Consider the following 141,625-nt stretch of genomic DNA (forward strand, 5'->3'; position numbering starts at 1 on the left):
AAATAACGTTGTAGCTCTGGCATTCTGCTCTTTTAGAACTTTCTTATTACTAGAGCCACAGAAGACCAAGGTGAGTGCTTGGGTGGATTGGCAAACGTGGTGGCTACCCAATTCTGGCTAAATCAAAGAAGTAGACGAGCCCCACGCAGGAAGACATCAAATATAATCCAAATTCTAGGGCTAATAAACTTTCCATGGCAATGGGAAGGTTTTGTATCTCTGCTGTCCAATATGGTAACCATTGGACTCATGAGCCTGTTGAACACCGTTGAGTACAGTATTGGATTTTCGACTTCCTTCATTGTAATTTAAAAAGTCACCAGTGGCTAATGGCTACCGTACTAAACAGCATAAGAGGAAGGGAAGAATGGGAATTTACCAACCGGCAGGTGGACACTCTTGAGGTTGTCAGTCAAGTTTCATGGGATGAATACATGTTAAACCATATAAGTGAAACATTTCAAATATTTATTATATATACCTCTTCATTAAGAATGGTACCTCATTTAAAAGAGAGAGAGAGAGAGAGAGAGAGAGAGAGAGAGAGCTCACCTCCACATACCTTACCCAAATTTCCTGCTATCTTTTATGGCGGGGGGGGGGGGGGGGAATCTCCACAAGATTTCTAACTATTTCTACAGGACTCCCGTTTCTACCCCATTGTCTTCTTCCCTACTCTCTACTTCCTTGCTCCTTTCGCCAACTGCCCCATCTTGTTATCCCCAAGCCCTGCGGGGGGGGGGGGGGGGGTACTGCAAGGGACCCTCCGTCCTCACTTCCTTAAGGACATTGCTCCAGTTTTCATCTGGGTGAGGTCTTCCCTGGCCTTTCCTATCATCTCCCCTGACTTGACAGTTCACATCACAGGGCACTGGCTGACCTGCTACACACCGCTTACTGAACACCCCTTGAGCTACGGCATCAGCTCCGACAGAGCACAGACGGCTGCTTATTTTGCTCCCCGCTCAACCCCCAATTCTCTAGACTTGAGTGTGTCTCCATAGCTAGGACTCCTGGCCTGAGTCATTTGGCCACCGCCACTCAATGAGGCAGAGGCGGACTCACGGGGCAACGGCACCGCAGGTCGTGGGCTCCTGGGGGAGAAGCTGTACCCAGAAGGAGCGAGTCGTCTGCAAGTGCCACCAGGGCCACGAGGCCTGTCCTCATCATCCCCACTCTGCAGACCCCCACACAGCACCCCAGTTTCCCAGATGAGTAAGTCCACTTAACTCCCAACTTTCAAAGAGCAAGCTGCAAGCTCGGGCTGGGAACGTGGCCCAGTGGTAAGGGGCTCGCCTAGCGCGCCCGAAGCCCTGGGTTCAGGTCCTCAGCACCACAGACACAGAAAAGGCCGGAAGGGGCGCTGTGTGCTAGCCCTGAGCAAAGGAAGCTCAGGACAGTGAGTGCCAGGCCCTGAGTTCAAACCCCAGAGCTGGAAAAAGAAAAAAGGGCGGGGGGGGGGGGGTACCCTTGGCTAAGGCCGAGGGAATGGTTCTAAAATCACCTACTGCCATTTTTGCGTGTCTGAGAGCATTCTCCTCCAAGGTAAGAGTATCCGGTCACCTGTTGTTTTTAAATGCTCAGTACTCAGAAATATTTCACTTAGAGAACTACTTTTAATAACCACCTCCAAGACAGTATTTAATAGTAGGTAGAATTCATTTAATCTGAACAAACTACATTCCTCCTGTCTTTAAGCAACATTATCTAGGTACTAGGTTTTGAGCTCAGAGCCTCCACCTGGTCGACAGGGCCTCTACCACTTGAACCACCCCTCCAGCCCTTTTTATTCGCAGATAAAGGTGTGTGCCACTGTGACCATCTTGTTGTTGAGATGGTGTCTACTAACTTTTGTTCTGGACTAGCCATCAACGCCAGTGATCTTCCCAATCTTATCTCTGCCTCTCAAGGACTGGTACTAGAGATGGGCATTATAGGCCTCTTTTGCACAGTATATCATCACTTACATTTAAGAAATTCGACTTTTTTTTTTTTTTTTGGCCAGTCCTGGGGCTTGAACTGAGGGCTTGAGCACTGTCCCTGGCTTCTTTTTGCTCAAGGCTAGCACTCTACCACTTGAGCCACAGCACCACCTCTGGCTGTTTTCTTTTTTTTTTTAATTTATTTATTAATTGAACACGAATTTTTTGACAAGGTGTTGTGCAAAAAGGGTACAGTTACATCGTAGGGCAGTGTGTACATTTCTTGTGATATCTTACGCCCTGTTTTTCTATCCCTTCTCTAGGTCAGGTAGACATATATACAATATACAATATATCAAGAACACATACAGTACCCACGTGGCCACGCCCAAGAAAGTTCACCTAGGGCTTTAAATGTAATGTCGATATTAGACAATATGTCGACAGTAGTCTTGTATGAATGTACATACATAGCTTTTGAGCTATTGTATTCCCGAGAGGTCAATTTTTGACCTTTATATGTTGAGTAATTGTTTGGTTTTTGTTACATACTGTTGGGTCGCTGCCCCAATCCTGTGGGGAATACTATTTGACAAGCAGTTTTTGGTTTCACAGACTTGGTCTCTACTGTCTCTCCGTCTTCCTTTCTTAACAGTCATATATCAGGGAGATCATGCCCCTTTGTTTTCTGTGTTCTAGGCTTGTCTCCCTCAACATTATTTGTTCGAGTTCTAACCATTTCCCTGCGAATAACAATATTTCACCATTCCTAATCGCTATGTAGTATTCCATTGTGTATTAGTACCATATTTTTTGTCTGTGGATGGGGTACCTGGGTTGTTTCCATATTTTGGCTATTGTGAATTGTGCTGCGATAAACATGGAAGTACAAATGTCTTTTTGATATCTTGGTGCTGGGGAATTGAAAGGGCTTCCTGTATACGAGGTGAGCTCTCTTGCCACTGGGCCATATCCCAGCCCCAGAAATTCGACTTTTTAAATGCATGACTCAGTAAGCAAAACCTTCCCAAGTGTTTAACTCTTCATAAACATAAATTAAACATATGGTGACTTTCTAAGTTCTTGAAACATTCCAGTATTTTCACGGGCTTAGTAACATTTTTAAATACCTTCCAACTAAAAATCTCAAGTCTTGCTGAGTGTTGGTGGCTCAAGCCTATTATCATAGTACTCACGAGGCTGAAATCTGAGGACTGTGGTTCAAAGCCAGCCTGGGCAGAAAAGTCCAAGAAACTTATCTCCAATTAACCATCACAAAACTGGAAATGGGGGTGTGGTTCACATGGTAAAGCCTTGAGCTGAAGAGCTCAGGGACAGTGCCTGGGCCCAGAATTCAAGCCCCACAACCCACAAAAATAAAATAAAACCCCAAGTATTAAAAAAAAAAGGGGATGGGGATATGGCCTAGTGGCAAGAGTGCCTGCCTCGTATACATGAGGCCCTGGGTTCGATTCCCCAGCACCCGTGACGTATACAGAAAACGGCCAGAAGTGGCGCTGTGGCTCAAGTGGCAGAGTGCTAGCCTTGAGCGAAAAGGAAGCCAGGGACAGTGCTCAGGCCCTGAGTCCAAGCCAAGGACTGGCCAAAAAAAAAAAAAAAAGCTGTCATCTTAATTCAGTATTATACAAGAATAATTCCAACTGTGGATGGTTGCGGTAAGAAATGAAGTATCACATGATAAACCCACCTGTTACCTAAGAGACAGAAGCTAGATTTTCAGGGAGAAATTCAACTTTTACTAGTCTGCAAATTACCTGTATTCTTGCCAAGCTAAAATTTTAAAGCCTTTACATAGAAATTTCAATTTACACTCTAGACCTGAAAACACAGTTTCTGGGCGTAACTAATCTAAGTGTTTAAGGAAATAAACTCCTGGCTTCTCAAAGCCACGTGGCTGTCTAATTGCATCTCTCCATTTATAAAACGGAAAGTATGCCATTTTCTTGAGCTCTTAAATCCTGTCAGTATGCCACTTTCTTCAACTTTAAGATAACGTCCAGATTCAGAAAACTAAATTTCCTGAGGATTCTTTTGGCTCAAGACATCCGTATGGGTCGCAGCCACAGTGAGCTGGGGGAGAATGGAGGGGGTAGGAGAGGCAGGGCTGGGGGAGAATGGAGGGGGTAGGAGAGGCAGGCTGGGGGAGAATGGAGGGGGTAGGAGAGGCAGGGCTGGGGGAGAATGGAGGGGGTAGGAGAGGCAGGGCTGGGGGAGAATGGAGGGGTGTAGGAGAGGCAGGTCTGGGGGAGAATGGAGGGGGTAGGAGAGGCAGGGCTGGGGGAGAATGGAGGGGGTAGGAGAGGCAGGGCTGGGGGAGAATGGAGGGGGTAGGAGAGGCAGGGCTGGGGGAGAATGGAGGGGGTAGGAGAGGCAGGTCTGGGGGAGAATGGAGGGGGTAGGAGAGGCAGGGCTGGGGGAGAATGGAGGGGGTAGGAGAGGCAGGTCTGGGGGAGAATGGAGGGGGTAGGAGAGGCAGGTCTGGGGGAGAATGGAGGGGGTAGGAGAGGCAGGTCTGGGGGAGAATGGAGGGGGTAGGAGAGGCAGGTCTGGGGGAGAATGGAGGGGGTAGGAGAGGCAGGTCTGGGGAGAATGGAGGGGGTAGGAGAGGCAGGTCTGGGGGAGAATGGAGGGGTGTAGGAGAGGCAGGTCTGGGGGAGAATGGAGGGGGTAGGAGAGGCAGGTCTGGGGGAGAATGGAGGGGGTAGGAGAGGCAGGTCTGGGGGAGAATGGAGGGGGTAGGAGAGGCAGGTCTGGGGGAGAATGGAGGGGGTAGGAGAGGCAGGTCTGGGGGAGAATGGAGGGGGTAGGAGAGGCAGGGCTGGGGGAGAATGGAGGGGGTAGGAGAGGCAGGTCTGGGGGAGAATGGAGGGGGTAGGAGAGGCAGGTCTGGGGGAGAATGGAGGGGGTAGGAGAGGCAGGTCTGGGGGAGAATGGAGGGGGTAGGAGAGGCAGGTCTGGGGGAGAATGGAGGGGGTAGGAGAGGCAGGTCTGGGGAGAATGGAGGGGGTAGGAGAGGCAGGTCTGGGGGAGAATGGAGGGGGTAGGAGAGGCAGGTCTGGGGGAGAATGGAGGGGGTAGGAGAGGCAGGTCTGGGGGAGAATGGAGGGGGTAGGAGAGGCAGGGCTGGGGGAGAATGGAGGGGGTAGGAGAGGCAGGTCTGGGGGAGAATGGAGGGGGTAGGAGAGGCAGGTCTGGGGGAGAATGGAGGGGGTAGGAGAGGCAGGGCTGGGGGAGAATGGAGGGGGTAGGAGAGGCAGGGCTGGGGGAGAATGGAGGGGGTAGGAGAGGCAGGTCTGGGGAGAATGGAGGGGGTAGGAGAGGCAGGGCTGGGGGAGAATGGAGGGGGTAGGAGAGGCAGGGCTGGGGGAGAATGGAGGGGGTAGGAGAGGCAGGTCTGGGGGAGAATGGAGGGGGTAGGAGAGGCAGGTCTGGGGAGAATGGAGGGGGTAGGAGAGGCAGGTCTGGGGGAGAATGGAGGGGGTAGGAGAGGCAGGTCTGGGGGAGAATGGAGGGGGTAGGAGAGGCAGGTCTGGGGAGAATGGAGGGGGTAGGAGAGGCAGGTCTGGGGGAGAATGGAGGGGGTAGGAGAGGCAGGTCTGGGGGAGAATGGAGGGGGTAGGAGAGGCAGGTCTGGGGGAGAATGGAGGGGGTAGGAGAGGCAGGGCTGGGGGAGAATGGAGGGGGTAGGAGAGGCAGGGCTGGGGGAGAATGGAGGGGGTAGGAGAGGCAGGGCTGGGGGAGAATGGAGGGGGTAGGAGAGGCAGGGCTGGGGGAGAATGGAGGGGGTAGGAGAGGCAGGGCTGGGGGAGAATGGAGGGGGTAGGAGAGGCAGGGCTGGGGGAGAATGGAGGGGGTAGGAGAGGCAGGGCTGGGGGAGAATGGAGGGGTAGGAGAGGCAGGGCTGGGGGAGAATGGAGGGGTAGGAGAGGCAGGGCTGGGGGAGAATGGAGGGGTAGGAGAGGCAGGGCTGGGGGAGAATGGAGGGGTAGGAGAGGCAGGGCTGGGGGAGAATGGAGGGGTAGGAGAGGCAGGGCTGGGGGAGAATGGAGGGGTAGGAGAGGCAGGGCTGGGGGAGAATGGAGGGGGTAGGAGAGGCAGGGCTGGGGGAGAATGGAGGGGTAGGAGAGGCAGGGCTGGGGGAGAATGGAGGGGGTAGGAGAGGCAGGGCTGGGGGAGAATGGAGGGGGTAGGAGAGGCAGGGCTGGGGGAGAATGGAGGGGGTAGGAGAGGCAGGGCTGGGGGAGAATGGAGGGGGTAGGAGAGGCAGGGCTGGGGGAGAATGGAGGGGGTAGGAGAGGCAGGGCTGGGGGAGAATGGAGGGGGTAGGAGAGGCAGGGCTGGGGGAGAATGGAGGGGGTAGGAGAGGCAGGGCTGGGGGAGAATGGAGGGGTAGGAGAGGCAGGTCTGGGGGAGAATGGAGGGGGTAGGAGAGGCAGGTCTGGGGGAGAATGGAGGGGGTAGGAGAGGCAGGTCTGGGGGAGAATGGAGGGGGTAGGAGAGGCAGGTCTGGGGGAGAATGGAGGGGGTAGGAGAGGCAGGGCTGGGGGAGAATGGAGGGGGTAGGAGAGGCAGGGCTGGGGGAGAATGGAGGGGGTAGGAGAGGCAGGTCTGGGGGAGAATGGAGGGGGTAGGAGAGGCAGGTCTGGGGGAGAATGGAGGGGGTAGGAGAGGCAGGGCTGGGGGAGAATGGAGGGGGTAGGAGAGGCAGGTCTGGGGGAGAATGGAGGGGGTAGGAGAGGCAGGTCTGGGGGAGAATGGAGGGGGTAGGAGAGGCAGGGCTGGGGGAGAATGGAGGGGGTAGGAGAGGCAGGTCTGGGGGAGAATGGAGGGGGTAGGAGAGGCAGGGCTGGGGGAGAATGGAGGGGGTAGGAGAGGCAGGGCTGGGGGAGAATGGAGGGGGTAGGAGAGGCAGGTCTGGGGGAGAATGGAGGGGGTAGGAGAGGCAGGGCTGGGGGAGAATGGAGGGGGTAGGAGAGGCAGGGCTGGGGGAGAATGGAGGGGGTAGGAGAGGCAGGGCTGGGGGAGAATGGAGGGGGTAGGAGAGGCAGGGCTGGGGGAGAATGGAGGGGGTAGGAGAGGCAGGGCTGGGGGAGAATGGAGGGGGTAGGAGAGGCAGGGCTGGGGGAGAATGGAGGGGGTAGGAGAGGCAGGGCTGGGGGAGAATGGAGGGGGTAGGAGAGGCAGGTCTGGGGGAGAATGGAGGGGGTAGGAGAGGCAGGGCTGGGGGAGAATGGAGGGGGTAGGAGAGGCAGGGCTGGGGGAGAATGGAGGGGGTAGGAGAGGCAGGTCTGGGGGAGAATGGAGGGGGTAGGAGAGGCAGGTCTGGGGGAGAATGGAGGGGGTAGGAGAGGCAGGTCTGGGGGAGAATGGAGGGGGTAGGAGAGGCAGGGCTGGGGGAGAATGGAGGGGGTAGGAGAGGCAGGGCTGGGGGAGAATGGAGGGGGTAGGAGAGGCAGGTCTGGGGGAGAATGGAGGGGGTAGGAGAGGCAGGTCTGGGGGAGAATGGAGGGGGTAGGAGAGGCAGGGCTGGGGGAGAATGGAGGGGGTAGGAGAGGCAGGGCTGGGGGAGAATGGAGGGGGTAGGAGAGGCAGGGCTGGGGGAGAATGGAGGGGGTAGGAGAGGCAGGGCTGGGGGAGAATGGAGGGGGTAGGAGAGGCAGGGCTGGGGGAGAATGGAGGGGGTAGGAGAGGCAGGGCTGGGGGAGAATGGAGGGGGTAGGAGAGGCAGGGCTGGGGGAGAATGGAGGGGTAGGAGAGGCAGGGCTGGGGGAGAATGGAGGGGGTAGGAGAGGCAGGGCTGGGGGAGAATGGAGGGGGTAGGAGAGGCAGGGCTGGGGGAGAATGGAGGGGGTAGGAGAGGCAGGGCTGGGGGAGAATGGAGGGGGTAGGAGAGGCAGGGCTGGGGGAGAATGGAGGGGGTAGGAGAGGCAGGTCTGGGGGAGAATGGAGGGGGTAGGAGAGGCAGGGCTGGGGGAGAATGGAGGGGGTAGGAGAGGCAGGTCTGGGGGAGAATGGAGGGGGTAGGAGAGGCAGGGCTGGGGGAGAATGGAGGGGGTAGGAGAGGCAGGGCTGGGGGAGAATGGAGGGGGTAGGAGAGGCAGGGTCTGGGGGAGAATGGAGGGGGTAGGAGAGGCAGGGCTGGGGGAGAATGGAGGGGGTAGGAGAGGCAGGTCTGGGGGAGAATGGAGGGGGTAGGAGAGGCAGGGCTGGGGGAGAATGGAGGGGGTAGGAGAGGCAGGGCTGGGGGAGAATGGAGGGGGTAGGAGAGGCAGGGCTGGGGGAGAATGGAGGGGTAGGAGAGGCAGGGCTGGGGGAGAATGGAGGGGGTAGGAGAGGCAGGGCTGGGGGAGAATGGAGGGGGTAGGAGAGGCAGGGCTGGGGGAGAATGGAGGGGGTAGGAGAGGCAGGGCTGGGGGAGAATGGAGGGGGTAGGAGAGGCAGGGCTGGGGGAGAATGGAGGGGGTAGGAGAGGCAGGGCTGGGGGAGAATGGAGGGGGTAGGAGAGGCAGGGCTGGGGGAGAATGGAGGGGGTAGGAGAGGCAGGGCTGGGGGAGAATGGAGGGGGTAGGAGAGGCAGGGCTGGGGGAGAATGGAGGGGGTAGGAGAGGCAGGTCTGGGGGAGAATGGAGGGGGTAGGAGAGGCAGGGCTGGGGGAGAATGGAGGGGGTAGGAGAGGCAGGGCTGGGGGAGAATGGAGGGGGTAGGAGAGGCAGGGCTGGGGGAGAATGGAGGGGGTAGGAGAGGCAGGTCTGGGGGAGAATGGAGGGGGTAGGAGAGGCAGGGCTGGGGGAGAATGGAGGGGGTAGGAGAGGCAGGGCTGGGGGAGAATGGAGGGGGTAGGAGAGGCAGGTCTGGGGGAGAATGGAGGGGGTAGGAGAGGCAGGGCTGGGGGAGAATGGAGGGGGTAGGAGAGGCAGGTCTGGGGGAGAATGGAGGGGGTAGGAGAGGCAGGGCTGGGGGAGAATGGAGGGGTAGGAGAGGCAGGTCTGGGGGAGAATGGAGGGGGTAGGAGAGGCAGGGCTGGGGGAGAATGGAGGGGGTAGGAGAGGCAGGGCTGGGGGAGAATGGAGGGGTAGGAGAGGCAGGGCTGGGGGAGAATGGAGGGGGTAGGAGAGGCAGGGCTGGGGGAGAATGGAGGGGTAGGAGAGGCAGGGCTGGGGGAGAATGGAGGGGGTAGGAGAGGCAGGGCTGGGGGAGAATGGAGGGGGTAGGAGAGGCAGGGCTGGGGGAGAATGGAGGGGGTAGGAGAGGCAGGGCTGGGGGAGAATGGAGGGGGTAGGAGAGGCAGGGCTGGGGGAGAATGGAGGGGTAGGAGAGGCAGGGCTGGGGGAGAATGGAGGGGGTAGGAGAGGCAGGGCTGGGGGAGAATGGAGGGGGTAGGAGAGGCAGGGCTGGGGGAGAATGGAGGGGGTAGGAGAGGCAGGGCTGGGGGAGAATGGAGGGGGTAGGAGAGGCAGGGCTGGGGGAGAATGGAGGGGGTAGGAGAGGCAGGGCTGGGGGAGAATGGAGGGGGTAGGAGAGGCAGGGCTGGGGGAGAATGGAGGGGGTAGGAGAGGCAGGGCTGGGGGAGAATGGAGGGGGTAGGAGAGGCAGGGCTGGGGGAGAATGGAGGGGGTAGGAGAGGCAGGGCTGGGGGAGAATGGAGGGGGTAGGAGAGGCAGGGCTGGGGGAGAATGGAGGGGGTAGGAGAGGCAGGTCTGGGGGAGAATGGAGGGGGTAGGAGAGGCAGGGCTGGGGGAGAATGGAGGGGGTAGGAGAGGCAGGGCTGGGGGAGAATGGAGGGGGTAGGAGAGGCAGGGCTGGGGGAGAATGGAGGGGGTAGGAGAGGCAGGGCTGGGGGAGAATGGAGGGGGTAGGAGAGGCAGGGCTGGGGGAGAATGGAGGGGGTAGGAGAGGCAGGGCTGGGGGAGAATGGAGGGGGTAGGAGAGGCAGGTCTGGGGGAGAATGGAGGGGGTAGGAGAGGCAGGGCTGGGGGAGAATGGAGGGGTAGGAGAGGCAGGGCTGGGGGAGAATGGAGGGGTAGGAGAGGCAGGGCTGGGGGAGAATGGAGGGGGTAGGAGAGGCAGGGCTGGGGGAGAATGGAGGGGGTAGGAGAGGCAGGTCTGGGGGAGAATGGAGGGGGTAGGAGAGGCAGGGCTGGGGGAGAATGGAGGGGGTAGGAGAGGCAGGGCTGGGGGAGAATGGAGGGGGTAGGAGAGGCAGGGCTGGGGGAGAATGGAGGGGGTAGGAGAGGCAGGGCTGGGGGAGAATGGAGGGGGTAGGAGAGGCAGGGCTGGGGGAGAATGGAGGGGGTAGGAGAGGCAGGGCTGGGGGAGAATGGAGGGGGTAGGAGAGGCAGGGCTGGGGGAGAATGGAGGGGGTAGGAGAGGCAGGGCTGGGGGAGAATGGAGGGGGTAGGAGAGGCAGGGCTGGGGGAGAATGGAGGGGGTAGGAGAGGCAGGTCTGGGGGAGAATGGAGGGGGTAGGAGAGGCAGGGCTGGGGGAGAATGGAGGGGGTAGGAGAGGCAGGGCTGGGGGAGAATGGAGGGGGTAGGAGAGGCAGGGCTGGGGGAGAATGGAGGGGGTAGGAGAGGCAGGGCTGGGGGAGAATGGAGGGGGTAGGAGAGGCAGGGCTGGGGGAGAATGGAGGGGGTAGGAGAGGCAGGGCTGGGGGAGAATGGAGGGGGTAGGAGAGGCAGGGCTGGGGGAGAATGGAGGGGGTAGGAGAGGCAGGGCTGGGGGAGAATGGAGGGGTAGGAGAGGCAGGGCTGGGGGAGAATGGAGGGGGTAGGAGAGGCAGGGCTGGGGGAGAATGGAGGGGGTAGGAGAGGCAGGGCTGGGGGAGAATGGAGGGGGTAGGAGAGGCAGGGCTGGGGGAGAATGGAGGGGGTAGGAGAGGCAGGGCTGGGGGAGAATGGAGGGGGTAGGAGAGGCAGGGCTGGGGGAGAATGGAGGGGGTAGGAGAGGCAGGGCTGGGGGAGAATGGAGGGGGTAGGAGAGGCAGGTCTGGGGGAGAATGGAGGGGGTAGGAGAGGCAGGGCTGGGGGAGAATGGAGGGGGTAGGAGAGGCAGGGCTGGGGGAGAATGGAGGGGGTAGGAGAGGCAGGTCTGGGGGAGAATGGAGGGGGTAGGAGAGGCAGGGCTGGGGGAGAATGGAGGGGGTAGGAGAGGCAGGTCTGGGGGAGAATGGAGGGGGTAGGAGAGGCAGGGCTGGGGGAGAATGGAGGGGGTAGGAGAGGCAGGTCTGGGGGAGAATGGAGGGGGTAGGAGAGGCAGGGCTGGGGGAGAATGGAGGGGGTAGGAGAGGCAGGGCTGGGGGAGAATGGAGGGGGTAGGAGAGGCAGGGCTGGGGGAGAATGGAGGGGGTAGGAGAGGCAGGGCTGGGGGAGAATGGAGGGGGTAGGAGAGGCAGGGCTGGGGGAGAATGGAGGGGGTAGGAGAGGCAGGGCTGGGGGAGAATGGAGGGGGTAGGAGAGGCAGGGCTGGGGGAGAATGGAGGGGGTAGGAGAGGCAGGGCTGGGGGAGAATGGAGGGGTAGGAGAGGCAGGTCTGGGGGAGAATGGAGGGGGTAGGAGAGGCAGGGCTGGGGGAGAATGGAGGGGGTAGGAGAGGCAGGGCTGGGGGAGAATGGAGGGGGTAGGAGAGGCAGGGCTGGGGGAGAATGGAGGGGTAGGAGAGGCAGGGCTGGGGGAGAATGGAGGGGGTAGGAGAGGCAGGTCTGGGGGAGAATGGAGGGGGTAGGAGAGGCAGGGCTGGGGGAGAATGGAGGGGGTAGGAGAGGCAGGGCTGGGGGAGAATGGAGGGGGTAGGAGAGGCAGGTCTGGGGGAGAATGGAGGGGGTAGGAGAGGCAGGGCTGGGGGAGAATGGAGGGGGTAGGAGAGGCAGGTCTGGGGGAGAATGGAGGGGGTAGGAGAGGCAGGGCTGGGGGAGAATGGAGGGGGTAGGAGAGGCAGGGCTGGGGGAGAATGGAGGGGGTAGGAGAGGCAGGTCTGGGGGAGAATGGAGGGGGTAGGAGAGGCAGGGCTGGGGGAGAATGGAGGGGGTAGGAGAGGCAGGGCTGGGGGAGAATGGAGGGGGTAGGAGAGGCAGGTCTGGGGGAGAATGGAGGGGGTAGGAGAGGCAGGTCTGGGGGAGAATGGAGGGGGTAGGAGAGGCAGGGCTGGGGGAGAATGGAGGGGGTAGGAGAGGCAGGTCTGGGGGAGAATGGAGGGGGTAGGAGAGGCAGGTCTGGGGGAGAATGGAGGGGGTAGGAGAGGCAGGTCTGGGGGAGAATGGAGGGGGTAGGAGAGGCAGGTCTGGGGGAGAATGGAGGGGGTAGGAGAGGCAGGGCTGGGGGAGAATGGAGGGGGTAGGAGAGGCAGGGCTGGGGGAGAATGGAGGGGGTAGGAGAGGCAGGTCTGGGGGAGAATGGAGGGGGTAGGAGAGGCAGGCTGGGGGAGAATGGAGGGGGTAGGAGAGGCAGGGCTGGGGGAGAATGGAGGGGGTAGGAGAGGCAGGTCTGGGGGAGAATGGAGGGGGTAGGAGAGGCAGGTCTGGGGGAGAATGGAGGGGGTAGGAGAGGCAGGGCTGGGGGAGAATGGAGGGGGTAGGAGAGGCAGGGCTGGGGGAGAATGGAGGGGGTAGGAGAGGCAGGTCTGGGGGAGAATGGAGGGGGTAGGAGAGGCAGGTCTGGGGGAGAATGGAGGGGGTAGGAGAGGCAGGGCTGGGGGAGAATGGAGGGGGTAGGAGAGGCAGGGCTGGGGGAGAATGGAGGGGGTAGGAGAGGCAGGTCTGGGGGAGAATGGAGGGGGTAGGAGAGGCAGGTCTGGGGGAGAATGGAGGGGGTAGGAGAGGCAGGGCTGGGGGAGAATGGAGGGGGTAGGAGAGGCAGGGCTGGGGGAGAATGGAGGGGGTAGGAGAGGCAGGGCTGGGGGAGAATGGAGGGGGTAGGAGAGGCAGGGCTGGGGGAGAATGGAGGGGGTAGGAGAGGCAGGGCTGGGGGAGAATGGAGGGGGTAGGAGAGGCAGGGCTGGGGGAGAATGGAGGGGGTAGGAGAGGCAGGTCTGGGGGAGAATGGAGGGGGTAGGAGAGGCAGGTCTGGGGGAGAATGGAGGGGGTAGGAGAGGCAGGGCTGGGGGAGAATGGAGGGTGTAGGAGAGGCAGGTCTGGGGGAGAATGGAGGGGGTAGGAGAGGCAGGTCTGGGGGAGAATGGAGGGGGTAGGAGAGGCAGGTCTGGGGGAGAATGGAGGGGGTAGGAGAGGCAGGTCTGGGGGAGAATGGAGGGGGTAGGAGAGGCAGGGCTGGGGGAGAATGGAGGGGGTAGGAGAGGCAGGGCTGGGGGAGAATGGAGGGGGTAGGAGAGGCAGGTCTGGGGGAGAATGGAGGGGGTAGGAGAGGCAGGTCTGGGGGAGAATGGAGGGGGTAGGAGAGGCAGGGCTGGGGGAGAATGGAGGGGGTAGGAGAGGCAGGGCTGGGGGAGAATGGAGGGGGTAGGAGAGGCAGGTCTGGGGGAGAATGGAGGGGGTAGGAGAGGCAGGGCTGGGGGAGAATGGAGGGGGTAGGAGAGGCAGGGCTGGGGGAGAATGGAGGGGGTAGGAGAGGCAGGTCTGGGGGAGAATGGAGGGGGTAGGAGAGGCAGGTCTGGGGGAGAATGGAGGGGGTAGGAGAGGCAGGGCTGGGGGAGAATGGAGGGGGTAGGAGAGGCAGGTCTGGGGGAGAATGGAGGGGGTAGGAGAGGCAGGTCTGGGGGAGAATGGAGGGGGTAGGAGAGGCAGGTCTGGGGGAGAATGGAGGGGGTAGGAGAGGCAGGTCTGGGGGAGAATGGAGGGGGTAGGAGAGGCAGGGCTGGGGGAGAATGGAGGGGGTAGGAGAGGCAGGGCTGGGGGAGAATGGAGGGGGTAGGAGAGGCAGGTCTGGGGGAGAATGGAGGGGGTAGGAGAGGCAGGTCTGGGGGAGAATGGAGGGGGTAGGAGAGGCAGGGCTGGGGGAGAATGGAGGGGGTAGGAGAGGCAGGGCTGGGGGAGAATGGAGGGGGTAGGAGAGGCAGGTCTGGGGGAGAATGGAGGGGGTAGGAGAGGCAGGGCTGGGGGAGAATGGAGGGGGTAGGAGAGGCAGGGCTGGGGGAGAATGGAGGGGGTAGGAGAGGCAGGTCTGGGGGAGAATGGAGGGGGTAGGAGAGGCAGGTCTGGGGGAGAATGGAGGGGGTAGGAGAGGCAGGGCTGGGGGAGAATGGAGGGGGTAGGAGAGGCAGGTCTGGGGGAGAATGGAGGGGGTAGGAGAGGCAGGTCTGGGGGAGAATGGAGGGGGTAGGAGAGGCAGGTCTGGGGGAGAATGGAGGGGGTAGGAGAGGCAGGTCTGGGGGAGAATGGAGGGGGTAGGAGAGGCAGGGCTGGGGGAGAATGGAGGGGGTAGGAGAGGCAGGGCTGGGGGAGAATGGAGGGGGTAGGAGAGGCAGGTCTGGGGGAGAATGGAGGGGGTAGGAGAGGCAGGTCTGGGGGAGAATGGAGGGGGTAGGAGAGGCAGGGCTGGGGGAGAATGGAGGGGGTAGGAGAGGCAGGGCTGGGGGAGAATGGAGGGGGTAGGAGAGGCAGGGCTGGGGGAGAATGGAGGGGGTAGGAGAGGCAGGGCTGGGGGAGAATGGAGGGGGTAGGAGAGGCAGGGCTGGGGGAGAATGGAGGGGGTAGGAGAGGCAGGGCTGGGGGAGAATGGAGGGGGTAGGAGAGGCAGGGCTGGGGGAGAATGGAGGGGGTAGGAGAGGCAGGGCTGGGGGAGAATGGAGGGGGTAGGAGAGGCAGGGCTGGGGGAGAATGGAGGGGGTAGGAGAGGCAGGGCTGGGGGAGAATGGAGGGGGTAGGAGAGGCAGGTCTGGGGGAGAATGGAGGGGGTAGGAGAGGCAGGGCTGGGGGAGAATGGAGGGGGTAGGAGAGGCAGGGCTGGGGGAGAATGGAGGGGGTAGGAGAGGCAGGTCTGGGGGAGAATGGAGGGGGTAGGAGAGGCAGGGCTGGGGGAGAATGGAGGGGGTAGGAGAGGCAGGTCTGGGGGAGAATGGAGGGGGTAGGAGAGGCAGGGCTGGGGGAGAATGGAGGGGGTAGGAGAGGCAGGGCTGGGGGAGAATGGAGGGGGTAGGAGAGGCAGGGCTGGGGGAGAATGGAGGGGGTAGGAGAGGCAGGTCTGGGGGAGAATGGAGGGGTGTAGGAGAGGCAGGGCTGGGGGAGAATGGAGGGGGTAGGAGAGGCAGGTCTGGGGGAGAATGGAGGGGGTAGGAGAGGCAGGGCTGGGGGAGAATGGAGGGGGTAGGAGAGGCAGGGCTGGGGGAGAATGGAGGGGTAGGAGAGGCAGGTCTGGGGGAGAATGGAGGGGGTAGGAGAGGCAGGGCTGGGGGAGAATGGAGGGGGTAGGAGAGGCAGGTCTGGGGAGAATGGAGGGGGTAGGAGAGGCAGGGCTGGGGGAGAATGGAGGGGGTAGGAGAGGCAGGTCTGGGGGAGAATGGAGGGGGTAGGAGAGGCAGGGCTGGGGGAGAATGGAGGGGGTAGGAGAGGCAGGTCTGGGGGAGAATGGAGGGGGTAGGAGAGGCAGGTCTGGGGGAGAATGGAGGGGGTAGGAGAGGCTGGGCTGGGGGAGAATGGAGGGGGTAGGAGAGGCAGGTCTGGGGGAGAATGGAGGGGGTAGGAGAGGCAGGGCTGGGGGAGAATGGAGGGGGTAGGAGAGGCTGGGCTGGGGGAGAATGGAGGGGGTAGGAGAGGCAGGTCTGGGGGAGAATGGAGGGGGTAGGAGAGGCAGGGCTGGGGGAGAATGGAGGGGGTAGGAGAGGCAGGTCTGGGGGAGAATGGAGGGGTGTAGGAGAGGCAGGGCTGGGGGAGAATGGAGGGGGTAGGAGAGGCAGGGCTGGGGGAGAATGGAGGGGGTAGGAGAGGCAGGTCTGGGGGAGAATGGAGGGGGTAGGAGAGGCAGGTCTGGGGAGAATGGAGGGGGTAGGAGAGGCAGGGCTGGGGGAGAATGGAGGGGGTAGGAGAGGCAGGGCTGGGGGAGAATGGAGGGGGTAGGAGAGGCAGGTCTGGGGGAGAATGGAGGGGTGTAGGAGAGGCAGGGCTGGGGGAGAATGGAGGGGGTAGGAGAGGCAGGGCTGGGGGAGAATGGAGGGGGTAGGAGAGGCAGGTCTGGGGGAGAATGGAGGGGGTAGGAGAGGCAGGTCTGGGGAGAATGGAGGGGGTAGGAGAGGCAGGGCTGGGGGAGAATGGAGGGTGTAGGAGAGGCAGGTCTGGGGGAGAATGGAGGGGGTAGGAGAGGCAGGTCTGGGGAGAATGGAAGGGGTAGGAGAGGCAGGTCTGGGGGAGAATGGAGGGGGTAGGAGAGGCAGGTCTGGGGGAGAATGGAGGGGTGTAGGAGAGGCAGGGCTGGGGGAGAATGGAGGGGGTAGGAGAGGCAGGGCTGGGGGAGAATGGAGGGGGTAGGAGAGGCAGGGCTGGGGGAGAATGGAGGGGTGTAGGAGAGGCAGGGCTGGGGGAGAATGGAGGCGGTAGGAGAGGCAGGGCTGGGGGAGAATGGAGGGGGTAGGAGAGGCAGGTCTGGGGGAGAATGGAGGGGGTAGGAGAGGCAGGTCTGGGGAGAATGGAGGGGGTAGGAGAGGCAGGGCTGGGGGAGAATGGAGGGTGTAGGAGAGGCAGGTCTGGGGGAGAATGGAGGGGGTAGGAGAGGCAGGTCTGGGGAGAATGGAAGGGGTAGGAGAGGCAGGTCTGGGGGAGAATGGAGGGGGTAGGAGAGGCAGGTCTGGGGGAGAATGGAGGGGTGTAGGAGAGGCAGGGCTGGGGGAGAATGGAGGGGGTAGGAGAGGCAGGGCTGGGGGAGAATGGAGGGGGTAGGAGAGGCAGGTCTGGGGGAGAATGGAGGGGGTAGGAGAGGCAGGTCTGGGGAGAATGGAGGGGGTAGGAGAGGCAGGGCTGGGGGAGAATGGAGGGGGTAGGAGAGGCAGGGCTGGGGGAGAATGGAGGGGGTAGGAGAGGCAGGTCTGGGGGAGAATGGAGGGGTGTAGGAGAGGCAGGGCTGGGGGAGAATGGAGGGGGTAGGAGAGGCAGGGCTGGGGGAGAATGGAGGGGGTAGGAGAGGCAGGTCTGGGGGAGAATGGAGGGGGTAGGAGAGGCAGGTCTGGGGAGAATGGAGGGGGTAGGAGAGGCAGGGCTGGGGGAGAATGGAGGGTGTAGGAGAGGCAGTTCTGGGGGAGAATGGAGGGGGTAGGAGAGGCAGGTCTGGGGAGAATGGAAGGGGTAGGAGAGGCAGGTCTGGGGGAGAATGGAGGGGGTAGGAGAGGCAGGTCTGGGGGAGAATGGAGGGGTATAGGAGAGGCAGGGCTGGGGGAGAATGGAGGGGGTAGGAGAGGCAGGGCTGGGGGAGAATGGAGGGGGTAGGAGAGGCAGGTCTGGGGGAGAATGGAGGGGGTAGGAGAGGCAGGTCTGGGGAGAATGAAGGGGGTAGGAGAGGCAGGGCTGGGGGAGAATGGAGGGGGTAGGAGAGGCAGGGCTGGGGGAGAATGGAGGGGGTAGGAGAGGCAGGTCTGGGGGAGAATGGAGGGGTGTAGGAGAGGCAGGGCTGGGGGAGAATGGAGGGGGTAGGAGAGGCAGGGCTGGGGGAGAATGGAGGGGGTAGGAGAGGCAGGTCTGGGGGAGAATGGAGGGGGTAGGAGAGGCAGGTCTGGGGGAGAATGGAGGGGGTAGGAGAGGCAGGGCTGGGGGAGAATGGAGGGTGTAGGAGAGGCAGGTCTGGGGGAGAATGGAGGGGGTAGGAGAGGCAGGTCTGGGGAGAATGGAGGGGGTAGGAGAGGCAGGTCTGGGGGAGAATGGAGGGGGTAGGAGAGGCAGGTCTGGGGGAGAATGGAGGGGTGTAGGAGAGGCAGGGCTGGGGGAGAATGGAGGGGGTAGGAGAGGCAGGGCTGGGGGAGAATGGAGGGGGTAGGAGAGGCAGGTCTGGGGGAGAATGGAGGGGGTAGGAGAGGCAGGTCTGGGGAGAATGGAGGGGGTAGGAGAGGCAGGGCTGGGGGAGAATGGAGGGGGTAGGAGAGGCAGGGCTGGGGGAGAATGGAGGGGGTAGGAGAGGCAGGGCTGGGGGAGAATGGAGGGGTGTAGGAGAGGCAGGGCTGGGGGAGAATGGAGGGGGTAGGAGAGGCAGGGCTGGGGGAGAATGGAGGGGGTAGGAGAGGCAGGTCTGGGGGAGAATGGAGGGGGTAGGAGAGGCAGGTCTGGGGAGAATGGAGGGGGTAGGAGAGGCAGGGCTGGGGGAGAATGGAGGGTGTAGGAGAGGCAGGTCTGGGGGAGAATGGAGGGGGTAGGAGAGGCAGGTCTGGGGAGAATGGAAGGGGTAGGAGAGGCAGGTCTGGGGGAGAATGGAGGGGGTAGGAGAGGCAGGTCTGGGGGAGAATGGAGGGGTGTAGGAGAGGCAGGGCTGGGGGAGAATGGAGGGGGTAGGAGAGGCAGGGCTGGGGGAGAATGGAGGGGGTAGGAGAGGCTGGTCTGGGGGAGAATGGAGGGGGTAGGAGAGGCAGGTCTGGGGAGAATGGAGGGGGTAGGAGAGGCAGGGCTGGGGGAGAATGGAGGGGGTAGGAGAGGCAGGGCTGGGGGAGAATGGAGGGGGTAGGAGAGGCAGGTCTGGGGGAGAATGGAGGGGTGTAGGAGAGGCAGGGCTGGGGGAGAATGGAGGGGGTAGGAGAGGCAGGGCTGGGGGAGAATGGAGGGGGTAGGAGAGGCAGGTCTGGGGGAGAATGGAGGGGGTAGGAGAGGCAGGTCTGGGGAGAATGGAGGGGGTAGTAGAGGCAGGGCTGGGGGAGAATGGAGGGTGTAGGAGAGGCAGGTCTGGGGGAGAATGGAGGGGGTAGGAGAGGCAGGTCTGGGGAGAATGGAAGGGGTAGGAGAGGCAGGTCTGGGGGAGAATGGAGGGGGTAGGAGAGGCAGGTCTGGGGGAGAATGGAGGGGTGTAGGAGAGGCAGGGCTGGGGGAGAATGGAGGGGGTAGGAGAGGCAGGGCTGGGGGAGAATGGAGGGGGTAGGAGAGGCAGGTCTGGGGGAGAATGGAGGGGGTAGGAGAGGCAGGTCTGGGGAGAATGGAGGGGGTAGGAGAGGCAGGGCTGGGGGAGAATGGAGGGGGTAGGAGAGGCAGGGCTGGGGGAGAATGGAGGGGGTAGGAGAGGCAGGTCTGGGGGAGAATGGAGGGGTGTAGGAGAGGCAGGGCTGGGGGAGAATGGAGGGGGTAGGAGAGGCAGGGCTGGGGGAGAATGGAGGGGGTAGGAGAGGCAGGTCTGGGGGAGAATGGAGGGGGTAGGAGAGGCAGGTCTGGGGAGAATGGAGGGGGTAGGAGAGGCAGGGCTGGGGGAGAATGGAGGGTGTAGGAGAGGCAGGTCTGGGGGAGAATGGAGGGGGTAGGAGAGGCAGGTCTGGGGAGAATGGAGGGGGTAGGAGAGGCAGGTCTGGGGGAGAATGGAGGGGGTAGGAGAGGCAGGTCTGGGGGAGAATGGAGGGGTGTAGGAGAGGCAGGGCTGGGGGAGAATGGAGGGGTGTAGGAGAGGCAGGGCTGGGGGAGAATGGAGGGGGTAGGAGAGGCAGGTCTGGGGGAGAATGGAGGGGGTAGGAGAGGCAGGTCTGGGGAGAATGGAGGGGGTAGGAGAGGCAGGGCTGGGGGAGAATGGAGGGGGTAGGAGAGGCAGGGCTGGGGGAGAATGGAGGGGGTAGGAGAGGCAGGGCTGGGGGAGAATGGAGGGGGTAGGAGAGGCAGGGCTGGGGGAGAATGGAGGGGGTAGGAGAGGCAGGGCTGGGGGAGAATGGAGGGGTAGGAGAGGCAGGGCTGGGGGAGAATGGAGGGGTAGGAGAGGCAGGGCTGGGGGAGAATGGAGGGGTAGGAGAGGCAGGGCTGGGGGAGAATGGAGGGGTAGGAGAGGCAGGGCTGGGGGAGAATGGAGGGGTAGGAGAGGCAGGGCTGGGGGAGAATGGAGGGGGTAGGAGAGGCAGGGCTGGGGGAGAATGGAGGGGGTAGGAGAGGCAGGGCTGGGGGAGAACGGAGGGGTAGGAGAGGCAGGGCTGGGGGAGAATGGAGGGGTAGGAGAGGCAGGTCTGGGGGAGAATGGAGGGGGTAGGAGAGGCAGGGCTGGGGGAGAATGGAGGGGGTAGGAGAGGCAGGTCTGGGGGAGAATGGAGGGGGTAGGAGAGGCAGGGCTGGGGGAGAATGGAGGGGTAGGAGAGGCAGGGCTGGGGGAGAATGGAGGGGGTAGGAGAGGCAGGGCTGGGGGAGAATGGAGGGGTAGGAGAGGCAGGTCTGGGGGAGAATGGAGGGGTGTAGGAGAGGCAGGGCTGGGGGAGAATGGAGGGGGTAGGAGAGGCAGGTCTGGGGGAGAATGGAGGGGTAGGAGAGGCAGGGCTGGGGGAGAATGGAGGGGTAGGAGAGGCAGGGCTGGGGGAGAATGGAGGGGTAGGAGAGGCAGGTCTGGGGGAGAATGGAGGGGGTAGGAGAGGCAGGGCTGGGGGAGAATGGAGGGGGTAGGAGAGGCAGGTCTGGGGGAGAATGGAGGGGGTAGGAGAGGCAGGGCTGGGGGAGAATGGAGGGGGTAGGAGAGGCAGGTCTGGGGGAGAATGGAGGGGTGTAGGAGAGGCTGGGCTGGGGGAGAATGGAGGGGGTAGGAGAGGCAGGTCTGGGGGAGAATGGAGGGGGTAGGAGAGGCAGGTCTGGGGGAGAATGGAGGGGGTAGGAGAGGCTGGGCTGGGGGAGAATGGAGGGGGTAGGAGAGGCAGGTCTGGGGGAGAATGGAGGGGTGTAGGAGAGGCAGGGCTGGGGGAGAATGGAGGGGGTAGGAGAGGCTGGGCTGGGGGAGAATGGAGGGGGTAGGAGAGGCAGGTCTGGGGGAGAATGGAGGGGTGTAGGAGAGGCAGGGCTGGGGGAGAATGGAGGGGGTAGGAGAGGCAGGTCTGGGGGAGAATGGAGGGGTGTAGGAGAGGCAGGGCTGGGGGAGAATGGAGGGGGTAGGAGAGGCAGGGCTGGGAGAGAATGGAGGGGGTAGGAGAGGCAGGTCTGGGGGAGAATGGAGGGGGTAGGAGAGGCAGGTCTGGGGAGAATGGAGGGGGTAGGAGAGGCAGGGCAGGGGGAGAATGGAGGGGGTAGGAGAGGCAGGGCTGGGGGAGAATGGAGGGGGTAGGAGAGGCAGGTCTGGGGGAGAATGGAGGGGTGTAGGAGAGGCAGGGCTGGGGGAGAATGGAGGGGGTAGGAGAGGCAGGGCTGGGGGAGAATGGAGGGGGTAGGAGAGGCAGGTCTGGGGGAGAATGGAGGGGGTAGGAGAGGCAGGTCTGGGGAGAATGGAGGGGGTAGGAGAGGCAGGGCTGGGGGAGAATGGAGGGTGTAGGAGAGGCAGGTCTGGGGGAGAATGGAGGGGGTAGGAGAGGCAGGTCTGGGGAGAATGGAAGGGGTAGGAGAGGCAGGTCTGGGGGAGAATGGAGGGGGTAGGAGAGGCAGGTCTGGGGGAGAATGGAGGGGTGTAGGAGAGGCAGGGCTGGGGGAGAATGGAGGGGGTAGGAGAGGCAGGGCTGGGGGAGAATGGAGGGGGTAGGAGAGGCAGGGCTGGGGGAGAATGGAGGGGTGTAGGAGAGGCAGGGCTGGGGGAGAATGGAGGGGGTAGGAGAGGCAGGGCTGGGGGAGAATGGAGGGGGTAGGAGAGGCAGGTCTGGGGGAGAATGGAGGGGGTAGGAGAGGCAGGTCTGGGGAGAATGGAGGGGGTAGGAGAGGCAGGGCTGGGGGAGAATGGAGGGTGTAGGAGAGGCAGGTCTGGGGGAGAATGGAGGGGGTAGGAGAGGCAGGTCTGGGGAGAATGGAAGGGGTAGGAGAGGCAGGTCTGGGGGAGAATGGAGGGGGTAGGAGAGGCAGGTCTGGGGGAGAATGGAGGGGTGTAGGAGAGGCAGGGCTGGGGGAGAATGGAGGGGGTAGGAGAGGCAGGGCTGGGGGAGAATGGAGGGGGTAGGAGAGGCAGGTCTGGGGGAGAATGGAGGGGGTAGGAGAGGCAGGTCTGGGGAGAATGGAGGGGTAGGAGAGGCAGGGCTGGGGGAGAATGGAGGGGGTAGGAGAGGCAGGGCTGGGGGAGAATGGAGGGGGTAGGAGAGGCAGGTCTGGGGGAGAATGGAGGGGTGTAGGAGAGGCAGGGCTGGGGGAGAATGGAGGGGGTAGGAGAGGCAGGGCTGGGGGAGAACGGAGGGGGTAGGAGAGGCAGGTCTGGGGGAGAATGGAGGGGGTAGGAGAGGCAGGTCTGGGGAGAATGGAGGGGGTAGGAGAGGCAGGGCTGGGGGAGAATGGAGGGTGTAGGAGAGGCAGGTCTGGGGGAGAATGGAGGGGGTAGGAGAGGCAGGTCTGGGGAGAATGGAAGGGGTAGGAGAGGCAGGTCTGGGGGAGAATGGAGGGGGTAGGAGGGGCAGGTCTGGGGGAGAATGGAGGGGTATAGGAGAGGCAGGGCTGGGGGAGAATGGAGGGGGTAGGAGAGGCAGGGCTGGGGGAGAATGGAGGGGGTAGGAGAGGCAGGTCTGGGGGAGAATGGAGGGGGTAGGAGAGGCAGGTCTGGGGAGAATGAAGGGGGTAGGAGAGGCAGGGCTGGGGGAGAATGGAGGGGGTAGGAGAGGCAGGTCTGGGGGAGAATGGAGGGGGTAGGAGAGGCAGGTCTGGGGGAGAATGGAGGGGTGTAGGAGAGGCAGGGCTGGGGGAGAATGGAGGGGGTAGGAGAGGCAGGGCTGGGGGAGAATGGAGGGGGTACGAGAGGCAGGTCTGGGGGAGAATGGAGGGGGTAGGAGAGGCAGGTCTGGGGAGAATGGAGGGGGTAGGAGAGGCAGGGCTGGGGGAGAATGGAGGGTGTAGGAGAGGCAGGTCTGGGGGAGAATGGAGGGGGTAGGAGAGGCAGGTCTGGGGAGAATGGAGGGGGTAGGAGAGGCAGGTCTGGGGGAGAATGGAGGGGGTAGGAGAGGCAGGTCTGGGGGAGAATGGAGGGGTGTAGGAGAGGCAGGGCTGGGGGAGAATGGAGGGGGTAGGAGAGGCAGGGCTGGGGGAGAATGGAGGGGGTAGGAGAGGCAGGTCTGGGGGAGAATGGAGGGGGTAGGAGAGGCAGGTCTGGGGAGAATGGAGGGGGTAGGAGAGGCAGGGCTGGGGGAGAATGGAGGGGGTAGGAGAGGCAGGGCTGGGGGAGAATGGAGGGGGTAGGAGAGGCAGGGCTGGGGGAGAATGGAGGGGGTAGGAGAGGCAGGGCTGGGGGAGAATGGAGGGGGTAGGAGAGGCAGGGCTGGGGGAGAATGGAGGGGTAGGAGAGGCAGGGCTGGGGGAGAATGGAGGGGTAGGAGAGGCAGGGCTGGGGGAGAATGGAGGGGTAGGAGAGGCAGGGCTGGGGGAGAATGGAGGGGTAGGAGAGGCAGGGCTGGGGGAGAATGGAGGGGTAGGAGAGGCAGGGCTGGGGGAGAATGGAGGGGGTAGGAGAGGCAGGGCTGGGGGAGAATGGAGGGGGTAGGAGAGGCAGGGCTGGGGGAGAATGGAGGGGTAGGAGAGGCAAGGCTGGGGGAGAATGGAGGGGTAGGAGAGGCAGGTCTGGGGGAGAATGGAGGGGGTAGGAGAGGCAGGGCTGGGGGAGAATGGAGGGGGTAGGAGAGGCAGGTCTGGGGGAGAATGGAGGGGGTAGGAGAGGCAGGGCTGGGGGAGAATGGAGGGGTAGGAGAGGCAGGGCTGGGGGAGAATGGAGGGGGTAGGAGAGGCAGGGCTGGGGGAGAATGGAGGGGTAGGAGAGGCAGGTCTGGGGGAGAATGGAGGGGTGTAGGAGAGGCAGGGCTGGGGGAGAATGGAGGGGGTAGGAGAGGCAGGTCTGGGGGAGAATGGAGGGGTAGGAGAGGCAGGGCTGGGGGAGAATGGAGGGGTAGGAGAGGCAGGGCTTGGGGAGAATGGAGGGGTAGGAGAGGCAGGGCTGGGGGAGAATGGAGGGGGTAGGAGAGGCAGGGCTGGGGGAGAATGGAGGGGGTAGGAGAGGCAGGTCTGGGGGAGAATGGAGGGGTAGGAGAGGCAGGGCTCGGGGAGAATGGAGGGGTAGGAGAGGCAGGTCTGGGGGAGAATGGAGGGGGTAGGATAGGCAGGGCTGGGGGAGAATGGAGGGGGTAGGAGAGGCAGGTCTGGGGGAGAATGGAGGGGTGTAGGAGAGGCAGGGCTGGGGGAGAATGGAGGGGGTAGGAGAGGCAGGGCTGGGGGAGAATGGAGGGGTAGGAGAGGCAGGTCTGGGGGAGAATGGAGGGGGTAGGATAGGCAGGGCTGGGGGAGAATGGAGGGGGTAGGAGAGGCAGGTCTGGGGGAGAATGGAGGGGTGTAGGAGAGGCAGGGCTGGGGGAGAATGGAGGGGGTAGGAGAGGCAGGTCTGGGGGAGAATGGAGGGGTAGGAGAGGCAGGGCTGGGGGAGAATGGAGGGGTAGGAGAGGCAGGGCTGGGGGAGAATGGAGGGGGTAGGATAGGCAGGTCTGGGGGAGAATGGAGGGGTAGGAGAGGCAGGTCTGGGGGAGAATGGAGGGGGTAGGAGAGGCAGGTCTGGGGGAGAATGGAGGGGGTAGGAGAGGCAGGGCTGGGGGAGAATGGAGGGGGTAGGAGAGGCAGGGCTGGGGGAGAATGGAGGGGGTAGGAGAGGCAGGGCTGGGGGAGAATGGAGGGGGTAGGAGAGGCAGGTCTGGGGGAGAATGGAGGGGTGTAGGAGAGGCATGTCTGGGGGAGAATGGAGGGGGTAGGATAGGCAGGTCTGGGGGAGAATGGAGGGGTAGGAGAGGCAGGTCTGGGGGAGAATGGAGGGGGTAGGAGAGGCAGGGCTGGGGGAGAATGGAGGGGGTAGGATAGGCAGGTCTGGGGGAGAATGGAGGGGTAGGAGAGGCAGGTCTGTGAATCGGCGGGGCGGGGTCACCAGCTCATCTTGGGAATCCACATAGCTGAGAAAGCCAAGAAGAAAATAAGAATCTCTTTATTTTAAAAATGTGAATTACATTGAACTTTCAAAAACAATTCAAAGAAAACTATAGTGGTTTAGGGCTCCAAACCATAAAATGATTGTGAAGAACAGTAGGTTAAAAAAAAAAGTCTAAGTATAGATCAGAGCTTTCCAAGGGCTTAGGGAGTTGTAAGATATGCTCTAAATGTGCATAACAGGTTGACCGACCATGTATTAGAGAAATGACAGAATTTGTCATTGCACTGACCTAAAGCAAGATGAAAACCTGGTAGAAAGGTTGCATCTTTGAATGGAAGAAAGAAAATTGGTACAGTGCGGTTTCTCTGTATACCATGCTCTATCAAGGAAATACAAACAGCCAGGTGCTGATCGCTCACACCTGTCATTCTGACGGCTGAATTCAAGCATCTGAAATCTGAGAAGTGAGTTTCAAAACCAGCCCAGGAAGGAAAGGCCATGAAACTCTGAATTCCAATTAATCACCAAAAGGCCAGAAGTGGAGTTTTGGCTCAAGTGGTGGCAGAGGGCAGCTTTAAGCAAAAGCACTGAGACATGGCACACAGGCCCTGAGTTCAAACACCAATACTGGCACCAAAAAAAAAACCCAAAAAACAGAGAGAGAGAGAGAGACTAAAAGCACGGGATGGAGGGCCCCAAAGCTACTCTATCAGATTCCAAATACTTATCCAGTATCAGTTATGTAGAGCTGACCAGTGATTTGGCACAACTGGAAAAGCCACAGTCTAGCGCCAGCAAATGCACATGCCAGCGGGAGTCATGACACCTAGGGCGGGGATATCAGAGACAGAGAGCCGGGCAGTCACTGGTGACAGTGAACTCAGAAAGAGTCTCCTTGTTGCCGTTTGCTGTTGCTGCTTTCCAGGCCAGAAGTAACAACAAAAAACAAGCCAGAAGCCCTTGCTTTGGCAGGATTCCCGGCTAGAACTCTCTCCAGAGATTCATGATTGAAATCCCATCTAAATGCATAACCCAAGTGTGGATACAGAACTTTGCTGTATTAAAATCATTATCAACTCATCCAAAATAGATAGGCACTGTGACCGTGACAACTGAGATCTTCTAGCTGAAGATGCCATAAAATAATTCAATTATTACATGGAAAATCTATGTCTGAAAGCAGGTAATTATTTTCCAAGCACAATTATTCCAGTCTCTTCCATAAAATTGCTTCTGTAAATAGTCTCTTTTAAATGTATAAAACAGATTTTCTTTCCAATAGTTAATGGGGTCAAATCTATTCCAAGTTAGGAGTTCTTTAAGCAAAAGCTATGATTCCATCTCCTTGTTTTCTAGAAATTCAACAGATGGATGTCCCAACATAGAAGTGCTTTCATTCCTTGTCATGGTGGCAAAAAGCATGTCCATCATCCCCAAGGTTTCTAGGAGCTCTCTTTGGTAATCAATCTCTTTTTCTACAAGTCCTTGAAGTATCAAAAACTTCTTATCAACTACTGGTGACTGCCCAATCACAGGTAGATATATATCTAAAAAGAAAGAGAAAACATTAACTGAGGACATTTTCCTATACACAAGTGAAAAGCAGTATTTATAAAAAGTATAAAAATAGTAAATATAAAGATGCTGAAAAATGGGGCTGGGGATATAGCCTAGTGGCAAGAGTGCCTGCCTCGGATACACGAGGCCCTAGGTTTGATTCCCCAGCACCACATATACAGAAAACGGCCAGAAGCGGCGCTGTGGCTCAAGTGGCAGAGTGCTAGCCTTGAGCGGGAAGAAGCCAGGGACAGTGCTCAGGCCCTGAGTCCAAGGCCCAGGACTGGCCAAAAAAAAAAAAAAAGATGCTGAAAAATATGTACTTGTATGTTAGCTTATGATTTACAGAACAATTTACAAAGAATGTAACAACCTATCTGAATAAATGCATTTTATAATGAGACTATTACAAGCTGAGAAGGTGGCCTAGTGGTAGAGTGCTTGCCTGGCACACATGAAACCCTGGGTTCGATTCCTTAGTAACACATATACAGAAAAAGTTACAAGTGGCGCCGTGGCTCAAGTGGTAGAGTGCTAGCCTTGAACAAAAGAAGCCAGGGACAGTGCCCAGGCCCGAGTTCAAGCCCCAGGACTGGCCAAAAAAAAAAAAAAAAAAATTACACAAAGTACAGGCTATGACTTATTTTCACTTTCCCCTTAAAAGTGAATCACAAAACAGGTTATGAAGATGGAAGATTACAGACACCCAGCATTTTCCTGCATCTCTAAGAATCTGAATTCGAGTACCAGGCCTCAAGTTCCGGGGAAGGGAAGCGAGGGTGGAAAGGAACAGGCGGGCAGCCATCAACAGCAGCGACCAGGGATGCTAGATAGACTGAACTTCACATCTGTGGAGAAACAAGGGACTCTAGTGCTGGGCACTAAGCACCTCGGGAGAGGACAGGGAGAGTGCCCCCGAGGTCCACTTCAAGCACAAGAAGGGAGTTTCCTTGCGCTCCACAGGTGCGACCTGGCACCCTGCAGAGAGCAAAACCTAAGGCAGAGGATGGGTGATCCGTGCAGCTGCAGCACGGGTGCTGGAGGAGCCCCGGCGCCTTCTCGCTTCCGCCCTGGTGCATGCTGGGGTCATCTCAGCAGAGGTCTCACCAATCAGCAACCCTTTCAGCTAAGGGGGGCAAAAGCCCCAGTAGACTCTTCTCCCCCCCTAGCTAAACCAGTGTGGGCCTTGGAAACTCGGTGTGAGCTGAATACAGACCAGCGACGCGTGGGCTGCAGGGCGAGGGGCAGCGGCTTCCAGCTCAACGGTGGCTCTGACTTTGGGAAAAGGAAGGGACGGGCTGTGTACAAAACCCACACAACATCACCAAAAGAGTGATCAGGAAGAAGAAAGAATAGCTGAGATTGGAGAAAAGCATGAGAAAATATTCCATTCGGAACATTCAGGGGAAAAAAACCAATCATGGCCACAATTTTTTGGAACATTGAGACCTGATCAAGATAGAAAATGTAAAAATCTCTCGTGTAGAAGGAGAAGCTAAGAGATGCACTACAGGCACAGGGGATGTAATCTAACTACAGCAGAAAATTTCCACAACTAGGGAAAGATATGGATATCCCAGTACAGGCAACCAGAAAAGAAGCATTATGACATATAAAGTGCCAAATGTAAGGAACAAAGAAATACTGAAAGCTGAGAAACAGAAAAATCAAGCTCACTAGAAAGACCAAGTCATCAAAATGACATCAGACCATCAGGGTACTGGTTGGAAGCTTACACCTGTAATCCCAACTACTCAGGAGGCCAAGATCTCAGAATCCAGTCTAAGAAATAGTCAGGGCTGGGAATATGACCTAGTGGTAGAGTGCTTGCCTCGTATACATGAAGCCCTGGGTTCGATTCCTCAGCACCACATATATAGAAAAAGCCAGAAGTGGCGCTGTGGCTCAAGTGGCAGAGTGCCAGCCTTGAGCAATGAGAAGCCAGGGACAGTGCTCAGGCCCTGAGTCCAAGCTCCAAGACTGGCAGAGAGAGAGAGAGAGAGAGAGAGAGAGAGAGAGAGAGAGAGAGAGAGAGAGAGAGTATCCATTAGACTCTTATCTCTGACTAACTGCCAAAAAGCCAGAAGTCAAGCTGTGGCTCAAGCGGTAGGGTGCCAGCCTTGAGTAAAAATGCTAAATAAAGAACACAGACCGGGCCCTAAGTTTCAAGCCCTAGGCTATTTCTCTCCCCTTCCTCCCTTCTCTCTCTCTCTCTCCCTTTCCCTCATTCTCCCATTCTCCCCCTGTCTCTCCCTGCCTCCCGCCATCAGACCTAAATGACCTCAGACCTCTCAGAAGAACCCTAGCTAGGGACTCACACCTGAAATCCTAGTTGACATCGAATAACCATGGTTCTGTATAGAAAAGGATGAGGAGCTCTGCCTCCAATTATCCACACTCAAGTAGGACAGTGCCAACCATGAGCAAAAAAAGCTGAGTGAGAGCTTGAGAGCCTGAGTTCAAACACCAACGCCAGCCCAAGAATGAGGGAGAGAGGGAGGGAGGGAAAGGAGGAGGAGGGAAGCCTAAAAGCCAAGAAACTACGAGTAAGATATTTCAAGCAGTGTTATCCTTAAGACTGGCTGGAAAAATAAAGACCTTCCAAAATAAGCATAAAGTAAAGCAATTCAGGATTCAAAATTACTAACTCAGAAGACACCTTACAAATACTTAAGAGCAAGAATTAACAGATGAGACTGTGTTAACTGAAAATAGTATGTGAACTAAAAAGTCACGAGTGAATTGCCTTCAGAATGGGAGATCTTTGCCAGCTATTCATCTGACAGGGCTTTGTGAAAAGAATATATCAAGAGCACAAAAAACACCAAAAGCACATATCAGATCATGAAATGACAAACTTACGGACGTTTTTCAATGAAGAAGTCCAAATAGATAATAAAGACGATGTTCAACATCCTTAGCCATAAAGGAAATACAAATCAAAACAACACTGAAATGCCCTATCAACCCAAGCATAATGGCCATCATTAATAAGAGAGCAAATGCTGGTGAGGATCTGAGGAAAAAGAAACCCTCATACACTGCTGGTGGGAATGTAAATTAGTATAACCACTACACAAATCAGCATGATATTCCTAAAGACCTGAAAAAACCCTGCTATCCACTTTTATGTATATATCCAATATAATCAAAGGCAGCTACTATAGAAACTGCTACATAGACAGACCCATGTCTAAAACTGCAGTACTATTCACAACAGCCTCGATGCCCATCAATGGATAAAATGTGTCAAATACTCTCAATGGAGTTTTATTCAGCCATGAAAAATGAATGACTAAATAAGCCATTAAGAGGAACAAAACTAGTATTTGCAGGAAAATGGATGGAACTGGGGATAGTCATGTTAATAGAAATAAGCTAGTTACATAAAGTTAAGTACTGCATATTTTCTTTTTTTTTTGTTTAGGGAAAAATAAGGAAAATGAAAATCAAAAAGGGACTATTAGGACTGACAGGGAAAAAGGGAACGAGAGATTGTAAAAAGGCAGTAGGGACATGAGGATGATCAAAGTACATTATATCCATGTATGGAAATGTCATACTATGCTATGTCAATGTATACTAAAAAAAAATTAGTCACAATCATACAGTCCCCAAAAAATTCTTCTATTTTACAAAATTAGACCCATCAATTCAAAGTTACGCCATCGTAAACTTTTTACTCCATTTTTACTCCATTTTAAACCGTGTTGACAGGGCTGGGACTATGGCCTAGTGGCAAGACTGCTTGCCTTGTATACATGAAGCCCTGGGTTGGATTCCCCAAGCACCACATATATGGAAAACAGCCAGAAGTGGCGCTGTGGCTCAAGTGGCAGAGTGCTAGCCTTGAGCAAAAAGAAGCCAGGGACAGTGCTCAGGCCCTGAGTCCAAGGCCCAGGACTGGCAAAAAAAAAAGTTGTTAAACCGTGTTGACTTATATTGACGTGTTTTCTTCGTGGAAATTCTTAGCTAGAGAACTGATCAAAAGAGATTACTAGCCACACTGGTGGCTCATGCCTGTACTCCTAGCTACTTAAGACAGCCGACATCAGAGGATCTGTTTGAAGCCCAGGCAGGAAAGTCCATAGTCTCCATTAAACCACTCAGATAAAGCTAGAAGTGGCTCAAATGGTAGAGTGCTAGCCTTGAGCACAAAAGCTCAGGGACAGTGCCCACACCCTGAGTTCAAGCCCCAGGACCGGTCGAAGAAAAGGTTACTTATTTGATTTCCAAATTTAGCATCATTATTTGACACCTCTAGGTTGGTTGATTTTCTTGGTTTACTAGGGGAGGTAGGGATCAAACCTAGGGCCTCACTCTAATACTGAACTACATCATCCCCAGCCCTAACACTTCAACTTCTACAAGAATGCTAGGGTGTTCAAGTCTTAACAACTACTTACCAATAATTATCTCAGCAGCATTAATCAAAACAGGGGCAAATCTTGGTTGAGACAGATTCCTGCAAAGCAAAATTTCTGCTTAATCAAACTTGAAAATTTTCAACACGATCCCTTAAAACAGATGTAACTCCTCCAGCAGATGATAACGCTCTGTGTCTCCCTGTGTGACAAGGAGAACCCGACGTGCTAAACCCAGGGCCTCAGAGGCATAAAGCATACCTACCTTATCAAAAAGTTAAGCACACGCGTGATCTCCTTTTCATCCCGCCCTGCCAGGGCGTTTGCAAGGACTCCTCTTCGATTTAGCTCCTTTATGATGGACACTGTGACTTCGGGCGTCTTTATTACACAATTAGGCTGAGAAAATGGTCATTCAACACAAGCAGAAAGACAACACAAGAAAAAAATCACTGCTGTGCACTAAATCACCAAGTTTATTTTTACAATTCCAAGTCACGGAAATAAATAAATCAAGTAATAATGGGGGGGGGGGGGTAAGGGGAGTTTCACTGGCCTCCAACTCTACATAGCCAAGGCTAACACTGAATTCATGACCCTCCTGTCGCAGCCTCGCCAGTGCTAAAAATGAAGATAAGCACCACCAAACACAGCTACTAAAATGATTGTTTTAAAAAATGTTCCTCACCAGGGCTGGGGATATGGCCTAGTGGCAAGAGTGCTTGCCTCACATACATGAAGCCCTGGGTTCGATTCCTCAGCACCACATATATAGAAAATGGCCAGAAGCGGCACTGTGGCTCAAGTGGCAGAGTGCTAGCCTTGAGCAAAAAGAAGCCTGGGACAGTGCTCAGGCCCTGAGTCCAAGGCCCAGGACTGGGGGGGAAAAAAAAAAAGTTCTTCACCATGATAACCTATACAGAACTCTAGAGACTCACACACGAAGTGTCAGGCGAATGGAGGCTACCCAGACTAAGGGAGGAACCCAAAGGTGGAACTTCTCTCAACATTTGAAATACTACTTATCAAAACAAATTCCAACCATTGGAAATAGGAATGTTTTGGTGGTGGTGGTGGTATTTTCGCTTTTGGGGTTTTGGGTTTTTTTTTCAGGGGAGGCAAAGAAAGGGAGGAAGAAAGGGTAAACAGATGCAATCATTCTAGTCAGTAAACCCTATGTGAAAAATAAATGATGTAACTGTGGGCAGGGGTCGGAAGGGAAAACAAAGGAAGGGGTGACGTTATCTGAGAAAGGTACTCATTACATGACTTAGGAAAAGGCAATCCCTCCATATAATACCTTAATAGTAACAATAAAATTATATTTTTAAAAAATGCTCCTCACTTACCTCAAGGACTCTGTCCAGTGCCTGAGAGACCCGAAAATTTTTCAGGTCTCTGTCATATGATTCTAGTTTTTTCTTTGTTGGCCTGTTGATCAAAATGTCATCCTAAATAGAAATGTAAATTTGTACAGAAGGAAAATCAGTATCTATAGAGTTCCACTCAAAACACACATTTTAGTATAAAGTGACACTATTAAAAAATAAAGGGGCCTTATACTGTATTGCAAATTATGTTCATATGCATGTAATCTAAACTGAAAGAAAATGGAATGAATAATTTGCCATATCAGTGTGCCTTTGTGACATTTAACTTAGAAAAAACACAACCATCTCAACTCTGGGCAAAAACTACTCATTTCAGCTTTCTTTATAAACCAACCAGTATAATTTAGTAAAAAGAAATAAAACAAAAATCAGAAATATTGCGACTAGTCCTAACATCCCCAGATGTTAGAATCTATCAAAATGTCTCTGTGCCTAGAATACCATGAAAAACCTTTGGAACAACCAATAGACACTAAAATAAATGAAAAGTAAAATAGGCTATCAGTGGGAATGGAGAGAGTGAAATAGGGAGGGTAGATGGGGATAAATATGGCCAAAGTAGTTTTTGCATGAGAACAGAACAATGAAACCTGTTATAATTGTTTTAGAAATGGAAGAGAGTAAGGAAGTAATAGAGGAGGTGAGTTTGATTGGGATATATTGTATGCCTCTATGGAAATGTCACAATGGAACCAACTACCTTGTACAACTAAGGCATGCTAACAAGAAATGCTTAAAAAATATAGAAATAAAAATAACAAAATAAAACGTGGGTAACTCAATCTTCCGAAGTACAAATATGGAAATTACTGGTTAGAGTAGTTTAGAAGGTGAAATCAGGTAGTATGTGAAAAACACAGTTTTCACATGGTAAGTAGGGAAAGTCATGCTTGTCGTCCATTATTCTTCAATTGCATCCTCAAATTTAGCAACCTGGCACCAATCTCAGGGCAGCAACAAGTAAACAGAACACCATGTGAAGTACGATTTCCAGTTACACACAGAGATAGGACACGTTACATTTTAAAACACTGTAGAAATACACAATTACCCGTTGCTTCATGTAATTCTTTCCTTTAATAAAGGTACGGTATGCAGGCCTTCTCCTCCTAGGAAAAGATTCTTTCTTTGTCTCAGATTTCCGGTGTTTAACACTGAGTATTCCATTGGTCATTCCCACGACTATTGTCTCATCTTCGTGCTAATAGCAATTAGAAAAACAAGTTAGTCTATTCCTAATTAGTCAGTTACAGTATCTTTACTAAGTAACTTCTAGACCCTGTTTCCACTTGTCCCCTACTATCACTACCAGTAGTTCCTTATAGGCTTATTCTGCCTAACAATTACCTGCAAAATGTTAAGAGCAAAGTCCTGTGTTTTACTATGTTGACAAAACATTGTATCTATGTAAAACATAACTAGCAAAATTTGAATAATAATATTAGTGATACGTATAATGCAATAATATAATGCTAAAATTAAAATGTTAATGAAGTCATAGCAAATATCACTACTTTTCTATATCACTCACAGAGGTACCACTTTCCCCAAGCTTTCCCCTATAATATTCTTTCTTTTTATGCCAGTCCTGGGTCAACTCAGGGCCTGAGCACTGTCCCTGGCTTCTTTTTGCTCACGGCTAGCACACTACCACTTGAACCACAGCGCCACTTCTGGTCTTTTCTGGATATGTCGTGCTGAGGAATCGAACCCAGGACTTCATGTATATGAGACAGGCCCTTTACCACCAGGCCACATTCCCAGCACCCCCACCATAATATTTTTTATTGAGCTTTCCTCTCCCAATTCAGATTTCTATATAATGTATTCAAATCTCCTCCTGCCCCAAAGCGGCTACTTGTGAAACTTGATAGTGCACATTCCAGCCAGCCTAGTCAAACTAACAAAAAGAGCTACTGCACTTGGTTCTCCCTTCTTGACACCAACATTTTTGTCTGTGTTTCAGAAAATCAACTTTCTTTTCTAAAGATAATGTCCTTTAATTGGTTAAATAAAGATTTAGCAACTGCTTAGACTCAACAGTGTTAGCAAGGACTACAGCACAATGCAATGAATGAGACGTAAAGTGGAACTCTGCTAAGTTATTAGGATAAGACATATTCTAGCAACTGTCTTCACTCAAGTAACTAATGTGGCTCATTCAAAACCAAAGACAAATACTAACATTTCACTTTAGTTTCAATTAGCAGGCAAAATTGGTGGTAACTTTAACAGAGCTAACAGTACTTACTGCAAGCGCGAGACTCAAAATTGAAGCAGCATAATCAAAACTGTGGACTACTTTGTAGGAAGTTGTACTGTACACTTTCACCTTCCTAATTAAAAAAGAAAGGAAGCTTTGTTTAAAAAAAAAATCAACTTGGAAGCCAGGCACCAGTGGCTCATGTCTATAATTCTAACTACTCAGGAGACTGAGATCTGATGATCACAGTTTGAAGCCAGCAAGGGTGGGAAAATTCATGGGATTCTTATCTCCAATAAACTAAACAAAGCCAGGAGTGAAGTTGTGGCCTAAGTGGTAGAGCACTCGCTTTGAGCAGAAGCTCAGAGGCAGTACCCAGGCCAAATTCAAAGCCCAGGAATGGCACACACGCACACACAATCACCTTGGAAATGAGTATGAAAATGTCTGCTGTTTTGCAAACTCAAATATATGACTCAATATATAAATATTAAACTCAAAACTAAAATACACACAACAGTAAAGAAAAACAATGATGCAGTGTGAATTACAATGTATATCATCACTGAATCCCTTCAAATGAACTACATTTCAGCATAAACCACTTGAACAAAGACTAAGTGGACACTTAGGAAAGACAGCAAAGGACAGAGTATGAACCACTGTCATTTACAGATAAAACTTAGGAGTGAAACGTAAGTATCAATGATATCCATTGCTGAGTGGAAATAAAGAGTTCTCACCCTTAACAATACAGATGCTTCTGGGCAGAGAACCCTGTGTTATGGGGGCTCTTCTATGTTCTGTAGGTCATTAACAACATGCCTGGCCTCCATTCCCTACCACAGCAACAGCATACCACCCCAAGATTGTGACAAGTAACCATGTCTCCAATTCTGCTGAAGACCCCAGGGAACAAAAATTAATCCAGAGAGCCAATTTAAACTTAGCTATGTTAGGAAACTATATATATATATATATATATACATATATATACACACACACACACACACACACACACACAGAGGAGAAACACATATATAAACACCATTATACACACACATATATATACACACATAGAAATACCATATATATATACAGAAACACCACATATATATGTATACATATACATATACAGCTATACAGCAAACACCATTACAGAGTGTTTTACATGGTTATACAGTAAGTTCATGTGGACTAAAATGATTTCCCAGCTTTTAGAGTACTTATACTTTTCTAACACATGCTGAAAACCAACTCTTTTCATAAGAGGGAGGAAGGAATAGAAATACAGAAATAACAAGACCAACAATAGATGGATATAAGTTTACAACTGTGCCATAGAGTTCTAGACACATATGGCAAATGAACCCTGAAATGTAGCTCATAAAAATGAGTAATTTGTTTCATTCAATTTTAATTGAATTTAAAATTGAAAGTAAATTGCAGGAGTTGTAGAATACTATATCTATGTATGCCTTAGAAGCTTAATTTGTCTCTAGTGTCTTAATAACTGTATACTCATAAATGTGAAATGGCAGTATATATATACTGCCATTTACTTTACTTAGTACCTAAGTAAAATATGCAATGAAAGGACTAGACACTGGTGGCTCACATCTGTAATCCTAGGTATTTAGAAGGCTGAGATCCAGAGGATCAAAGTTGGAACCCAGCTTGGGCAGTGAAGTCCATGAGACTAAATCTCCAATTAACCAGCAAAAAGCAGGCGTGTAGGTATGACTTGGGTGGTATAATACCATCCAAGCAAGCTGAGACAATGTGAAGCCATGATTTCAAAACCTTGTACCAGAATATATATATATACACACACGTACACACATATGTATTAGAAAAATAATTTTATCTAATTGTTCTTTTTTAATTTGGCTACTAAAACATTTGAAGTTACATATGTATGTAGCTCATTATATTGGGTAGCAACATTTTAGAATATTTTAACAGAATACTAAATTATCTATTTAAACTGATTTTTTTTCAGTGTTGAAGACTGAACCCAGACCCCCACACATGCCACTGAGCTATACCCCCAGTCTTCTAATGTGAGTAGCTATATACAATTATAGTATTGGGTTAATATTAATATTATGAAATGTTCATATCAAGTTTTAAATTTTGAAGAATGTAACCTAGACTAATATATATGCTTTTAATAAAAATTTTACAAGATAAACCTACAATAATTTTTAAATAAATTACTGTAATGTTTAATGCCCTAGACTGGTAAAAAGGTGATTATGATCAAGCATCATATATATATATATATGGAACGGATTTGTTAAAATGAAAACTCCCTTGTGCAGTTAACAGATAGCAATAAAAATATAAGAAAATATAAAAGAAAACAAAATCCAAATGGGGCTGTAATATTGCTTAAACAGAAGCTAAAGTAATGAAATATTTTAAGGAGAAAAATAAATAGCTATACGCAACTAGATTCCCACTCTCTAAGGAAATCTTCAGAACATTTATCAACAATGTTGTTAAAATAACCATTTTCTCAAGAAGTAGCACTTGTTCACTGATAATGACGAAGAAAGAAAATGAAAATGCTAACCTATCTAGTGAACCAGAGAGTAACCTCTGACCCGAGCTGCTCAGACACAGACACGTCACGGTTTTATGATGATTTTTCAAAGATACCAGCAACTGTCCTCCTTTTAACATGTCCCAGACTTTAACATAACGACCTCCTAAAAATGGAAATAATTATTAGTTTGATATTCCACCAATATACTAAAAAATTTAAACATCACAAAGCGTTTTTCACTGGAAAGCCCTAGAGTGGAGGCTAAGGGAAGAGCCGGACGGCTCAGTTTAAGTCCTGGCTCTAAGACTCACTGTGTGTCCAGCAAGTTCCATTCACTACATTGCTTGACTGGTTGAGGTAACAGGCACACAACAGCAAAGTGCTTGGTTGAGGGTGGGTACTCAACAAATGGTAACCGTCTGCCTATACTACCTACCAACTGTTTGAAAAACAGATGTGTTTCAAGTTAAGGGAACACTGGTAAATTATAAATAGCAACTGATAAAGAAATATCTGGGGCTGGGGATATGGCCTAGTGGCAAGAGTGCTTGCCTCGTATACACGAGGCCCTGGGTTCAATTCCCCAGCACCACATATACAGAAAATGGCCAGAAGGGGCGCTGTGGCTCAAGTGGCAGAGTGCTAGCCTTGAGCAAAACGAAGCCAGGGACAGTGCTCAGGCCCTGAGTTCAAGCCCCAGGACTGGCCAAAAAAACAAAAACAATAAAGCAATCCACCTGTTAAAATAAAAAAAAATTAAAAAAAAAAAGAAATATCTGATACAAGACCAACAGTATTGGTGAAAGCTATTTTTAAAAGAAATACCTGAAGACACCAGAAGACCTCCAGAAGGGAAAAGCAAGACGCTCTCCACTGGCTGCCCATGCTCCACACAGAGGACACTTTCCTTCGTTCGTGCATCATACATCTTGACAGTATGATCATATGACCCTAAAATGTAAAAGGTTATCTCTAATTATACACGTATGTCTCCAGATACAACTTTTAGAAGAAGAAAAATCCTCAGATGAACATTTTTTAAACCAAAGGCCGGGTACGGTGGCATATGCCTGTAATCTCAACTACTCAGGAGGCAAAGTTAGAAAGGTTTCAGTTTAAAGTCAACCCAGGCAAAATCATGACATCCTATCTTTAAAAAACAAATAAATAAGCCAGCGCCAGTGGCTCATACTGGGATCTGAGGATTGTGGTTCAAAGCCAGCCCAGGCAGGAAACTCCCTAAGTCTCTTATCTCTAATAAACTACTCTGAAAAACCAGAAATGGCACTGATGCCCAAGTGGCAGAGCACTCACCTGGAGCAAAAGAAGCTCAGGGACAGCACCCAGGCCCAGAGTTCAAGCTCCAGCAAGGGCAAACAAACAAGTGAACCAATAAATAGCTAGCAAAAGGACTGGGGCAGGATTGAAGTAGTAGTGCTTGCCTAGCAAATACAAGACCCTGAGTTCAAACCTCAGTATCACATATGTATGTGTGTGTATATATATGTTTGTGTGTGTGTGTGTGTATATATATATATGTTTTTCCCATAAAGATACAGTAGTTCAAATCTTCTTGCCACTACTGTTTCTGAAAAAGCACTACACAATATTACATATAATCTAACTTGCTCTGATCATACACCTAGCCATAGCTGTACACAATCACTGTGGAATCCTCTGGGGATCCCTGTACAGGCACCAAAAAAACAAGTGTACTTCAGGACACTGCAGTGCCCTGGCTCAGGAGGCTGACGGAGCCCCAGGGTGCTGCCCCACCATAGTCTGCCTATTACATTTTCAAGACAGTCTGATATTTCCAAACATCTTTGAAGAAACAAGAACCACCAAAAGGACTGGGAATGTGGCCTAGTGGCAGAGTGCTTGCTTAGCGTGCACAAAACCCTGGGTTCGATTCCTCAGCACCACATACATAGTAAAAGCTGTAAGTGGCGCTGTGGCTCAAGTGGTAGAGTGCTAGCCTTGAGCAAAAAGAGCAAAAAGAAGGGACAGTGCTCAGGCCCTGAGTCAAGGCCCAAGATTGACCAAAAAAAGAAAGGAACCACCAAAGGAGAAAAAAAAAATTTAAACTAGATCATTAATTAATCAGAAATATATTTTTAAATTTTTTGTGTGATGTTGGGAATTGAACCCAGGACCTTGTAAAAACCAGGCAAGTATTTTACCACTAAGCAACACTCCAAGCTCTGAAAATGAAATCTCTCCATACCCAAAGAATATCATCACCATGAAGTAAAGTTCATCTACCTGTTACAAAAAGATCTGGGTTCAGTCTGCTAGCACATCCACACCTCACGTAATCAGAATGTTCTTTGAATGTCAGAATTTCTTTGGAGTTTGGAATATCCCATAATTTAACTGTATAATCATCAGCTCCAGAAACCACATGGTATTTGTCAGCTGTAAAATCCACTGTATGAACTGCTCTGAAAAACCAAAGGTCAATATATTAAAGTGTAAGAAAAGACTATATTCCTTGTATGTTCTAACATAAAGAGCTCCTTCCCGGAGTTAAAAAAAATTTTTTTTAACTCATTTCAGAGAATATTTATAGGAGAAAACTTTTGTAACTGTGGTATTTAAGAATACCACTCTACTGTCAAAAAGAATATTAAGCCACAGCCTTAAAAGTATATTTTCTAGTATGCTAATAATTCCACTAAATGGCCTAATAAAAATGAATGAAAAAAATGCTAGAGAAAAAGCACATTCTTTAATAAAGACTTGCCACTAAGAATCGGATTAAGTGAACTGCTGTTGTTTTGAAGTGTTTCAATTAGAACATTTGAGTAGAACAACTGTACGTTCAATTTTAAGATTATAGTTATGTGGACACCTTTAAATCAATGATTCATAACCCCTGTGCTAGATTACAGACTCACTGAAGTTACTGGAAGCTACACAAGACATCTGCTCATTTCCTAAAATATCACAACAATCCTAGACAATTCATGAGTCCCATGAACTGGGCCATGTGATCCAACTTAAGTTCTGTATCTCAGGACATACAGGTACATAGTCAAAGAATGGAAGCTATATTATTCAAAGCCCAAAGAGAGAGCTTTCAACAAAACAAAACGAATTAAAATTTTAAAAAACAACAACATAAGAACCACTTGACCCTTACTTGGTATGGCCTTCAAACTGTCTAAGTGGGGCCCTCCCACTTATATCAAAAAGCTGAACAACACCATCTTCACTTCCAGCCACAAGCAACTGACCATCCTGTCGGAAAGTAGCACAGTATGCTGTGTCTTTAAAACGCGAAAAGGTTTTTATAGGTTCTTGGGAGTATCGACCATAAATGTGAATCTATAAGACAAAAAATACATAAACAAACAGTATTTCCCAAATGACTCAAGATCAGTAGAAAAACTACATAAAATACAGTGAAGAAATGCACTACTGTACTTACTCTTGAGGAAGCTGTTACTGCATAGTTATATGGAGCCTGAGGAGAAAAGTCTACTTTTGATACTGCACCAAATTCCTTTATCTGAACAGGGGTCTTAATGAAAAAGAACAAAGTATTAACAGAGTTACAAGTGGGGGCAAGGCACATTTAAACATTACATACTTTCTTATAGATGGGCTTCTTTTTGTTCTTAGTAACTTAGTTGCATTTACTTTAGCAATATAAAGGAAGCAATAATGGTCTACATCCCATGACTAGAGTATTGCTGCCATTAAAATAAGTAAATATAAGCTAGAAAGCTATATCTCATTGTCTTTTCAGCTGCCTAGTTTACTCCAATTCCTGCTAGGAAGGTGGGAAGTTCTGACTATACCAGTGTACATTTAACTAAGATTTTTAAATTAACACAGAGATGATTACACTACATAGGCAATGAAGGTAGGTCTACACCTTGTTTTTGCTAAATAACTTCCCAGCTAACTTTTCATGAGTGGTAGATTTAGTGTCTGCTTATAAAGAAATATCATTTACTATATTATTCTACTACTAATAGACACAAAATTTACAAAAATTCTAATATTAGCTGAGCACTGGTGGTTCTCACCTATAATTCAAACTACTGGGGGGTTGACTATCAAGGAGATGATGGTTTGATGCAGAAAGGTCCGAGAGATCCCATCTCAACTAAAGAAGCCGGATATAGTGAGGAGAACCCATCATGCTAGCTATGGTAAGCAGTGAAAACAGTAAGACTATAGTCCAAGTGCAGGCTCAGGCAGGAAGTAGACTCAATCTCAAAAATAACAGTGCCAATAAGAGCCAGAGGCATGATGCAGTATGCCTATCAAACACAAGGCCCTGAATTCAAACTCCAGTACCACCAAGAGAAAAGAAAAGCATTTACTAATACTAATCATCACTATACAGATCTTAAAAACTTTAAAAGTACATTCATTGAATATGTTCCAAGCTGTGTGAGTGTAAGCCAAAAGGCATTCACAATTTTTTTTTTTCAAATCATGAAAGATGTTGTCAGGTTGCCATCCAGAAAATGATCACCAATTCCCTTCCTTCAAGTAGTAATGATGATCAAAATGTTGCACATATGCCAACTTAACAAATCAAAATAGTACCTGAATTATTGTTTCTTACTTATGTGTGAAACTAGCTAATATATTCCAATGCCCAGTTTATATTTCTGGTTTCACAAACTTCCCCACACCCAAGCTTTTCCCATTTATCTATTCAATTCTTTTAAAATTCATATGTAAACTTTAAGAACCAATTTCATAATATTTCTTTCTTTGATTAAGACTCTTGCATGAGATTCATATTTAAGTCATCTGGCACTGACTAATTACATATTCTATGCTAAGGATGTATAGTCTGCCAAACACTAAGTGGCTCAGACTGTTTTCAGTTAACAGCTATGCCAGCATATCTGAAGTACAGTATATGCTGGACAAGTTTCATAAATGCATGAAGAAATAAATGTACAAATCCCCTCCTCCCTCCCTACTACCCACATACCTTATAGTTGTTCCAGTACACAGTATCTTGTGTGATCTTCTCACCAAGTATAGGATAGGTTTGAATAGCTACAGGCTTATAACTAGACATTGTTACATATAATTTCTCTGTTGTCCAAGGCTCAGTAACTTGGTAGTGATATTAGAAATAATTCAATTCCAGTGACTCCACTTTAGGTCTGAAAAAGAGTGTGTTTTAAAGCATGCATTATTCACAAATTTATATCTACAGGTATGATTTTCATTCTTTCTTTCTGAAGGCTATGTAGAGTTTATAGGCTAGTGATCATACTTTACAAGCTACGTAAAGCCAGGTTTCCAGGAAACCTTCTCTGCTCTCTGAGGGAGGGTCCTGGCCATGACTTCAAGAGACTCTCAGTTCATGTAATCGCACTGCAATGAAATGATCTCTCTTCTTTTTTCCTTTCTCATTTTTTATTATTTCAGATAAAGTGTTTCGCTATGTAGTACAGGCTGCTGTGCCACTATGCCCAGCTTGAAACCATCTGCTTTCCTGTTAAATTGAACAATTTGCCTGGAAGCTTTTCTAAGTGCTCAAAGAGCGCATGTGGAAGGAAGGAAAGGAAGCATTGCATAAGTTTCTATGGGAAAAATACAAAATTAAAATCACAAGTGGAGTCTATAACATCAACAAATACTACACAGCAGGTGCTCATAAACTTTTTTCTGTAAAAGGCCTGATGGTAAATATTTTAGGCTTAGAAGGCCAATATGCAAAATGGAAGACAATATGTAGTTACATATATAGAGAGGGGGAAAAAAGTCCCAAATCTTTACTAACAATATTCCCCAAATAATTATGAGTACAACTTTTGTTTATGAATGAAAAGATTCCAGGTCAAACTCAGTACTTCCTATGACCAAATCGACTGCATATGCTCATCTGTAAAAAGCTTTCTTGACTAAGTGGATACAGAAAAACAGGTGCTCAGACAGATCTGCCCCTAGGCCCACTGCTCCTTTTACAATGTAGGAGTGCCATCTAAGTCTGTCTTTTTATTTTTTGTTGTGATTATAAGGGTGATGTACAGAGGGGTTACAGTTACATAAAGTGAAGCAATGGGTCATTCTTTTCTTGGACAATGGTCACCTCTTCCCTCGATCTCTCCCAGTTTTTACCTCCGGTCCCCAGCCACAAGTTGTAGTTAGTTAGTTCATTTTCAACACGGTGTCTAGTGAGAACCCCTGCTGCTAGATCTGCCTTACTAGCCAAGAGCAGTAGCAGTGGCTTCTCGGATAACTAAGTGAAGAATTGGTAGGGCGTGGGGAGAAGAGGCGCAAGTCGGCATCTGGCAAAAAAAAAAAAAAAATGATGTGAAAATAAGCGGAAGGAGTATGATCTAGCGGAGGTCTGACTAACAGGCAACTAACTCGGACTAGCTGAATAACAAGTACGCCCGGCTCCAGGCGCCACAACGCTGCCTAGACGATCGAGTAACTGGCTGGGCGTCAAGTACGGAGCACTGGGTGAGAACTCGAGAGAGGAAGATCTTCAGTCCTACCAAAGGGGTGCAAAGGATGGAGAGGAAGCTCCAGAGCGAGGGAACTTCTAAGCCAAGCCCGGGATGGGGAAACTCCGCCCCGGCCTTGAGGCGGTGCGGATCGCCCGCGGGATGAGACCGAGCAGGGAAGCGGAGGTGACAGGAAACCGCGAGGGCCGGGAGAGGCCGGAGGAGTTCACGCCGCTCCCGCGGAGCCCCCGGGGGGCCGGCCAGGCGCGCCGGGCCGGAGACCGCAGCGAGGCCCGCGGACGGCCGGGGCCAGCCCCCGGGGAGGCCGCCGTCGCCGCCTACCTGCGCTGGGTCCCCCGGGGTCCGCCGAGACGCTCCGATCGCCGGGACCACGCCTGCGGCTCCGCCAGCTTCCCAAGCAGCCCGAAATCACGCGGCCCGGCGGGAGCCGGGAGCCGGCAGCACGCTCGACAGCGGGCGGGCGACGGCGCGCGGAGATGACGTCACGGCACATGCTCGAAAGGCTCCCGGCGCCGAGACGGGCTACGCGGGGGCGTGGCTACGCGGGGGGGCGCGGCCGCGGGGGCGGGGCTGCCGGGGGCGGGGCCACGCGGGCGGGGCGTTCCGGGGAAGGGGGCGTGGCCTGCCAGGACCCGGCTGGGGTCCGGCCCGCCCCCCGGGGGGCCTAGAGCTGTCAACGGACGTGGCGCTTCCCCCGCCGCGCCGCGCCCCGGCCGCTGGGGCCGCGCAGCCCGAGGGCCGCAGCGAAATCCTAGCGCGCGAGGACACGGATCGCAGAACGCTTTGGTTTTTTTGGTATGAAAGCGGGGTGGGAGGGGAGGTGAAAAAAGAAGAAAAACCCTCGGAAGTGACGTCGCCGTCGCGGCCCACACCAGCCCAGGCTCGCGGGCCGCTGCGGACGCGGGCGGCGCGCGCAGGCCGGACCCGCCCCGAGCTCCCGTCGCGGTGGCCGCGAGGCCGCCCTCGCCCCGCTCCCCGGCCCACCCCGGCGAGCCTCCCGTCCCGGTGCCGGTGCCGGTCCCCGTCCGCGTCCGCGTCCCCGGCCTCCGCTCGCCGCCGCCGCCGCCGCCGCCGCCGGGCCCCGGCCGGGAGGAGCAGGTGGCCGGTGGCCGCGGGGCGGACTGGCCCCTCCGCCGGTCGCCGGTAAGGCCCGCTGCGTCCTCCTAGCCCCGCCCAGTCCGGGGAGGGCCAGGTCGGGGATCGCGAGGAGGAGGAGGAGGACCGGGGCCTGGGACGCGCGGGCCTCCCCCCGCCTATGTCGGGAGGGTGGTGGGGTGGGGTCGGGGTAGCCCTCGTCCCCTGTCACCCCGGGACCCACAGACCCGAGCCTAGCCGCCCCCGGGCCTGGCTTTGTCTCCCTCCCCGTGGTGCACACTATAGACACCGACGGGGGGCGGGGGGGGGGATCCAGAAGGAGGGGGGGAGAGAGAGATGCTATGGAGAATAAATACACACGGGGGGCGGGGGCGGGGGGTGCAAGGCTAAGAACGGCACCTCGACTGGGACGTGAAGAGTTTTAACCCGACAGTTTATTATGTATATATATATATATATATATTTTTTTTTTATTAAACTGAATTACAGAGAGGTTGCAGTTTCATACGTTAGGCATTGGATACATTTCTTGTACTGTTTGTTACCTCCTCCCTCATACCCCCCTCCCCCCTCTGGCAGTTTAATCTGTCATCCCTTTGGCAGGGGGGAGGGGGGGAGAGAAAGCACCTAACATGTGTGTCCGGAACCTAGAGTCAAACTGTCACTGTGCCTCCTTTGCTTTTTAACCAAAGGTCTGGCAAGCTGACCAGAAGCCTCTGGACGGGCGCCTAGCCACTGGGGAGGCCCAGGTCCGAGGGGATCCGAGTTCAAAGCCAAGCCGGGCCAGGAAAGTCTTGTGAGCCTCTTCTCTCGCATCAACCAACCAGAAAACCCAGAAGTGGAGCTGTGGCTTCCAATGGTAGAGTGCTAGCCTTGACCGAAAGAGCTCAGGGACGGTGCCCAAGCTCTGAAATCAAGCCCCACAACCCAAAGAGGGCGGGGGGGGGGGCGGGGGAAGAAGTGTCTCTGGGGGTTCAGTAACTTGTGTAGGTCACACAGCCAATAAATGCAAAGCTGAGATTCGTATCTGCGTGTCTCCACTAGACTTGGTATGCCTTCGGCTGTATTTCTTTTAAGTTTGGATATCTGATTGAAAAACATTGTACGTACCTTTACCTGAGAAGACATGATGTTTTTTTATTTTCTATTTTTTTTGTTTCAGGTTTTTTTAAACTATCCAAATTAAAGAATACACTGGATAAAAATCTTATAAACCAAGAGAAAATTATACCAAGAGAAATGTTTTAACTATTGACACCATAGTCAAAATCATGGCTTCGTCAGCAAATCTGGACCTTGGAGCCCAGCTAATAGTGGAAGAATGTCCCAGCAGTTATAGTCTGCCTGGCATGCCAGACATTAAGATAGAACATCCACTGGACCCGAATTCAGAAGAAGGATCTGCTCATGGGGTTGCCATGGAAATGAAATTCATACTGCCCAATCGATTTGATATGAATGTGTGTTCTCGATTTGTGAAGTCCTTAAATGAAGAAGACAGTAAAAATATTCAAGATCAGGTTAACTCTGACCTGGAGGTGGCATCTGTCCTATTTAAAGGTTGAAAGTTATGGTATAAATATCTGCATTTGCTTTTGTTTATTTCGGTGGGGTATTTTTGTTCATTTGTTTTAGGAGGTTTTTCTTTCCCTACATTTTTATTAACATCAATTAGTTGTATGAGAAGGTTGTCTTTTATTTGTTTTTCCATCGTGATATTTGTAGTTTGGAAAGTCTGGAGGTTGTCTTTTAACACGATTTTTTTTTTTAGAATCTCAGAAACCAAAATTAAATGCCTAGTTTAAAAGAAGTACATACCGGGCTGGGAATAGGGCCTAGTGGCAAGAGTGCTTGACCTGTATACATAAAGCCCTGGGTTCGATTCCTCAGCACCACATATACAGAAAACGGCCAGCAGTGGCGCTGTGGCGAAGTGGCAGAGTGCTAGCCTTGAGCAAAACCAAGCCAGGGACAGTGCTCAGGCCCTGAGTCCAAGGCCCAGGACTGGCAACAAAAAACAAAACAAACAAACAAAAGAAGTACATACCATTTTTAAAAAATCTTTCCTAATCTTTATGTACAGACTTTTCTAATGAAGTTTTTATTTTAGCTTTTAAAAATCATAGGAGAAGCTGAGTACCAGTGAGTCACTCCTGTACTCCTAGCTACTCAGGAGGCTGTGATCAAAGGATCACTGTTCAAAGGCAGCCCAGAAAAGTCCATGAGACCTTCATCTCCAATTAACCACCAACAAGCTGGAGCTATGACTCAAGTGGAGCTGTGACTCAAATAGCCTTGAGCAAAAGAGCCCAGGAGTGGCATCCAAGCCCTGAGTTCAAGCCCCAGGATCAGCACCAAAAGAGAGAGAGAGAGAGGAGAGAGAGAGAGAGAGAGAGAGAGAGAGAGAGAGAGAGAGAGAGAGAGAGAGAGAGAGAGAAATATTCTTATTCCTTTTCAAAATAATTTGCTTAATACTCCCTGTCCCACAAAAATCTAATTTCTATTAGCTTCCAATGCTTTATTTCAATAAAGCCTTTCAATATGCTTTAAATTTACTTTTATAATCTATTAAATAATAAAAACTAGTGTCAGCTCAACATAGTAGTACATAATTGTAATCCCAGCACTTGTTAGAGTGGGATAGGAAAGTCAAGAGTTCAAACCTAGCGTTGGCTATATACATAGCAAGATCTAGGCTCAACAAACTAAACAAAAAGAAAACCATTAATTTCAAGCTAGGCACCAGTGGTTCACACCTATAATCCTAGCTACTCAGGAGACTTCAGATTTGGGGATTGAAGTTCAAAACTAGCCTGGGCAGGAAAATCTGTGAGACTCTTACCTCCAATTAAACACCAAAAAGCCATACTAGTGTGTTGGTTTATGTGGTAGAGCGCCAGCCTTGAATAGGAAAGCACCTAGGCCTTGAGTTCAAGCCCTAATAATGGCACAAAGTAAAAATTTAATCTGAATTACTCAAGATGATTACTTTTCTTTCTGGGAGTTTTACTGTGGTAGTATAGATTTTTGCACAAAAAAACCTATAATATCTTTTCATAAACAGTTATTATTTGATGCTACCTTTTTTTTTTTTTTTTTTCCTTTGGCCAGTCCTGGGCCTTGGACTCAGGGCCTGAGCACTGTCCCTGGCTTCTTCCCGCTCAAGGCTAGCACTCTGCCACTTGAGCCACAGCACCGCTTCTGGCCGTTTTCTGTATATGTGGTGCTGGGGAATCGAACCTAGGGCCTCGTGTATCCGAGGCAGGCACTCTTGCCACTAGGCTATATCCCCAGCCCTGATGCTACCTTTTTAATGTCAGCTTTAGCACAAAATTTTTGCTGAAATATCATTAAAATATTGTTTTAATGTGTTTAAATTATTTTACTTAGCTGAATGCAATATCCATACTTCTCCTTCTCCTGGAATCCAAGTAAGACATGTCTACACTCCCTCTACAACCAAGCATTTCTCACCCATTAAACAGTCAACTACTTTAACCAACAAGCATAGAGGAAATGAGATATCTACCACGCCTCTGTTAGCAAATTGTAAGTACTTGCTACTAATGAGTTAAAATATTTGTGTTACTAATTGTTTCAAGAGTTTGTCTTTGGAACATTTTCTTCAAGTGCATGTTCTGTTTTTTGAAAGCTTAAGTGACACCTAGTAACTTGGGAGTTTTAAAGCATTTTTACATATTATTACATGTTGTAAATTTTCATATTGTATTTCTCTGGTGAGAATAAGTACAGGTTGAAAATCAAAACCTTTATGATTTTACTGTAAAAACTGGATGATTGTGAATTCTGCAAATTAGCATATTGTTCGAGCTTTTCTTGGCATCTAGAGTTTTGTGCTTTAGTATAAAGTAAATCTCTAAGAAAATGATTTTGTACTAAAAGCCTGATGACCAGGCTGGGAATGTGGTTTAGCGGTAGAGTGCTGGATTGCCTAACATGCATGAGGCCCTGGGTTCGATTCTTGGTATCACATAAACATAAATAAATAAATGCTTACTGATTTTTACTGTAATGTTTCATTTGGCTATAATAAAATGAATATAGAACCACATTTTTTAAACTTTGAAAAATATTTTTAATATTTTAATATAGAATTATTGTAGAAGAAATAGATTTTCTGTTTAGAAAATATTCTGAGCACTATGAGTATGTGAATGAAAAATAACCAGTTAGCAATTTGGTGTTAGGCACTATATTTGAAACAATAATGTTACTGTATCTATACTTAAGTCTCTTGACATCTCTACTTTGGAAATACTAAATCCTTTGTGACATTTGAATCACATGGCATACTGGTTGAGCTAGAAGTCTCCTCCTAGGGCTCTTGTTCCACCAATTGGCCATTTCTGGTTGATTTTAATAAATTTGGGTTTATCTCTCAGGTCTTTTCTTTGTGTATGAAGGCTGGCTAGTCTTATCACTAAAGTAAATATCAAGCAGTACTACTGACTATAAAGAAGAACTCTCAAGAGCGTTCTTAAAATATTGCAATCATTCAACTGAAAAATAAATACCTCTAGGACATTTGATTCACGTCCCTCATGCTAAAAACAAAACCATCTAAGATTGTATGTCTAAATAACTATAATTAAGCTTACTTTCAGTTATATCAAGGCCAGTTTTCTCTTTATGATTTCACTTCTCTTGCTGTTCAGGAAAACACATGGAATCTTGTATTAAAAATATTTAGGGAGCTGGGGATATGGCCTAGTGGCAAGAGAGCTTGCCTCGTATACATGAAGCCCTGGGTTCGATTCCCCAGCACCACTTATACAGAAAACGGCCAGAAGTGGCGCTGTGGCTCAAGTGGCAGAGTGCTAGCCTTGAGCAAAAGGAAGCCAGGGACAGTGCTCAGACCCTGAGTCCAAGGCCCAGGACTGGCCAAAAAAAAAAAAAAATATATATATATATATATATGTATGTATATATATATATATATATATAGAGAGAGAGAGAGATAGATATAGATATAGATATAGATATAGATATAGATACAGATATATTTAGGGCTGGGCACCAGTGGTTCATGCCTGTAAGCCTAGCTACTCAGGAGGCTGAGATCTGAGGATCATGGTTCGAAGCCAGCCCAGGCAGAAAAATCCCTGTGAGACTCTTATTTCCAATTAACCACTCAAAAACCAGAAGTGCCACTGTAGCTTAAAGTGGTAGAGCTCTAGCTTTGAACAAAGGAGCTCAGGGACAGCACCCAGGCCCTGAGTTCAAGCCCCACGTGGAAAATATACATATATATAATATTCATATATTCTATATGTTATATACTATATAATATGTATTATATATGACTTCAAAAATCAGAGCATTGTGGTGTATGCCTGTAGTCTCCTCTACTCAGGAGGCAGAGGTAGAAGATGGCTTGAGCATAGAAGTTTGAGACCATTCTGGGCAATACAGTGAGACCTTTTAATTTAGGACTTCAGCTGGGCACTAGTGGCTTATGCCTATAATCCTAGCTTCTCAGGAAGCTGAGATCCCAGAGAAATGCAGTTTGAAGACAGCCTGGCAGGAAAATCTGGGAGGTGTTATCTATGAAATAACCAGCAAAAAGCTGGGCCAGGGACATGAATTAAGTGGTAGAGTTGTAGCCCAGCTAGCAAACCAAGCAAGCACAAGCACCTGAGTTCAAAATCCAGTATCACAAAATAGTAATAATAATAATACTTCAACGGAATTGATCAATAAAACAATGAGGTCATGTACTGGTGGCTCAAAACTAGAATCCTAGCTACTCAAGAGACTGAGATCTGAGGATCACCATTCAAAGCCAGCCAGGGCAAGGAAGTCCATGAGGCGCTTACTTCCAATTGACTACCAGAAAACTGGAAGCGGCGCTGTGCCTCAAATGGTAGAGTACACTAGCCTTGAGTGAAAAAGCTCAGGGACAGTGCCCAGGTCCAGAGGTTAGTCCCCACAACCAACAACAAAGAAAACAAATGCCCAAGCACCTAAGCTATTCCCCTGAAATAAATTTCATTGAAATGAACAATTTGCAGATGTCAGGTTATCATCATCAGTGGGCTTATGAGTCAAGTCTCTTATGCAGAATGTTAGGATATACTTCCCTGTAGGTTCTTGTTGTTTGGTTTGATTTGTGCTAGTCCTCAAGTTGAACTCAGATCCTGGGAGCTGTCCCTGAGCTTTTTGTTCAAGGCTAAAACTCTACCTCTTAGGTCAAAGTTCCACTTGTGGCATTTTGTAGTAGTTAATTGGAAATAAGAGTCTCTCAGACTTTCCTGCCCAGGCTGGCCTCGAACAGTGATCCTCAGATCTCAGCCTCCTGTGTAGGTAGGATTGTAGGCGTGAGCCACCAGCGCCTGGCTCCCCGTGCATTTTTTTTTAAGTGATAGTTTTGTTGTGGTAAACAATCTACTATTCTAAAATGATATAGTCTTGTTCCGGGAATAAATTTCTTGCAGGAACTTGGGCCACAGGACAGTGGCTCTGTGCCCTGCAGAAGCATGTGAACACTGAACTGTGTTCTTGTTTCAGCTCTGTCTGTGCACCAGTTGGCCGCCCAGGGAGAGATGCTCTATCTGGCTACTCGGATTGAACAAGGTAATAGCCTAGTGGCAAATACTTTTATTTTAAACAAACTCAGTAGGAGTCATTACGTTTGTCGTTGTTTTATTTTAATACAGAAAAGTATAAGGACAAAAAGTTATAGCGAGCTATACCAGGCAGATACTACCAAGGAGAGTAAAAAATAAATATATATAAATATGTAACATAAAGTAAAAAGTTATAGCTTCCCTTACCTTCTAGTCTTCCCCAGAAGCAAATACTATGTTTCTTGTATTTTTTAGAAGCTTTTATGTAGGAAATATTTCTATTATCTCCCCCTCTCCCTGCCTTTTGTTAAAAAAATTTTTTTGAAGTATCTTGCTGTGCTTCCCGGGCTGGCCTCGAATTCCTAAACCTCCTGTTTCAGCCTCCCAATTGCTGAAATTAACAGATATGCACCTCCATGCTCAGCTATTTTGCCACTCTTCATGGTTTTAGACTTTGGGGTTACACTGTGTATGCATGTACTGTGGTGGTTGTTTGATTTCACACTTTTTTTTCAAAAATGGCATCAACTAATTTTTTTAGTATTAAATGACAATGTTAGCATTCTTTAAAAATATATCCATTGAATTGTTTTATTGTTAATAATCATAGCGTTCATAAGCATTGTAGACTAGAATGTCCATCAAGGGAAGATTTTTTTGAATGATGAAAGCAAGGGGGGGTGGGCTGGAGGGAGGGAAGGTGGGAGAAAAATGAGGAAGGGGGTAACAAATATGACAAGAAATGTATATGTATTCACTACCCTAAGTATGTAACTGTAGCCCCTCTGTACATCATCTTGACAATAAAAAAAATCAAATATATATTTAAAAATAAAAAATATCCATTGGTTAAATTTCCTCAAGTAGATTTCCTGGGTCAAAGCAAAGGGATATTTATTTATTCACTTATTTCCTTATTCATTCATCCATTCCTTTTTTTTTGTACAAGGGCTCACATATACCAAGCAAGTGCTCTACCACAGATCTACACGCCTCTCCCTGAATTGTTATTTTACAATAGCCAGATGTTTGCCTTCCCTCTAGAGTTAGTTTGTATTTCCCCATATCGTCATGGATACAGAACAGTATCAGACTTTAATTTTTATTAATCCATGGGTAAAATGTTACCCGAGTAATTTCATTTATATTTTTAAGTTCTGATCTCTGAATTTCTTTTTCCATGAACTGCCTACCATATATTGATTTATAAATTAGGGGAACTTTTTGTGATTTATGTTGCACATAGTTTCTTCACAATTTCTCCTGTTTCCTTTACAATGTTTCAAAGTCTTAACATACTGTTAAATTCATTTTTTCTATATGACTTCTGCATTTTCTACCCTACTTAGAAAAGATTTCCTACTCTAGGATTACAAATATACTCAACTATTCTTATTCTAGAAGTTCTGTGTTTTTCTTTATTCATTTCAATCTTTAAGTCATAGGAAGTATACTTTAATAATGTATAATGAGATAAACATCAATGTATTTATTACTTTGGTTTTCATTTTTCAGCAAGCTAGGCAGTTGCCCCAACATTGTTTACGGATAGTAGGAAGCAGGATCAAAGAGTCATGTCACTTGCATAAGACTTAATGTTTCTGTTGGCTTGGAAATGCTCCTTTTCAATCTGTTAAATAAATTTAGGGGGAAGAACACATAGTTTAAAACTAGTAGGTTAAGCGTGGGGGATAAAATGAGGTTCAAGATGGACTACCTAGTACTATAGGTCAGATTATTTGATCTTCATTCATACTCTACTGTGTTAACATGCCACATGAATAAGAGAAATTCACAGGCAGAAATATTAGCTGTAAAGTTGAAGATTGCTTTTATAACATATTGGAGTTTTTATAATAGTCTATATTCAGATTATGCTAAGGGCTGTCGTATGTTATTTGCTGCATATTAGCAAAGCTAATTAATCTGTGATTAGGAGAATTAAGTGACTTGCCTAGGACTGAACTGCTCGAAAGTGAGAAACAGAATTCAAACTCTTTGAGACCATTGTTGACTGCCCTGTACCTGGTATTATGCTGTGTCTGATCATTTATGCTTTAGGGGATTTGGTGTATGAAATCAGCGTGTGCACCAAGGCACATGGTAATACTTTCAGACTGCCAATTTACAAAACATATTAGGGCTTCTACGAAGAAAAGTCAGCACCAAGTGAGCTTCATTGAGGCAACTAATCAACTTTTTGGAATGCCAGTGATTTCATCGTGCTCTTAATACATGGTTGTTAAATTAGATCACAAAAATTGCTTTTCTTTTAAATAGAAAATGTTATCAATCACACGGATGAAGAAGGATTTACTCCTGTGATGTGGGCTGCAGCACACGGGCAAATAGCTGTGGTAGAGTTTCTACTTCAGAATGTAAGGAAATGACTCAGAAAATGTACATGTATAGTGACTGACGTTTGCTCACGTCTTTAGTTATAGTTTCTGTATCTCCAGCCAGCTAGACACAATGAGGGACGCAAAAATGTTTTAGTGCCTTTCCTATTCCCTTGGAACTTGGATGCAGTTGGGAAGGCAGTGCTAATCATACACAGAGCAGTGAGAGATGGCTTCATGCCCAGCTTCCTCTCAGGGCAACCACAACCAAGGTACGGTCAGCCCTGGGGGAGAAGGCTTCCCGGAGACACTGTGACTTGATGCTAGTGAAAGGAGAATTAGACTGAGACAGACAGAGGGAGGAAGGAAGGGGAAAGGAAGAAAGGCACCCATTCGACGTTAGTACCAATGAATCAACCCTACAACATGACCTGGCTTCAGTCTGCACTGTAATTATTTTTGACCGAAGTGAAGAATGCTCTTGTTGAAATTAATTGCAAGTCTTTTTATTGCCACTTCCCATGCCAGGGCGCCGACCCCCAACTTTTAGGAAAAGGTCGAGAAAGTGCGCTGTCCTTGGCGTGTAGTAAAGGGTACACAGACATTGTCAAAATGCTGCTGGATTGTGGCGTTGACGTCAACGAGTATGACTGGGTGAGTCGGGGTCCGGAACGTGCAATTACTGTAACCTACTGTGGAAGTCATTCGCTCTGGGGGAGGCATACATTTTACCCAAGTACTTGGAAGATTTAACTTACCAGTATATTTATCAGTGTACTTATTTATTTGTAATTAAATACTTGGAAGAATAAATTTACAAGCTCAACTATGAGCTTAAATCTTCGTTAGGAAATAACAAAATTATCTTTAACCATTCTACCAGCCAATTCCGAGTACCAATTCCCACGTGAGCGGTTAGGCTGCGTCCTGGGGGGGAGGCGGGGGTTGGAGGTTGAGCCCCTCAGGACGCGCGCACTGCCTTCCCGGCCCTCGCCCGCCAATCGCCTTTTCCTCCAATCGCCTTTTCCTTTGGCAGAATGGAGGCACGCCCCTGCTTTACGCTGTGCACGGGAACCACGTGAAATGCGTCCAGATGCTCTTAGGTAAGCGGACGAGGAGCAAGGGCAGTTAGGGAGTGCCGGCCTCCTCCACTAGCCAGGAGAACCTCCGTCTGCTGTCGGATGCTCCAATCCCCCGGCGGCCGCCGCTGGCACACAGCCACCTTGGGAGGAGAGAGGCTTTCCCCTCCTTCCCACTGGCCTCACCCTGGAACCGGCTGCTGTGTTCCCTGTGCACAGGTTCTTTATGCACAGGTTGTGTCTTTAGTTGTTTATGAGCTTCAGCGTGCCTTTTTTAAAGTGTTGTCCTTCTAGACCACCAAAATAGATTCTGTGAGGCTGCCTGAGAATACTCTCCAAACTGCCTCAAAATGGAGCCGCTATTAGCACGTGAGCCAGCAATAGACAACAGCTACTCAAGCCTTCACTCTATCTGTGTAAATGTCTCTATCTTGTTATAGAAAATGGAGCTGACCCAACAATGGAAACTGACTCTGGGTATAATTCCATGGATTTAGCTGTAGCCTTGGGTTATAGAAGTGGTATGTAGTTCCAAATTTTTTAAACACGTAGAACTTTATAAATAGTACAAGTTAGTGGTTCAAACATTGTCATCACTTGTACTCATAAAACATTGCATGATATCCTAACTCCTGATATATGCTTTTAAATGCAGGAAAATAAATTTCTACACCATTGAGAAGTGAATTTGTTTCTTATACTTTCATCAATCCAAATAGTTTCTGGAGGAAAAGTGCACATGTACTAGCAAGATCTACTTATATTTTATTGCAGCTATTTATAGAAAAACCATAGAACAACCTTGTGCTTTCTGAATTCTTTCCTATTTAAATAATTTAAAAATCTTAAACATAGAAAGTCCAGTAACTTGCACAATTCAATCAGATGAAGTTTTGTTTTTTATTTACTTTTTTTGCCAGTCCTGGGGCTTGAACTCAGGGCCTGAGCACTGTCCCTGGTTACTTTTTTCTCAAGGCTAGCACTCTACCACTTGAGCCACAGCGCCACTTCTGCCTTTTTCTGTTTATGTGGTGCTGAGGAATCGAACCCAGGGCTTCATGCATGCTAGCAAGAACTCTACTGCTAAGCCACATTCCCAGCCCCAAAGTTTTGTTTTTTATGATACCTTTTTAAATTTTAAGTAGTTGTACTTAATTTTTATACTTAGTTGTCTCAAGCCAACATCTTAGATTATGGGTACATTGCATCTTTTCCAAGACCATGCCATACCCTCAAATTATGTAGTGCAACTTGTCTATAATGGCCATTGGGCATAATGGCCGCCTTCACTCACACCTCCTCCCTCCATTCATTTCCCACCTCTTGTCGCATTCTCCACTCCAAGTACTGTGTCACAGTACTTGCTGCCAAACTGTGTGTGTCCTACTTAGAAGTATGTTTATTTTAGAAAAGCATTGATGATAAACTGGATTTGGTAGTTACTTGGTGACCTGTCTGTTCTAGTTCAACAGGTTATTGAGTCACATTTGCTGAAACTGCTTCAGAATATCAAGGAGTGACCCAGTCCTCAGAAATGGTGTCGGCCCTTCTGCTCCCGTCTTGGTCTTTATAAATGATAGTTTTATTTACTTCTAAATTTTTACCTCAGTTGCAATACTTTCTGATTTTTAGTAAGTTTTTATTCCTCTTGGTAATTCACTGGTTTATAAAAAAATTTTAATGGTGTTTTTTTTATAAATGTGTTTTATTGTATATTTAAAGTTATAAATTAATGTCTTATGGCATGTAAATTTTTATCGTACAGATGGGTATCTGTCTTTGTACAATCTCTGTAACCTGACACTTTCATACATGTTCTTCCCTGCTCATCCTTACTCTTGTATTTCCACTGACTCTATGTAGGGCTTGTTATAAATCCAGATGGGAAAAAGTGTTACTGTTGAATTAAAAAGTACACAGTGTGCTTGTTTACAAAATGATGTCATAAATAAAGCACTTTTGTCCATTTGCATTCTAGTTTTATTACTTATGTAAATTTATTGCCACCAAGTGCTGGTGGCTTGTACCTGTCATATTAGTTACTCAAGAGGCTAAAATCTGAGGATGGCAGTTCAAAGCCCGCCCACGCAGAAAAGTGTGTTAGATTTATCACCAGTTAACCTACAAACAGAAGTGGAGCTGTTCCAGTGGCAGATCACCAGTCTTGGGCAGGAAAAGTCAATGGAGGGCATACAAGGCTCTTAGCTCCAGCCCCAGTATTGACACCATAAAAAAATAAGCTTGTTACTAATTTCTTTAGGATTTTTAGCTTCAGCACTCTGCTCTACAAATCAATCAACACAGATCTATTAATGCTCATTTCTAGAAGCATATTGAGAGTACTTTTATTTTCAAAATTGGCTTTTTACAAGGGAAAGTCCAGTATGAAGGAGAAGTCCATTTCTCAGTACAAGTGAGATGCTATTTAAGTCTACTGAAGGAGCACTATGAACTCCTATCTCCCCAAAACCTGTGAAGAGAGCCATAGGCTAGAAGTTAATTTGACCACTGCGTGTGGGACTTGATTTAAGTCGCTTCAGCTGGAAAGTAGATGTTGTATCTATCAGTCATGGTAGTTTGGTTGAAAGCCATATAAACTTGAGCTGGCCAGTGTAATAAAAGGAGAATTCATGGAACAACAGCCTTCTCCCCACTGTGGTGTTGGGAAGATATGCCTCCTTTCTTTTTTGTGCGTCCTTTAGTAGTACAAGGTGGGTTTCATTTTGACACGTCCACATAAGCAAGCACACAGTTTACCTTGCTGAGACTCACCTCCCCTTCTCAGTCCCTCATCCCCTTCACTTCCCAAAGCAATCGCGGCAGGTCCCACTGACCTACTTTTCACATAGGTGCGTACATTATTTTGACTATATTTACTTTCCTTCAACCTCTTCATTCATCCCCCACCCACCCCTATATTGATGCACATACTGACACCCCAGAAAGAATCTGCTTTAGCTTCCTGTGATTCATTTTCAAATGTACATTGCGCAAAGAAATTTCTCTGTGGTGTTTCACACGTGTCATACGCTGTGCTTTTAACCCGGTTGACTCTTACCTCTTACCCCATTATTCAAGAGCTTTCAGTGAGTTTCATTTTTCAGTCTTCATTTGCAGACACAATGTGTTCTGCACTGTTCACTCTCAAGCACTCTCTTCCTCTCCCCTCCCTCCAATCCCCTCAAACAGTCTCTCAAATACAAACATGGTCCATCAGCATGTTTGTATGGTCCTGTATGTGTTTACACAGATGTTTCTGTTTTAGGTCTAGCTTCCACATATGAAAGAAAACATTCCACCTTTATCCTTCTGCCTCCTTTGTTTATTTCCAGATATTTCTGCTCATTTTTTGATAGTCTTCTGTCTTGGAATCACAAATACTACTCAAGGATTATTCCGTGTGTGTGTGCACGCGCGCATGCGCGCTGGTACTGGGGCTTAAACTCAGAGCCTCTGGTTCTCACTTGGCTTCTACCCCATGAGCTTCCCCTTCTTTTCCTCAAAGATTATTTTTTATCACAAAAAGGCTGGTCTTGTTAGATTTGGCCTGATTATTTACATCCATGGGATGATTTACTTACATAACCCTATATAACTAGATCAAGCACTGTCTGCAAATTTAGAACCTTGCATCACTGAGAAACTACTAAGGCCAAAAGAATACAGCTACTTTCAGCCATTTTTTATAATGACTCGGACTTTTAAACCCCTGAATTGTTTTCTCCTCTACTCCATCCAAAGCTAGATGCCTAAGCCAGGCCATGAAGGCGGTCACCAAAACCAGTCTACAGTGGAGAGGACTACCATACAGTACATCTGAACTGAAAAGAATCTTTGGACTACTGGAATCCAGAAGTTCTGACTCAGTCTACTCAAAATCTGAAAGATGTTGAAGGACAGTGGCCAGGAAGCTTGGCCAGGGCTGGATTTTTGTAGCATTGGTGGTGTCTGGTACACCTTTCCATACTACTCTCTACAATGCTCTGGCAGTTAGAGGCACCAAGCTTAGCACAGAACAAGATGTACATCTAATAAAAACAGGAAGGAGGGGCTGGGAATATGGCCTAGTGGTAGAGCACTTGCCTTGTATACATGAAGCCCTGGGTTCCATTCCTCAGCACCACATATATATAAAAGGCCAGAGGGGGCGCTGTGGCTCAAGTAGCACAGTGCTAGCCTTGAGCAGAAAGAAGCCAGGGACAGTGCTCAGGCCCTGAGTTCAAGCCCCAGGTCTGGCAAAAAAGAAAAACAAAAAAAACAGGAAGGATCAAGAGAATGAATGTCTCATTTCATATAACAATATCAGAAAGAAAGAGAATTCTCTATTGTGGTACTCTACATAACGGTTTCTCCCCTCCCCCACCCCCAATCTCCAGTGCTAGGGTTTGAACTCTGGGTCTGGGCCATGCCTGCACTTTGAGCTTTTTTCCTGTGATTAATTGGAGGTAAGACTCTCGTGGCCTTTCCTGCCTGGGCTGGCTTCCTGAGGTTCACAGGCGTGAGCCACCATCACCCACCTACATCATAGTTTCATACACAGTCAATATTTCCACTGAGGGAGAACATACTAGAGACAATAAAGATATCAACGTAGCTCTCAGCCTTCACTGGCAGGAAAGCGCATGCCTGTAACCTCAGCTCTCAGGAGACAGGCAGGGAGATTAGGAGTTTGAAGCCAGCATGAACTACATAGTGAGATAACCTGTCTCCAAGAAAGAAGAAAAGAAAAGAAAAAGAAGTCTTCAAGGCCTTTCCTTAAAACATACAATATATTAATAGCAAAATGCTATTCTCGAAGACAACTGCAGGGGCACTATGTGAATACACCTATAGTTAATATCGAAAGATATAAAGCTATGGTAAGCCATATATTTATTCACTGAAATTAGAGAAGGTAAAGAATAACTTCTTATTGCAATGTAAGAGTTTTCAGACCGGGCTGGGAATATGGCCTAGTGGCAAGAGCACTTGCCTCCTACACATGAAGCTCTCGGTTCGATTCCCCAGCACCACATATATGGAAAACGGCCAGGAGGGGCGCTGTGGCTCAGGTGGCAGAGTGCTAGCCTTGAGCGGGAAGAAGCCAGGGACGGTGCTCAGGCCCTGAGTTCAAGGCCCAGGACTGGCCAAAAAAAAAAGAGTTCTCAGACCAATTTATCATAAACTAAGGCTAATTTAACATTCTAGTTTCACATTAATGTAAAACTTGTTAATAAAGATTTTGTGCACTGCATTATTTTTCCTTGTTATCTTTATCAAACATAATAAAAACGGACAGAAATTTGCCAGAACTCTAGCCCATTTGTGTAGCTTCTTTTCAGAAAGGTATTTAAATAAAAATAACTAAGATTCCTTTAAAATCCTCTGTAGCTCAAGGTTTAACTTTCCCTCTAATATTTTATGTTCTGGCACAAGTGGCCACTTCCATCCAAGTCCAAATTACTGTCTTTTTTCATGGCATTCAAAATTATATACACATTAGTATTTCTCTGCCCTTATTGAATAAGATCATTTCAATCATCCATATTAAATACAATTTTAAGCTGAACTAATTTTTCTTTTTTGCCAGTCCTGGGCCTTGAACTCAGGGCCTGAGCACTGTCCCTGGCTTCTTTTTGCTCAAAGTTAGCACTCTGCCACTTGAGCCACAGCGCCACTCCTGGCCTTTGCTGCTCATGTGGTGCTGAAGAATCGAACCCAGGGCTTCGTGCATGCCAGGCAAGCGCTCTACCACTAAGCCACATTCCTGGCCCCTAATTTTCTATTTTATCACAAAAAGTAGGAGGTAAACGGTTAAGAACTGCTTTTCAGGACAAAGGATCACAGTTCAAATTCAGCCTCAACAGTAAAGTTTGTGAGGCTATGATCACCTCCTATTAACCACCAACAAGCCACGGTAGTGGGCTGGGAATACGGCTTATGCTTACCTAGCATGCCTGAGGCCCTGGGTTCAAGTCCTCAAGACCCCATAAACAAAAGTCATTAAATATATTATAAAAGGGGTTGGAGGCATGGCTCAGTTGGTAGAGTGCTAGCCAACGAGCAAAAGCACCAGGTACCCAGGCTTGTAGCAAAAGTAAATAAATGGTTTAGAAAGCCACAAGTAAAGCTGTGACTGAAGTAGAACTATGCCAGCCTTGAGTAAAAAACACCTAACAAACAGCACCCAGACCCAGAGTTTCTGCCCCCATGCTGGCCTACCAGCACACACACACACACACACACACACACACACACACACACACACACTGTTCACTTCACTAAGTCTAGGACTTGAAGGACAGTGAATTGGATTCCATTTCCTCGGATATCTTGAATGCCTCTGTCCCATATGGCATTGAAAGAAGCTGTCGTTGCGGCCCGTTAGCACTTCAGGGAAAGCCCGGATGAGGTTAAGGTAATCACACTCATGAGTAAGCTCTCTTCTTTCATCAGCTAAGAGGTCAACTTATATATATTTACTGAGGTGTTGGTGACAACGCTTTTCTTACAACACCCCCCTAATTAGCCTGCACAATTCACTCCTGAGTCGCCTCGGCAAGAGACACTGCAATCTTTGAGCTCTGCATGAAATAGGTGAAATTTTCAATATTCTCCATAATTACAAAAATATTGCCATAATGTATTGGTTCTAAGGAAAATATAGTGGATACTTGTAATTATCTAGCAATGATTTTTAAACTGTGTAGCTGTAAAAGTTTTCTTTAAAATGTCAGTCTCCTGAATTGTTTCTCCACCTTTTGGCTAAGATCAAATGTCATATCTGAAAATCAATTTAATTAAATGTCAGCCTCCTGATCTTTAGAAAACACTCTATAGGATTTGTTTACCAGATCTTTTTGTGTATGTGTGCTACTCCTGGGCCTTGAATTCAGGGCCTGAGAGTTCTTGAACCTTTTTTTGATCGAAGCTCGTGCTCTACCACTTGAGCCACAGCTCCACTTCCAACTTTATTTTTTTTTTTGGTAGTTAATTGGAGATAAGAGTTTAATGCACTTTTCTGTCCAGGCTGACTTCGAACCACAGTCTTTAGATTTCACCCTCCTGAGTAGCTAGGATTACAGCTGTGAACCACTAGTGCCTGGCCCTTTTTATTTTTACAAATTCAAAAGTTAAAGCTTTAAATTGTTTTGTTAGAACAAATTGGTCATATAGACATGGATGATACAAACCTAGATGTTTCATGCAAATGATGTCATTGAGTATTTCTTTTTCCAGCAGATGACAGTGCATGAATTCTCCTGTTAAGTTTTCTGTGGGATAAATAAAATGCTTAAAAATCTGATCATTGTAAATTGGAGAAAATAAGACAAAAGGCAGGCCTTAATAAATTCTCAAATTAAGTATTATTTTTCTTTACTATTTGAGTGTGTGTGTGTGTGTGTGTGCTTGTTCATGTTTGTGCACGTGTGTGCCTGCCTGGAATCAGGACCTCCTGTTCTTGTTAGGCTTTATTGTTGATGGCTGGTACTCTACCACTTGAGCTGTAGCTCTAGTTCAGCATTTTTGATGGTTAGCTGGAGATTAGAATCTTGTAGGCTTTTCTTCCCTGGCTGGCTTGGAACCTTGATCCTTCGATCTCAGCCCTCTGAGAAGCTAGGATTAAAGACATGAGCCACTAATAGATTCTTCTCATATTGATATACCTAATAAGGGCTTCAAAGGTTTACCATCTTAGCAAGAATGAGGCTCTGAGTTTGAATCTCAGTCCCACAAAAAATAAATAAATAAAAGGAAGAAGTGTACTATCTTATTCATTTGTACTGTCTTCTGGTAAAATTTTAAACAGACTCTAACTTCTCGCATTCTTAATTATTGCTCAACTATTTTTAGACTACACCCATTGATTTTATAATTAAAGTAACATCAAAGATATACTAGAGAACTATAACTGAAACTGTTTAAAGTTTGTGGTTTTAGACAGGAAGTACAGCTATTTAAGAGAAGAGATACAATTGAAAGAGAATTGTTTGGTTATAGCGAACTTCAAAGGGTTGTTCTGCCTTGTGGATGGTTTGACGGCTGACCATACCCACTGTGGGCACAGGACCTGGATCCACCTGCCCAGTTCCCGCAAGACGAGAGCTTTGTATCACTGCTGATTTGATCTCTGTGGAATTGAACTTGAGGTCGGAAACATAATCATTAAACGAGGCATAGCCCATTGCTCATCCATTGAGTTCTCTCTGCAGGCTACAAACCCATAGATTCAACAATCCACTGAGTGAAAATACACCAGAATTTAAAGCTACATGTGAACTCAAGTGCCCAGACTTTTTGGCTTGTGATTATTCCCTATATAACATAACATATATAACATAGTTACTATTCACATGTCATTTGCATTATATTAGGGATTATAAGTAATCTAGATGTCTTAAAGCATATAGGAGGATATGCGTAAGTTAGATATAAATACAGCCCTGTCTTCTATAAGAGATTTGAGCAAATGTGGATTCTGGTATCCACCAAAGTTATGAATTTATTTCATTGTTATTAAGATTCATAATGCCAGCAAAACTGTTTTCCAGTTAACAAATTCCAACTGTCAATTTTTTTTCCTAAATGACACATTTGCTCACATTACAGACCTTCGAAACATCTGAAATATTTAGGTGTTTCTCTCATCCTTCCTCTTCTCATCCTCTTCTAGTTATATATATATGTGTGTGTGTGTGTGTGTGTGTGTGTGTGCATATATCTTCCCATTATATATACATTCCCATTGTATATATTTCCATTATATATATATTCCCATTGTATATGTATATATATATTCCTATTCTCTCTCTATATTTCCATTCTCTCTCTCTCTCTATATATATATATATATTCCCATCTTCCCAAACCAATTTGTGCTCAGTTGATCTTTTACCAACTCTTTTCTAAAAGGTCAAGTGTTGGAAACAGAAACTTTCCCTAAAAACCATTTTTAATTCTTCTACACACATTTATAAAGTTCCATACTCAGTGACAGAGACCAGACTAGCTCTCGGGAAACCATAACAAGCAATGAAGACTGGGATCTCTGCCTTCAGGCCCCACAGAGTGGATCTGCTGCCTGGGTCAGTTCCGCTTTGCTCACAGTGACAGCCTCTCAAGCACACATCCTAGGACAAGTTGAAAAGGCCACCTACAATCCAATACTGGATTTCTCATATGCTAATCCTTCTGCTATGGGGTCATCCGCACTAGTCTCCCTTTTGGATCCATCAGGAGCCTCTAGGTCCTGAGGGGAATCTGGGGTGGAATCTTCAGAGAGGTGGAAAAGTCCCACTTTGAGGGTAACTGGTTCTCCACCTAGGATGTACAGTGGCGTCCTTTGTTTTTTTTTTTGTCTCGGGCCTGTGGGTACTTGCTATGATTCCTTCGTGATGACGAACCCATTCCTCCCGTAAGCCTGAGTGACAAAGACTTTCCAAAGAGAAACCTTACCTTTTGTGAATTAACAATGCATCTTTTGTCATCCAATGAGAGTTAGTCTGAAAGGTAGCACCCCTTGTAGGGCCATAGTATTGTTTATCTTATTTACCTTCAGGATAAAAGGAGCCCTGACCATCCAGTACCGTGGTTTGTACAAACAAATCTTATTGATGTTTCTGTTGTAGGATTTCCTGGAACCCAAGACTCCCTGGCTCATGGCACCTCACAGCGTTCATCCACAAGGCCAGGTAGCTCCTCCTCCGCGACACTGGCATTCACAACTCACCTCTGTCTGCTTACTTGAGTGTCCAACTGTGTGTGTGTGTGTGTGTGTGTGTGTGTGTGTGTGTGTGTGTGTGTGTGTGTGTGTGTGTTTACCTCTACCAAGGAGACAGCAACAACCACGAGGTGAACGGCTCGCGCTGTGTTGGGCGAGCTCCCGCCGCCGAGGCCCTGGGTCCCTTCAAGAGCAACAGGTTGTCAGAATTCACCAGCCATTCGCCCGGTGCACCTGCGCCCAGCCTCGCCGCGTCTCCAGAGAAGGAGCGCTCTGGACCCCATGCTGCTCTCATCTTTCAAAGAGAATGCACGTGGCCTTGGATGCGCTGGTGAGAAGCTGGGGTGCCCTCCCCGAGAGAGCACTGTGAGAAACCCAGTATCACTCACAGGCAGCAGTGTCTTATGAGACAAAACCTGGCACCCCCCCCCCCCCCCCCCCCGCCAAATGCTGGTGTGCAGGCCCCTGCGGCTCAGGGATCCACGTGATGGTGGCCACTCAATTCACCACGAAGCAACACCGGGTAATACGCCACAGAAGTCATGCCAAACACCAACGACCTGCAGGAGGACATTCTTTCTCCAGCTTCTAGGAACCAAAATCAGAATCTCCAACATTTAGGATTTTTTAAATTGTCTTTGTTACGCTTCTAAGGCGATAGATACTCGTTGTATCTGTCAGGATGCTTTCGGCTATTAAAATAACAACAACATTTAAACTGGGCGCAGTAGCTTGGGCCTGTCAGCCTAGCTACTCGGGAGGTTGAGATGTGAGGATCATGATTCTTCTTCCAGGAGAAGGTAGTCACAGATATCTGTACTTGTGAGCCTTAAATTACTATACTAGATTACCTCGTCGGCTAGCTTACAATGAAAAGTAGTCTACTTAACTCATAATTGTGGAGTTTTAAGCCAAGTTCAGAGATCTGATAAGAAGATGGCAGAATATCATGGCACGCATATGTGTAGAAGCAAAACAGTTGCATTTCAAATTGAAGGAAAAAAGAAACCAGAGTCCCACAATTCCCTCCCAGGGCACATCTGACCTAAAGAACTTTCACTAGGCCTGACTTTCCAAATCCCCATAGCCCTGCCCAATAATGCCATATAGAAAGAGATAAGTCTTCCCACGGGACACTCAACATCCAAACCAAAGTAACACGTTAATAAAGCAGAACAAGATCATTTCCAAGTCCTTTATTAGCAAGTATAGATTTCCCTAAGTCTTAGACTTTTGGACTGAATTCTAGCAAATGGAATTGAATGTCTTAGAGAAAATGGGCCTACTAAGTGCAAACAAGAAGAAAGGAGCACGGATGTCAATTTTACCAATGAAATGCAGTAACTTTCAAACTATTTGATAAATGTTGAAGCTGAAACATTCACCAGAATGCAATCTATATCTATATCTATATCTGTATCTATATCTATGATACATATATGTATATATGTATGTAGTACTAAGAATGTTTCCTTGTGATATTGTCTGTCCTAAACAGTCCTTTTCTGAGAACTCTGGTTCTCTACGTTTGATGTAAAGTCTGCAAAATACACCTGTTAGTCTCCAAAATTCTTGAAGATTAACTGATAGAGATAAATGTTTTAAAGTTAGTAACTCTCAAAAGCAAATTGCCATTTTCTTCATTTAAAAAGAAAATCACAGTCTTGCCAGGTGCTGATGGCTCACACCTATAGTCCTAGCTACTCAGGAGGCTGACATCAGAGGGTTGCAGTTCAAAGCCAGCTCAGACAAGAAAGTTCATGAGACTGTTATCGCCCATTTTAACCACTAAAAAAAAGAGCCAGAAGTGGAGCTGTAGCTCAAAGAAGTAGAGCACCGGTCTTGCGCTCAAAAGCTCAGGGACAGCTCCCAAAGTTCAAGTCCCATGACTGGCATGCACCTGCACACGTGCGTGCGCACACACACACACACACACACACACACACACACTGCAGTCTTAGAACTTCTTATTCTCCTATTGTGCACCAAGGTAAGTAAACAGATGACTGGACACCAAGATCTGAAGGATCAAATTTCAAAACTAACCCAAACATGGGGGAGGGGGAGGAAGGGAGGCGGTAACAAACAGCACAAGGAATGTACCCAAGGCCTAACGTAGGAAACTGTGACCTCTCTGTACATCACTTTGACAATGAAGAAGAAAAAGAAAACCACTAATCCAAACAAAAAGGTCTGTGGTTCTCCACCTCCAGCAAAATGGTGGACTGGAGGAATGGCTCAAGTGATAATCAGCTATGAGCAAGCATCTGAGCAAGAACACAAAGCCCAAGGCCCAGAGTTCAATCTCCGGTATCTAAAAAATTAGATTAAATTAAAACAAAGCCAAAGAGTGCCAGCATTCCTCTCGCCGCTGCTCACTCCCCTCAGACTTCCAGATGCTCTGGGGCAGGGGCTCCATTATTCTGACTCAGCTTGACTCTTGCTTCCTGAATTCTTGGACCTAGCTCCTTTCTTCTCTCCCTGTTGAAGTAAGGATGCTGGGTCTAACTGGCGCCATCTTGGCTCCTTGCTGGATGAAGGTGAAGCCCCACCCCCAGGGGGTGAATGTGCCTGAAATCCTAGAGGCAGAAGCAGGACAATCAGTTACTGGATCTGCCAAACCTATACCAGGAACTCCTGAGGACTCTTTTTTTTTGAATTGTTTGTTGTTGTTGTTTTTGTAAGGGTGATGTACAGAGGGGTTACAGTCACATAAGTAAGGTAAGGAGTACATTTCTTGTGGAACACTGGGAGCTCCCTATGACCCTTCCCCCCCCCCGCCCCCCCCCCATCATGACCCTGTTCAGGCCTGGACAGCTCAGCTGCCATTTTGTGGCATACCACGTGTGTCTCCTGACTCTCCTCAGGTCACCATGGCAACCCTCTGCAGCTCTCCATTAGAATAGACAGGTGTGTCGAGATTGTCGTTCTGCTCTTTCTTAACTGCTACCGTCGTCGTGGCTCAGTTTTCTAACAGTGTTAAGTGCGTTTGAGGCTGCGAGTTTTCTGGGGACACGTGTCCACTGGCAGTCACTGGCTTTCTAATAAAGACTCACAATTCAACCTCTCAAAACGTGGCTTCTCTGTATCACACAACCACATTCCCATATAACACTGTCTTTTATAGCTCCCCTCTCTCTCCAGGACAGAACAACTCAGGGCCCTGCACTTGCCAGCCAAGTGCTCTTCCACTTAGCTAAATCCCCAACCCCCCATAAAATACTGCCATTCCTCCAGCACTACCCTTAGGGGTCCCTGCCCTCCATTCCCCAAGTATTTCCTGTGTACCATCTAAGAAAGAGACAGGTTGACTCCCAGATCCACCCTTACTCTGGAAAATCACTGCTGAAACCACTGACTCCAGTATCTTCTGAATCTCACAATGAACGCAGTATCAGTATTTACTCATGGTTTTTCCTTCTCCAACAGGTGACAGGAGTTCCTTCTCTTTCTATTGCAACTGAAGTGGCTTCAGGTCTGAATCACAAAAAAGGTGACATTTCTACCTTTCTTCATAAAGAAATGAAAGAGTTCTGCCAAACAGGCATCATTCCGGCGTGTCCCAGGAGCCGGGCAATGGAAATGTTCTGGTTTAGTCAATGGCCCAGTGGCTTCGGAGCGGCTTCCAGGCCCCAGCTCCTGGGAGGCTTTGCTTGGAAAATGGGTGCTGACAAACTCCGTAGGACCAAGCCCAAGGTCCCAGGGACCCAAGATCCTGCACAGGACATCGCCGCCACCTCTGTGAACCCACTTCCCTGAGTATCAACATGCACAGACCGACAAGCATCTCACATCCACAAGCCTTGCATCATAAGCACAGATGGAAGAAAGTCATCAACAGAGGTAAACACTTGCCATCTCCTATTACAATACAGCCAACTTTAAAATAAAAATGCCCCCTAAGTTATACATTGTCTAAACCATTCAGAAAGCAACCCAGCAAGAATCTTTTCCTGTGGAGGATTGCTTTTTGAGATCTGTACTCAAGCATTTTTTTCCCCCAAATTTCAAGACCAGAGTCAAATCTTATGTATCTCATGGTATCACAGAAATGCCAATGAATATTCCTTTAGAAATGTGGGCCCTGGAAGAATTATTCCAACTCCAGTCTCTTAGGGAAGGGAAGGGAACTCAACAAGCCACAACAGTTCTTCACTCAATATTTCTAGCAAGTCTCTATCTTTACTTGGTTTGTGCAAATCTGGGCTTCCTTCCAGCTTTAGCATGGTCCATTCCAGAAACTCCTAGAGACTCTGGTGCTTGGCTACCTATAGATCTAAGGGAGTCACCTGCTGTGTCTCAGGTCCCCACACACCTACCAGGTAAACAGACTCCTGGGAGAAAGCTGGGACTTCTGTTGACTCACTAGCAGTCTATGCGTGTGTGTGTGTGTGTGTGTGTGTGTGTGTGTGTGTGTGCATTTGTGCCAGTACTGGGGCTCGAACTCAGGGCTTCACCCTCTTGCTTAGCTTTTTATCTTATGGTTGGCACGCTGCCACTTGAATCACACCTCCAGTTTTGACTTTTTGCAGGTTCCTTGAGATAAGAGTCTTAAGATTTGCCTGTCTGTGTTAGCTTCAGACCTCAATCCTCAGAGCGGCTGACTAGCTACTCTCCTGAGCAGTTAGGATTATATGTGCGAGCCATGAGCCCCTGGGCAGTCTACACCAGAAAAATTTGTTAGCTACAATTTTCCAGAAGGAAGGAAGGAAGGAAGGAAGGAAGGAAGGAAGGAAGGAAGGAAGGAAGGAAGGGAGGGAGGGAGGGAGGGAGGGAGGGAGGGAGGGAGGGAGGGAGGGAGGGAGGGAGGAGGGAGGGAGGGAGGAGGGAGGGAGGGAGGAGGGAGGGAAGGAAGGAAGGCAGGCAGGCAGGCAGGCAAGAACCTGTTCTCTCCACAGGCTAAGGGCAGGTGGTCTGTGTTGCTCCTGTGAGGTTGAAATTTATAGTTCTCAGCTGCTTTGAGCAAGAATGATATTCCAACATTCATATCAACTTGAATTTTCCTAGTCAAATTGTAAATGAGAAGGATCATTACTAAACATTGTTAGATATTAGGTATTATTCAAATATCTATGAATTTTATGTGAAATAAAGTTTCTATTTGCTTTTATTCAAATAGCCCTCATGTCAACCACTCTCAAGTGACCTTTTTTCACTCTTTTATTTATTTATTTATTTTTGGCCAGTCTTGGGGCTTGGACTCAGGGCCTGAGCACTGTCCCTGGCTTCTTTTTGCTCAAGGCTAGCACTCTGCCACTTGAGCCACAGCACCACTTCTGGCCTTCTCTGTTTATGTGGTGCTGAGGAATCGAACCCAAGGCTTCATGTGTACGAGGCAAGCACTCTACCACTAGGCCACATTCCCAGCCCCAATTATCTATCTATTTATCTATCTATCTATCTATCTATCTATCTATCGTTGGTCCTGGGGTTGAAACTCAGGGTCTGGGCACCGTGCCTGAGCTCTTGGGCTCTACCACTCTGCGCCACAGTGCCACTTTTTTTCATTCGTTTTAACCTCAGAAATCAGTATGCAGCATGAGTGCAGACTACACAGACCTGTCATATTGTAACTGTCCAACAGGTGGCAGTCATGATGTAGTAATATGGAACTTACATTCGCACTCCTGCGTATCAAGAAACACGGTCCAAACCCCCTGAAATTTCTCGAAATACGACTGGCACTGTATCCATGTGGCCCATCCCCACTGAAATGGGTTTGAATCACACATCCACACACCTAGACCACTATGAATTGATTGTTTTCGTGCTCAGACATGGGGCTTGAAGTCAGGGCCTGGGCACTCACTCCTAACTTCTTTTCCTCAAGGCTGGAGTTTACCACTTTGAGCCACAGCTCCACCTCTGGTGTTCTGGTGGTTGATAGGAGATTAAGGCTCATGGGCTTTCCTGCCTAGGCTAGCTTTGAACCGCTATCCTCAGATCTCAGCCTCCTGAGTATGTAGGGTTACAGGTGTGAACCACCAGCTCCCAGCTTTAAAAGAACGATTGCATTTGTGCAGCTGGCCACCTGTGGCGCGAGGTTGTAATCCTACTCTGGAAGCTGAGATCTCAGGATCCCAACTTGAAGCCAGACCTGGCAGGAAAGTCCTTGAGACTCTCGAGACTCTTATCTCCAATAACCAACCCCCCCCCCAAAAAAAAGCCTAAAATCGAAGCTCTGGCTCATCTAGTAAAGCACACCAGCCTTGAGCAAAAAGAAACCTCAGGGGCAGCCAGCCCGAGTTCAACCCCCAGGACCGCCACCTGAAAAGCCCAATAAAACAAAAGACAAATAGCAGGCAGTTCAAGTGCAACTGAAATAGTGACGCGGTTTGAAGAGGCCATTTCCAGTGTCACCATGAAAATGCTATGCTTAGGACAGGCTCGAGGAACTCAGTGATGAAACCTAGTGCCACGTAAATGTGAATACCACATCCTGGAGTCGCAGGCCACGTAATGCGGAGACATTGCCTCGCTCAGATTTTGTTTATCCTTCTTTGCTTGAGTTGCAGCCAAAGTTCCGAAGGTGTGAGCTAGTTGTGAATATTCCTGGCCCTCTGGGTGTTGCACTCAGCGTACATGTCTGCATTTCTAGGAACAGTCGGCACCACAGACCACAGCCTGAGCAAGGGGCTTGGCCACAGGAAGACACAGTGTCTCTCCTTTTACTCCCTTCACCAGAGGCCTTTGGCCAGTCACTGACCCCAGGACATTGGCACAACACTCACTCCTCCTCAGCCTTCAAGGCCCTAAGTTCTCAGTTGCCCATTAAGTTATCTGTCTTCCTTCGAGGAAGCAATAAAGCCAAGCAACCCTTCCCATGAAAACAGTCCTGTTTTTAAGGTGGCTAAGAAATTTTAATAACAGTAAATTTAGCAACTCAATTTAACAAGATTGAGGCAGTGAAAGAGGTAGAGAAAGGGGACGTTAATATGGATAACAGCCCTGATTTATTTTTGAGATGTAATTCTTGAGGTTAGGGTTGCAGAGTCTTTAGTTTATGTGTTCATTTATTCATCTGACTTGTTGCAGTTACAACCTCAGTAGAAAAGAGTCATACCAGGAAAAAGGAATCAGACAGACTCGGATTCAACCCCTGGTTTTTTCTTGGTGGTTGTAGGGTTTGGATTAAGGCACCAATGGGAGCTGTTTCTAGGGAAACATTCTGCCGCGCCAGCCGTGCTCAGCCGGTTTCACTCTGATTTTTTTTTTTTTTCAGATAATGTCTCATGCTTTTGCCTGAGCAAAATAATAATCCCAGCATGAGCTGCCCAGGTCTGGCCTTCAGTTCCTCATGATTTTGTCTTTTTTTTTTCAAGGGAGGAGGAAGGGACTGAAGTTTGAGCTCAAGCCTCACAATCTCTAGGCAGGTGCTCTACCTGTTGAGCCACTCCAACAGCTCTCAACTGATTTTGACTATGCTTTTTCTCGTTTACAGTTTCCCCAGTTCAAAAATGAAAATAATAGCATGCCTCGGCAGGATTCTCTAAGGATTTGATCACACACACACACACACACACGGTATATGGCAAGTATCTAAGGAAAGCTATACCTATTATTATTGCTTTAGCTTATTTATTAAATTACCTCTGTCAAGATAAACATGCTCTCATGGTCTTCCCGATGCCGAGCCGGTGATTCCGCACCTCGGGATGCCTGCGTGCCCTCCCCCCCCACCCCCCCATTCTCAACCTTGACCTTCTACACTTGCCCCACCAGCCTATCCACACTCGGAGAAAACTACCTTCAGGCTGCCGGAAGGGGGAGCCTTACTATGTATATAATATATGCAGCTTAGACGGTGACAGGATTCCGCCCTTTAAAAAAAAACAAAAACATAATGAGGAAGGGCAAGGGAAGGACACAGTGGAGCAGCAAAGTATGGACAAATGCAGCACTGGTACTCACTAGACACTCGAAAATGAACTATATAATGGATGGGTGGGATGAGAGGGAAAAACAGAGAGATCAAGGGAAAGGATGACATTGTCCAAAAACAAATGTACTCTTTGTCTGACTTATGTAACTGTAACCCCTCTATACATCACCTTTATGATAATAAACAAGAGAAAGCGAGTAGGACTCGCGGCGGGCCCGCTTCTGCTGCGTCTGTGGCCTGGCTTGCGGTGTGGCTAACCCAGCAGCATGGGGAAACGGGACAACCGCGTGGCCTCCGTGAATCCAATAGCAATGGCCAGATCAAGGGGGCCAATCCAGTCTTCGGGGCCCTCGATCCAGGATTAGCTAAATCGACCAAGACCTACCTGGGAGGAAGTAAAAGAACAACTAGAAAAGAACAAGAAAGGCTCCAAGGCTTTGGCTGAATTTGAAAGAAAAAAATGAATGAGAACTGGAAGAAAGAGCTAGAAAAACACAGGGAAAATTATTAAGTGGAAATGAGAGCTCATCTAAAAAAAAAGACAGAGAAAGAAAAAAGAAAAGAAAGCTGGTAGGTGTTCATCTTCTTCATCAAACTCTGATTCTTCCAGCAGTTCTTCAGATTCTGATGATGAGGATAAGAAACAAGCAAAAAGAAGAACCGTTCACATAAATCTTCTGAAAGCTCTATGTCAGAAACTGAGTCAGACAGTAAGGACATTAAAGGACCTGGCAAGAAAAGAAAGATGTATCCTGAAGATAAACCCTTATCATCTGAGTCCTTGTCAGAAGCAGATTATGCTGAGGAGGTACGAGCAAAAAAAGAAGAAAAGCAGCGAAGAACGAGAAAGAACAACAGAAAAGGCAAAAGAGAAAAAGAAGCATAAGAAACACAGCAAGAAGAAAAAGAAGGCTGCTAGTTCAAGTCCTGATTCGTTGTAACGTTTAGAAAAACCAAGATTCCCTTAAAGAAAGTGCAATGTCTAAGAAAATCCCAACTGTGAAAATTATGATATATTTACTAAAATGCGTGAAATTTCTTGTTTCTAAAATTATTCCTGGACTCTACAGTAGCCATTCAGATGCTGCTATATGGAAGGCCATGATGGCTGCCTGCTTTTTGAGCATCTACTTTCTCCTCTGTGCTTGATAACTCTGGGAGATACTACACTGCAGTCATGCTAGCGGTTAAGACATTTGGGGATTAAAGCTAATACTTCTGACTAGATATATCTATGGATAAACAGAAACTGAATCTAGATGCATCTTTAAGATGCAATCAGAAATGACCAGATGATTCTAGTTAAAATTTTCGAAGTAGGGATTACATTCATAGTTCAGAAATCCTTACTGTGTAGATAAGTGTATTTTAATTTTTCCCCCTGTATACTTTTAGTTACCTAGGAAGAACTTTTAAGGCGAGAGGGTGGTTTGCTAACTAGCTAGCAGAATAGCGTGCCTTGGATCCTCACACATCCTGTTTTTGTGGACACAGCAGCCATGCTTCCTGGGGAGTTGAGAGCTGGGTACCAGCAGTCTTGTCCTTCACTGAGCTTAGTGACCTCCTTGGACTTTGTGTGCTGCATTGAGTGAGCCAGAGATATGAAGCCCTTTGCAGCATGAGAAAACCCCCAAAGCTCGAGAAATTATCTCCCCCTCAATAATAACGGAATGTTTTTTAGCATTAGAATGTGTTAGGTTGTTTGAATTTTGACTACACTTTGACTTTGGAGAGGAATAGTTTCAAATAGACACTGGTACTTTTGGAAATTGGTAGTTGAAGATCTAGAATGCATGTTTTATACTGTTAAGTTTTAACCAGTCAAGAAAATTTTATGTAACCAGTGATTGTTAACTTTATTTTTTGTATGAACTTTGTTTAGGTTGCAATGTTTAGCTTTAGTTAACTCCTTACTCTTGCTGTCTTACATTCATAACTATTTTAATGGCATATTTGCCAAGATATTTAGCATGTAAAAAGCAGGGATTTGATTTTTTTTAACAGCTTCATATTGAAGCTGAGACCATACACAAGTTGAGTGCAGGCTTGATATGCTGTATCTTGTTATATAAAACTGTTGCCAGAATCTTAGTAAATACATTTTAAAAGTTTGTTGTCTTTGTATGTTAGTTACAAACTATGATAGGTTAACTTTAAGTGAAAATTACATTACTTCTCTTACTGTGTCATATTTTACTAAGATTTTGTGCCTCATATCTCCTGCTGAATTATTAGGAATGTTAAAAGGAATTGATAAATTGTTTTCATTTTACATTTTTATATAATCACGTAATAAGAAATGTAATTTGATGTACAATTTTACCTGTTTCAGAAGGTTTGCTAATTATAGTGGTATATGCACAGAGCATTTTGGCATGACAAGAGGCTGAATAAATAGCTATTTTACTTTAAAAAAAAAGATAAACATGCTGTCAGTCTAATCTTCCATTTTTACCTCAGGACATTTCCTCTTCTCTGCTGGCTTCTTAGCTTATCAGAAAGAGACTCCCATTCTCACTAACTTGGGATTGAATTGTCTCAACCCTGGAGAGTCTCAAATAATTCCTCTATGACCCAGCTTTAGTCAGGCTGAAGCTGGAGTTTTCAATCCTAGGCCTAAACTCTGGGATTCCGTCAAACAAACCACTTATTCCTATAGGGCAAATAAACAAACATAGTGAAGAAAGGAGATTAGCTGGGTGACACCAGTGGCCATGGAAAGGGGTAAAGGAAGCACTTCAGCCATCTTTGAGGTATGGACATGCGCCTTAAAAGGTTTATTTTCTAAAGTAGTTATGCAAAGGGGTTTCAATTCCTCATGTCCAATTACAAGGACAATACACCTTGATCGATGTTATCCCTTCCATGATTTTCTTTTTTTTTTTTTTTTTTTTTTTTGGCCAGTCCTGGGCTGTGAACTCAGGGCTTGAGCACTGTCCCTGGCTTCTTTTTGCTCAAGGCTAGCACTCTGCCACTTGAGCCACAGCGCCACTTCTGGCCATTTTCTGTATATGCGGTGCTGGGGAATTGAACCCAGGGCCTCATGTATACGAGGCAAGCACTCTTGCCACTAGGCCATATCCCCAGCCCCTCCCTTCCATGATTTTCACCAGTCTTTCTCCATCCCATCCCTACCTTCAAATTATGTAGTTCAACTTTTACATAATGTACATTGAACACACTGACTAGATTTGACTGAGCTTTAGGTCTAAATAGACAAAAGAATTGCAGGCAAAGGGGAAGGAAGGGGTATATAATTATTAAACTATCCTGCTCAAGTAGGCTTGGAAAAGTGGTTATTATTTGTGGGGAGCAATCTAGGTGAGGACAAACAAGTCAGGTGTTCTGTCAAGAGGAATTCTGCTGTTCTTTTCCTTTGGAAGTAGTTACCTCAATCTCTCCTCATAATGATCTTACCTAGGAGCTGGGCACCGGGGCTCATCCTTGTAATCCTAGCTACTCAGGAAACTGAGATTTGAGGGTCATGGTTTGGAAGTTAGTCCAGGCAGGAAAATCCATGAGACTCTTATCTCCAATTATGCACCAAAAAAAAAAAAAAAGCTTGGGGCAGCACCCAGCACCTAGGCCCTAAGTTACCAAGCCCCAGGACACACACACACACACACACACACACACACACACACACACACACACAATGATGTTATCCATCAGGCATTGCAAGGTGATTGCCAAGTGTGTGCAGAGAGAATAGCTTAGAGCAAGCGTAGAGAACATAAGCAGGATGCCAGGCTCCTCTGCTTTTAGTTAATTCATGGGACCGAGAAAGGATTCAGTGCTTTTGAGCAAAGGCAGCTTCTAAGTATCTGTTCCAAGGCTCCTCTGAGCCCTCTTCTCAACTAGACCTGCTGGCCTTGACTTTGCCCGCAGAGCCTAAGTTTAGCACCAAATCTTGCTATTGCCGTTCATCCAAAATATATCCACTGAAAGCCCAGCATCTGTGGCTCACGCCTGCAATCCTAGCTAGGAAGGAGGCTGAGATCTGAGCACCACGCTTCAAAACCAGCCTGGGTAGGAAAGTCCATGGAATGCTTAACTCCAATTACACACCAAAAAGCCAAAAACGGATCTGTAACTCAAGTGGTAGAGCACTAGCCTTGAGCACACAAAGCTCAGGGACAGCATCCAGGCCCTGAGACCAGGCCCCAGGACCAGCACGAAAGTAACTGTGGATTGAGTGATGAGCTGAAGGGTGTAATCCACTTCATTTGAGGTATTCATACAAGCGGCCCCCCTAGCTCTGCTTGCTGGCTAGAAAGCTCCAGCTGTCTTTCGTTGAGTGTCTTCTGGGTTGCAGTGGCCTCACCTGGAACCTTCCTCATTGTTTTAGGAGGTGTTCGGAGTAGCTTTCCTCTCACACTCCTCTTTCTACATGCCTAGTTCTGACTCGATGGTGCCCTCACCACAGAGCTGCGATGGCTTCTATGTCCTCTGGCCCCTGTGGTGGCAGTTTGTAGTGTAGTGGTGCTGAGAGCTCCGGGGAGCCTTAGGCGGTGAGGCCCAGCCGGAAGTTCTTCCAGCACGGAGGTGAGGCCCTGGGAAGGGGTGGAGAACAGGTCGTTGAAGAGTCAGCCTGAGCCTGTCAGGCTCTCTGTTGTCAGATGGGATTGCTTCCCGTCGTGGGCATGATGGCACGGTTGGGACATCATGTGGCCCGAGGGCCTCAGCAGAGCTGGCGCCCTGCCCTTGAGCTCCAGAAGGTCACTAGCAAGGTCAAGTGCGTCTGATAGTAAGGAGAACCGGCTACGTCCAGCGGTGATGCCGCCGTCCTCTCGGTTGCTTGTCCTGAGTGAGACACGACGCATCGACCCCAGCTACGCGCCACAAGGGACACACAGCCCTGCCCCACGCGGGGAGCCCTGGGCAAGCACCGTCAGCTGCACACCTCCGCGCCCCAGGCCCGCGGCCTCTGTCTCCACGCAAGGCCCCCTCTCCTTCCCCTGCCCATCACGCAGCGCACGCCTGATCTCGGCGACTCCCTCCTCCAGTTCAAACTCACCCATCTGCCTTCCCGCCCTGCCAGGCTGGCCAGGTGCCCGTCAGCCCGGTGGCAGTGCGGATGGTCCTGTCCACTCTGTGTTCAATCTCCAGTGGATAAGAACGTCCACCAGGTAGTTTCAGAGCCTGCTCATCGAATCATGGGTTTTCAAGGATACTTGTTAAGTACAGATTACCAGGGATCTCCCCTGATTGTCCAGATGTGTGTGTGTGTGTGTGTGTGTGTGTGTGTGTGTCACAGGGTTTGAACTCAAGGCCTGGGTGCTGTCCCTGAGCTTTCGTGCTCCCTCTGCCACTTCAGCTGCTGCTCCATTTCCAGCATCTTGTCTGTCTTTCTGTAGTTAATGGAGGTAAGAGCGGCACTCTCCTTTCTCAGGTCTCAGCTTTCTTGGTGGCTGGGATGCCAGGCGTGAGTCACTGGTGCCTGGCACCTGACGCAGCTTTTAATAAGGACACTAGGTCTATTTGGGGAGGAGACAGTGCTGTCATGACCCAGGCATCTCACAGAAGAAGCTTTACCCTGAAATCCCATCACCTTGACGACCGACTTCCACATAGGAGTTTTGGAAGTGCAAACATTCAAACATAGCAATTAGCAGACAGTTGCAGAATAAAACAGGAGGCAAATACCGACAAAACTAATGCCCTTCAAAATTACAACGTTTGTTTCATGTGGATGATACTATGTTGCAGAACCTAAATTGCCAACTTGAGACTAATGGTAGAGAGAAACACTGAGTGCATTCCTACATGAAGTCTAGGTCTGTTTCTTTTCTTTCTTCCCTCCTCCCTCCTCCCTCCTCCTTCCTCCCTCCTCCCTCTCCCTCCTCCCTCTCCCTCTGCCTCTCCCTCCTCCTTCCTCCCTCCTCCCTCCTCCCTCTCCCTCTCCCTCTCCCTCTGCCTCTCCCTCCTCCTCCTCCTCCTCCTCCTCCGGCTTGAACTCTGGGCCGGGCATCGGTCCCTGAGCTTCTTTTGCTGAAGGCTAGCACTCTACCACTTGAGCCACAGCACCACATCTGGCTCTTTTCTGAGTAGTTCATTGGAGGTAAGAGTCTCATGGATTTTCCTGTCTGGGCTAGTTACTAACTGTCATCCTCAGATCTCAGCTTCCCGACTAGCTAGGATTACAGGTATGAGCCACCAGCACCTGGCTTAAGTCTTAAAATACAATTGAGGATATTGGTTTGCATACACAACAGGAGTGCTAATACATTTAAACTGGTTTACAGTTCAAGAGAAGCAAACTGGGGGCTGGGGATATAGCCTAGTGGCAAGAGTGCCTGCCTCGGATACACGAGGCCCTAGGTTCGATTCCCCAGCACCACATATACAGAAAACGGCCAGAAGCGGCGCTGTGGCTCAAGTGGCAGAGTGCTAGCCTTGAGCGGGAAGAAGCCAGGGACAGTGCTCAGGCCCTGAGTCCAAGGCCCAGGACTGGCCAAAAAAAAAAAAAAAAAAAAAAAGAGAAGCAAACTGTTCCTCCTGTGTGAAAATTATGTAAAATTCTTTCTTTGAAGATATTACTGTGTGTTATAAATAGCATGTTATATATAGCATATATAGTGTTATTATATAGCATCACAGTGAAAACAGAATTCATTCATTCATTCATTGAATGACTGAGAATTGATAGGCGAGCACTCTACCACTTGACTATCCTCCTTTGTTTTATTTTATTTTATTTTTTTCCTTATTTATTGTCAAAGTGATGTACAGAGAGGTTACAGTTTCATATGTTAGGCCTTGGGTACATTTCTTGTACTGTTTGTTAGTTACCTCCTCCCTCATTCCCCCCTCTCCCTTCCCCCTTTCCCCCCATGAGTTGTTCAGTAGGTTTACACCAAATGGTTTTGCAAGTATTTTATTTATTTAATGTCTCCGAGCCAGGCACCAGTGGCTTATGCCTGTAATCCTAGCTACTCAGGAAGCTGAGATGTGAGGATTGTGGTTCGAAGCCAGCCTGGGCAGGAAAGTACATGAGACTCTTATCTCCAATTAACTACCAAAAAAAAAAAGGTAGAGGTAGAGCTGTGGCTCAAGTGACAGAGCACTAACCTTGAGCAAAATAGCTCAGGGACAGTGCCCAGGCTATGAATTTATGCCCCAGGACCAGAAAAATGAAGTCTCTGAGACAGAGTCTTGCTACTTTTGCCTGGGCTGGCCTCCAACTGGTGATTCTCCTGGCCTCTGGCACTCTAGGAGCTGGGAATGATGTACCCTGTGGTAATTCCTCCTTTTTGTGGCGGTATTAGGGCTTGAAATCAGAGCCTAGGCATTGTCCCTTAGCTTTTTTACTCAAGGTTGGCACGCTTCCATTTGGACTACTTGAGTCACAGCCCCACTATCTGGATCCACTTCTGACTTTATTTTTAGTGAATTAGCTGAATTAAATCGGAGATTCGCAGACCTTTGACTCCTAAGTACCTAGGATGACAGGCATAAGCCACCAGCACCCATCTTAATTCTTACAGATAATTGATGGATCCTTGAAAAACTATCCAGGAAACCTGAGGAAAGTTGATTTCATAGGAAAAACTAAACTCAATTTGCTTTTTGGAGACTTGGCTTCAAGTCCAGTTCAGTTACTAGCTGTTTATCAAAGACTGGGCTGGTGTTCATAACGTAGGTCATATGGAGGTTTACCTCCAAGCACTTTCATAAGTGCTGGCGAGTCAGACCTGGCAAATCAGAGAGAATCTTCCAGTCCTTCCAGTCCTGGCAGTGGCCACACTCCCTAGCAAACAGCAAGGGGGTTGGACAGTGGCCTGAATGCTGGAAGTTGCTTGAATGGAGTCGGGGCCCATTTGTTGCTCTCTGCTGCCCTCTTCGGGGCAGAGGCTGGACTTGCGTCTCATGGGTTCACTCGGCAGCAAGTGAGGAAGGCAGGCCCAAGGCACCATGCCCTTCTTGGTACTTCAGCTACCCCGCCCAGGCCCCCTGGCTCTGTGGACCTATCTTCGTGTGTGTATAGGAGTGCATGTTCTCTTCTGCCCCGAGTGCTACGTGGGAATTTTCCCAGCCCGTCTCCACAGTGTCCCACCGCCCAGCCGGGCCCTCAGACCTGCACAAGCTCCTTTCTACTTGGCAAGAACCACGACTGCACAGCTCATTTCCCTTTGGTGTTCACGGCTTAGTTAAGATGGATTTGGGGGCCCAAAGACCCCATTAAGTTTTTCTCTGCTCGTGGATCTGCATTTGGATCACTTCTAATTGCATAACAGCCGCTCGGGAAATCAGGCCAGGCTTTATTGTTCCAATTCCATCTTAATGTGGTGGGTCTATTTTAATGTCTCCGTCTATTTTTAAGATCTACTCTATTTTAACTGTTGGTGCTTGCATTCGATTCTTGAACTTGAAGGCTGTGGCTCTAAATAAGCACTGACTGCTGGCGAGTGGTTTGCTTTCTTGTTTCGCCCTCAAAGTTTCAGCAGCAGCTCCACCTCTTTATGCTTTCCATCCCCTAAAACTAGTGACATAAAATTATGACTCCAAGCCAGATACCAGTGGCTAGTGCCTGTAATCCTAGCTACATGCGATGCTGAGACCTGTGGGTACTGGTTCAAAGCCAGCTCAGGAAGAAAAGGCCATGAGGCACTTACCTCCATTTGACCAGCAAAGAACCCAAAGTGGAAGTGTGACTCAAGTGGTAGAGTGCCAGACAAGTGCAAAACCCAATTGAGAGTGCAAGGTCAAGCCCCAGTACTGGCACACACACACACACACACACACACACACACACACACACACAGAGAGAGAAAGTAATCCATCAGTGGATTAATCCACCTGTGAAGTCAGAACCCTCATGAGTCAGTCACTTCCAAAAACCTATCAGCTGGCAACCAAGCCCCTAGATCCATGAGACCGCAAGGGTCATTTTAGATTCAAACCATTACAGATATTAAATGGATGTCACAGTTCTAGACTCAAGCTCTTCACCTAGGATCAGACACAGAGGTTTAGGCCCACTGGCTATTGGGATACTTCAGTCTTCCAGCGTTAGTGTCTCTGTCTGCAGAAGGTGGGGCAGCTGCGACTCAAGCAAGTAACCAGGAATGGTCCGGCATCCTTCCTGTTTGTGGTGAGCCAGCGTAGGGGAGCATTCTCCGTCTCGCTCTTCCATTCTCAAGCTGTGGTATGCTAAGGATGATCCTTCAGTGCTCTGATAGAAGTCACCTGAGAACTGGGCTTGGGCAGGGGCTGGGAAGGTGGCTTCGTGGTAGAGCGCTTGCCTAGCATGCATGAAGCCCCGGGTTTGATTCCTCAGTACCACCTACACAGAAAAAGCTGGAAGTGGCGCTGTGGTCAAGTGGTAGAGTGCTAGCCTTGAGCACAGAGAGGCTCAGGGACAGAGCCCAGTCGCTGAGTTCAAGCTCCAGGACTGGAAAAAAGAAAAAAAAAATCCCTAGGCTTGGGGAAACAATGATATAGTAAAAGTGCCCCTCACTAGACTGGAAGGCTGAAGTGTGAAGAGGGATATTTCCATGTATGCCCATAGAAATCTGAGAAGTCACCTCACCCTTAACGGGGCTCCATCGCTTCCTCTTAATGACTCAAGCTTCACACCTAGGGAAGCAATAACCGCTCACGCTCATGAGGCTGGTTCGGTCAAATTAGAAATGGTAACACAGTAGCCAAAAGCACACCTTTAAGTCTGAACTTCTCACTCTGCCCCTGGCACTGGGAACGCCGAGGACAGCACTGCGCTAATTCACCCTGTATCCCCGACATACACCTCCGGCCTGCGATGAAGACTCGTTCTTTTTTGTTTTGTGTGTGTCGCTGCGGCAGATCATAGCCGGCCTCCCTCCCGCAAGTGTCTTCTGATTTGCAGTGTGGCGTTCGTTGTGCTGGCGGCTGCCGCTGCTCTGGCTGGCCTCGGGCTCGCCTTTGGAATGCCTGTGACACCTGCAGGTACGTGCCAGCCGGGCGAGTGACCACCTCTGTCCACGCCGCATACGGCAGTGTGTTTAGATCCCCTACTTCTAAAAGGGGTGAATCTATTGGCGAGGGGCGTGGCGCTGTACTATGTGCCAACTGTTGCCCTGGACGTTTACCCAGTTCTTCTTTATCCTTCTCAGTAATCTTGAGAGGTAGCTGCTAGCACCATATGACAGGGACTCGGAGAGGTTACACAACTTACCCAAGATCAAACCTAGCTCCTACACAAACAAGCCAGGCCGGGCTGACTCCGACATCTACACAGGATATGGTCTCTACCTTCAAGCACATTCCACTGCAATTAGAGACTGATTAGAGAACACCATGCAATTAGGAACTAAATTAACTTAGGTTGGGATGATATATATTTTCAGTAATTTGGGAGATCAGCTAAGAGCGGCGTTGAAAGGACTTGGTGATGAAGGGGTGGAGAGTGGAAGAGAAGAGGCTTGGCGGTGAGCTCAGCGTTAGACAGGTTCCACAGAAAGACAGTGCGTGCCCAGCCTGGACTGGAGGACAGGGCTTTGCTCTCCACCAAAAGTGGGTATATGAGGAAGACAGACGGAAAATAGCACCAAGTAGTGAGGGGGTGGGCCCTGGGTAAGATTGTATAGGATAGTGGTCCAATAGCACTGAGTTTTATGCAATTTTAACATATACACACACTCACATAAACACACACACACACGTTACAGTCCAGGATTTGCTCTCCTCTTTTCTACTGCTCAGTTGACCAACACATCAAGGGTTTAAAAAGAATCTCAGCTGTCCACAGACTTGAGTGAGGTGTGCCACTACAAACCCGGGGGAAACGTCAACCCAGCCTCGCCACTTTGCGTGGTAATAATCTGCTCTGGAATTTGTCCTGAGGGCAAAGCCATCCTTCTAACCTCAGCCCTGGCACACAGCAGGCTTTCGGAGGCCTGGTGTTGCCAGAAATGGAGCCAGGGAAGACCTGAGCAGAGAGTTGGCAAAAGCAAGCAGCCCGTGTGTGGTCGCAATGAAGGAAATGGGGTAGAGAGTGATAAAGTCATGCCACCTAGAAAATGGCTCAGCAAGTTTCATGGAAAAAATGATGACACTCGGAGATGTGGGCTTACCAACATTGGACTCCTTGCCACTGGCTACTGCGTCTCTAGACAAGGGAGTCTACACCTCTTGGCCAAATGTCAATGGTTTTGCAAAACTAAATGCACACATAAATACCCATAGATAAACATAAACTGCAAGCAAGCTAAGCAGGCTTAGAGTCTTGGAGTAGAGGGGAGAAAAGGAATGGAAGAAGAACAATGGCAAGAAGCCTGTTGTTTCGATCATGCATGCATGGGTACAGGGGTTCGTGTGCAGTACTTGAGTTGCAAATGTTTCAGACTTAACTCATCGCCAGTGCCAGACACCCTCTGGGCACCCGGGCTTCCCGTGGGAGGACCCCATTACCTGTGTGCCATCCTCTCTGCTTTGTAATGGCGAGGTGGACTGCAGTTACGGAGAAGACGAATCTGCTACCTACTGTGGTAAGGTGGACAAATGATCAAAATTAAACAATAGTTACCAGTAGGGAGTGATTCAAATGAGCATTGTAATTTAGCACATTATGCACGATGTTGTTTTCTGTTGGAAAAGTCTTTGTCTAATAAGATAGGACAAATACCCAATAGTCTGCCACAAAACTTGATATTCAAGTGTCCCAACCAGAAGACTTGGACATACGTGGACAAGGTGTGTGCTGCCAGAAATCACTGCTCGGAGGAGTCAGGTAAATGGGGTGTGTTCTTGACCTTTGAGGGGATCCCTGTCATCGCTGTCCTTACACTTCAGTAACACAAATCAAGGACCAAGGGACCAGTGACTGCTCATGCTTTTAGTTCTTGCAGCTTAGGGGACAGAGATCTGAAAATGGTGGTTCAACGTCAGCCCAAGTGAGTAGGAAAGTTCAGAGACTCTAACCTGCAACCAATCACCAAGAAGCTGGAAGCGGAGCTTTGGCTCAAGTGGTAGAGCACTAACCTTGAGGGGAAAAGCTCAAGGACAGTTCCCAAGGCCCTGCGTTCAAGTCCTCTAGTACTGGCATACAAATAAAAAATAATAAATCATACTTACAAACCTTCCTTAAAGGTATTTATCTCTACAATTAGTCATCTCTTCCAGGAGTGACGTGTAGCTCAGTGGTATATTGTATGCTTAGCAAACTCAAGGCCATGAGTTCCATACCCAGAACCACCCTGGAGAAAACCAGAAAGGAGCTGGGTGCTGGTGGCTCACACCTGTAATCCTAGCTACTCAAGAGGCTGAGATCTAAGGATTGTGGTTCAAAGTCAGCTCAGGCAAGAAAGTCCATGAGATTCTTATCTCCAATTAACCACCAGAAAGCAGAAAGTGGTGCTGTGATTCAAAGTGGTAGAGCACTGGCCTTGAGCAGAATTGCTCAGCAGAGCCCCCCCCCCCCCCAGTTCAAGCTCCACTGCCCACAAAACAAACAAAGAACCAGAAAGGAGGTAAAAGGAGGGAGAGAGGGAAGAGAAAATGTAGCACTCCGGTAGATTGTGCCTATTTAAAGAGTCCTCTAGGAAGGAAATAAGTAGAACAGGTTTTGCAAGAATCAAAGGGCCTAGTCTCTCGGTGAACACCTCTAGACTGTATCATATTCACTTGAGTTTCTTGGTGTAGAACAAAGAAAAGTCTGTTGAATGCTTTAGTACTCCAGACGTTATTGCTAGCTTTTGTTGTTCCCTTGCCTTTGCTTCTGCACTTCCATCCTGTTCCTCTCCGGATGAGCAGCTGGTTGGTCACTTTATGGCAAGGCTGTTACTCTAAAACCATGGCAGGAGGTACTGTTCCAATGCCTCGTGGTCCCAATTGATGAAGATTTCTCAGAAATACACTGATTAGACAATTTCCTGCCCTCTGGTCATCATGAAGGATAAAAATAGGACTTACGGAGAGCAATCCTCTGGTAACAAATGAAACCTATGAAGAAATCCTTGTCTTCTGGTTAGCTGCCAGTGAGCCCTGATTTTTGTCCCCTGTGGACTGAACACACTCACAGGGGCCCCTCTTTGTTTATAGGATATGTCAGCATGTTTAGCTTTAGGCTGATGAGAAGAGGTAGTACTCTACTTGGCTTTCCAAACTACATGTCGACTCTCTAATAAACATCTGCGGTTTTCCCAGTAGAGAGCTTTCACTAGTATTATTAAGACCAAAATAGTACCTTTTCCAATATACTTTGACATTTTAACAATTACAATTTTAAAAACAAATATACTTGTCTAGTTTCACGGTGTCCAAAGTGCTCAGGCTGGAGAGGTGAGACTGTTTTCTTCACGGATTGTGCCTGCATTCCCAGAGCTTGCTGCAAAAATGGCATTCAAGACTGTGCTGATTGGAGTGATGAAAGCTTGTGCAACTACTAGAAGGCGTTTCGAATCTTGGTTTGAGAAAGGCAGAAAACTGTTATTAGTTGCCTCAAGAATTCTCAATTGTTGATTTACCTACCTACCTATATTCCTTACTGGGGACAGGGACAGGAAAGTTACTACAGAACCTGAATCTCGTGAGGAAAGAAAATAGGAAGCAGAACTCAAGCACCTCTTTGCCTATTTCTGTTTCCAAGGTTTAGAATGAAGCTGTCCTCCCTATAACTAACTCCCTATTATTATTATGGGGACCACAAAAGCATATTATAGTTTATGTCAAGAAATGCCTATCTCATTAGTGCAGTTCTGGTTCAGATCCATCTGAAAACCAGGTTAGTTCAGAGCTGACCTTAAAAAAAATTGTGAACAGTGGTGACATTGATCAAGAAGTGTTGTACTCATAACCTGACTTATGGAATTTTAACTTCCGTGTAAGAACTGGGAATGTGGCTTAGTGGTAGAACCCTGGGTTCGATTCCTCAGTACCACATACACAGAAAAAGCCAGAAGAGGGGCTGTGGCTCAAGTGGTAGAGTGCTAGCCTTAAGCAAAAGAAACTCAGGGACAGTGCCCAGGCCCTGAATACAAGCCCTAGAACTAGCAAAAAAATAAAAAAGAAAGAATTGTGAATACAATAGCCAGGGACTAGTAGTGCAAGCTTATAATCCTAGAAGACTGAGACTTAGAAGATGGAGATTCCAGACCAGAGTGGGCAGAAAAGTCTGTGAGCCTTCAACTCCAATTAAACAGCAAAATGCTGGACTGGAGATAAGGTTTAAGTGGTAGAGCACCAGAAAGTCAAGTGAAAATACCACGCCAAGTTCCAAAAGAAAAAAAAAAAGTTCGTACCAAAAGAAATAAAAAGCTGATTAGCAGCCAAGAAATTACCATCCAGATCAGAACTGCCTACTCCTCTAAGCTTTCACTATCTTACCATTGTTTCCAATAAGCAGTGATCTTGAAAGGACAGGGTTAAATCCCAATCGCTTTACTAACAGGTTGCATGACCAGAGAACCGGAGAGCATTCACCTCTTCAAGATGGGATCCTTATCTTTTTGATGTACCCCTTTTTGTAACAATGAGACCAAACAAGTTGTAGCGCTGTTACATATAATAGGAGCTACAGGAATTGTAGAAAGGAACACATTCCAAGCATATGGTAGATTGTATTATTCCTATTTCTGCTCTCCTGGCACTGGGAAATGGCAAGGTGATTATCCTTCCACAATTCCCGTGGCCATCCACATATGACTACGCACGCAGCTTCCTCTAGCTGATGAAATGTGATCACTAAAGACACGCATTGCTGCCCCGCCAGCTGGTGCTTTGCCATCCTCTCCCTGTCAGGAGATTGGCAGTGTTCCAACTCAAGGCTGCTCCCGAAATAAAGCCCAACCACAGGCACACTAGCACGTGTGACAAACCTTTGTAGCAACTAAAAATGTTCGTCATTTGTTAACTGTAGCATAATCCTATCTACCTTGACATTGAGAGATTATGAGAAAACTTTCCTATGAATACACAGCAAGCAGCCCCTATCTTATCATTTGAAACGTGAACTTTGTTATTTTTTCTTTTTTGCTGTTCCTGGGGCATGAACTCAGGGTGTGGATGCTGTCCCTGAGCATTTGGTTTTTGCACAAGGCTAGTGCTCTACCACTCGAGACACAGCCCCACTTCTGGCTTTTCTCTGAGTAGTTTATCAGATAAGAGACTCATGGATTTTCCAACCTGAGCTGGCTATAAACTGCCATCCTCAGATCTCAGCCTCCTGAGTACCTTGGATTATAGGCGTGAGCCACCAGCACCCAGCTAGTTCCATCTTCTTGGTGGTTAACTGGAAATGTCTCTCAAAGATTTACCTGCCCAGGATGGCTTCAAACCTTGACCCTCAGCCCTCAGCCTCCTGAGTAGGACTACAGGCAGCACCACCTCAATGAAACATGAACATAAAACATCTGTCAGAAAAAGGTTGAAAGACTAATAGGTTTAAATAGCACCTGCACAGAATAAGCAAGTTGCCCTGGGCCAGGTCTCCCTAGAAACCCGTTGCACTTCTTCCTATGTAGTCCTTTCTTCTAGATCCAGGTCAAGCAGCTAGAAAGGTAAGAGCACCCATCTCTACAGGTGAAGATTAAGAACACAACTATACTACTCAAAAGCACAAGTGGACTAACAGGAGCAGCACTGCTAGAAATGCAAATCCTCAGGTCCCCTCCAGTCCTCTAGCTTAGGCTACCTACATGTTCAGACATAAAATTAAGTTTTCTCAGTAGCAGCTTTATCTCATTGCTACAAACTCAAGGGCCACACCAGTGATTGCTACACCACTGAGGCCTGATATAAATGTATAGCAGAATCCAACCTGATTCAGTGATCTGGCAACATTTTTTTTTTTTGCCAGTCCTGGGGCTTGAATTCAGGGCCCGAGCACTGTCCCTGGCTTGTGCTCAAGGCTAGCACTCTGCCGCTTGAGCCACAGTGCCACTTCTGGCTGTTTTCTATATATGTGGTGCTGAGGAATCGAACCCAGGGCTTCATGTTTTTGAGGTGAGCACTCTACCACTAGGCCACATTCCCAGCCCCCTACTAGTCCCTATCTTATAAAGATGGAAGGAGGTAAACTTGAGGTTTCTTTCTGCATATGGCACTTATGCTTAACTCATATCAAGAGAAAGAGCCCTTGCTTACCCTTATCTGTTCTCACAGTACAGCTACCACTTTCCAACCATGAAATCGAATAGCCAAGTGCTGGAGAAAGTTTTTAAAGATAAGTAGTTTAGGCCATGTTTGTTGCAATTGTTTTTAAATCTTAAATCCCCAAGATTATGTCAAATTATATATGATCAGCTTACTATAAATAATTATGAAAGCTATGACTAGCTTTCTAAACAATTTTTCTGTGTATATATAGATAAGCATCATGAAGTGTAAAAAAAGAAAAGAAACTATCTACTAGGCAAACAATTTTATTAATCTTTGTTTCAACCTTTATTCCCAGGCTTTATCAGCTTCATTAGCTGCAAAGAATGAATTATGTATAAGCAAAAACTGAAAAGAGCTGCAGTGTCCAAGGGGCTTGGGCTTAAAAATATTAAGAGATCTAGATTTTATCAGATCATAAACAGAAGAATTTTAAAAAGCAGTCATAATATAAAATAGCAGCTCCTGTAACTTCAAGTTCTATCTTCTTCAGAAGGTGACTCCATTCAGTTTGCCTCATTCTTAGAAGCCTCATCGAAATTCTCCACAAGATCTGGAAAAAGGAAAAAACAATTCTAAAGTCAATCTCCAAATAATTGTATCTTGATACGTGATAAATGCTGTAATTAAGTTTTCACTTCTAATGAGGCTGCTATCCATCTGACATTGAAAAGTATATTTTAAAATTTTTGTATAAAATTTTATCTTTGATCAAAAAGCTGTTAGTCTAACAAGCATCATGCTTACTGACTGTCTTCTCCTCTCCTAACACCTTCTTCCACTGTAAGAATGAAACAAAACACTGAGCGATGGGGCGGTGAGGATGTGTATGCCATATATTTGGATATTTCCTCAGTTCCTATGAAGTATTCAAAGTGTCGGTACTTATTAATCCAGTGTAGTGGCTCTCCTGTCCAGTACACATTTGCTTTACATCAAAGTAATTAGCTATAGGTGGTGGTAAGGCAAGAGTCGGCTACGGTGTGACATTTCTCCTCCAAAAACAAAGTAAATCATCCAATAATGTATGAGAAAAATGCCTCATGATTGCCAAAGGAGTTATTCTGCCTCAGATTTTAGAACAATCTTATCTCAAGATTTGTTTTTGTTGCCAGTCCTGGGGCGTGGACTCGAGGCCTGAGCACTGTCCCCGGCTTCTTTTTCGTTCAAGGGTAGCACTCTACCTCTTGAGCCACAGCGCCACTTCTGGCTTTTCCCCCCCTATATATGTGGTGCTGAGGAATCGAACCCAGGGCTTCATGAATACGAGGTGAGCACTTTACCACTAGGCCATATTCCCAGCCCCATATCTCAAGATTTTTAAACAATTCTCCGTACCTTCTTATAAAATTCAGAGATTCCTAGGTAGCCAATGGTGTTACTTAGGTTACAACACATGCAATAAGCCAAGCCCAAGCCTAACTCCTAAATAACAAACACTACATTATTTTTCTCATTCTAAGTGAGGTATCCTTTTATTTCTCACCCTCCTTTCCATTTATTATCATACCCAAGGTAGGTGTCCCCTGAAAAACCCCTTCTCCCTTGCTACGGTTCTTTAAGTAGGTTAGACCAAAGTGAAGGGTCTTACCTGGAACTTCATCATCATCATCCTCTCCAGGAGCAAGTGGTGCTTTTCCATCCACAGCTGCGCAAGGAAAACAACATGTAACTTACACACATTTCTCTACACTCTCAATATACACCAACCAAAAGAACAAATGCCAAACATATATTCATAATGACAAACAACATTGAGGAGTTCACCTATGTAGGAAATAACATGACATTCCGATATGTACTAATGACGATACAAGTAATAGCCAATAAAACACATTTTCCAGCCATTCTTTGAATTTTTCTGACTAACCACAGCCTTGAGATCAATTTACCTACATAGCAAAATGACGGTTAACACTGGCCTTGGGGAGGGGTAAATGAAAGGCCATTTTCTCAAGTATCTTGTATGTGATACACTTTACTCGAAAAACATTTACTGAAATACCTCTAAGCATTCACTTTTATCACACAAAATGCAAACCATAAACTACAACTGAGAGTTAGATGTCACAGTATCCTCCTTATATGGGTACTTGGTGGGATACTTCAAAAGCCTACTCTAGTCCTGAAAGGCTAAGACAGACTAACACCTTTAAATGTTTATGTGAACTAAGGCAGTTCATCAACTCTTGGGAAATCATGGTGACTAAGGAAGTCATAAGCTTCTACCCTGCTCCTGCATTCTTCAATTTTTTAAGAAAAACTTTTTAAAATTTCAAAGTAAAGTTATTACATCTCCACTTACTCAACTTACTACTTTCTGCCCTGAACAAAACCCCCACACTGTAATTTTACAACACCAAAGCACTGGCAGGTTATAGCTTTAAAATTATTACAATGACTTGTGATACAATTGAAGAAATCCAAAACTACAGTCAATAACTGTGTCAAAATAACTAGAAGAGGCCAGAAAGTCTCAATACATGTAAATACTAACTACAGTACTATATTTCAATAAATTCCAAATTATGTTGCTAGCAACAAACCCAAAATTAACATTTTAATAATTTCCAGCTAAAAAGGTAAAAAGCTTCAGTCTGATTCAAAGTAAGTTTAGCTAAGTGGTCACAGCAAATGAGAAACCATTGTGAACACTGGCCTAAAACCAGTTACAAGTTTATTAATCAAGTCTGCTGTTCAAATCTAAAGCTATTCTTAGCAAGTCTGGACCCTGAGGTCCAAGAAACATGTTACTAAGTTACCCCCAGGAAACCCCGCTAGAACACTCACATTGTTTGGGCAGAGCTTCAGCCAGTCTCCTTAAACTGGTCAGACTGTCTGCACCAAGCTGGTTCAAGATGCTGGGAAGCATTTCTGTCAGCTGCTTTGTCTCAGCATGGCCTGTTATGGTGAAAGTATTTGCTGCCAAAGAGGCCTGAACTTTAGGGTTGTTGAAGTGGATCACTGTTCCTTGGTTTGTAAACATATTCACCTATAAAGAAAAAAAATAAGTAAAATCGGCACTGTCCACCAAAGTCTCCTTTTGTTTTATTAAACAAAAACTCGTCTGGCTAGCGAATTTACTATTTCACTTTGAATCATAGGTAAAATTTTTCCTGGCATGTAACGTGCAGTCCAGTAACTTTCAGACTTGACAGTCTCCCTGATCTTCATTTACAGGGTAGAATTACAGGACTGGAGTGGGACGGAAGTGTACAGGGCCAGCCAGGAGGTAAAAAGCCGAGAGCAAGGAGGCCGAGATCAAGCCCCTAAACCACTGAAATGGGGGAGAGGGTGCAAAAGCACGTCCAACACTTCACCTAATAAATGAAAAAATTAATGCAAGAATGCCAAAACTTTCTCCAGCCAAATCTTGTTTTGACACTTACCTCCTCAATACCAGAGATATTGTTCACTCCTAACTTCTTTAAGGAGAACTGAAGTTTTTTGTCATCTGCTGTAGCTGTTCTATGAACCACCTTCTTCTTTCTACGAGCAGTTCCCTAGGAGAAGGAGGAAAGGACAAAAAAGTACATTCATACAATAGAAACAAACTTCAAAGAGGAATAATTTCTAATTCTTTTCGGGTGTTTGGTTCTGTATAAGGAAATGGCTATCCCCACAAACTACAATTGAACAGGGGAGATAAAGATGGGAAAAAAATAGAGGAAAGAAAGGGCCTGCCTACAAATCCTTAATCAATTTTGGCATTCTCATTTTGTCAGGTTTGGAGGCCTTATCAAAGTCCTAGTATCCAAGTCCTTTTATGAGCTCTAAGTGACCAAAGTAGATATTCACAGGAAAAATATGTAAGCGTATGATGCAACAGATGAATGTATATACAGACTCCAATAGCACCTGAGGCCCCCAAGATCTGTCCTGCATCCCACATGCTGCTTTTGAACAGACCTCCTTAACAGCCTCTGCTGTTCTAACAGGCTGATGCTAGAGCAGGCATGTGTCATCCCTCTCTTCCCCTGCCGTCTGTCCAGCTCCCTCATCCACAGTTCTTGCTCTTTGTATCGCCACCACATCATCAGGTCTTTCTCAACCACCCATATAAAGATACAACAAAGCCCAGACTCAGTCTACACTGGTTTTCCTTTCATCATTTGTATTAGTGCAAGAGACAAGACAATACAATGTCTATCTCCTCTCCCTAGAATGTAAGCTCCCAGAAAACTTCTGTTCTGCTTAATGCTAAAAAATTGTCACTATCTACCTCACCGATTTTCAGAGCTTAGTCAGTAGATACTCAAGGAAATTGTAAGCACCCAACTACTTCGGTCTTTTCTCTTCAAAGCATTTTCTGTAAACCCTGCAACTACCCCTCTCTCTCCAAATCTTATTTTGCACTATAGAAAATAAGCCTGTCTCCACTACAAATTTTAAAGCATCCTCCTCCCAAGTATTTTTTATACTTACTATTAAATGTAATAAAAGCTTAGATAACTCATAGTACCACAGACTAATACATACACACATTATCAATTGATTATATATACACACACATTGCTTACCAAATCCCCATAAAAAACACCTTTTAATAATCACACCAAAGTAGGAATATGCAGATCATTTAGATCCCATAAATTTCTATAGACTCTTACACAGTATACATATCATAAATGTAGAGATCAATTTCTTTCTTTTTTTTGCCAGTCCTGGGCCTTGGACTCAGGGCCTGAGCACTGTCCCTGGCTTCTTTTTGCTCGCACTCTGCCACTTGAGCCACAGCGCCACTTCTGGCTGTTTTCTACATATGTGGTGCTGGGGAATCAAACCCAGGGCTTCATGTATACAAGGCAAGCACTCTTGCCACTAGGCCATATTCCCAGCCCGAGATCAATTTCTTAATTACATTATTACCAATGTTATGATTACATCTTGAAACAAAATATCATTAAGACATTTATCTCAAAGTAATACCTGCTATTTTCTTTAAGGCAAAACACATCCACTGAAGTTTTATATCCTATGATAAGGTTTCTTAAAAGGTATAGAAAATGATTTTACAACTACAACAAATACTTTTCTGCATCAGCTAAACAAATGTTATGTTTTATCCTTTACCAGGTTTTAAATCTTTGAAAACTAAGGACTTCTGAGTAATGCCTCTGAAAATTCAAACTCAAAATTCAAATTCAGACTGACAAACCTGCATACACATTACTCCTAGAACTGAACGAAAAGAAAATGATCACTGAAGACATCAACAGAGAATAAAGGATCCAGAAAGAATGTGTGGTGTTTCTGGCACCCAAAGGCTATGAGATGTGTTGTCGACTGCTGAAAAATAAGAAACCCCTTTGTATGTGTTGCAGGTGTGGATACTGAAGACTATTAGCATCACCAAAAGAAAAAAAGAAAAAATAGGACATTCACTATCAGACAAGTCCAGTAACTTGCCAGAGCTGCATCTTATAATTTAATGTAGACTTTTCGCTATCTCACAGCAAACTCTATGTGAAGGTGTAAATGCTTAAAGTTGTGAAGATTTAATAGGTAATAAACTTGTACTACGGAAGCTTCACACGTTTAGTCAAGTAAAGACACGTTCTGTTCTAACAAGCTGCCACACCTAACTAAATACTAGGAATGTGCTAACACAATATAAAATATAACTAGGTAGACCTCTGTATACAGTAGACTAAATTAGTTAGGAAGCAAGCTAAAAAGTCCAATTCATAAAAGGATCCTCATGAAGAGAATCAATGTCGACCAGGAAAAACCAATCAACCAAAAACTGACCAGTTAAAACTCAGTTACTTTCATTTCTTCGGTTCTAGCAAAATTACAAAGTGAGAAAAGGGCATCTGCTTAGGTACGATTTCCAAATTATAACAGTCACTGCTGTTAAACTCCAAAATATATTATAGTTATAAGATGATATCAAGTATCCTAATTACCCTGAAGGGAATTCAGTACAGAAAACATTACAGAGAGGTCTTAAATTTTAAAAAAAATTAAAAGTATAATAGGAAAAATGTATCAAGGAATTAAAAACAAAAGAAGGCTGGAGATGTATTTAGTTTAATGGTAGAGGGCTGCCTAGCATGTGCTAATCATGTGGTACATACAACCTGGCTTCCTTCCCTAGAACAGTCAAAAAAAAAAATCCCCCCATACAAAAAAACTCAAACAAAAAGAACCACTTTACACAAGGGTGCTGTGCGCACAATGTTCTAACTGACATGACAGTTTTTCCTACTACTACTAAAGTTAGGAACATTTCTATTCGACTTAAGACACTGTAGTATTAAAGGCAACATCAACGCAATGCTTTTCGGTTTTAAGGATTCCTCTCTATTCATGTGCTTCTCCCTTAATGGTCATATCTAACCTCCCCACCCCCACCCCGCCCCGCGAATCCTCAAGATAAGCAAAGTAATGAAAGGGAATTTCCTAAGGAAAAAAGAAACGTTTACAACTTACTTTCCCACCAATGCGCACTTGTGCCTGCAGTTTGGCGAGTTTTTCTTGGTTCATGATAGTCTCTTTCATCTAGAGAGGAGGAGGGAAAAAAGAAAGAAAGAAAGAAAGAAAAAGGAGGAAATCCTCAGCAAAGAAAGGGTCGGGCTGGCTCCGGCCTTCCTCGCTCTTTATTCCCCCGGCCTCCAGCAGGAGAGCGAACACCCAACGCAGGCCCGAGGCCTGGACACCCCCCCCCCACCCGCCGCCCCAGCTCCAAATTCCGGCTCCCACGGACGGAGCTCCCCCTCCCTCCCCTCCCCAGGCCCAGAACGAGGGTTCGCTCGGACCCGTAGCCCCGCAGCACAGCCCCCCCCCCCCCGCCACCCCGGCCCCGGCCTGGCCTGGGCCTAGCCGGGGCCTACCCGGCCCGGCCACTCTCCGCACGCCTCGCGGTACCTGAGGCTCCTGTCCTCGGGTTCCGCCGCGGGGTGGAGGAAGAGACGGCGTCGCCTCGCCCCCAGGGCCGCCGCCCCTGGCTCGACCTCGCCCCCGAGCGTCTCCCTGAGCCGGGGCGCCCGTCCGTCGCATCGCCTCGCTCGCCTCAGCCCTGTCCCTCCCTGTCTCGCTCCTTCCGGGAACTTCCCGCCCCCGCTCCCGTCCTCCTCCCACGACGGCGTCCGGAGCCTTTTTTTGTACCTTGTCGGAGCGGAAATGGGGCCGCGCGGGGGGCTAGGGTTGGCGCTCAGGGGGTCTCGGGCAGACCAGCTGAGGTTAGGCGCACACACGCGGGGACGCAAGATGGCAGCTAGAGGGAGGCCGGAAGTGACGCGGGGCCACTTCCGCCCCGAGTCAGGAAACGGCCTTCGCCCCACGGCGCAGGCGCGGCTCGGCGCGGCTCGGCGCGCCGGCGAAGGCTTCGGAGCCCCGCGGCCGCCCCTCGGTCCTTCGCGGCCCCGGGCGGCGGGAGGCGGGGTGGGGCCCGTCCCCCCGGGCCGCGGGGTGGGGGAACGCCGGCTCTGAGAGCGCGGTTAGGGCCGAGTGAGTGCGCGCGTCGGGCGCCGCCGCCCCGAGGTCGCGCTGGAGCCCGGCCGGGAAAGGCCCGGATGCCGTCTGCCTCCGCGGGGCCTCGGGGCTCCCGGGCCGTCGCCGCCCCACCCCTCGGCCCGCCGCTGGGAGGGGGGCGGTGGGGAGTGGCCTGCTCCGCGATGGACGTACAGTGGTCTGGGGTTAGCGTTTGGTTTTGGTGGCCTTAGCTTGGCGATCGACTGGCGCATTCAGCTGTAAGTGGGAATGCAGGCGGGCGCGCGGGCCGGGTGCCCCAGCGAAGATCGGGCTCTTTTGCTTTGAGTGCTTTTTAATGTGAATGTGTTCAAACGGAAGCCTCGGTAACAGCTTCCTCCGGAGGGACCGCTGACCTGCACTTGAGCTCTCCTGGTAACAGTGTTGCCATTGGGGGGGGGGGCACTTAAAACTTAGCCGCTGTGATGCTTTCTGAGCTTTATTGAGTTAAAATCCTACGTCTGTAACCTGACACCTGACTAGCCCTTTTATGCACCTGTTACAAAAGTGAGATACTCTGTTTCCCTTTGTTTCCCCCCCACCCCCTTTTTTTTTTCCTCTCCTCCATACCTCCCTCCCCTTCTTCCCTCTCGCTTATTCGGGGCTGGTCGGCAGACACAGGATCCATCCAGTCCTTTTCTTCTCTTGTTCTTTTGCGATTTTGAAGATCTGTACCATGTTACAAGTGATTAAGAATTTTCAAAATGTAAGAGGAAGGGCGTTTTTTTTTTATTGGCCCCCCTCCCTCCCAGCAGCTTCTGCTTGTTTTGTTTTTGCTAATATTTATATGCCAGTCTTCAAGTATAATTGTAGGGATTTTTTTTTTTTTACCCTCTCCCCAAATAGTTACTACTTTAACAATCTCAGCTCAGAAGTGCCTTTTCTCAGGTGCCTCCAGTGTCTGGCAAGTATTGCTATATGGGAATTCGATTATGAGATAAAGAGAAGCTACCTTTTTTAGGTTGAATTAGGAACCTTTAGTAGGAAGGCGGTGACTGCAGGGGGACTCCTATCCCAAATACTTCAAAAGCAATGTGCTTAGGAAACTGAGCTATGAGAGTAAGAGAGTAACGAAAGAGCAGAAAAACAGTCTCCACAAACCAGATCAACTCCAATGGAGAGCTGAAGAGGAATGCCAAACTGACCTGAGAAGAGTCAGAAGACCAGAGGCATGTCACAAAATGGCAGCCAAGCTGGTCAGGGATCTAAATAGGGGCATGAGGGGGGTCGGGGCGCAGGGTGTTCATGGCACAGGACTGGCAGGTCCAGTAACCTGTTGTCCAAGCCCCAGGTCCTGCCTCAAGGAATTCAGGCACACCCATCACCTGGAGGTCGAACTTCACCTTCATCTACCAAGAAGAAAAGATGGCACCAGTTAAACCCAATTCCCTATCTACCATATTGCCAAGATGGCCCCAGTCAGGCCCAGTATCTTTATTTCTGTATGAATAATTGACTCCCGTACTTTGTTACTCCGCTTGAACATGCTAAAATCATTTACCAGCACTCAATATGTCTCTTGCTGATTAGGCTCAGTGGTGGGGTTCATGTCTAGTATGTGGGAGGCCTGAGTTCAAACTTTAGTATCAAGAAAAGAAAGGCTTCTGTCAGTAAAGAAGGCAAGGAAGGAAGGGGAGTTGTTATGCCTAGATTTCCGGTCCCCAAAGACCACCAAGGAGCGGATACCGATGCAAACACACGAGAGTATTGCAAGCTGGAGCTTTGACTCCCAACTGTCACCAACACAGCGGATCTGGATTGAGAGTCTCGATCCTCACATAGGCAGGGTTTTTATTGTGATTACAACAGGGGCAGGGTATTTCCAACTTGGCAGATACTTGATTGGATGGCATTTAGCTAGCAAGTCTTGTCCTATTTCTATTGGCTATCTACCCTTTCAGTTAACTATTTTGGCTTTGATATCAGGAACTGGCCTCGATATCAGGAATTGACAGCAGGTGGTCATGTAGCACTGATGCAGGGGGTTAGTGCAGGGGGTAGAGCAAGTCACAAATGGGTTAAGCAAGCTGTTTATAGAAGCCGAATATTGCGGTCAGGCTGACCTAGTACCAACTTTAACAATTGCGACCATGTTTTCCCATTACCACTAAGCAAGCTGAGCAGGTTAAAACAATCCAGTACTCAATCATAAGTAAACCAACCCAACAGTTACCCGGGCATTTCTACTACTATTATGGTTATTTCTATAGTCTATGACTATGATCATTTTGTTACTGTCTGTTGCCATGGTTGCTACCCAGGTACAGAGGGGAACAAGTGCTCCCTACATTTTTAAATGTCAAACTGCAAGAAGCTAGTCTCCCGGGTGGGGGTGCAGCCCTCTAGCATGGAGTCATCACCAGGGTTTAGAAGCTGTTATAATTTTAGCACTAAAACTTACATTTAGTTACTCCAGTTTTCAGGTCAGCCCTATCAGAGTGAAACATTTTCATTCTTCTTGGTTTATAGTTTACGATCTAATCAAAGTCTACAAATTGGGCTGGGAACATGGCCTAGTGGCAAGAGTGCTTGCCTCACACATGAAGCCATGGGTTCGATTCCTCAGCACCACATATATAGAAAATGGCCAGAAGTGGCGCTGTGGCTCAAATGGCAGAGTGCTAGCCTTGAGCAAAAAGAAGCCAGGGACGGGCCCTGAGTTCAAGGCCCTGGACTGGCAAATAACATCTAAAAATTGTTTTTATCTGAGAGGTCCTTGAGTTAGCTTCACCACGGGCCTATTTCTCCTGGACTCTTCTGTGTGGTGCTAAACAGAAACATGAGTTTCAACTTATTCAATTTGTATATGATCCCCAAGGCATTAAAAAGAGATGAAGACTACCGTAGAATATGTTACCTTTTGGCTGAAGATATGGCCAGGACTGACAAAAAACAAAGAATATGCTACCTTTTTTGAAAGATGTATGTACATGTATACACACATACATACAGTCATGTGTCAATGATGGGAATATGTTTTGAGACATGTATTGTTAGATGATTTTATAATCGTATAAACATCACAGAGTATACTTACACAAAGTAGACAACTTTAATATCACTAGGCATTATGAGTGGATGGAAGCACCATTGTAATAAGTAGTTTGTCAGCGGGTGTGGTGGTGAATGCCTGTAATCCCAGCACTAAGGAGTCTGAGGTAGAAGGATTATGAGTTCAACTTCATCCTGCGCTACAGAACAAGCATGAAGGCTCACTTGATCCATGTAGTGAGATCCTGCCTCAAAAAACAATAAGAAAAACAAATATCACTATGTAGCCCATAACCCAGTGTGTGTGTGTGTTTGGAGAACACATACAGTAGTGATACTTTTTTTTTTTTTTTTGGCCAGTCCTGGGCCTTGGACTCAGGTCCTGAGCACTGTCCCTGGCTTCTTCCCGCTCAAGGCTAGCACTCTGCCACTTGAGCCACAGCGCCGCTTCTGGCCATTTTCTGTATATGTGGTGCTGGGGAATCGAACCTAGGGCCTCGTGTATCCGAGGCAGGCACTCTTGCCACTAGGCTATATCCCCAGCCCCCCCCCCTTTTTTTTTTAATCGCCAGTCCTGGGGCTTGAACTCAGGGCTTGGGCACTGTCCCTGGCTTCTTTTTGCTCAAGGCTAGCACTCTGCCACTTGAGCCACAGCGCCATTTCTGGCTTTTTCCATTTATGTGGTCCTAAAGAATCAAACCCAGGGCTTCATGCATGTTAAACAAGCACTCTGCCGCTAAGGCACATTGTCAGCCCAGTAGTTTTACTCAATTATAATGTTGGTATTCTGAAGTGAAAAATGTTTTTGTACATTGCAGGATAAAGCAAATGAGTAAATATTTTCGTGTTTATATAAAGTAAGAACTTTTTAATGGATATGTTTTTTCTTTTTATCAACCTCAGAAAGAGAACCTTTCTTATAGCTTTCACATTTAGCTTTCAGTCCACTTCTAATTTTTCTATGATGTAAGACAGAAGCCAAGGCTTCTTTCTAAAATCCCACGTTCTTTCTAATCCCACATGGATTTTAGAAAGATCTTTTACAAAATACTAGAACGATGAGGCTTTCCCTTTTTGTTCTGAAGGGGGAGAAGAGGAAGGAGACCATACTTGAGGTTGAATGCAGGGTCTTACCCTTGCTGGCTCCTCCAGCAGCCTCAGAGAAAGTTCTGGATTATCCTCTGTGCCTGCCTCATCCCACACCAGTGGCTGAAGCTGTCCTCACAAAGGTTTATAAGTCAGCAACGTGATCATTAAATCTTGGAGGAGTCTGCTCAAGCCCATAGAATAATAGAAGTGGTAGGCCGTATGTTCGTCGTTCTTTCAGATTTTCCAGGTTCTCTTGTGGTGGGGTCTTATTCTAATTCATTCACAAAAATAATATTGTGAAGTCAAATCTAAATTACAGCCAAAAATTCAGGCTGTAACATCTGGTTTTCTTTAATACCCTATAATCTTTGGGTAGTGCCTATAGAGTAATATATACTTTTGGTATAAAATTAAATTAGGTGGTAGAAAGTAATGTTTTTCTATTTCCTATACACTTACCTAATTTAAAACCTCAATAGTATATTCTTATATCATTATTTCCTTGCAGAATAAAGTTTGTTTTACTTATTTTGGTGTGTGTGTGTGTGTGTGTGTGTGTGTGAGAGAGAGAGAGAGAGAGAGAGAGAGAGAGAGCGCCCCCACTGGGGCTTGAACTCAAGTCCCAGGCACTGCCCTTCAGCCTCTCCATTCAAGCTTAGCACTCTACCACTTGAGCCACAGTTCTACTGCCAGCATTTTTCTAGTTAATTGGTGATAAGAGCCTCACAGACTTTGGTTCCTGGGCTGGCTTGAAACCATGGACCTTTTAGTCATGACTATCTTAGAAACTTTATCCTCTATTGCTGATTCAGAGAAGGAGCAAATGGACATCATACACACACACACACACACACACACACACACACACACACACACTGTATATCTATCTCCATTTACATATATATCTCCATTATATATTATTTTATGTACTAGAATACAATTATAGCTGTATATTTCTATCAAGAGCAGTCTTCTCATGCATTTTACTGAATTGAAAACCATAAACTATGCTGAAATAGTCCAGTTTCACCTCGTCATAAAATTGAACATATGTAACCTATTTGATTCTCACCTGGGAAGACTCTCCAAGTGGTGTACATCACAATCATCAGGAGAGCTAATAAATCATATAGAGTTCCGAGCCCATTGAGGCGGGATGGTAATCAGAGGGCCTACGTGTCTGTACTTCCACTAAGTTTTCTCGGGGGGATGCGTCATTCCTGTTGGCCAGTCCTTACACTGGGAACCTGCGTCACTGGGTTGAGGAACCGCGATGCAATGGGAGTAACTGGAACCCCAGATTGCTGAGGACAGGTGGCAGCGCTCAATTACCAGTCCAGGCTGACAGAGTCACCAGAGGGCCAAACACGATTGAGTCAAAGCAACAATCAGAAGAGCCTGACTCACACGGACCTGGAAAGTGACTATTTACTCATGCGCTCCTGGAAGGGAGAGATGTAGGATGTCTGTGGAATGCCTGGGCTTGATCTAAAACTGAAAAGTTTTCAGTCGAGTGAACAAAGGTCTAATATGAAATTATTAAAAAGACTCACAGTCTTTCCAGCAATGCTCCACGTAAGCTAACAACCCAGAACCGCTTGAGTGAAGAACGAGCTGACAGTATAGTATAGAGCAGAGTGAATTCTCAGATAGGTATAGACAAATGTAGACAAGTCAAAACTATGCTTCTTGGTGAATTTGGTCTATTTGTTTAATCAATGGTAACTTCTGAAATGGATGAAGTATAGCCCTTTATGGGCCTTCAACCTTATTTAGATAAAGGCTACCGTTTAGCTATGAACAAAGCAGCTAGTTTAGTAATACACACACACACACACACACACGTTAATTTGGTCAGTACATATTGTGCACATGTACTGAAGTGTCACCTTCTTCAATATGTTCAATTATGTGGCAATCAAAAAGCATAAATGTGGTTGGGTGCCAGTAGCTCATGCCTGTAATCCAACTACACACACACAAATCCACACACGGACACATCTCTCTATAATATGTATAGAATTGTGTGTATAGAGTATGTATGTTTCTTAAACCTTATTGAAAAACAGCATGTTCTCTGGGTTCTTCCAGTGTGCATGAACAGTTCTTCAAGGACATATCCACTCAATACAGAATCACTTGAGAAAACTTAGTAAAAGCGCACACACACACACACACACACACACACACACACACACACACAATGTAAGCAGTCTCTTTGAACATCTTTTTGCCTAATGTTCCTCGATGAGATTTTAGAAAACCATAGAAATAATATATTGCCTTGGGCGTAGACCACGTGGCTACTGTATATGTTCTTGGTACATTGTGTATTGTATATATGTGTACCTGACCTAGGGAAGAGAAAGAAAAACAGAGTGTAAGATATCACAAGAAATGTACACACTGCCCTACTATGTAACTGTACCCTTTTTGCACAACACCTTGTCAAAAAATTTGTGTTTAATTAATAAATAAATTACAAAAAAGAAATAATATATCAGCTTATATGTATACCTACACTTTGTATATAGGAAAAGAGAGAATACAGAATATCAAACAGAGGCAAAATTCTCAAGGAAGCCAATGCAGCCAGCAGACACACGTGGCTTACTTATTATAGCTTTGAGATTAAGCAATCAACCTGAGAGAAAATCCTCCCGCCATAGCTTTGATACTGATCAAAAGGGAAAAGAATCTCAAGAACAGTGCCCGGGCCCTGAGTTCTAGCTCTAGGACTGGCATGTGTGTGCACACACACGCACACACAAACTGATTTAAAAAACACACCTGATCAGAAATACATATCTTCCATTTCAATGGCAATGCTAATGCTTTTCATCTAACAGCTTACTCTAGCTTTTTCTCCCTTCTCTCTGAATGCGTGTTTGGAATAGGGATATAAAGACAAGGGAAGGTTTCTTTTCCATTACACTGGAGACAGGAGAGGGGTAAAAGAATGATGCAGTGGAATTCCAAACATCATCTTGTAGGAATACTATTTTGTACCCAATGCAGTATTATTCATCCATAAGTGAAATGAAAATGAATGGAAGTACAGATTATCATGGAAATACACAGAGACATAGAAAGACATAACTAGCAGAGGCTAGATATAACTAAAAATGGGCATGAACATAAATGGAGGACTACTGGAGGCAAGCAAGAAGTGGAGGGGACAAGAGAGGATGAGGGGGAGAGTCTTTGGGAGCACATTGTATGTGTATATGAAATGATCCTAAAGGAGCTCATTAAACAGGAAAAAGCAAGGGGTGAAGGAAGAGGATAAGAAATTAATGGGGGGGGGGTGAATGTGACCAAAGTGTACTATATGTGTGTGTATGTGTGTGTGTGCATAGAAATGTCACAGAGAAACTTCCAACATCATATAATTAATATATACTGACAAAACTCTGAGCAAAAACGAAACACTAGCTGAGTGCCTGTCACTCCTGCCCATAATCCTAGATGTTCATTCCAAGCCAGCCTGGGCAGGAACGCCCATGCGACTCTTTAACTAACCACCAAAAACCAAGAAGCGAAGCTGTGACTCAAGTGACAGAACACCAGCCTTGAGTGGAGAACACAAAAGGACAGCTCCCAGCTCTGAGTTCAAGCCCTACTACTGGCACACACACACACACACACACACACACACACACACACACACACTACATTGTACATGGCCAACAGTCAAAATCACTGCACAGAAAGACTAAGAAGTGCCATAGGGTGTGTTAGAAAGAGGGCTAGAAATACAGATTTTTTTATTTTTTTGCCAGTCCTGGGCCTTGAACTCAGGGCCTGAGCACCGTCCCTGGCTTCTTTTTGCTCAAGGCTAGCACTCTGCCACTTGAGCCACAGCGCCACTTCTGGCCATTTTCTGTATATGTGGTGCTGGGGAATCGAACCCAGGGCTTTATGTATACCAGGCAAGCGCTCTTGCCACTAGGCCAAATCCCCAGCCCCTAGAAATACGGATTGTCTAAACTCTGTTCCAAAAAAGAAAAGGAAAGCGGCCTGGCCTGGAAGGAAACCTGGGGCTCAATGCTAGGCTCTGTCATCACCAGAAGGGGAGAAGTCACCCAACTAAGGCAGTAGCCTATTCAAAACATCCTTTTACACTACTCTCAAGCAAAAATGATGACATCGGCCCAGTGCATGAGACTGTGGGAGTTGTAATGCTATAAAGCAGGCAAATAATTCTTTTGTTTTGTTTTGTTTTTGGACAGTCCTGAGGGCTTGGAACTCAGGGCCTAAGCACTGTCCCTGGCTTCTTTTTTTTTTTTTTTTTTTTGGCCAGTCCTGGGCCTTGGACTCAGGGCCTGAGCACTGTCCCTGGCTTCTTCCTGCTCAAGGCTAGCACTCTGCCACTTGAGCCACAGCACCGCTTCTGGCCGTTTTCTGTATATGTGGTGCTGGGGAATCGAACCTAGGGCCTCATGTATCCGAGGCAGGCACTCTTGCTACTAGGCTATATCCCCAGCCCCCTGGATTCTTTTTGCTCAAGGCTAGCACTCTACCTCTTGAGCCACAGCACCACTTCTGGCTTTTTCTGTTTATGTGGTACTGAGGAATCGAACCCAGGCCTTCATGCATGCTAGGTAAGCACTCTACCACTAAGCCACGTTCCCAGCCCCAAAGCAGGTAAATAGTTCTTTTTTTTTTTTTTTTTTTTTTTTTGGCCAGTCCTGGGCCTTGGACTCAGGGCCTGAGCACTGTCCCTGGCTTCTTCCCGCTCAAGGCTAGCACTCTGCCACTTGAGCCACAGCGCCGCTTCTGGCCGTTTTCTGTATATGTGGTGCTGGGGAATCGAACCTAGGGCCTCGTGTATCCGAGGCAGGCACTCTTGCCACTAGGCTATATCCCCAGCCCCAGGTAAATAATTCTTAAAAGAGTCCTAGGCTGGGGGAGAGCCCTGGGTTTTGGCCATCATGAGAGACTAAATCTGAGAGGAGCTTTGAGCATGAGGTAGAAGAAAACCGAAGTGTTATGTCAAACACAATGTAGACTTCTCTTTTAAATGCCTCACACATTTGACTTTGGAATCCTAGGAACTAATAATGAGTTCTATTATCTGAATCATTCCCAGGCTAGGTGTGGTGGTTCACACCTACAATCTCAGCTACTCAGGAAATGGAAATTGGGAGGATTGCAGTTCAAGGCCAGCCTAGGCAAAACCTTAACACCACTCCTCCTCCTCCTTCTCAATAAAGAAGGTGGGTATGTTAGACTGCATCTGTAATCCTAGCTTCAAAGAAAGCCCTCCAGTAGGACAGAAATGAGGAGGCATGTGTCCACAAGTAGTGCTGATTGCCTCGCGAGTGCGGTGTAGTGGGAAACAGAGGGGCAGAGGTGAGGTTACTGGGGAGGGCTCCGTGGAAATAGACCTTAGAGCTGTATCTGCGCAGGAAGCACAGTTGTTTGGCAGTTGCCGTGCTCCATGTGTTGTTATGACAGAATAGAAGAGTCAACTTGGTGCATTACAAACAAGTTTCTTTAGCTCAAATTATGGAAGCTGGAAGTCCAAGATTAAAAGTCCGCATCTAGTCAGGTCCTTGTGCTGCTTCATCTCATGGCGGGACATTAGAGAGACAAGCGACGAGGTATAGCCGTGCTTCATGACAACCTAGTTTGGGGAAGAAAGGCATTAATTCGCTCCTGAGGACGGCGCCCCGTGAGCTCACCCCTTCTCCCCGCTGCCAGGCCTCACTGTAGCATGAGTGTACATAGATCTGGATTTAGGTAAGCATCACAGTTGCTTAGGGAAACTTGCAAAGCCAAACAAAGCAAAAATAATGAGCTTGTGGTTCCCACCTTCCGAGGTTCCCCTTTGGTATGTCTGCCTTGTGCTATATGCTCCTCAGGGGAGCAACGAAGATGGATAGCCAGTAAAATAGAGGCTTGGAAAAATCAGTCTAGTAAGTTCTCCAAGGGCACCTGGAAATGAATCTCATGGGCTGTGGGATACTCAGATCCCTCTATGCCAGGACTAAAAAGCACATTTAAGTCTTAGGGAAAAACAAGCTAGGCTTTGTGCGATCTCTACTTCTTGTTGGGGTTGTGGAAGATTTGCCGGGGGTAGCTGGCCACAGTGGCTCTGGCCTGTTCATCCCAGCTCCTCGGAAAGTCGAGACTGGGACGGTCATGATCCGAGGCCAGCCCAGCCCGTGTCAACCAATAAGCTGAGGGTGGTGATTCATGCCCGTTAACCCAGCTACAGGGGAGGCACACATAGGAGGACCAAGTTGCAGCATGGCCCAGACAAAACTAGGGTTGTGGGCATATGGCTTCAGTGACAGCGTGCCTGCCTCACAAGCACGAGGCCCAGAGTTCAAAACCCCCAATTCTGCTCCCCCAGAATTGCTGATCTGCGTCAGACCGGGAAGAGTTGCCAATACTCTTTCGGATATGGCAGGAACCTCTGCATGTGTAAAATTCATTGTGCACTAAATTCATCCCAAGTAGTAACAAAAGTGGCAACACATGAAGCTTAGTATTATTTATTGTTACAGCAAGCACTTATTAGTGCTTATTTTTCTTCAAAATTGGATACTAATGCATGTTTAAATTTACTTAAATGAACAGGCATGAATTTCTCAGAGTGAAGACAAGATTGGTCAAGGCTGAAGACTCGCCACTAATAGTGAATGTCGACTACAAATAAGCAAATCAGCAAAGGGGCTTAGAGTGAATACTCGGGCCAGAAATAATAATCCGCTGGAAGTTCTGCTAGGGAGCACTGGCTTTTGAAGCACAGCTTTCCCTGCCTTGGGAAAGAGTCAGTCATACATTTTCCTCTTGTCTTATCTAGATCCAGACAGTATAAGATGGTGAAAGATGTAAAGTTGGGTTTCCTCCAAACTGTATGCTTTGTGTTATGAGACTCTTTGAAAGAAATATGTAATAGAAGCTGTCATAAATTGTCATGATATTTTTTTGGCGGTACTGGGGCTAGAACTCAGCGCCCTATGCTTGTTAGGCACTTTACCAGTACAGCCATGCGCCTACACATTGTTTTTGCATTAGTTATTTTACAGATAGGGTCTCCTGTTTTTGTTCAATCCAGCCAGAAACCACGATCCTCTTACCTGTGTCTCTTTCATACCTGGGATGATGGGCATGAAATACGTGTGCAGCTTACAAGTTGAGATAAGGTCTCTGTAATTTCCTGCCTGGGTTAAACCTCAATACACAATCTCCCCCATGTCCGCCTTCTGAGTTGCTGGGGTTATAGGTATGAGCTCTGCTGTCTGGTCTATCATTCAACTTTTTACATCATGGTGTGTGAAGCCCCAAGGATGGCAATAACAGCATCTCCATGTGTATTTCTTATTAGTATCATGACTTTGATATGCCTCCTGTTGGGAGTTGGGTCCTTTTAAGGGTTAAATTTGTATTTTCCAAAAAGTTCATATGTTAACATTGTGACATATGGCATCCTAGAATGTGCTTTTCCTTGGAAAACAAGTCTTGGCATAGGGAGAAGGACATTACATAGATAATCCAGTTGAATGAAGTCACTTGTTTAGGGAGACCCTAGCCCCATTGAGTGATGTCTTCAAGAAAAGGTTAGTTTGGTGGAGAAATAAGAAACGATCGAACCTAAAATGACTAGGAGGAGAGAGATCACAAAGATTAAAGAAGAGATAAATCTGATTGAAAATAGAAAGACCATTCAACAAATAAATAAGACTAAAATCTGGTTCTTTGAGAAAATAAATAAAATTGACAGACCCCTCGCAAGACTTACAAAAAAAAGAAGAGAAGAGACTCATATATGTAAAATCAGGGACTCCACTGGAAAAATTACAACAAGTACACACGATATTCAAACAATCATAAGGAACTATTTCCAGAACCTCTACTCACTAAAAAACAATAATTTTAGAGAAATGGATCAATTCTTAGAGAAGTATAAACTTCCCAAACTGAACCAAGAAGAAATAAATCAACTAAATAAACCAATAACTTACAGCAAGATACAGGGGGGTAATCAAGAACCTCCCAACAAAGAAAAGCCCAGGCCCAGATGGATTCACCAACGAATTCTGTAAAACCTTTAGTGAGGAGCTAATACCAATACTCCTCAAACTCAAACTCTTCCGCGAAATAGAAACAGAGGGAGAAATCCCAAACTCATTCTATGAAGCTAATATCATACTCATTCCCAAACCAGGCAAAGACCCAACAAAAAAAAAGAGAACTACAGACCAATATCACTAATGAACACAGACGCAAAGCTCCTCAATAAAATATTAGCTAACAGGATCCAGAAACTGATCAAGAAAATTATACATCATGACCAAGTAGGCTTCATCCCACAGTCACAAGGATGGTTCAACATCTGCAAATCAATCAATGTAATTCACCACATAAACAGAACTAAAATCAAGAATCACATTGTTATCTCAGTCGATGCCCAAAAAGCCTTTGACAAAATACAACATCCATACTTATTAAAAGCTCTGGAGAGAACAGGAATAGATGGAACATTCCTCAAAACAATAAAAGCCATATACAGCAGACCAACTGCTAACATATTAAATGGAGAGAAACTTAAATAATTTCCCCTAAGCTCAGGAACAAGACAAGGATGCCCACTCTCCCCACTTCTTTTCAACACAGTGCTGGAATCCTTAGCCATAGCAATAAGGCAAGAGGAGGACATCAAAGGGATCCACATCGGCAAGGAAGAAATCAAGCTATCCCTATTCACAGACGACATGATCTTATATCTGAAGGACCCAAAAAACTCAGTCCCCAAACTCCTACACCTAGTAAACCATTTTGGCAAAGTAGCAGGATACAAAATCAATCCACAAAAGTCAGCAGCTTTTCTGTACACCAGCAATGTACAAGCAGAAAAGGAAATTATGGAAACAATTCCATTTACAGCAGCCAAAAAAAGAATAAAGTACCTAGGGATCAACCTAACCAAGGACGAGACAGACCTATTTAATGAGAACTATTAAAATCTAAGAAGGGAAATCAAAGAAGACACAAGGAGATGGAAAGACCTCCCATGCTCATGGGTAGGCAGAATCAATATAGTGAAAATGGCCATATTGCCCAAATTGTTATACAAATTCAATGCAATCCCTATCAGAATCCCAGTTACATTCTTCACTGAAATAGAGAAAGCAATCCATAAATTCATATGGAACAGCAAAAGACCTAGAATAGCCAAAGCAATTCTAGGCAAAAAAAGCAGTGCAGGAGGTATCACAATACCAGACTTCAAGCACTACTACAGAGCCATCATAACAAAAACAGCCTGGTATTGGTATAAAAACAGACCTGAAGACCAATGGATTAGAACTGAAGATCCAGAAATAAAACCACACTCTTACAGTCAGCTGATATTCAACAAAGGAGCTAAACACATACAATGGAATAAACATAGCCTCTTCAACTACTGGTGCTGGGAGAACTGGGCAGCCATATGCAGAAAACTCAAAGTAGACCCAAGCCTATCACCATGCACCAAGATCAACTCAAAATGGATCAAGGACCTCAATATCAGACCTGAATCCTTGAAACTACTGAAGGACAGAGTAGGAAAGACGCTAGAACTTATAGGCACAGGAAGGAACTTCCTGAATAGAGCCCCAGGGGCACAACAAATAGGGGAGAGACTCGACAAATGGGACTACTACAAATTAAAAAGTTTCTGCACAGCTAAGGACATAGCCACCAAAATAGAAAGACAGCCAACCATATGGGAAAGGATCTTTGCCAGCACAGCAATAGACAAAGGCCTAATATCTGTCATCTACAGAGAACTCAAAAAACTAAGCCCCTCCAAGCCCAATAAACCAATTAGGAAATGGGCAAAGGAGCTAAAGAGAGACTTCACAAGAGAAGAAATAAAAATGGCAAAGAAACACATGAGGAAATGTTCAACATCCCTGGTAGTAAAGGAAATGCAAATAAAAACAACCCTGAGATACCAACCACCTCACTCCAGTTAGAATGGCTTATACTTTGAACTCAGGAAACAACAAATGCTGGAGGGGGTGCGGGGAAAGAGGAACCCTTCTCCATTGTTGGTGGGAGTGCAAATTAGTACAACCACTTTGGAGAACAGTATGGAGGTTTCTCAAAAATCTCAATATAGACCTACCCTATGACCCAGCCATACCACTCCTAGGCATCTATCCTAAACAGCAGGTCCCAAGATATCAAAAAGACATTTGTACTTCCATGTTTATCGCTGCACAATTCACAATAGCCAAAATATGGAAACAATCCAGATGCCCCTCCACAGATGAATGGATCCAAAAAATATGGTACCTATATACAATGGAATACTACATAACGATTAGGAATGGTGAAATATTGTTATTCGCAGGGAAATGGTCAGAACTTGAACAAATAATGTTGAGCAAGACAAGCCTAGAACACAGAAAACAAAGGGGCATGATCTCCCTGATATATGACTGTTAAGAAGGGGTGACGGAGAGACAGTAGAGACCAGGTCTGTGAAACCAAAAACTGCTTGCCAAATGGTATTTCCCACAGGATTGGGTAAGTGACCCAACATTATGTAACTAAAACCAAACAACTACTCAACATATAAAAGTCAAAAATTGACCTCTCAGTGGAATACAATAGCTCAAAAGCTATGTATGTACGTTCATATAAGACTACTGTCAACATATTGTCTAATGTCGACATTACATTTAAAGCCCTAGGAGAATTTTCTTGGGTGTAGGCCACGTGGCTACTGTATATGTTCTTGGTACATTGTGTATTGTATATATGTCTACCTGACCTAGGGAAGGGAAAGAAAAACAGGGTGTAAGATATCACAAGAAATGTACACACTGCCCTACTATGTAACTGTACCCTTTTTGCACAACACCTTGTCAAAAAATTTGTGTTTAATTAATAAATAAATTACAAAAAAATGGAAGTTTGAGCAGAGACCCACACAGAGAGGGAAGACAGTGTGAAGAGACACAGAGAGGAAACCATCCCATACAAACGGAGGAGAGAAGTGTGGAACAGAGCCTTCTCTCCTCACCTGAGGAGGAGCCAGGCCCCACCAACGTCTTGGAAAGAAGGACTGAAGTAGATTGTGGTGGGAACCAAAATCCCCACCAAAGCAAGCAGCTTCCGAGTGGACCGAGCGGCCCTAGTCCGATATGGAACTCCTCAGGTGTGGGGTCAGGGGGTCAGGGAAGGTAAGAGGTCCCACCTGGGGGGGGGGGGGGGGCGCTGCCTCCAGCCCTTCACACACACACCAGAGTCCTGGGCATGTCTGGCCTGGCCAATGTTTCCTTGACTGCTCTTTATTTTAGTCTTTTACTTTGCCTTTTCTATTTTTAAGCAGATTCACTGTGAGGAATCTCAACATCTGTGAGGAATTTGGTTTTCTTTGTTTTTTTAAAGCACAGCAGCTTAATTGAGGAATAATTAACATTCACTCACAGTCTGCTTAAAAAGTATGGTTAAGTTTTTGACACAAGAACAGCATGTGCGGTGTAACCATCTTCAGACAGATAGTGGAGATGCTCAGGACTTCGAACGTCTTAGAAATCCTGTGAGATCACTGTGCCTTTCCCCACTTAGTCAACATTCATTTTTCCATCTATCCACAGTCAGCCCTTGCTTGCGGACCATATCGCCCCTAGTGGTAGAGTGCCAGCATAGCAGGCTTCACCTGCCGCCAAAGGAGAGACCAATGCCTATGACCTGGAACATTTGGACATGAGCTCACCCACCTAATTACCACCCTAGCCATGATGATACACATGCCCCCACCCCCACCTCGTCCTGCATCCCGCTATTATGTCCTTCGACTTCCCACACTGCCATCTCCAGGAAGCCACAGCCCTGCCTTCTGTCACTGCAGATCAACTTAGGTGTTCTGGAAGTTAGTTATGGACGTATCCCGAATGCGCTCATTTTTTGTCTGGCTTCTTTTACCCAGAATAATGACTTTGAGGGTCATCCTGTATCTGTAATTCATCCTTTTTTGATGTTAGGTGGTATTTCCCTGTGTGGACAACCTCAGTACTAACCGCTAACCCGTTGGTGAATATTTAGGCCCTTTCTAGTTTGGGGTATTGATGATAAGACTGCTCTGCTATGTTCATGTGTGAGTCTGTGAATGGACCCATGCTTTAGTTTCTTAGTGAAGAGTTGAAAACCTGGATAGCAAAATGGGCATCTACTTAAGTTTCTAAGAAATAATCAACTTGATTTTTATTTTTTATTTTTTTGCCAGCCCTGGGGCTTGAACTCAGGGCCTGAGCACTGTTCCTGGCTTCTTTTTGCTCAAGGCTAGCACTTTACCTCTTCTGGTAATGCCACTTCAGGCTTTTTCTGTTTAAGGGGTGCTGAGGAATTGAACCCAGGGCTTCATGGATGTTAGGCAAGCATTCTACTGCTAAGCCACATTCCAAGCCCTCAAACTGATTTTAAAGGTGGAAAGCCATTTAACTTTCTTATCAAAAGGTGCCAAGGCAATTCAGTGGAGAGTCCGTTAACCAACAGTGTGAGAATAAGTGGATAGTGACATGCAAAAACAAAAAGTTACGCTTTGATCTATAATGTATGCCACATTAAAAAAAAAAACAGCCCCAAATAGATTTACTTGTTTGTTCCTTTTTCTGTCAATTCATACTTTTTCTTACTTAATGCTTCTATTTGGGTTTTTGAAAAATATGATGTCCTTATCCTGCTATTATTACTATTAGCTTTCCTCCCTTCCTTCATATGTTCATTGTAATTTCTTTAAGTTCTTGAAATTTGTTCCAATAATTGTGCTTCAGATGACATATACTGTTCCGTGTACACTATCTATTTATTCATATTTATTCACTACTTATTCACATGTTCACTGGTTCTTGGCAGTACTGGGGTTTGAACTCTGAGTCTTGCTAGGCAAGCGCTTGACCACTTGAGCCATGTTCCTTGGCCTTTTGGCTTTAGTTACTTTACAGATAGGGTCTGGCATTTTAGCCCTGGCTTGCCTCAGACCAAGGTCGTCCTACATATTCCTCCTGAGGAGCTGTGGCTACAGTGTGCATCACCCTGCACGGCCTGCCTATGGAGAAGGTCTGGCTTTTGCCCAAGTTGGTACTGAACTATAATGCGCCAACCTCCACCTTCCAGCAGTCTTTCTTTTCCATTAATTGTGCTCCTCACATGGCTCAATTCAGCAATTTGTAAATTGCTCATCGTGAAAAATCAGGAAAATGCAGAAAAGTATATATAAAAAACAAAATAGAAACAACCCATAATTTATCCAACGATAACCGATTGACCTGTTAATGTATTTACTTCCAGAATACTAGGAACATATATAGTATTTTAAATAATTGAGAAAGTGCTATGTATAATTATTTATCTAGCCTCACTTAATATTAAGCTTAAGATTTTCTTCAGTTATTAAGATTGTTCATATAGCCAAATTTTAATGATTCTAAAACATTTTATCTGCTGGGAATATGGCCTAGTGGCAAGAGTGCTTGCCTCCTACACAGGAAGCTCTCGGTTTGATTCCCCAGCATCACATATATGGAAAACGGCCAGAAGGGGCGCTGTGGCTCAGGTGGCAGAGTGCTAGCCTTGAGCGGGAAGAAACCAGGGACAGTGCTCAGGCTCTGAGTCCAAGGCCCAGGACTGGCCAAAAAAATAATAATAATAAATTAAGTCTTGGAAATTTCAAATGTTTCTAATTGTTGACTCTTGAAAATCAATGCAACAAACATTTATATACTAATCTGTTTTCATTTTCTCTGGGTTTTCCTTCTTTTTATTTATTTATTGATGGATGGTACTGCCGTTTGAAATTAAGGCCTCCTGCCTGTTAGGCAAGTGCTGTAACACTTGAGTCAGGCTTCCAGATCCCTTCCCTTCCCTCCTCTTCCCTTCCTTTCTGTTCTCTTTCATTCCCTTCCTTTCCCTCTCCTTCGTTTCTCCTCTTTTCCCCCTCCTCCTTGTCTATCTTTCTTGCTTTCATCCTATGGTATTGGTGTTTTAATTCAAGGCTTGAGTCATGCCTCAAACCGCCCCCCCTTTCATTTTTGCCTGTCTAGGGGCTTGGACTCAGGGCCTGAGCACTGTCCCTGGCTTCTTTTTTTTGTTTATTTGGTTTTTGTTTTGTTTTGTTTTGTTTTGGTCAAGGCTTGCACTCTACCTCTTGAGCCACAGAGCCACTTCCAGCTTTTTCTGTGTATGTGGAGCTGAGGAATTGAACCCAGGGCTTCATGCATGCTAGGCAAGCGCTCTACCACTACGCCCCATTCCCAGCCCCACACACCTTTTTTTTTTTTAATTGTTTTTAGGTAGGGTCTCACACTTCTGCCCAGACTGGCTTTAGACTTTAATATTCCCATCTCTGCCTCCTGTGTCAGACTAAGTTGTGAATTATCCTAAGCAGCTGATTTCTTTTTAGATAGTTTCTAACTTTTTGCCAGGCTGGCCTTGAACCATGAGCCTCCTGATCTCAGCCTCCAGGTAGCTGAAGTTTCAGGCATTAGCCATCAGGAACCTAAGCGGACCCTGGTTACTTCTTGGAGATAGAATCCTCGAATGAACAGAGGGAATGGGCATGAAGATCCCAAGATCACATTGCCAGATTGCCTGCTCACTGGTTCGTGCCCCAACATGTGCTCAGGCAGTGTATAGTTGAATTGCTACCCTCACACACATCATCCTCATGTAATTTACGTGCTTGGTGGAGTCTCCTTCATGCTTTCCCTGGGAGGAGATATGGAGGCTTCCCTGTGCCACATGTACGCACACACGCATGCGTGCATGCACACACACACATGAGGTCCTGGAGCTTGAACTCAGGATCTGGGCACTACCACTTGGGCCACAGGTCCATTTCCAGCTTTTTTGTTTGTTTGTTATTGTTGGGTTTTTAGATGTGTGTGTGTGTGTGTGTGTGTGATTGGAGATAAGAGTCTCATGGGATTTCCTGCCCAGGCCAGCTTCAAATGTTGATCCTCAGATCTCAGCCTCTGAGTACTAGGATTACAGGTGTGGGCCATCAGTGCCCAGCTTTCAAAAGCAACTTTTACCTTTTTAATGTATTTCTAGACAGATTCATCCCCTAAATCCATGATTTTGTACATACACATATTCCCAAATCAGAAACCTTAAATTCTAATGGTTGCAAGCATCTCAGATAAGGCGTACTCAACTTTCAATCTCATGTCTCAATTTTTTATACTAGAATTAAAAATACCAAGCCCATTTCTAGGAAACTAACTTATTAAATAATGTGAATAAGAAGCAGAAGATTACAGCACTCGTGTGTACTCTTTTTTACATTATTTTTGGGGGGAGGGGGGAGGCAGTATTTATCGCGATGATGTGATATTTCGCTTCATGTCTCCGAGGGCCGATGCTGTGCTGTTATAGTTACATAATCTACCTTGAGTACCCCAATTCATAAAAACAGAAACAGTGAGTTGGGGATGCCGCAGAGTGGGTGGGCGAGGGAAAGTGTGAGGACAGGGAGGCGTTTCCAGTGTACAGAATTTCGTGTGGCAAAGTTCTAGAAATGGAGAGAGGTGATGTTTCCCCCAACAGTACCATTGTGCTTAATGACTTTAGCTGTACACTTTAAAATGGCCAAACTCATAAAGCATACATCATTTATCGCTTAAAAACAAAGTAACAACAACAAAAATCAGAGCCAGTGTTAGTCTCCTAAAGGGAGGCTTGAAAGTGCAGGCGGGGCGGGGCGGGGCAGGGCTCAGGGCATCACCATTTTCCATGGGGAGAATGGGAACCATTTATCCTAGGGAGTAAGGACTTGCTATCGCCTTGGCTACCTACACCTCGGAGAGGGTCTGACACAACGCAATATCTTAAGACAGAACTATAGAAGGACTCTCCTGGCAGAGACACTGCCCCAACTGTCCCCCCTACCTCCCCAAGCTGGAAACACGCTCATGTGGGTAACTCTAGGGATGCGCCAGGAGCTGTCCAGGTTCCTCCCTCCAGCCTTGCACCACTAAAGGAGACTAGAATGGGCGATGCCCCATGACGAAAGGGTTGAGGCGGAGTCGCCTGGTGCTGCCCCGCGTGTAATCCCGGCGACTCTGGGATGAGCTCCTGCGCATCCAAACCCTGCTGGAAGTCTCCCTGCGCATGCCCGGTGCTAGCCATGCCCGGGAGCCGGCTGGCTACCCTCACCCCAGCTTGCCCCCCCCCCCCCCCCCCGCGCCAGACTCTGGCCCGGGGCGCCCCGCCAGCGCCAAGGCCACCGCACCACCACCAGGGGGCAGCGCTTCCCCGCGCGGGCGGGCATCTCCGGGACGGGACCCGCTGCTTCCCGCGCCCCGGCGGGCCGGGCGCACGGCGAGGGGCTCCCCCGCCCCACCCCGGGGAAAGGCTTGTGCTCCCCGCTATCAGAACAGGGGGTGGGGGTTTCCTAGCCACAATCTGGAGGCGCTCGGAGAAGGGCCCAGGGCAGGGAAGGGGGGCGGAAGGGGACCGTGGCGAGGTGCGCCACGCTTGCTCGGGTTTCCACGGCGGGTCAGATCGCGCGCAGTGGGTGGCTTGGCAATGACAGCCGAGCGAACAGGAGCGAGGCGCACCCGGTGGGGCTTGAGTCACCCCGTCCTTGCCCCCGCCCCCCCCCCGTCTCCCCCTCGGGGTGCTCTCCCGCCCCGCCCTGCCCCTCCGGAGCGGGAAGGTAATTTGCCTCCTCCAGCTCACATTTCCCGGACCCTTTGGGGGAGGGACCCGCGGACACGGGGACCCCCCCCCCCCACACGCCAAGTCCGCTTCCCCACGCGGTTCGAGGAGGACCGGCGAACCCAAGGCGATGGAAATGGCCGAGGGCGCGACGGCGGCAGCTGGGAAGTCACGGATGGTCTGCGAACACACTCCCCCTCTATTTCATCTTCAAACGTCCGGCCCGCACACCCGGCCCGGTGCGGCGGCGACCAGCGCGGTGTTTATTTAGATACCGACCGAGCACTCGGAGAACTCACGCTTCCCGACGTCCAAGTGAACCCGGGTGAGGACTGCGTCTCCATCATCACGGCGGAGCGAGGCCGGCTCGAGCGGAGCGGGGGCGCAGCCCGGGGCAGTGACGAAACGGCCCGGCCCCCTATCAAACGAGGGTCGGCGAGAAATAACGGATTGACAACTCTGAAGCCGTCCCCGGGATCTTTCAGGGATCCGACTTCGTGGGTCACTTGTGCAACTCACGCTAGCCATACTGGGGAACAAAAACCCGGTTTTTAGGAGGAGTCACTGGGGAGGAGGAATCGCTTATTTTTTCGGGCTTTTGATTGATAACCGTTGTAACAAATACGTTTCAAGTACGGGGAGTGCTTGGTTGATAAAATTATATGCAAAAGGGCGATTGACGATTGCTCCCACAGAAAGCCATTGAACTTCAGGAGTCTTTGTTCTTGTCAAATGGTCATTTTAACCAGAAACCGTTAAGGCAATGTAGCCTGGTTGAAATACTTTTTAGGGGGGAAAATGTGTGGTGCTAGAGAAAGAATCCAGGGCCTCGCAGAGGCTAAGGACAGCCTGAGCTACCAATATTCCTAGCTTTGACCCCATCCCTAATACAGAAGCTTTCAGGAAATGTTAAAAAACAAAACCACAAACGATTATAATCTCCCACTAGTAAAAATTATTTAGTTGGTGAAATTGATCTCCTTAGGGTAGCATCGTATTTAAATTAGTCCCATTATCTCCTCACCGGGAAATGAAAAAGAATTTGAATCTTGTACACCAAAACCAATTCACCAAAGGATATTGGAAATATTTAATGAATTTCTCCCAAAAACACATATGTTTGAGTTGATCTTACAGTCCTTGTGTGTCTATTTCCATTATGAAGCCAACGAGTAGAGACGTGTCTGTGTTACAGAACCTGAGCACTTCGGGGTGCATGTGAGGCGCGGGTTGGAAGGGGCTCCGTCCTTCCTCCCACGTGAAGACGCGTTTAAAAGCCGCTCCCACGTGCAACCCCTTCTGCGGACAGGGCGTGCTTACTTTTTCTTCCATTTCTCTTCCGTGTTCGGCTATCACTTCTTTGATTCCCACGGAATGGGTGAGCTCCTCTCATTAGAGTGGCTTAGTGTAGCTGTCAAGTCTCTCGGGCATTCAATTGCAGATAAATGACCAAAACGCCCGCCGAAACCGCATTTTTATTAACAGATGGCGGAAAACAAACGTCTTTGGAGGGGAACCGAAGGGAGCGGGTTAAAGGGTCAATAAACAATTATGATGGCGCTTAATCGAAGGGTGGGTCTCGGCGGATCGCGCGGGGAAGCCAGCGGCCCGAGCCGAAGGGGCTGGGTCTTCCCGAGAGACCGCCCCGGGTGTCCCCCCCCCCGGCCCCCACGCCCCCCAGCGCTCCGGGGGACCCCTCGGCGGGCCCGGAGGTGACCACCCCCCCCGGCCCCGACCCCGGCCCCCCGGGAGAGCTGAGGCCGGGGATGGGGGAGAAGCTGAGAAGGTGGGCCGCGGTGGGGGGCGGGCCCCCGCGGGCGGGCGGGCGCGGGAGGCCGCCGGTGAGGGCGCCCCGGGCCGGGGCCGCCTCGCCGCCCCGTCCCCCGCGCGCTGTGGCGGCGGCGGGCTTCCCCTTGCCTTCCCTTCCCCCGGCCGGCCGGCGGGCCGCGCTCTGACGCGCGCACCATGTGACAGGCCCCCTTCTGCTATAAGCCGGGGAGAGGGCCGCCCTCTTCTGGACTCAGCCCCGGCCTGGCCGCGCTCGGTGCCCGGCCGCTCCCGCGCGCCGCGCCGCGCCCCCCTCCCCCGGGCGCCCCGCGCGCCCGCCCGCCCGCCCGCCGGGGCCCAGCTCGGCCCCCTCCTCCTCCTCCTCCTCCCGCCGGGGCGCGGGGACCGCGGAAGGTCAAGTCCGCGCGGGCCGGCCGGCCGGGGGCCCCGCACGCGAGCGCCGAGCGGACGCGCGGCGCCCGGGACTCCAGGGCAGCGGCGGCCCCGGGAGCCCTCACCCCCCCCCCCCGGCGTGGCGGGGACCCCCCGGGCCGCGCCCGCCGCCCGCCGCGCAGGCTGGGGGGCCGCGGCGTCGTCGTCCCGGAGCCCGGCGCCCCGAGGCGCCCCGCCGCCGCCGCCGAGCCGCAGCCGCAGCCGCGATGACCCTGAGCGCGGGGATGTGCGAAGCCGCGGGCCTGGCGGAGGAGACCGACATCGACGTGGTGGGGGAGGACGAGGACGACGAGGAGGAGGACGACGACGAGGAGGACGACGACGAGGAGGAGGAGGGCGGCGGGTCCCGGCGGGCCGTCCCCGCACCGAGGCGGCGGCGGCGGCGGCGGCGCTCGTACGCCGGGGAGGACGAGCTGGAGGACGAGGACGACGAGGACGAGGAGCTGCTGCTGGCCCCGCGGGCGGCGGGAGGCTCCCCGGCGGCGGCGGCGGCGGCGGCGGGCGCGGGCCCGGCCGCGGGGAGCGGCGGCGGGGGCGGCGGCGGCGGCGGGAGCGGGGGCGGCGGCGCGGGCGCGGCCGGGGCCGGCGCGGCCGGCGGCGGCGGCGGCGGGAAGAACCCGCTGGTGAAGCCGCCCTACTCGTACATCGCGCTCATCACCATGGCCATCCTGCAGAGCCCCAAGAAGCGGCTGACGCTGAGCGAGATCTGCGAGTTCATCAGCGGCCGCTTCCCCTACTACCGCGAGAAGTTCCCCGCCTGGCAGAACAGCATCCGCCACAACCTGTCGCTCAACGACTGCTTCGTCAAGATCCCCCGCGAGCCGGGCAACCCGGGCAAGGGCAACTACTGGACGCTCGACCCCGAGTCCGCCGACATGTTCGACAACGGCAGCTTCCTGCGCCGGAGGAAGCGCTTCAAGCGCCAGCCGCTGCTCCCGCCCCACGCCGCCGCCACAGCCGAGTCGCTGCTGCTGCGCGGCGCGGGCTCCGCGGGGGACCCGGCCGCCGCCGCCGCCGCCGCCGCCGCGCTCTTCCCGCCCGCGCCGCCCGCGCCGCCCCCGCCTCACGCCTACGCCTACGGCGCCTACGGCTGCGGCTACGGCCTGCCGCTGCCGCCCTACGCGCCCGCGCCCTCCGCGCTCTTCGCCGCCGCCGCCGCCGCCGCCGCGGCCGCCGCCTTCCACCCGCCCGCGCCGCCGCCCGCGCCGCCGCCCGCGCCGCCGCCGCCGCCCGCCGAGCTGGCCCGGACCGCCTTCGCCTACCGGCCGCCCCCGCTGGGCGCCGCGCGGCCCGGACCCCCGCCGGCCGCCGCCGCCGCCGCCAAGCCCGGCGTCCCCGCGCTGGCGCGCTCGCCCTTCTCCATCGACAGCCTCATCGGGGGCCGCCGGGGCCCCGCCGCCGCCGCCGCCGCGCCCCCCGCCGCGCCCCCCTCCGCGCCCGCCGCGCCCCGAGGCGGCGGGGCGGCCGTGGGGCCCGCCGCCGCCCTCACGCGCTCGCTCGTGGCCGCCGCCGCGGCCGCCGCCTCCTCCGTGTCGTCGTCGGCCGCGCTGGGGACGCTGCACCCCGGGGCCGCCCTGCCCGGCGCCGACAGCTTCACCGCCCGGATTTCCAACTGCTGACCGAGCCCGCCGGCCGGGGCCGGGGCCGGGGCCGGGGCCGCGCGCGGGACGCACGCACGCACGCACGCACGCACGGACGGACGGACGCACGGACGGAGCGCGAGCGAGCCAGCAGGTAGGCGCCGGCGGCTCCTTCTCCTCGCCCGGCCCGGGGCGGCCCGGGGAGCGGGGGCCCCGGTCGGGCTCGGCGGGGCCCTGCCGCCCGGAGCTCGCGCTCGGGTCCTCGGCGCGGCGGACCCTCGGACGGGCCGGGCCGGACTGCGGCGGCGGCGGCGGCTCCCGGGCCCGCCGTGGGGGGACACGGTGGGGAGGAGGTTAGGGCCCCCCACCCCCCCCCCGCACTGGGGGATCCCTTCACTTGGGGCAAACTGAACAAATAAGAAAAGGAAGAAAACCCCAGCCTTGTGCGGCGTGGAGATTCTCAGGTACAGGCATTTTTTCTATCTATCTATCAATATATATATATATATTTCTATATATCTATCAATACCGTCCAAGCGAAGAATAATACAGAAATACAGCCCGGCGAAGGCTTCCAGCCCCGCCCTTCCCCCCGAGGACCCCGGCCGGCGCCCCGGGCGGGAAGGAGAGGACGCTCGGGGCGTCTACACCCCACACACCGACGACCGAACGGCCCCTCCTCACTCGAACCTGTGTTTTGTATGATAGACGCGCTAATTTTTTATTTTGTACTTTACCGCGTATTCTCTACAAAGAGTATTGTAAATTTTACCGGCGATTATTATTGTACTATTCTAATGTAAGATTTTTTTACACCTTTTTTTTTTTGGTTCCGGAAATAAAATGCTTAATTTTCAAAGAAAAGCCACCCAAACAATCGGCTGCCCGTTGTCCTCTCCTTACTTTGTTTTCGGTTCTGTAAAGGCCAGTGTCTGTGTGGTAGAAGTGCGAACTCGGTACGAAATAGGCTTGTTGTTTTACAAGGTAATTGAACACACCCAACATGCCAAGTCTGAACCCTGGTAGGAGATCTGATCTCTATTTTAAAATCACCACAAATAAAATAAGTGCGCTTCCGAATCTAATTCTCTTCCATGGCACAGGCCATTGGGACCTCTGAAAATTGAACCACAATTTTTGTGGGAATTTCAATTTTATTTTGAGCTTCTTGTTCAATTTCTACTCTGAACACAGCATTGCAAATTGATACAAAATCTTTATAGTCTACTATATTGTAAAGGAAACAACATGAGCGAAGAGGCTGTTTCCAGTTATAATTTTTATGGAAAAATAATAAGACACAATCCATCATCCGTTTAAAAGCTTTGAGGTCCCAAATAAACATTTGCATACATACACCAAATTTTATTAGAAAGTTCTATTTAGAGTTTCCACGTTTGAGATGAAAGGATCCCAGTAATTGCAACAAAGGAGTTTTTGTTTTGAAAGACAAAATATATTGAAATTCCAGCTTAAGTGAGTATTTTAAGGATAAGAAAAGGCTTTAACTTTAGAATAGTATTTGCTTTAAAGAACTGAAAAAGGGAAATGCTCCAGTTGTTTATTGAAGGAACTATATGTATAACTGGGGTGATTTAGGATGTCTTCAATTTTAAGCTTTTTTCAATGACTATGTATTACATGCAGCTTCTAGTTTTTTTTGACAACTCCGAGACTTGTTTTGATGACTCCAGAGATTAATTATGGGCTTTGGATAAAACCACGATGTATGTAATCTGTAATTTGAATGCCAACTTTCAGTGGCTTGCAGTGAAGGTTGAAGGTTTATCCCATTTCTCTAAAATGTCTGGACAGATAACAGATCTGAGGATCTGCAGGTAGGTCTAACTGAACAAAATGAATGAAATCTGCACTCCAGGCCGGTATTATGCAGTGACATTCAAGTGCCTTGGCGTCCAGATTGCCTCTCGGGGCCTCCACACGAAGCCCCCACCTCCCCCACGAGATGTGAGAAAGAAGTTAAATGAGAGGATAAACACACCCACCTCAAACTTACCACTAAATATACAGCTTGGAATCTATATACCAACTGAAATGCTGTGCGACCAAAGTCTTAGAGGCAAGAGTTCCTTTACCCTAGACCAGCTCAGGGAGGACTGGACCCAACCAAGGACGCCTGGGTCGCCCGCGCAGGGCCTGCTGAGACTCTTAGCGGGCGGATCCGAACAGCACACGCCCCTGGCAGGCCTGGGAGCCTTCTGCCATGCACAGACCTGAAATTTAGATCTGAAAGTAATTACGAAGACAGCCATGACCAAAACCGTGTGTAGTTTTCAATTTATTTATTTTGTACGATGCATGGATGGTCCCAAAGCAGGAAATCCCCCAGCTCAATCGGCTCTGGTTCAGATTCCTGTATCTTTAAATATTGCCTTCCCTTCCAGGATGCCAGTGTTCTTAAGAGAACCACACCAGGGAAAGGGGGGGGGGCGGATCATGGGAGCCGGGCAGCCCCCCCCCCCCCTTCATCCACCCAGGTGGAGTTCCCAGACCTCTGGCCTGGGCGGTAATCAAAGGAGACCTTGGGCCACCTTGGTTGTCAGGGTTGTTGGGAGGGTTTGGTCTTTGCTAATCCTGCGGGTCCGATGGGCAGGCAGGGGACTGAGAACGCGAGGTACAGGTTGACCGGCTTGGGCGGTGGGCGACTGGCCGGGCGAGGGCCCTGGGAGGCGGGGTGGAGGAGCGGGCCCCGAGCTGTGGCCCCAGGAGCTGCAAGGCTGGGGCGGCGCCCAGGCAGACCACGCTGGCTGGCGAGCAGGTGCTGGAACAAAGGCCGCCGGGCAGGCAGGCTACCCGGGCCTTTGAAGGGCCAGGACGTCCCTTCCCCGGGCTCCTCATTCGCATGCAAATCCAACGCGGGTTCCCTTTTGTGTGTGTGTGTGTGTGTGTGTGTGTGTGTGTGTGTGTGTGTGTGTGTGTGTGTGTGTGTTTAGGCACACAGAAGGATGTTTGTGTGTTTGCAGGGACGTTGCCCGCTTGAACAAGCCTTCTTCAATAGGCTGGGTCTCGAAAAATAAACCAGTTGGACAAACATTGGCCACCAACTCTCCTCCTCCCAACTACAAAGTGTGGATTTGCTACAAGTCATTAACCCGAAGCTTTTCTCCCCCCATTCTTGTTTCTCTACTCATCAAACGCCCCCGTAGAGCGCCGAGACAAATGAGGGAAGCGCAGTTAACAGGGAGAGGGATCTGTTGGGGCTAATGGCTCCGGCAGCTCCCGGAGGACCACACAAAAAGGAGCCTCTCCATTCAGGGCTCTGTTGTGCTGCAGAGATTTAATCTGCAGCTAGATTTAGCCAAATGTTATCTATTGCGGGGATAATGAAGCCCTTATGGATTGAATTGCTCCTTGTACCACACATGGTGTCATGACCTTAGATTGTTTCTTGGCTGATTTCTTTTTTCCCCTCTTGGGTAATTATTTTATTTCTTTAAAGTAAAAAGCTAGTGCTTCTGCTCAACAACGCGTTTCCTCTCCATTCCCATCCCACACTTTTAAGAGCCTTTTCCTTTCCTCTTAAGAAAAAAAGCTAACAGGAGGAGAAAGAAAAAAAATAGTGAGAATCTTTCCCCCCTTAAAAAAATTGGGAAAGTATCTTTATATTAATTGATCTCTACATCCGTGTCCTCCGTTCAGTGATAGCTTTGTGCTGGGAACTTTGTGTAGCTGGAGCTGGTATTCGGGATATATTTCGTATCCAAACCCATATTACGCAGTAAGCACAGTATCTCAGGAAATGGCTTCTCCTTCATAGACATTCTTTTTTAGAAACCCACCGTGTTTTCCTGTAGTGGTCTGCTGAGCGACCTGGGAGAGGTGGTCATTCTGATGGAAGGTGATTATTTTGATGGAATACCACTCGGTGCCATTTATTAAAAGGCTGTCTAAGGCCAGTGGTTGAAGCTGTGCCTGTGTTGTTTTTCTTCTCTGGCCCTGGTGGCTCTGATTTCCTTGCTTGAAGAAGGACCAAAGTCTGAGCAGCTAAACGGTGTTATTACAACTGCTGTTGATGGGTGGGGATCCGATCTTACTATCCATTGCCAGAAATCAAGGATTCTGGGTTATGGTTTTTACATTTGCTGCTGGCTACACATTCTGCTCACACCTGCTTTCATTAATGGCTGCGAAAAGTCATTTGAGGGCAACTTAGAGGGCATTATCAGTATCAAACTCAGCTGAAATCAGAAGTTTACCCAGGAAGAACCCTGGGCTCCCAGTGTATATGTAGGATGGGGGTAGAGGGGTCCGGGTGCCTCTAATTGGAATGCCAGCCCCATCTGACAGGGAACGGCCTGGGGAGCGGCATTGTCAGCCTTCCCTCCCGTCTCCCCTAGCTTCCTGGTGCTGTGGATGAATCAGTTTGACTCCCCTTCTCCCTATGATTTTGTAATTAGACATATGTTTTTTGTTGTTAAATGTGTTTGATGTCACAGCCAGTGAAACATGGTGTGTTTATAGGGCCACGAATGTAAATGTGTAAATATGTTTAGTGTAAAATCTGGCCCTTCGACTTTAGCAATAAATACCCTGCCAACTTGGATACGATTACATTTGACAGAAAGATGGAGAAGCTGATCATGACCAGCTGCTCTGGGCTGTTTGGGGCTTACACTTCCCCAAATGAATTCACTTTTCAGATCATTTCTTTGCATGTCACATCTCTCTAATCACATCTTTTCCTTGATGGGAACAGCTTAGACTCCTTTCTTTTTTATTACTGACCCCTGTGGCATGCAGGAAACTTCCTGGTTCATTCCTGCAGCTTCTCTACTAAGGAAATCCCAGGCAGTAAAGAAACAAGGCTCAGGAGGAGAAAATAACTGACTTATCATTGATGAATCCTAAGCCTTCAGATGGAATAGGGTGACTGGGAAGTGAAATGAGGATGATAAATTATAAGCTCTGAATCATATTTATAACTTTCTTTGTCATTACCATCAGTATCCTAAAAACTTAAAAAAAAATGTTTTGACTCAAAACTCCAGGGGCTGAGGCAGAATGATTAGAGGCCAACTTGGGCTACATAGTAAGACCTCTCACACACACACTGAAAAAAATCCAAAGTGAAAACAAAACAAACAAAAAACTGTCTCTACTAACAACAAAAATACAAACCAGAGTGTTAAATATAAAAATGTTAGAGAAGTGTAACGTGTGTGCAGAAATCTCAACCCCAAATGAACACACCCACTCAGTGGCAGATCAAGAAGCAAGTTACAGTGCTCCCGGAAATACCTTTCTATCTATTCCCACCAGTCTCCTTACCACAAATTTTGTTTTTAAAATACTTTACTGATATTTCACTGCTAGTAATAGATATTTTTATTTAGTTGCTTGTTGAAGTGCTGGTGCTGGGCCTCACACATGCAGGTCACTTGTCAGGTTACATTTCTAGCCCACTTATAGTCTTTGTGTGTGTTATTTGTACTCTCTTACAGGTCTGACCCTGGTGCTGTCTACCACTTGAGCCACAGCTCCACTTCTAGATTTTTAATGGTTGATTTGTGATAGGAATCTCTCAGACTTTTCTGTCTGGACTGGGTTTGAACCATGCACCACTCATAGTCTTTTTGTTTGTTTTGCCAGTCCTGGCTGGGCCTTGGACTCAGGGCCTGAGCACTGTCCCTGGCTTCTTTTTGCTCAAGGCTAGCACTCTGCCACTTGAGCCACAGCACCACTTATGGCTTTTTCTGTTTAAGTGGTGCTGAGGAATCGAATCCAGGGCTTCATGCAGGCAAGGCAAGCACTCTACCGCTAAGCCACATTCTCAGCCCCCTCTCATAGTCTTTTAAAAGGACTTCTCACGAATAAATCACACTGAAATATCAAGGAAAGAACTACTATTGACCCCATCTTACAAATAAGGACATTAAGGCTCAAAGGAGATTAAGTGACTTGTCTTAAGAGCATAGCTACTGGTACTTCAGCCTTTAAATCCCATTTCATTACCATTATACACCTCCACTTTGTACCATCATTGTGATTTATTAAACCCTGACAGTGGTAGGGAAGTTGCTTTAGAGGTCACTGTGTAAGGGAGTCATTTATTTCTTACACACTTCTTTTGCATTCTCACCCCACCCCCCATGGAGATCTCCCCTGGCACCTTGTTTTAGATGACTTTGGATTTGACAGCTAATTCTTTCAGAGCCATCAACTTGATCCTTTCTTTCTAGTTCTTGCACCCCCTTTCCAATTTTCTTGTATCTGCAGTCTCCTTTATCGCACACATGCACACACACAAAAGCTATGACTCACTGTGTAAGTTTCCAATTTCCTCTGCTTCACCTGTAGATTCTTAATGGGCAAACCCTCCAGTTTAAAAATTTATTTTTATCTTATTTATTCATTTTCTAAGCTGCTAAGTAGGTCTTTTTTTTCCAAGTAGATCTTAAAACCACCTTTAAAGACACATCTTTCCAGTGTGGGAAAAGAAAGGCAAAATAAGGAGTGTGATCAGCGACTCAGCAATTAGTGAGAAAACACAGGCTTTTTCTGAGGATGTTTCCCCTCAAGCTTTGAAAAGCTTAGTGCTTTTGAACAACTGTTTAAAACCAGTCTTGACCTGTCCTTGTAGTTGCTGGGCATTTAATCCACAGCACCAGAGCTGCCTGGTCTCTTGCAGATCCCACTGGAACTCCTCCTTGCTGGACCGAAAGCACTGAAGTTCTCCCAGAAGCACTTGTGGGAGAATTTCAGCCTACTAGTTTATTCTTTGCCTTATGGAATCCCAACCCCCCCCCAATGGAGACTGGGGCCACTGCTTTGTGTAAAGGTAGCCAGTAGTTTGGGATGTAGCTCAGAGACAGGTTGCTTAGCTTATGCAGGCTGGGTTTGATCCCTAGCACTAAGCACCAATATACCACACATGCATGCACACACACACACACACACACACACACCTACCTGTGTGTGCATGTGCACAGGCATGGTAGAGTCAATGTCGAGATTGCATTTAACTGAAATGTAGCCAAGTTTAAAGCAGAGTATAGAAAACAGTCTTTCCAATGGCTAGTGTTTGATAAAAGAAAACATTGATTTTTTTTTTTCTTGAGCAAACATGTCTTTTTTGTGCTTTCCAGGGCCTGGGCACTGTCCCTGAGCTTTTTTCTTTCTTTCTTTCTTTTTTTTTTTTTTTTCTCAAGGCTAGTACGTTACCATTTGAGCCACAGCTCTACTTCTGGCTTCTTGGTGGTTAATTGGAGATAAGAGTTTAACGGACTTTTCCTGCTCAGGTTGGCTTTGAACTGTGATTCTCGGATCTCAGTTTCCTCTGAGTAGCTAGGAATATAGGAATGCGCCACTGGCACTTGGCTAACACGTTTTTTTTTTTTTTTTTTTTTTAAGATTTTTTTCTTCTTAATTCTAGATGTGGAAAGACAACAGAAACCTCCAAAAAAGAAAATCAATCAAATAATACTACCAGGTTTATTTGAACCATTTGGAAAGTCATAATTTTGAATTGAAAATTAGGAAAAAGGTTTGGAAGAATAGTTTTCTACTCTTGAGAGTAACTTTATTTTTCCAGATAGGACATTTTCTTGCATATAAAATACTACTTCTAGAACAGATCTAAGTCTGTTAGGCTGAATTCAAATGATATGTAATATGTCACAGGTCCAGTACCCAGCAAGATCAGGAGGAAGGAGGAAAAGGATGAATCTCAGGCCATTAGGACTTGACTGGGTCTCACTGTTTCAGAGGGAGCCAGGCATAGATCAAAGGTCCTCTTTTCCTTGTAACTATTGATCAGCAACAGACTGGCAAAAGAAAAAGAGAAGACGGAGATTAATCACGACACAAAACAAAAGTGTCTTTTTACACTTGCCTAGAAATTTCTATTAAAATAGCAAGAAGGCAGATATTCCTACGGAAAAAAGGAAGACATACACCTTATGAAAAGCCCACAAGTAAGGATGTTTGTGGAGGAAAATGAACTTGCCTTTTCATCTCTATTTTACTTGTATGCACAGTTTTGTGTACATGAAAAGAACAATGCAAGATTCTATTCTTAAAATTGATTTCAGAGAGATTTTTTAAAAGGCACTAAAAAAATCTCCTAAAGGTATAGGAGAAGAAAGACTGGGTGGGAAATGTGTTTGGTTACTTTTCACCCTCATTTGTAGTTAAAAAATTCCTTTCCTCGTTTTTTGTTGGAGGGGGAGATGAAGCAGGGAGTGTATGGAAATTAACATAACTTATACAGAAAGGCTGTGAAAAACATAAAACTTACATTAGTGTAAGGAATTATGACTTCTATGCAGGTTCCTGACACATCTTTATTCCTTCAGGGAAAAAAACACAAAACTTCTAAACTTAAGAGTATAACTAAAATCTTAAATTTACTAGACAAATTTTGGCTCTCTATAAAAACCCACATTCTTCAAAATCCCATCTCTGTCTATGAAATAAGTTGCTACTTAGTCCTCTGTAGGAAAACAAGGATAAGAGAGAAAGTGTTGTGTTACCTTTTGTTTGGGCCAGATGTGTATTTGGACTGATAACTTTCTCTCTTGCCCTTCTAAAATAAACAAACCAGCAGTGTTTCAAATCCATTCTTCTCTCCTTCTCTTTCTTTTCTCTACTTATCTACCCTCATCTCTTTAACCCTTAAGCTTTGAAAAGTGGGATTAGCCTGCACTATTTATTGAGCACCTGCTATATTGCAAATCCCTTTATTCCATTTTTAAATATAGGAAACAAGTTAAAGAATTCCTGCTACCACGTTGCCTCTAACAACATAAACGCATGCTTAGGGAACAAGAGAGGCAAACCATTTTAGCAGGAAATGGTTGGATGAAGGGAAGGCTGGGACAGATAGTACATTTGCAGTTCTCCATTAACAAACATTTTGTCATCAAAAAGGTCACTAGGTTGTAAAACGAAACCTATAATATCCTCTTACAGTAGCTTTTTGGTGTGGTCAATTTAGTCACAAAATGCCTCAGACATCTAAATGCCTCTAGGATATGGGGTTAGCTCGGTGTCAAACCCCTTTAAGGCAGACAATTATGAACTCCAGTTATGAGTCTCCTAAGTTTTTAAGGCATTTTCTAATACATCACACTGTCCCTGTTCTCTGAAAAGGGGGAAGGGTCCTCCTAATACCAATGTGAATCCAGACTACGACCTACACAGGACGAAATTATGTTCACATGGATTTGTCAAGAGTTATCACAGGGAGACACAATTGTGAAACTATTATAGGACACTTTCCCCCCATGCTTACACATTTCACCAAATCAAAGAAAATTAAAGGTAAACAGCACGGTATACTTTTCTTCCATCTGAGGATGCACAGATGCCCGAGTTTTTTTTTTTTAATATTTTGTTTAATTCAAGCATTAACTTCACCTTTAAAGATGTCATCTCCAAGGAACTTAGTTTAAGTCACCGAGTTTGGGTCTTGTTTTCTTCTCCATAAGTAACCACGGGTACAGAGGACAAAAATAACATGCTGCAGTGCTCTGTGTTCTGTTTTTCTATTTAAGGAATTTAATATTTCTTTGCTGTCCTCCCCTTGAGCTTCCCCTCCATCTGCGTACACAACAGGACTCCAGCAACCGTCTCCCACGAGTCTTCAGAGTTCTGTGGGATGGGATCCCTTAGTTCAGGGGGTGGGTGGGTGCGGGTTGTTATTGTAACTCTATTCTGTAACTAAAGCTCTGGCATGTAATAAATCTCTCCCCAAAGACTTTTGGATCTTTGATTTGAAAAATCGGATTCCTCTTGTGGAAACAGTTGACAGGAACCTGAAGGGATTAGTTGCATTCCACATAGGATAATTTTTACTGGCAACATTTTGAAACGATTTGGTCCCTTTCAGACCTTAAACAACGTCTAGAAAAATGATCTAAGGAGACCCGCATGGTCTCCCTCGGCGTGCGATTCTGCTGGCCGCTTGTGCCCGAGTCTCCACCGGGTTTGGACGGTGCTGCGCCCGGGAGCCTTGGTGCCCCGAAGAAGCCCGGGCCGCTGCTGCTGCTGGCTTTGTCCCCTCCTTCGGCCGGGGGGCCTGGCGGTGGAAACGCGGCGGGGTGCGTGGCTTAGGGACGCCGTGGGTCGCCGGGGCCTCGGGGACCAGCTTCCTGCGAGGGCGCCGCGCCCAGGCCCGGCCTGCGATCGCCCTCGGCCTCCGCGCGCGCGCGGACCTCCCCGCCCCGCAGACCTTCCGCCGCCCCGCGGCCCCGGGGAGGTCAGGGGCTGCGCTTCCCTTTCCTTCTCCACCCCGTCCCCACCCCCCCGTCCCCAAAGCGCCCCCGGGACGCGCGGGGCTCGGGGCCCCCGGCCGCCCGCGCTGTTTATCTGGTTGTCAGCGGACTTCTCGCCGCGTTAGTTGTCGGGGCGCTGACCCGCCCGGGCTCTCGCTCTGTTTTTACACCTGCACCCCCCGGCCTGATTTACAGCCCAATTAAAGGCTCCGCGTCCTCCCCGCCCCCCGCCCGCCGCGGCGCCGTGCGCCCCAGCACCCCAGGATCGGCGGGGCCCGGGCCTCCTGCGCCCCGCACCGGGCCTCACCCTCCCCCCACCCAGCCCGCACTGGTCTCCTTCCCGGGGTTTCCGGTGTGGTGGGCGCGGGGGACGGGGCGCGCGGCCGGGCGGGCGGGGTGGGGGGAGCGCGGGGCTGCCACGTGGCCGGGCCGGCCCGGGAGGCCCCGCGTGGACGCCGCGTCCTCGGTGCCCGGGGCGGCCGCGGGGGTCCTGGGAGGAAAGGCCCGGGGCGGGGGACGAAGGCCGGGCCGGGCCCCGGGGAGCAGGCCGGAGAGCGCAGCCGGGAGCCTCCGGGGAGGCGCGGGGCGCGGGGCGCGGGGCCAGGCCGCCGGCCCCGGGGCAGCTCCTCGGGCGGGGCCGGGCTCCAGCTTCCTCGCGGGCTGCTGCCGCTGCTCGATGGCGGCGGGGGGCGGGGGACCCCCGAGCCGGCCGCGCCCGCCGAGCCCCTTCCTCACCCGGCGCCCCACCCACCTTCCCAATTAGACTGAGGAAAAGGCCCCTGGATGGCCCCGCCGCGCCCCACTCCGCGCGGGGCGACCGTGGCCGCCTCGATCCCCGGCCCTGGAGCGCGGGCTCCATTCAAACGCTGCGGAGCCAAAGCCACCCGCAGCCCGCGGCAATTAGAGGAGCCCGGGAGGCGGCGGGGGCCCCGGCCCGCGCCCCGCCGCGCGCCCCGCTTCCTCCCCGCCCCTGGGGCCTCCGCTCCCCACCCAGCCCCCGCCGAAGCCCCCGCCACCCGCGCGGCGGGACGCCCGGGGCTCCTCGTCCCCACCCCCCCCCCCGGCACCTCCTCGTCCCCCGCGTTTGTCCCGGGCCGCCCGGGGCGCGCCCCCCTTCCCCGCCACCCCGTTCGCAGGGGAGTTCGATACCGGGGGAAGCGCGGACGCCTGCCGGGCCGGCTGCCGTCGAGGCACCTGCTGCAGGAGTTGCTCCTGGCGTGAGTAATTCCTGCATCTTGCAAGCACTTGTGTTCGTTTGGGGAAACCATCAGGCGAGGGCCTCGTTCGTTATCACGACACGCAGCCCCGGGCCTTCCGCCCCGCCCGTCCTCAAGCAGGACTTAGTCAAGCAGACCTGACTGGACTCGGTTCTCCAGGCAGGCTGCGGGGGAGCTCCCCAAGGCTTCCACGTGGGTGTGTTTGAAAAAATCTTTCTCATGGCTTAACCAACGGAAGCATCTAAGACAGAAGGCGTCGGAGAAGCGAAGGAGAGGAAGGATGAAGCGCAGACACCGTGAGTGTGTACCTGCAGTGTTTTCCTGGGCAGGGACTGGTATTTCTGGGGAGCAAGAAGGAGGTATTTGGTATTTTCACACAAGTTCCAGACACACTTCGCCCTAAACTACAAACGACCAAGAGGATTTGGTTTCTTTCTGTCCCTTCTTTTCTCTCTCCCTCCTTCCCCCTTCCTCTGCCCTCCTTCCCTGTCTAAGTCCCTCCCTCCCTCCCTCCTTCCCCCACGTGTGTCTGTCTCTCCTGGAAAAGAGGCAGATGTACAAAGAAATACCACCAGGTCACTGTTCTTGATCACGTTAATTTAGAAAATGGAACTTCAGTTAAAGATGTTACTAAATGTCAGCCCACAGCATGCAAAATTCCTTGGATCCAAACTTCAAAAAAAGGAATGGAAGATGTCATGTGAGTGAAAGGCATGGTGGAATTTTTAAAGGCCTAAACTGATCTTAATAGAATTTTATTGCTCCCACGCCCTACTTCGCAATCTTTTAATTGAACAGTTGCAGTATGCATGGCGCTGGAACACAAATGTAACGAGTTGAGAAGCTGGGTGGGGTGAAGACGAGGAAAAAAAGAAAGTGGCTCAATTGCAGTGGAGAGAATAACTGTAAAATAGTCAAGATCCTAGAAACTGTGAAAGAACACTCAAGATCTAGAACAGCTGCAATTTTATCACCAAACGTAATTAATTTCAGTCATTCATTTAAGTTTTAATTGAAGAATAATACACAAGTAGAAAAGTGCCCAGTTCTAAGTATATATAACGTGTGTTAATGAATATACACCTATGCAAATAACACTTAGAGTTAAAGAATATTTTAACTACTCCCGAAAACTCCTTCATGCCAACTTCCAGTAAATGCCACCCCTTCTAACCATCATTCTCATTTTTACACCATCATTGTGTTTTACAAGTTCTAGAAATTCATGCAAATGGAATCAGTTAGTATATATGTAATCTTTGCTTTCTTTTTGTTCATTCATATGTTTGTGAGATTCCTCTGTCCAAATTTGTATTTATAAATGCTAAGCAATTTATGTAGGTAAAAACAAAAGTCAAGCACCGGAAATCTCTAGTTTGAAAAGAAAACATGGAAACCTCACTTTTTTTCTTTGCTGGTTCTGGGACTTGAACTCAAGGCCTGGATGCTGACCCTGAGCTTCTTTAGCTGAAGGCTAGTGCCCTACCACTTGAGTCACAGAACCACTTCTGGCTTTCTCTGAGTTTTATTGTAGATAAGACTCTTACTGACTTTCCTGCCCAGGCTGGCTTCAAACTACGATCCTCAGATCTCAGCCTCCTGAGTTGGTAGGATTACAGGTGTGAGCTACTGACTGGCTTAAACCCTTACATTTTAATAATCAACCAGAATGCTAATTTTCTGATCCCAAGTAAATAAAAAGGAAATGATTAACCCGTAGTAACTATGAGTTCCATCATTTTCAAGATGCAATTGTGGGTAAATATAAGGAGAACAGTAGTGACAAGCTGCTTTTGTAATTAGATTCTATTTCCTACTTGCCCAAAGACTAGTGGTAAGTACTTTGGGCCTCTTCACAAAGAATGGCATGAACTTGAGGGGGAAAGTAAATCACATCCAATTTGTTCTGTCTCAGATGTGTAAGCACTTCATGCAGAAGCCTGTCAAGTATGCTTGGAGTTCTGTTTGAACGGATTTATTTCGTAAGTGACGTAGTGGTGCCTTATCCTGGTCTGTGGGTCACCACACAGACCAGTTAGCTTCAAACAGAAAAAAAAAAAGCACAGCAAACCTACAGAATTATGATTATCTGGCTCCCTCAAAGCACCCCCCTTCCCCCAGCGATCTTACCAGAAAGCCAACCCTCTCATGATAACCAACCAGGGGCCAGCGCACATCCTTCCATCTGCTTGCTCCTGCTTGCTCCTGGACAGTAGCCGGTGAGTTGGGTAGGGCTTTCTCTCCTCCCCCACCATGGCGGCCCTCGCCTTCCCCATAAGGACTGTGTTCCAGGGGATAGGCATGTTTATGCCATTAGAGAAATGACAAAGCCAGGTGGAAGAACCTGGCTTTTATTTTTGGTCGGTGGACATAGGCAAATTCAAAGTTGAGGACACATTATTGTATATTTTCAATTGAAATAGAAAATTGTTACAGTGTCAATGTAAATACATAAAGGTTTAGAGTTCACAGTAAGGAAGACCGTGTGAAGATGAAAGCCATCCCCACTAAATTGTAGCACCAGCCCCACAAATTGAATCCATGATTTCTAAAAATAATTAAAAAGCATTTAAACATACAGCAGTGTCATAATACTGCCTACAAAAATGGCAGTCATACCAAAATACTGGCAAAGAAGCAGATAAACTATAACCTTTCATACATTACTGGTATAAATGTAAAGTGGGATAGTCATTCTGGAAAGTAGTTTGTCAGTTAACAAAATTAAATATGACCATGCCACGCAGCCCAGCTAATTGTAGTCTTTCATTTCTCTGGGAAATTAAAATTTGTGCTCACACAAATCCTCTTCACAAATGTCTACAGCAGCTTTATTTGTAGAAAAAAAAAAGAAGAAAAAAGAAAAATAAGAAAATCGCATCTTTCAAATGGGCAAATCTCTGGGATATTCATACAGAGGAACTCCAGGCAGTGGAAAGGAATAATCTATGGATGCATGGAATACGCTGAATGCCAAAAGCATTATGGTTAGTGAAAAAAAAACCCTCAACTCCAAGAGGTCATATTTTGTACAATTCTCTTATATAACGTTGTGGTTTTTTTCTTCCTTTTCTTTTCTGGCAGTACTGGAGACTAAACCCAGGGCCTTATGCTTGCTAGGCCTACAGGATACTGCTTAAGACATGCCTCCAGCCCTTCTACATTGGCTAGTTTCGCTTATTCCCTAAGTAGCCTGGGCAATGGTCATCTCACATGTGATTCTCCAAGTTGCTGGAGGTGACAGGTGTATACCCAAGTTACTAGCAAAGATTAAGTAATACTGGCAAAGATTAATTACTACTGCCATACAAATGTTTGTATACTTAGTTTTGATATGTCACAAGTCAGAGAAAGCTGAGTGCCACTTCAGTGAGTCTATAATTATTTCAAAAGAAAAAGGAAAAAGGAAAGATCCTTCAGTTACTGTCTCAATAGAAATACCTGCTGATGACAAGAGCTTTCAGTGGTGTGATTTTTAAAAAATAATTAACAAGGACAATTTAGCCATGCCCTTCCAATAGCAAGAACATTTTACAAGTAATGTTTAAAAGATGGACACTATTCAATTGTATGTTCTATTGACAGGCCTAAATCAGAAAACTTTTTAGGACATAAAAATATGATCCTTTCATTTGAAATACTTTATTCTTTGAACTTAGAATTAATTTTGCCAGTAGCTGTTTATAAAAGGGGAGGCCTCCAAATGTTATTAATCATGGCAGTATCGTTGGTATTGGTCTGCTCCCAAGGAGGGTCATTTAATCTCTGACGCAGGTTTTACAAAACTTTCCTTATTTGTAGTCATGCTTTAAAGGTGGTTCTTGAAAATGTACATGGCTTGGTTTAGAAATAGTGCCTTAAACAAAGTATCAAGTGTTTTAGTGTGTGTGTGTGTGTGTGTGTGTGTGTGTGTGTGTGTGTGTACAGGTACTGACTGGGGCTTTGAACTCAGGGCATCACACTCTTGCTTGGTTTTTTGGCTCAAGGTTGTTGCTCTACCACTTCAGCCAGGCTTCCACTTCTGGGTCTTTGGTGGTGGTTAGCTAGAGATAAGAGTCTCCTGGGCTTTTCTGCCCAGGTGGCTATGAACTGTGATCCTTGGATCTTAACCTTCTGAGGAGCCAGAATTATAGGCGTGAGCAAACCATTCCCCAGTAGTATTTAAAGGGTAGCATTTATGAATCATTTCCTAAGGTATGCATTAGTTTAACTGGTTTAAAAAACTTGTACTATATCTCTGTAATCTTATCTGAGTGTATGGGAAACAGTGTGCACTGGTATTAGAATTAGGAAATTCAAAGGGAATACCAAAATTGAGAGACAAAGGGTAAAATAAGAGAAACAACAACAAAAGCAATACTTGCAAAACTGTTTGGTGTAAGTGAACTGAACACCTCAGGGGGGGAAAAAGGGGGAGGGGGGTATGAGGGACAAGGTAACAAACAGTACAAGAAATGTATCCAATGCCTAAGGTATGAAACTGTAACCTCTCTGTACATCAGTTTTATAATAAAAACTTAAAAAAACTTGTACTAGTGAAAGCAAAATTTATTTTAACTCTAGTTATTCTTCTATTTTCTTTAGTCTCTTTAAGAAAGGGTGAGTGAGCAGTACTACTACTAGGTAAGTAGTTGCAAATTTCTAAGCATGAGCTGAGCCTTTGTGCTTAGTAAGTATCAAGCTATGCCACATTTTTGTACAGATTTTGCCTCTCAGTGCTGGCCTGTCTATCTGTACCTGGACATGAAAGTAGTTTAAATCCCTCTTGTAAGTAGCCCATATCATGACTGATGAGATTTCAGACACGTTTCAAGCCCTGATGCCAATTTTCTGTTTTTTTTTTTTTTTAAACTATGGTATTTGTTCTCTTTCTTGGATGTTTTATTATTTTATTCCTTGAATGTTTTATTATTTTATTTCCTCTAGGAATTGTGGAGTTCTAAATATTATTAGTGGTTTACCACTTTTGCACACGTGTATCCTATTATTTTTGGAGACATAAATGGGAAAAGAGGCTGGCCTCTTTTATTCTACTCATTTATCTACCTGCTTGCCCAGATGGCCCCCTGTCTGTTTAAAGAGAGACCACACAGGGGCTAAGAAATTTGAGCAGAACTGGATCATGGGTATCTGGCAAAAATAAGAAAAGAAAAATCTCAAGTAACTGGTTTGAAATTTTTGTTCAGTTCTTGATTTGCTTAAAAATAGCTTATATTTAAAAAACCCTGTAAAATGCATTGCTTTGCTCTGTAACACCTCTAAATTCTTTGAACAAAATGTGAACACTTTCATTTTAAAAGTCAATAAAATACATGACAAGTCAATAACAGACTAAGCCTACTTCTTTTGAAGTGTCAAAACTTGGGCCCCTGTTTCCAGATTCTTGGATCTTTGTAATATTATGGACATAAAGTAGCAAAAGAATGGAAGAAAATACAAAGATCACATTGAAATACTTACATTGTAACTAAAATAATTAAGGAAAACAAAGACTTCCATTTAGTCTTCTACTCATTCTCTCATTTATTCATCCTTCCTTGCATTTAGTGAGCATTTACTCTGTAGCAAATATAGTGTGAGGTGCTGTGGATACAAAGAAAAATAAAATATCATCTTGGGAAGAGGTAGTAAGAATGCTAATTAAAATTAAACGATGTGCTCCACTGCACATAGGAACTGGTTAATACATAGAAAATACGAACTAATTAATACAAGACCACAGAGTAAAAAAAAATCCATCCAGAAGAAGTCTAAAAAGCTTTGCAGAGGTAATGGTGTTTAAGATGAACGTTGAAAAAGAAGCAGAAATTGTACTGGGAAAAGAATGTATAAGAATGGCCTTGTGTAAGAGCAAGGTCATTTCAGCAAGCAAGGGTGTGAATGTCAGAATGCTATCACACGGAGTCCACCAGCATCACCATCGAGGTTCTTTGGGCAGTGGCTGGGACCACTTTATGGTGAGGAATGGGAATAGGTTGGACAGGGTCTCTCCAGGTGGGCATGTTGTTAACAGTTGAATTATGTTTAACTCTCAACACACATTTCTAGGAAGGGAAAGGGAACATCAAAATGGTGAGACAAAGGATTAAGGGTGAGCCAATGCAATAGTGATACTCACAAGACAATATGTTGGAAATGAACTGTACACCTGGGGGGGGTGCTGGGAGGGTGGGAAGGTGGGAGAAAAATGAGGGAAATGTACTCACTACCTTACCTATGTAACTGTCACCCCTCTGAACATCACTTTGACAATACATTAAACACACACACACACACACACAAAACCACATTTCTATCATACTCACCCTGAAGTGGGAAAGTCTAATGGGATATGCAAGTTTTAGGGGGACAAGAAAGGAAGAAGGGTAATTTTAAGAAAAGCTCGCAGATATCTACGGCCTCTTACTGATATCTGCTATGATTAAGGATGAAAGGAGAGGAAAGAGTGGAGGCCAGAGCACTGGCTTTGAAAGCCAAGAAGGGAAGGGTGAGCTGGGAGGAGAGAATGTTCTGAGGACTGGCCATGAAATCACCCCCAGCCGCAACATCAATACTCCCCTGACTTTCCCAGATCCTATCCCCAACTTGTTCCCCAAGCTCTGGTCGAGATTTCTCACTGCCTGCTAGACATGTCCACTGAGATAAACATCAATCAAAATGTTCCTCAGGTAAGCGTCTTTCCACAGTTGGCTTTCCCCTTTTCGCTGCTTTTCTTCTCTCAGTACTAGTACTCAAGTCCCTATCAGCACAGGCGTAATATTTTCAGAATCATATCTCATTCCTTCATCATCTTAATTCTCGCAACCAGCCATTCAGCAAGTCTGGGAGATTTCTCACCACCCCCCCCCCCCCGCCCCAAAACCTGGCCTTTCTCTCTTCTTTACTCAGTGTTCTCTTCAGAGACGGGTAACACTGCTCTGTGCCTATACCACTGAAACACTTTCTGCCCTTCCTCTCCATCTCTGTACCTCTGTTTCCTTGTTGCCAGGTATATACTGCAAATTAACTTTCCCCAAACGACTTCACCATGTCTCAAGAATTGAGTTGTTTCTCTATTGGTTACACGATGAAGTCTTTGAGTTCAAATTTATGTCCTATATCAATTGGGCCAAACTTTCAACAGAAAGTAGACATTGCCCTGTGTCTTGCATCATGGGTGATATTAACCATACCTGTAGTGATGTCTCGTCCTCTCTCTGTGGTCTTCATTGCATAAGACCTACCAGAGATGATTACTTTCTTGAGCAACACTGTAATTCCATGAATATTACTATTATATAGCTAACATGTAAAGAGTACTTTGAGTTAGGTTCTGTGCTAACCATATTGTGTAAATCATCTTATTTAATCCTTATAGACATCCTACAAGGCATCTTCTTGCTTCTGCAGGAACATGTATATCTATGCATGGAGGAGCCAGGATTCAGAGCCTGGGTATGATTCTCATTTGTCCCCACTGAAGGACTTGTCCTCCTAGTTTCTAATAATTTATTATGTGTATCACTGATTCATCATTCAGCTCTTTGGAAACACTTGTGTTTATAGTATCTACTACAAAATATCAACAATTTCAAGCTACTGAGATATATGACAAAACCTGTAATTCTCTACATTTCCACAAGTCCTTCTACTTAATTAGTATGCAACAAATATTTAGTGACTACTAAGGACACTGACTAATCTACAAGACAAACTTACTTATCCAATGGCCAAACAGCACACGTAAGAGACTGCTATAACCCGGCAACTCAGCCTAATGGATCTACATCATCAACTAGAACAGAAACACTTCCATTCATACTTCCATTTGTGTGATTGACATTTGAAATGCTATGCTAGATGACTATTACTTTGGTCTGACTAAAAATGCACAGACCATAAGTGTATCTATAATCTTCATGTGCCTAAAATGAGAGATGACCTCTAGTTATGATTTCTGAGCACAAGACAGAAAAAGTCTTTCCATTCAAATTGAGCATACTTCACACTTTCACTGACTTGCTTGGCCTAAAAGCTGATTTGTATTATAGAAGCAAAAGACAATTGATTTGCTAATCAATAATAAAAAAATAATTTCATATATTATCTTGTGGGATTTTTTTGTTTTTTGGGTTTTTTTTTTTTTTGCCAGTCCTGGGCCTTGGACTCAGGGCCTAATCACTGTCCCTGGCTTCTTTTTGCTCAAGGCTAACACTCTGCCACTTGAGCCACAGCGCCACTTCTGGCTGTTTTCTGTATAATATGGTGCTGGGAGAACTGAACACAGGGCTGCATGTATGGGAGGCAAGCACTCTTGCCACTAGGCCATATCCCCAGCCCATAATTTCATATGTTATCTTGGAACCTTAGACTGTTTAATATTTCTCCATACCTCAAAATGATGTTTAGAATATACTTAATGGTTTTTAAAAGATGAAATCACCCAGTGACACTACAGGGCACAGTCTATACTTTGTAGTGGCCTAACATTTACAGAGATCCAAAGATGTATAAGATACTATACTAGGCAGCAGGGGGGAGTACAAATGGGAAAGAGAAGGAGAGAAGAAAGGGAAAGAGAGCAGCTATCATAAGCAAGGAACATTTGCATCATATCACTTAATATATACATGAAACCTAGGAGATAGGTGTTTGGCCTGTCTTTGCGTTAAGAAAGAGAGACATAGGGGCTTCAGCCTCATCGGTTGTAAGTATCAGAGTTTAGAGTTGAATTGAAATCTTCCATCTACAGAGGCTATTCTTTTACCACAAAAGCCTTTCAAAGATGATCAGTTTGAAAGGATGTTAAAGAGACCTAAAGGAACACAAGCGGGGAGGAGTGGAGATTTTGCGACAGCATTCAGAGTTTCATTCCTACTAGAAAAGGTCCCAGTACAAAGAATTATCTATTCTTAGCCACTTCACAACTTATGAATATGCTTGTAGCCATTGCAACTTTTGTTTTTTCACAGTAGCTACAGAGTTCAGTAGCCTTCTTAGAGAATTAAGTTACTTGAACAGCTGGGGTTGTGGCTCAAGTGGTACAGCATCTGCCTAGAAAGTTCAAGGCCCTCAGTTCAACAACTCCCTTTCCTCCCTCCAAAAGGTACTTGAACAAATCGAACAAGTTAATGCTTTGATTGATTAGGTGTTCTGAAGCTTTGTTAGTGTGACGTATTCCCGTTGGCCTCACAACCTACAAACTATCAGTTCTAGGATTAGATGCATGAGGTCAACTAGGCTGGAAGACTGGAATCTAAGGTGAAGGTAAAGAAGGTTTCTAGGCTGTAGGTATGGCTCAAGTAGTAGAGGGCCTGCCTTGCAAGCATAAAGCCATGAGTTCAAATTCCAGTACTGCCCCCTACCAAAAGATTCCTAGATTTGCATATGAAATACTACTGTAAGAAGTCTCCTATTTTTTCTTTTTTGTTGTTGTTGTTGGTTTTTTGTCAGTCATGGGACATGAACTCAGGGCCTGGGCACTGTCCCTGAGCTTTTTTGTGTGCAAGGCTAGCACTTTAAGACTTTGAGCCACAGCTCTACTTCTGGTTTTCAGGTGGTTGATTGGAGATAAGAATCTCTTGGACTTTCTTGTCCAGGCTGGCTTTGAACTGTGATCCTAAGATCTCAGGCTCTTGAGTACCTAGGATTAAGGCATGAGGCACCAGTGCCTGGCTGTCTCTTGGTTTTTATTGCAAATCCTGATGACTAAAATTATTAGTCACCATGAGTGTGCTGAAGATGTGGGCAGGCCGTTCCATGCATGGGGGAGATGCTGGCTTAGTGAGAGGGAAACTGGGAGGCCTAATGAGTTCGTTTCCCTTTATTTCAAAAGGAAAAAAAAAAAAAAGCCTGGACTTCAGCTCAGAATCCCCTGCTGGGCTTGCTAAAACATGCTGTGCCACATCCCAGAGATTCCAAGTCAGTAGATCTGGAATAGGCCAGACAATGTGGAACTCTTAACAAGTTCCCGAGTGATACTACTGGTTCAGGAATCACACTGGAACTGCAGAGAGCCGCTCTTCCAGGATGGAAACGAGAGCCTGTGATGCAAGAGAAGTATACTCCT

The 141,625-nt window shown here is 47.6% G+C and overlaps 4 protein-coding genes and 1 pseudogene across 8 annotated transcripts; 3 read left to right on the forward strand and 2 right to left on the reverse strand.

Annotated features, from left to right (window-relative positions):
- Positions 1 to 526: 526 nt before the first annotated feature.
- On the reverse strand, positions 527 to 43,766 carry Utp15 (UTP15 small subunit processome component). 2 transcript variants are annotated; one of them, XM_048368176.1, is made up of 14 exons: positions 43,670 to 43,766; positions 41,857 to 42,034; positions 40,327 to 40,419; positions 40,039 to 40,223; positions 39,159 to 39,337; positions 37,719 to 37,844; positions 36,921 to 37,056; positions 34,391 to 34,475; positions 33,191 to 33,340; positions 32,098 to 32,199; positions 31,014 to 31,147; positions 30,791 to 30,849; positions 25,483 to 26,374; positions 527 to 547 (listed from the first exon to the last, which is right to left on the reverse strand). In XM_048368176.1, the coding sequence occupies exons 2-13, from the start codon at positions 41,944 to 41,946 to the stop codon at positions 26,157 to 26,159; spliced, it is 1,557 nt and encodes a 518-aa protein (XP_048224133.1). In that variant the 5' UTR covers positions 41,947 to 42,034; positions 43,670 to 43,766; the 3' UTR covers positions 527 to 547; positions 25,483 to 26,156. The 2 variants fall into 2 exon arrangements, with proteins under 2 accessions (XP_048224133.1, XP_048224134.1); XM_048368177.1 differs by lacking the exon at positions 43,670 to 43,766 and adding an exon at positions 42,996 to 43,123.
- Positions 43,767 to 45,151: 1,385 nt separating this feature from the next.
- Positions 45,152 to 56,420, forward strand: Ankra2 (ankyrin repeat family A member 2). 3 transcript variants are annotated; one of them, XM_048368178.1, is made up of 9 exons: positions 45,152 to 45,302; positions 45,606 to 46,003; positions 47,834 to 47,992; positions 50,972 to 51,037; positions 53,311 to 53,408; positions 53,898 to 54,023; positions 54,406 to 54,472; positions 54,889 to 54,969; positions 55,913 to 56,420. In XM_048368178.1, the coding sequence occupies exons 2-9, from the start codon at positions 45,715 to 45,717 to the stop codon at positions 55,966 to 55,968; spliced, it is 942 nt and encodes a 313-aa protein (XP_048224135.1). In that variant the 5' UTR covers positions 45,152 to 45,302; positions 45,606 to 45,714; the 3' UTR covers positions 55,969 to 56,420. The 3 variants fall into 3 exon arrangements, with proteins under 3 accessions (XP_048224135.1, XP_048224136.1, XP_048224137.1); XM_048368179.1 differs by having other exon boundaries at positions 45,152 to 45,239; XM_048368180.1 differs by lacking the exon at positions 45,152 to 45,302 and having other exon boundaries at positions 45,788 to 46,016.
- Positions 56,421 to 72,296: 15,876 nt separating this feature from the next.
- LOC125367595 lies at positions 72,297 to 72,971 on the forward strand (annotated as a pseudogene).
- Positions 72,972 to 88,354: 15,383 nt separating this feature from the next.
- On the reverse strand, positions 88,355 to 95,368 carry Btf3 (basic transcription factor 3). Of its 2 annotated transcripts, none has more exons than XM_048368303.1 (6): positions 95,215 to 95,368; positions 94,540 to 94,608; positions 91,494 to 91,607; positions 90,895 to 91,096; positions 89,696 to 89,752; positions 88,355 to 88,657 (listed from the first exon to the last, which is right to left on the reverse strand). In XM_048368303.1, the coding sequence occupies exons 2-6, from the start codon at positions 94,606 to 94,608 to the stop codon at positions 88,611 to 88,613; spliced, it is 489 nt and encodes a 162-aa protein (XP_048224260.1). In that variant the 5' UTR covers positions 95,215 to 95,368; the 3' UTR covers positions 88,355 to 88,610. The 2 variants fall into 2 exon arrangements, with proteins under 2 accessions (XP_048224260.1, XP_048224259.1); XM_048368302.1 differs by having other exon boundaries at positions 94,975 to 95,347.
- Positions 95,369 to 118,696: 23,328 nt separating this feature from the next.
- On the forward strand, positions 118,697 to 120,164 carry Foxd1 (forkhead box D1). Its single transcript, XM_048368336.1, has one exon. It carries the CDS (start codon positions 118,752 to 118,754, stop codon positions 120,162 to 120,164), a length of 1,413 nt encoding a protein of 470 aa, XP_048224293.1. The 5' UTR covers positions 118,697 to 118,751.
- The last annotated feature ends 21,461 nt before the right edge of the window (positions 120,165 to 141,625 follow it).

The sequence above is a fragment of the Perognathus longimembris genome, chromosome 19 (genome assembly GCF_023159225.1).
Source record: "Perognathus longimembris pacificus isolate PPM17 chromosome 19, ASM2315922v1, whole genome shotgun sequence".
NCBI classification, from domain to species: Eukaryota; Metazoa; Chordata; class Mammalia; order Rodentia; family Heteromyidae; genus Perognathus; species Perognathus longimembris.

What these genes read in the sequence shown, in the direction of transcription:
- Utp15 (XM_048368176.1), bottom strand. Translation starts at nt 41,946, where the DNA reads ATGTCTAGTTATAAGCCTGTAGCTATTCAAACCTATCCTATACTTGGT. An exon ending in AGGTCTTCTGGTGTCTTCAG is followed by an intron (nt 37,057 to 37,718) that starts GTATTTCTTTTA and finishes TTCCATTTTTAG; the next exon opens with GAGGTCGTTATGTTAAAGTC. An exon ending in AGAATTACATGAAGCAACGG is followed by an intron (nt 32,200 to 33,190) that starts GTAATTGTGTAT and finishes ATTTCTATTTAG; the next exon opens with GATGACATTTTGATCAACAG.
- Ankra2 (XM_048368178.1), top strand. Translation starts at nt 45,715, where the DNA reads ATGGCTTCGTCAGCAAATCTGGACCTTGGAGCCCAGCTAATAGTGGAA. An exon ending in TAGAGTTTCTACTTCAGAAT is followed by an intron (nt 53,409 to 53,897) that starts GTAAGGAAATGA and finishes TTCCCATGCCAG; the next exon opens with GGCGCCGACCCCCAACTTTT. An exon ending in ATGCGTCCAGATGCTCTTAG is followed by an intron (nt 54,473 to 54,888) that starts GTAAGCGGACGA and finishes ATCTTGTTATAG; the next exon opens with AAAATGGAGCTGACCCAACA.
- Btf3 (XM_048368302.1), bottom strand. Translation starts at nt 95,106, where the DNA reads ATGCGACGGACGGGCGCCCCGGCTCAGGGAGACGCTCGGGGGCGAGGT. An exon ending in TGAAGCTCTGCCCAAACAAT is followed by an intron (nt 89,753 to 90,894) that starts GTGAGTGTTCTA and finishes TTCCTTGCGCAG; the next exon opens with CTGTGGATGGAAAAGCACCA. An exon ending in TGATGATGATGAAGTTCCAG is followed by an intron (nt 88,658 to 89,695) that starts GTAAGACCCTTC and finishes TCCTTTTTCCAG; the next exon opens with ATCTTGTGGAGAATTTCGAT.
- Foxd1 (XM_048368336.1), top strand. Translation starts at nt 118,752, where the DNA reads ATGACCCTGAGCGCGGGGATGTGCGAAGCCGCGGGCCTGGCGGAGGAG.